Source organism: Haliotis cracherodii, unplaced genomic scaffold (assembly GCF_022045235.1).
Source record: "Haliotis cracherodii isolate W230 unplaced genomic scaffold, xgHalCrac1.p SCAF_1, whole genome shotgun sequence".
Taxonomy (NCBI): domain Eukaryota; kingdom Metazoa; phylum Mollusca; class Gastropoda; order Lepetellida; family Haliotidae; genus Haliotis; species Haliotis cracherodii.
In genome coordinates this window covers 9,838,291-9,982,469 of record NW_027266264.1, presented here as the reverse complement: position 1 = coordinate 9,982,469, position 144,179 = coordinate 9,838,291, and the positions used below count along the sequence as shown (strand labels likewise).

Below are 144,179 nucleotides of genomic sequence, written 5' to 3'. Positions count from 1 at the left end.
GAGGGACGATGGGGGCGGTCGCGTAGCCTAGTGGTTAAAGCGTTCGCTCGTCACGCCGAAGACCCGGGTTCGATTCCCGACATGGGTACAATATGTGAAGCCCATTTCTGGCGTTCCCCGCCGTGATATTGCGTAAACGGCCCAAAACCATACTCACTCAATCACTTCAAGCATCTGACCTTTCTACTTCATGCATTTATATCTACAATGACCCATGGAAAACTGAAGCGCTGTAGTAACTCTGAAATCAAATGATGGGTCTCATACACGGGTGGGGGTCTGAAGGGTTATTGTTCCAGAAAATACTGGAGAAAGATTAGTTAGCTACGTATGCCGGTGATTCAAGATCCCATGCTTATGATATAAATAGCAGGGAAAAGGAATGTATCTACCCATGTTTGATGGTGGCTAAAATTAAAAGAAACAATCAAGAAATGGCTCTTCACTAGCGATGTATTTGGTACGGTATCATAATTGTGTTTTGGACACTGAGTTTACAGAATTTAGTAACGTTTTGATAATGTTTGTATTTTTTTGTCAAATCCGATTTACAAGTGTATACTTTATTTTGCCCGGTAGTTTTGTCGGAATGTACTTTGCTTTGAGCAGTTGCCCGGTAGTTTTGTCGGAATGTACTTTGCTTTGAGCAGATATGTCTTACGCATCAGTGACAAATGTGTTGCGATCCTCTATCATGACTTGTACAGTGACCATCGGTGGGCCAGGATATGACCAACCTTTCGCGAACACCTGGTATCATCACTATTTGATAGTGATTCATAAGTCATGCTGATGATATTATCGGAATCGTAAAACGGTCTCTGATTTTAGCAGAGATTTCTCATGCTTATGGCAAATTATTAGTCACGTTTATTCAATGAACGTATGAAACAATAAGGCTGTTACTAAAAAGGGGATGCGTCCAGAACATTTAAATGTCTGTAACTAAACAGAAAACTGGGAAGATACGGAAACATTCAAACATCATGAAAATGGAATTAAAGACATGTCGAGTCATAAACAACTTTTAAACTTATGAAACTCTCCCTTGGAGGTACGCCAGACAACTTGCAGTAAGGGTTGTGCAAACTCTATTCTCTAACTGCATCTCAGTAATTAAGTACCACTGCCTCCGAGACAATGACTCCGGGAATCCCGCTATGTACGGCTACGTCTGAGCAGGTGTATATTTGGAGTATGTTTTGACCATGTTTATTGAGGCCAACAACGGTGCTGACCATGACGCATTAGAACCTCGCACGTCATCATCGACATGGATCATCCGGACATATGCGGACATGTTTGGAACTTTGAGGTGTCGCTTGGTCGCTTTCAAAAAAATTTATTTTTCTCGCCTTTCTCAACTTACTCGATTTTTTATATAATACAGGATTATTTAGATTTAATTATCTTGGTTTTTTTTAATGCTATTATGCAATGATTGCATGTTAACTTTATAAAAACTGCAACTTCGTTATAGAACGACCATCTGAAAATGGAACCGAAGACGAACTGATCTTCGTGTGGTGGCACGTGGTCCTGTGCACAGCGTATAGATCACAAATCAGGTGAAGTAAAGCAAAGCAACGTCCGTCTCGGAGAGTAGTTGGATGGATGACCACGTTAAGCAGCTTGACTCCTGAGAGTTTCTAGGGCTTCGGTCCTGCCCCACACTGAAGCACATGTACCACACGTGGTGTCTCCTTAGGCAAGTGACTTTGACAGTAGTTTCACAGATGTTTATCGCAAAGTCACACTGTTTAAAGTACATGTAACATTGTTTAATAAGGATAAGGTGTATTTTAGAACGCGACTTCTGCATGTGGATTCGGTTCTCTGAAAAATGTTTTGATCTGAAGCATCTCTATGAAAGAAAATTTCAATAAATCCTTTCAGATAAACGTTTGGGTTACGTTTGCGATAGTAAAAGCTGTACGCGTTTGAATCAATCCACACACAAAAAAACATCTCAACATTTGATTCTAAATTTTAAATTTGTATGCGCGCTATTTCAAATGTACTAACAGTAAACCTGTTGTTCCCTTATTTCCATCAGTAAATAGACATAATAATGTACATATTAGCGATCAGTATAATTTTGGACGGTACACTGGGAGCCATACTTAGCTATGATTTCGCAGCTATCGAGTGACACCCAGAGCTACACATTTGACCTCACACTATGTACAAGTTCCATTGTGAAGGAGCTGCGACAGGCATGTGGTGCTGGGTACCTATTCAATCTCATTAAAATCAGATCTTAGTTCTCGCTACCGCTAAACAAAGATCTGAGGACATCCCATTACGGGTCACGTCAGACCGACCTTGCGCGAACTTTGACCGACCAATGGAATGACCAATCAGAAGGCAGCTTTCTCGTGCTTTACGGCACAAATTTCAAATTGGCGACTACGCTTCGAAACATATTTTGACAAATTCTCGATTTCAAATTTGAAACCTGAACAAAAGAACATTCTGGAATGGCTAATAGATGATCTACATTTATGGATTCAGTTGTTAAACCCGTAAGTATCGTTCGGAATACCCCGTGTTATGCATTTCGAGGTAGAAATCACATTCCGACCGTCACTTTCATAATCTGGTAAGCGAGGCTCTGATTAGTCGGATGAAAGGTCATTCTGACGCGACCCCTTATGGGATGTCTTTAGATCTTTGTTCAGCGGTAGCGAGAATTAAGGTCTGATTTTAATGAGACTGGGTACCTATTCTCCCCGGAAACCCAAAGGATGAAGACATTATTAGAGGGCTTTGCCACTAGTCCTAAAGTGTTTGATTCGTCAGTGACTGAAAATCATCTAGCCTCCATGGCCTTTGTAGTGATCTCCAAGTGGAATTGACTCTCGAGCAGACAATTTGATGGTTATGTGAACGAGTCAATTTGTTGGGGTGCGATGACACACTAAGACATTTTGCATGTGTATTTGTTTGCATACAGATTGAAAATTAAGCCTCTCATATGAGGTTTCTCTACACACTCAGACCCAATTAATAATTAAAAATTAATAACCCATAAAGGCAATTGAATTGTAAAATACATAAAGTAAATATAAAACGTCAACGCCAGAGAATAATCAGTTTCGATTTTCAACAGATTCCATTGGGCCAAAAAGGAAAAATAGCAGTGAAAATCATATGAATGGATCACTGAAACCATGAAATCGTAAGCCTGCTCTGCCCTACCAGTAGCATCAGCCACTTGTGTCTGCTTTACAGATACGGTTGTCGTACAAATAACTAAAACACATCTTGCTAAAGTTTGTTTTGACGCCTCAAGAACATTTACTTGGCTGAACTGGGCATCGTCCTTCAGTGAGTAAGTGAGTGAGTATGATTTTACGCCGCGTTTAGCAATATTCCAGCAATATCACGGCTTCACTCATTGTACCCATGTCGGGAATCGAACCCGGGTCTTCGGCGTGACGAGCGAACGTTTTAACCACTAGGCTACCCGACCGCCCCCATCGTCCCTCTGACGATGTCCATACATGATACATGATTGGCTTATCTGGTCATGGATTCTTGATATATGTCTTAACTGCCAAATGTCTTGTCGGTTTAACTCGCCATGGGCCCTTCAAGTGACGTCTTGGCCTCCAAATGATGTTATTGGCTCAACTTGTCATGACCACTTCAATGCTAAACCGAACACCCAGTCTTTAATCAGTCTTGTTATATTTCAAATGGCCCTGTTCGCTTCCAGGAATTATCCCCAGTTATCCCTAAATGATCTCGTCGCCTTTCAAAAGGTTCTATTACTATGCAGTGCTGCTGCATTCTCCAAATAGACTTGCTATAATTCCTATCTTTCCATCACTCAGCCACGTGATAATTTGTTTAACGGCAGGTACTCGGATAGAAAATGTCCAAGAGAGTTATCCCCATAAGGCCTCGCCGCATACATATCGTTGTGAAAGTCGGAACTTAAAAAAACATGAACGTACATATGTGCATACAAAACAACTACAAAGAACAAAAACATCCAGAACATCAATCAAATGGACAACGTGCAAATGTGGCACGAGCTCGTTGTTTGCAAATCTCCAACGACAAACACTCCCAAAGGAGTACTTCGTTGCAAATAAATGGATACTTTACAGTCGGCTCGTCTTGTGTATGTATTACCTTTAATAGAATAGTACTAATTATCCGGGCGTCGGGTTAACCCACTGGGAATAGTGTTGAGGAAAATAGAATTGTTTCTCCAGATCCTATTTACGTAGGAATTCATTTCCAGGGTAGGGGGTAGTAAAGTTCAGTTACAGAAAATGAGGAAGAGGATTTAGGTGATCTCCGGCTGATTTAATACCGGCTTTGTTTCTTTGCTTGTAGGAAGTCAGACGAACGTCTCCAAGAACGTTGAAAACAAACAATTTAAAAAGCAAACTCTCTCGTGATTTTTATAAAACAACAACTTTACGTCACGAGTAAGACTAAATTTGTTGATTTGTGTACCATTGAAGTCAACGATCACGCTGTGGACACATTGTGCTACAAACTGATTAAAAATGGATTTCGCTCAATCATTTTTGACCACATGCTCAAGGCTGCGATGTTTGTTATCTCCCGAATATACAATGAAAAATGAAAGTGATGATCGGATTCGTGATCAACGTCATGAATTACTATTAGTACCATGCTCGCATCCCAAATATACGGAACGTCGTATTTATTTCAGATTCTCTGATTTCATGGACGTATCTAACATCAAAACAACAGTTACCCCGGTTTCATGGACGTATCTAACATCAAAACAACAGTTACCCCGGTTTCATGGACGTATCTAACATCAAAACAACAGTTACCCCGGTTTCATGGACGTATCTAGCACCAAAACAACTGTAACCCCGGTTTCATGGACGTATCTAACATCAAAACAACAGTTACATCGGTTTCATGGGCGTATCTAACATCAAAACAACAGTTACCCCGGTTTCATGGACGTATCTAACATCAAAACAACAGTTACATCGATTTCATGGACGTATCTAGCACCAAAACAACTGTAACCCCGGTTTCATGGACATATCTAATATAAAAAAAACTGTAACCCCGGCATCGTGAACGTATCTAACAACAAACATCAGTTACCCCGGTTTCATTGACGTATCTAGCACCAAAACAACTGTTGCCCCGGTTTCATGGACGTATCTAATATCAAAACAACTGTTGCCCCGGTTTCATGGACATATCTAATATAAAAAAAACTGTAACCCCGGCATCGTGAACGTATCTAACATCCAAACAACAGTTACCCCGGTTTCATGGACGTATCGTACATCCAAACAACAGTTTCCCTGGTTTCATGGACGCATCTAACATCCAAACAACAGTTACTCCGGTTTCATTGACGTATCTAACATCCAAACAACAGTTACCCCGGTTTCATGGACGTATCGTACATCCAAACAACAGTTACCCCGGTTTCATAGACGCATCTAACATCCAAACAACAGTTACCCAGGTTTCATGGACGTATCGTACATCCAAACAACAGTTACCCAAGTTTCATGGACGTATCGTACATCCAAACAACAGTTACCCTGGTTTCATGGACGCATCTAACATCCAAACAACAGTTACCCCGGTTTCATGGACGCATCTAACATCCAAACAACAGTTACCAAGGTTTCATGGACGTATCGTACATCCAAACAACAGTTTCCCTGGTTTCATGGACGCATCTAACATCCAAACAACAGTTACCCCGGTTTCATGGACGCATCTAACATCCAAACAACAGTTACCCCGGTTTCATGGACGTATCGTACATCCAAACAACAGTTTCCCTGGTTTCATGGACGCATCTAACATCCAAACAACAGTTAGTCCGGTTTCATGGACGTATCGTACATCCAAACAACAGTTACCCCGGTTTCATGGACGTATCAAGCATCCAAACAACAGTTACCCTGGTTTCATGGACGTATCAAGCATCCAAACAACAGTTACCCTGGTTTCATGGACGTATCAAGCATCCAAACAACAGTTACCCTGGTTTCATGGACGTATCAAGCATCCAAACAACAGTTACCCTGGTTTCATGGACGTATCAAGCATCCAAACAACAGTTACCCCGGTTTCATGGTCGTATCTAGCATCAAAACAACAGTTACCCCGATTTCATTGACGTATCTAGCATCAAAACAACAGTTGCCCCGTTTTCAAGGACGTATCTAATATCAAAACAACATCCAAGTCTACCCTCTTATTTTTTATGTATTGTAACTGAAATAAAAACAATATTTAACTCCCTTCTCGTTCACTCCTCCACTCACTTGGTAGCTCACTCACTCACTCACATCCCCTAATGGTGGTATCAAGACAGGCTTCTCTACATGCAACACAGTAATGTTACCTCTGTCTGAGGTGTTGAAAAGTATATCATCTGCTAATCCTTCTGAAGGATTTGGTCGACTTTTCAGCGTAAGATCATTTATTCGACTTCTAAAATGAGAACTCCTCGCATCGTTATTTCTTTTTAAAGTTGTGTTTTTGTAATTTCTCGCTGGTCACACGTGTCTATCACAGCAGGTCGGTTCGACGTTAACTGTGCGACCTATAGTCGTCGGCTATGTTGAAGCGACAGTATTAGATGTCTATTAAAGGAGCGATCGTCACGATAACTGCTGGTCCAGTATGAACATAGACGGCCGCAGTTCCTCTTGTGGTCGCATCTTTTCACAATAATCAGCCTGACAATCTGGGTCGGGTCAGTACAACAATGAGACACAGCATGAAAGACTGGTTTCCATTTTGATAAAAACCTTCCACTTCCTCCAAGAATCCTTCCTGACATCTGACATATAGGCACCTCGCAGACACAAACCGCCTGGTTATGAATTATTTAGAAAGGTAAAATATGAGAGCACGGCATCAGGCAGTGTTCAGAAGACCCGCCAATGTGACAGTTAGGCATTCCATAAACATGACTGCAGGTTATCCGGGTGAGTTTCGAGAGCCAGTATATTATGATTGTAATGTACTGCTCGTAAATAAGACGACCAATTGCAATCTCTGTACTTCAGGTAGTATTAAGAAACGCTGTAAGTAGGACTGTAAAGCATACGGAAATATTTAGAAACTCTGTAAGTAGGATTGTAAGGCAGCCGTTAGTATTCAGAAACTCTGTAAGTAGGATTGTAAGGCAGTCGGTAGTATTCAGAAACTCTGTAAGTAGGATTGTAAGGCAGCCGGTAGTATTTAGAAACTCCGTAAGAAGGATTGTAAGGCAGCCGGTAGTATTTAGAAACTCTGTAAGTAGGATTGTAAGGCAGCCGGTAGTATTCAGAAACTCTGTAAGTAGGATTGTAAGGCAGTCGGTAGTAATTAGAAACTCTGTAAGTAGGATTGTAAGGCAGTCGGTAGTATTCAGAAACTCTGTAAGAAGGATTGTAAGGCAGCCGGTAGTATTTAGAAACTCTGTAAGTAGGATTGTAAGGCAGTCGGTAGTATTTAGAAACTCCGTAAGTGTCAATTGTAAGGCATCCGGTAGTATTTAGAAACTCTGTAAGTAGGATTGTAAGGCATCCGGTGGTATTTAGAAACTCCGTAAGTGTCAATTGTAAGGCAGCCGGTAGTATTTAGAAACTCTGTAAGTAGGATTGTAAGGCAGCCGGTAGTATTTAAAAACTCTGTAAGTAGGATTGTAAGACATCCGGTAGTATTTAGAAACTCTGTAAGTAGGATTGTAAGGCAGCCGGTAGTATTTAGAAACTCTGTTAGTAGGATTGTAAGGCAGCCGGTAGTATTTAAAAACTCTGTAAGTAGGATTGTAAGACATCCGGTAGTATTTAGAAACTCTGTAAGAAGGATTGTAAGGCATCCGGTGGTATTTAGAAACTCTGTAAGTGTCTATTGTAAGGCATCCGGTAGTATTTAGAAACTCTGTAGGTAGGATTGTAAGGCAGCCGGTAGTATTTAGAAACTCTGTAAGTGTCAATTGTAAGGCAGCCGGTAGTATTTAGAAACTATGTAAGTAGGATTGTAAGGCAGTCGGTAGTATTTAGAAACTCTGTAAGAAGGATTGTAAGGCAGCCGATAGTATTTAGAAACTCTGTAAGTAGGATTGTAAGGCAGCCGGTAGTATTTAGAAACTCTGTAAGTAGGATTGTAAGGCAGCCGGTAGTATTTAGAAACTCTGTAAGAAGGATTGTAAGGCAGCCGATAGTATTTAGAATCTCTGTAAGTAGGATTGTAAGGCAACCGGTAGTATTTAGAAACTCTGTAAGTGTCAATTGTAAGGCAGCCGGTAGTATTTAGAAACTCTGTAAGTAGGATTGTAAGGCAGCCGGTAGTATTTAGAAACTCTGTAAGAAGGATTGTAAGGCAGCCGGTAGTATTTAGAAACTCTGTAAGTGTCAATTGTAAGGCAGCCGGTGGTATTTAGAAACTCTGTTAGTAGGATTGTAAGGCAGCCGGTAGTATTTAGAAACTATGTAAGTAGGATTGTAAGGCAGTCGGTAGAATTTAGAAACTCTGTAAGAAGGATTGTAAGGCAGCCGATAGTATTAAGAAACTCTGTAAGAAGGATTGTAAGGCAGCCGGTAGTATTCAGAAACTCTGTAAGTAGGATTGTAAGGCATCCGGTAGTATTTAGAAACTCTGTAAGTAGGATTGTAAGGCAGCCGGTAGTATTTAGAAACTCTGTAAGAAGGATTGTAAGGCAGCTGGTAGTATTTAGAAACTCTGTAAGTGTCAATTGTAAGGCAGCCGGTGGTATTTAGAAACTCTGTTAGTAGGATTGTAAGGCATCCGGTAGTATTTAGAAACTCTGTAAGAAGGATTGTAAGGCAGCCGATAGTATTTAGAAACTCTGTAAGTAGGATTGTAAGGCAGCCGGTAGTATTTAGAAACTCTGTAAGTAGGATTGTAAGGCAGCCGGTAGTATTCAGAAACTATGTAAGTAGGATTGTAAAGCATCCGGTAGTATTCAGAAACTCTGTAAGTAGGATTGTAAGGCAGCCGGTAGTATTTAGAAACTCTGTAAGTAGGATTGTAAGGCAGCCGGTAGTATTCAGAAACTCTGTAAGTAGGATTGTAAAGCATCCGGTAGTATTTAGAAACTCTGTAAGTAGGATTGTAAGGCAGCCGGTAGTATTTAGAAACTCTGTAAGTGTCAATTGTAACGCATCCGGTGGTATTTAGAAACTCCGTAAGTAGGATTGTAAGACATCCAGTAGTATTTAGAAACTCTGTAAGTGCCAATTGTAAGGCAGCCGGTAGTATTTAGAAACTCTGTAAGTAGGATTGTAAGGCACCCGGCAGTATTTAGAAACTCTGTAAGTAGGATTGTAAGGCACCCGGCAGTATTTGGAAACTCTGTAAAAGAAACAAAATGAAAAAGAAACAAGATGATGAAGCATTTGATCGGGTAACATAGTCGATATTACATACATCACATCAGTGAGTATCTCACAACAGGACACGAGCAGATGACGTCTCAAGGAACATGGTTGTCGCAATGTCACAGAACACAGTTATGAGTAGAGAGAAGCCGGTATTGCCATGATCAGTTGGAGTTGGTTCACAGATATCCGACAAACAACTCAATAGCGAATATGACGTAACGGATGATGGCCAAGCGATCGCTAACTTAGAATGACCAGCTTGTTTGTTTGTCATATTAGGTGACAGTAACTAATATTTCAGTCAGAAAGAACAGGCAAACCAGTGGTCGAAATTATGAGCAACGCCTCGCGCAGTCGGGATACGATGACTCACAATCATCTAATTCATGGAGCCTGACCTAACGATTCTCATTGAAGTCGGCGTATATGACAAGCTTGAATAACGTGGGACATAGTCTGACCAGGAATCCCTACAGGGTTCGAACTGTTACAATCTGCCAGTTTGTAATCTTCTCGCCGAAATATCAGTTTTAGAACAGGGACACGCTACATACGTATACACATAGACTAATCAATTTGAAAAAATAACCATAGATGTTTACTTAAAGGTTTCTAACAATGAAACCAAGACGGGGCATCCATTGTTCCCTGCCCGAAAGGAATTAAGGATAGGAATTTTGGCCAGGAAGAAAATCATTTTCAATATGCATGGTTCTTTTGAAGTTTTGATTTCCAGCTGCGTTGATAGCGGAGTCTAGGCTCTTTTTCAAAATATATCTAAATAAAAGCGACAAAAAAACAACAACATTTCCACAATCATAAGAAATCTCTGCTGTGTTTATGAATCAGTATCAAACAGTGATGACACCAGGCGTTCGTGAAAAGGTGGGTGATCCTGTCACACAGGTGGCAACCGTCATAAAACACTTGAAAAGGCATGTCAATTGTTCACTTGAAAATAAATGGCAAAAATAATTATGGTACAAGTCAAAATAGGGAATTGCGTCGAAAATAATTTTGGCCTGTGACTTTTACGAAAGACTCGTACGTACGTATGCACAATTGTACCTCAAAAGTTGAGTATCGGAAAGTTGAATTCATCCTTCTTGTCATGCAGTCTTGTGGTGAGTTGTTTTTGTCACAATTAATCTTAATGCAAAGAACTTAAAAACGACGAGGCGGCCACACTGGTCGCCTCTATTTCCAGTTGACCGCCTCCGTGGTCTAGTGGTAGAGCGTCCGCCCGGAGAGCGGAAGGTCCGGGGTTCGATCCCCGGCCGCGTCATACCAAAAGACGTTAAAAGATGGTACTTGTTGTTACCCTGTCTGGCGCTCGGCATTAAGGGGCTAAAACAAGGACTGGTCGGCTCGGAGTCAGTATACTGTGTCTGAGTGGGATATTCATGTTAAAAACTACGGCATGGTATCTCAGTGAGCTAGCACTATAAATCGGCATTAGTCCGGACTAGTACAAGCAGCCACACAAACACACACACGTACATGCACGTCGCTATATAAGTGCAATAATCTTGGACGCGACGTTAAACCCCATTTCACCTCACCTCACCTATTTCCAGTTTCTGTGAGTAAATCAGTGGAAGGGAAGTGGCTGTCTGATGGTTCATACATAATCATCTACATACCTGATCCGAGCCAATACCAATCCGAGCAGAAACTCCGATCTATATACATAAAGAACAGATCAGCAAAAAAAGGATCACTATTGTTCCCATGGGAATAATAACTTCTTGCCTACATGTCTTATCTAGAAGGATTACGTTGGGATTACTGTTCTGACAGAGCGGGGGTGTCCTTTAAGACAGTGGAGATTTGTGATCGTGTGTATCGATTCGGCACTAACTGTATTGATATTTCTAGGTGATGGTTACTTTTGGTGTTAGTTCTGGGCGCGTCGCTAGCGTGTTACTGTTATTTATTGAGTCGGTCACCGTCACCACCTAACTGACGCTAGGGGATCGTTATACATAAGTGTTAAAGGGGCGCTGATCTAAAGCAATTCCCCTGGACTGGTTGTTGCCTTTGTTATTGTTTTTCCCCGGGATTACCCGGATGATATAGCAGAAACCTAGACTAGTTCGCGACCTGTGCTGCGCAATTCGTAAGCGCATTTGTCACTTTTATTGATAGTATAAGGGCGTATGGTCACATCTATCAACAAAATGAAATACAGTTTTGGAAATAATAAGGAAATATAGGTATCTTTGTGCGTAGCATCGGTAATGGTGACGAACTTTTGATAAATCACTTGCTTGGTAATTGTGCGATTTTCGTTTACACTATTTTGACTTGCAACATAAAGTAAATATTTCTCCTGAGCATTGCTTATTTTATCGTGTTTATATTTTTTACAGTCAAAATGTGCAAAATTTTCATTTAGGAAATTTATTAAAAGAATATTTAGTTATTTGACAAACTGACTGAAAAATATGTCCATCTGTATTATTATGATAAAGAATTCCTAACATTTTTATGTTTAATATCATCACCAAGAGACTTAAAATGTCACGATGAAAAGTTCATTTCTATATTGTTTGGCTTTCTAATCCTACATAATAATCTATTGTGAAGTTTATAGGCCCTTTTGATCGTCTTAATCAGTTTTAGTCAATCTGTTAAAGAAATGGACAGATTTTTCAGTCAAAATGACTGAAATATTTACACATTTTATAAATTGCTTGAGAGAATCACATATTACAAATTGGCTGTAATATATACACGCTTACAAAGGAAAAGACTTGTGACAACAAAGTCTATCGCGCATCGAGGAATTTCCCAACCAAGACGTAGAGGAACAGGAATGAATCTGTCCAATGCTACAGCAAATGAAGGAAAACAAAAATTAATGCAAATATCATAATTACAACCTACCAAATTCATGTGTATAATTTTAGGCAGCTTCCTTGTTCGAGGAGTGTATCCGTGAATATCCACACAAACGAACAATAGCCCACACATTTGCAGCTGTACAAAGAAACTTATTCGATGTCACGTGTCTCTGAAACAATCAAATATTTAATAAAATATATATCGTTTCGGGATATTATAACCTGTGTTCGTGGGTCCCACTATTTAACGACCGAGGACGCCTGGGAACGTCTGGGGGCCTCCGTCTCAGTTTAGTAAGATCGTGAGAATATCAACTGGCGTACGTGTTTGCCAAACTGAGAAAGACATGTTTTATTGACTGCACTGTATTTGTAAACTCCCAGATGTCTGATGAAACCTCCCGGACGCTCCCAGCAGATGCTCCCCGACGTTGCCAGGACATTTTACACTCATTGAACCATCTGGGGCCACGCATGAACTTTTGAAAGCGTCTGTGTTTCAGTATTAGTTATGGAATAGTATACAGAATGTGACACTATAAAAGAACATTATTTTTGTTCCATAAGCAAATTTACATTGTATCCTTCAAAGCCTACGTTACGAATATCTCGTCAGTTCGAATAAAATCAAATTGTATTTGCTTCGCAGATTCACCATTTAAAAAGAATAGGGGTGTATGTAATTTTTTCCAGCTATATGTTTTTTTGTATAATTAATACAAGAACACAATTATATAGAACACACTTTATTATTTAGTATCATTCTCCCGGACGCTCCCTGGCATTGCCCGGACGCTCCCGGACGTTTCCGGACGCCGCCCCCTGGCGTTATTTAGTAGGAAGGGGCGGTCGGGTAGCCTAGTGGTTAAAGCGTTCGCTCGTCACGCCGAAGACCCGGTTTCGATTCCCGACATGGGTACAATATGTGAAGCCCATTTCTGGTGTCCCCCGCCGTGATATTGATGGAATATTGCTAAAAGCGGCGTAAAACCATACTCACTCACTCACTATTTAGTAGGACCGGTGTTCGTTTCTCAACTGATCAGTTAGATTGTTTCAGGTGTTTCACATAGGTGTCATGTCTCAAAGGTCGGCTGAGAAAGCCCACGTGACAGACATTTTCATAACGTCCTCGGTTCCTAAAAAATCCATTGAGTTAGATAACAATGAGCAATCAATCAATATAATATATATTTTATTATCGGTTAACCCTTTGAATAAAGTATGTTGTTTTTACATCGGCACTTCACGCCATGATATATTCCCTTTGTTTCCGTAAACCTAGACTTGTAAACACTCACTTTTGACATATGCACTGTGCAAGATAACAGTGATTAATCAATCAATGTATTTTCTGTTAATCCTTTGATGACTAGGAACGATCCGTTGATTTACAAAAAAGTAAATCAACTGATCATTCATCTCTTGCTGGGCTGCCACGTGCATATTACATAACACACATTTCACCTCACTTCAAACCTGGATTTAGATTGAATAATTACCTCAGACACAATAAATGCCAAATGGGAACCTTTGTCAAAAAGGTATTCAGATGTGCTACCACTAATTATACCTGTAATAAATTCATTAACTGAGCATCAAGTGAATAACGACAAATACACACAAGTGTAGGGTTATACCAGAAAACATGGATGACAACAAGGGAGTAGTAATCGTATTATCGACGCAATCCGAAATCCGAAAATACTTTCACTGAATGGATACTCTTTTATTATTAAACTATAACAATCATATAACTATTTTCAAATGACGACATACGATGATCTTCTTTCTGTCTGTTTGTTTAGGCTGAAGAAATTAAATAACATGCGCCCTATGTCAAACCTTTATATATCACGGTTAACCAATCAGTATTCAAAAATGAGTAAATCAATTGTTGCCTCCAAGTTTATTCAGCTGTCCTTGCAGACGGTAGACCAGTCTTTTGTTACGCTCAGTTGCGTTGCGTATCATCCGGGTACTCACGGGGGAAAAACAATAACAAAGGCAACCACCAGTCCCGGGTAATTGCTTTAGATCAGTGCCCCTTTAAGTCACAGTTTAAGTCGTGTCTTTATTACACGGCGAATTTAGGCGTCGACCTAGGTGGTCCCTGAGTCCCATGAGTCAACTGCCACTCCGGCTGTGTGTCTTCTTTCATATAAGTGCAAGTATACAGTGTCATACATGATAGTAAAACATTTACAAAAGTGGATTGGACAATATATATATGCTATGAATATTATAATATTTCCCATAAATGGCGACTATGCTTGTCGTAAGAGGCGACCAACGGGATCGGGTGGTCAGACAAGCTGACTTGATTGATGCATGGCATCGTATCCCAATTGCGTGGAACGATGCTCACGGCGTCAATCACTGGATTGCCTGGTCCAGACTCGATTATTTACAGACCGCCGTCATATAGCTGGAATATCGCTGAGTGCGGCGTTAAACAACAAACCAACCAAACATCCAATCGTTATGCACATGAACGATAACACCCCCCCCCCCCCCCCCCCCCCCAAAATATGTTGTCTATGAAAAGATTCTTGCAATAATTAGTTATGCTTTAGACTGTTAAAAAAAGAAATCGGCTGCCACAAAAATTTAATTGTTGCAAGGTGTTTTTCTTTTTTCCTTTTTAATATATATATTTGATATTATTTTTGATAATATTCCTGTTTACAGTTTTATATAAAATAATATCTGGTTTTGTATCAGTAACAGAAGAAACAGAAGAAATCCCATGCACGATACACGTATATTTATGAAAGCGTTCAGTAGGACGCCGAGGTATTTGTGTTGACCTTGACACGTCGCAAACAACAACGACCACAACACTCATTAACTTAAAACAAACAATCAGCCTAAAAGAATCCATGGTTTCTGAAGCTGCTGTGTTTATTGAACTGACAAGTATTAGCAAATCCAAATAAATTCATTCTCTTCACAGGTGTCAAATAAGAGGCGTTAAGCAATATTCAGTCATTTTGAAAATTGAGCACTGACCAGTCAACAAACCCGCTTATGAACCACTAGTTTTCCACAATGAATAACTTTCCATTTATATTATATAAACTTGTCAATCATCTGTCATGGGTCAAGAAATATAACTTGTAAAATGTTAAAAAAAAGAGCACTAGGAACACCATCTGTATTCAACTACGGTTCCATTTTGCGATAGTTCCAGTTCCCAAGGCAAGGTTTAACACTAATTTATCAGTGTCATTCTGTTTAAGCTAACGTACAAAGGGGTTTCGAGAGTAAATTAGCTTGTCGCCCGCTGTAATTACCAAAGGTGCCTTCATAATCGCCGTACAACGTTAACGTCACAAAGTTCCTACCACCCGAAGGCTACCTAAAAATGGACAAAGCATAATCCTTTTAGGAAGCAATGGTGGCCAGAAAGCGAACTGGGGCTTCCAGCACCATGCAGCATATGTCAAGGCAGAGTTACCGAATTACCCTCAGAACCAATGAGAAATCGGTCCGTTTGTTTCATTTGTGCGTCCCGGGCAAGGAATTGTTTGTTTAGATAGGGACGGGAACGATGTCGTTCATATCTTAAATCATGTTACCGTCAAGGAACATATAGTTTTTTTTAAAGGAATCTTAATTTTATGTTAATTTTTTGTTTGAAATTATCATCTACAATGTGTTTTAAAATTCATGGTAATTAAATAACTTCGGTTATAGGAGAGGTTGCAAAAACAACTTCTGAAGCTCCAGTATTGGCTCTGTTGCAGTCTCAACTTCAGTTATAACCCTGTAATGTTTCTACTGCCTACTCCCATTGTAAACTTGACCAACTCTGCTATCAATATTTTCAAGCAAATTCCAAACAATTCAAAGTGCGAGACTGATTTATCTTTTTTTGCATTAAAGCGATTTATACTTTTTTCACATTTAAGGAGAGGTCTTTTTTCAAAATAAACACATAATGCCCCGTCACATATGACGTCACTGATGCAATGACAGGTGATTTCCAGGAAAGTACTAGAAATCTTCGAATATATGCCATCAATCTGTATTTCAAGTTAAACGGAGTGCCGAAAACGATTCTGTCGGTGACGTGTTAAAAGAGATATCGAGACAAAAAGTCATTTTGAAGAGAGTTTTACTTCCACTGGTACTCTAGGTGATATGTCATCAAGGGATGCTTCAGGTATGTCACTAACCGTAACGCAACACAAAACAGACAGACGTTCGTCTCGCATATTCGACTCCAGCATGTCATATTTCTCCTCCTAGAAATAATACAAAAAAGCGTTCCTTGAAATACTGCTTCGATTTTTTTGTGAAATTTTATTTTGCGGCTTCAAATGTCATTTTCACTGCCAGTGTAATTCAAACAGAACACGCTGGTTAGTCATTCTTCTTGTAGACGCAGACTGGTGGTGACCTCAGCCGGTTGCTGATGTACTTGAAAACAGAAACGCACAAACAACATCGATTTTCAAACTAATGGTTCTATTGACCATACTTATGGTGTCCTGTTTTTAGGAGACATGTCTAGGCGAAAACGTGGACAGTCGTCTTATATAATTATCTTATTTCGGAGCAAGTATTCATCATGTAAAAATGTACTTAATTTTCCATGCAAAACGCAGCCTCGCGCTCCTCAAGCACGAAATGTAAAATGTAGGTCATTGTGACATATATTGTTGATGACGGTATAACCCATGTGTGTCAAAGCACGTGACTATAGGAGATGGTAGCGTGGGATGTGAACTCTCTGAAATGTCTTTGACCAGAGGTGCATCATAACCTTATCAACGGTATTGCTCAAACATTCGCCTACGCCATGCCGACCCACAGACCCTAGCACAATATCTTCAAATTGATTGGAAGGACTAGGATAGGAAAGTGCATCTCTCCAACCCCCCCCCCCCCAAAAAAAAACAAACAAACAAACAAAAAACAAACAAACAAAAAAACCACACACACAAAAAAACCACAACAAAAAACAACAAACAACAAACAAAACGACATCAAACAAACAAAAGACCAAAAAACAACCAAAAAAACCTGAACACATGTCTGATTTATGCTTATTATCTAATTAACGGCAGGCTTGGCGTAGCCTATATTTAATTAAAGTGTTACTTGGATGACAATTGTGAAACAGAACTGACCATAGAGTTCTATTTCAGGCATTGTTTAATCAGGGTATCAGCAGGGATTCTTGGTTCGACTGTCAAATTCGCCCTAAATACGAGGGGCGTTCAATAAGTTTTGCAACTTGGGTTTTGTGTTTACACAAACAATGTCAACTTGTGGCAGGTGTGACACTAGTCATAACATCAGGTTGACACGTGTCATAACATTCCAAATATCAGTTGGAACTGTTGCAACCATTATTCAGGAGCATCTTGGTATGTCCAAGGTATCTGCAAGATGAGTACCTAGAAACCTCAGAGCTCAAGATCGCCAACAGAAAACTGAAAGATCTCCTGGATGTCTATACTGCTGATGAAGCTGGATCTCTGTCTCGTCTAGTGACAGGTGACGAAACATGGATCAACCACCGGGACGCAGAAACTCAATTGGAATCCATGCAATGGAAGCACCCCAATTCTCCGCCTCCGAGTTAGTTTCACACTCAACCATCGGCAGGCAAGGTAATGGCCACCATATTTTGGGATGCAAGAGGCATATTACTGATTGACTACATGCCACCAAAAACTAAACTAATGTCCAAAAGAAATGATACCACGTGTTTGAAAGGACATTACAAAAAAATAAACGATACAGACATTTCAAATTGGTATATGACTTGTGGGTAATGTTTTCACAGTATGTGTTCAAAAATTCATTGTAATCAATCCTTTACAATCATGCGGACAGACATGTAAAGACGCGGGGGGGTCCAAAATGAAAATTTCATTTGAACCCAGTTAATGAGTCAAGTGTGGAAAATGTCACAACACACGTCTCAAAGTCACGTTAGTACCGGGCATGTCCACCGTGGGTTGATGACATCAGACGTCTGATGGCGTGGGGCGCGGGGGGGGGGGGGGGGGGGGGGGGGGGGGGGAAGAGAGATGCGTTGCCATTCGTGGAGGAGGCATTGTTCCTGGAGGTTAATTGGAGGCACAGGGCGATTCCTGACTTTGCGGCCGAGAATGTCCCACATGTGTTCGATTGGGTTCATGTCCGGTGAAAATGCCGGCCATGGTAAAACGTGAATGTTGGCGTTTGCTAGGAAGTTCTGGGTCAGCCTTGCTGTGTGAGGCCTCGCATTATCGTGCTGGAAAATGATACCACTAGGCTGTTGTTGGATGAATGGCACCACAACTGGTTGTAAGATGCCATTATGATAACGCTGCGCATCCAGGTTTCCTCGAATAACGACGAGTCTCGTTTTGACGTCACCGCAGATTCCACCCCAAACCATTAAACCTCCGCCTCCATATGGCCTGACTTGATGGATGCAGTTCGGTGCCAAACGTTCACCTACTTTTCGGTACACACGCTGCCGGCCGTCGTTCCTGAAGATGCAAAATCTGCTTTCGTCAGAAAACATGACACGTGCCCAGTTCCACCGTTGCCACCGTCGAGGTGCCCGCAGACTCCTGTACACGGTTTGTCGACTTATCACGTGTCCCAATGCCGTCCGTGCCGTTAACGTCGCCGTTACGAAGCGGTTCCGAAGGTGAAGTACCCGGATGTGGCGGCCTTCAATGGGCGTGGTCACCCGTGGTCTCCCGGCTCTCGGCCTGTCTGCTGTCCGACCTGTTTGACGCAACCGCTGCAACCTGGTGACGGTTATGCGCGCGCATCCTAACCTTCTGGCGACGTCGCGGGGCGTAGCACCCTGTTGGAGCATTCATACGGCTCTCTCTCTCTCAATCGCTGACAAACGTGGCATTTCTTTTGTGTGCATTTTTGTTGCTGTGATCCCAACGTGTCGGGTCAGCAGTTTTATACAGAAGATTTGCACGTGCATTTCGTGTTACATTGATCAAATGTTCCCGGTTTTATCGACCGAATACGTTTGGTTTGGAACGTAGGATACGCAAAAGTACCTTTTCAGACGAAAATTAACTCTTCATAATAAAATATTTAGAAAAAAGTGTGGGATCGTTTCTTTTGGACATTAGTTTACAATCAATGGACAGTATTATGCTAATGTAATGAAAGAATTGCGAAAATCTATTCTAGCAATAGAACGGATACGCCACCATCGCAAGACCAAGTCCTTCACCCTGGATGCTATCACAAAACATCAAAACTACCTCCAATCAGTCCTTACAGACAAAACCTACACCACCCTCAGAAAGATCCAGACCACCAGCAACTGTAACCTGGACTCCACCATAAAAAAGACTCACACAACCAAGTTCAATAACCTCAAGAAAAAAACCTACAGCCATCAAGCCACCAGAACATCGGCCATTGATGACTACCACAGCAAGACTGTCATCAACTTGAGCAGCAAAAACCTCAACAAGCAACAGATCGCTGTCCTTTCCAAAGGCCTAAAATTCTCACCAACCAGCATCCGGACCAACAACGATGAATTCATAGCCAACATCGAGAAGGGACTACAACAACTGGCCCCGGGAGGTAATGTTGACTTCCTACGACACCAGATTGCTAACATACTAAACAAAGATCAGCCCCAGAAACCCAACCTTACTCTTTATGAAAGGAAAAGTCTCAACAACCTAAAATCTGACAACACCATCATCATCGCCCCAGCAGACAAAGGCAAGGCAACTGTCATCATGGACACTACCCACTTCAACACCTTAACCGACAACATCCTCATCGATCAATCAACCTACAAGCAGCTAAAGAAAGACCCCACCAACAGCCTACAGAAAGAGCATAAGACCTTACTCAACCAACTTCGGGACAGCCACACAACACCATCATCATCGCCCCAGCAGACAAAGGCAAGGCAACTGTCATCATGGACACTACCCACTTCAACACCTTAACCGACAACATCCTCAACGATCAATCAACCTACAAGCAGCTAAAGAAAGACCCCACCAACAGCCTACAGAAAGAGCATAAGACCTTACTCAACCAACTTCGGGATAGCAATGAAATCGGCCCCACCCTCCACAAAAAACTCATCACCAGTCACCCCAAGCCACCTTATGCCCGGGCAACCATTAAAATTCACAAAGACCCCGTCAAAGCCCGTCTCCTAGTCTGCTCCAGAGATACCGTCCACTACAATACAGCCCAGCACCTAGCCCGCCTCCTCGCACCTCTTGGCAAGACTGCCAAGTCCTTTGTGACAGATTCGTCTGAATTCTGTAAGAAGATCCTCGACATCCCCCAACCAGGAACCCTCATAAGCTACGACGTTGTCGACCTATTCACGAATGTGTACCCCGGGACGAGGCCATGGAAATCATCAGAACCCGCGTTGAGGAAATCCTCCCATCCCTAGACATCCGCTTAACAACTCACAGCATCATCCGCCTCATACACTCCTGTATCAGCTCTACATACTTTACCTGGAAAGACACATTCTATCAACAAACCCACGGCCTCCCAATGGGATCCCCACTATCACCCTTGATCACTGAGATATTTATGACCCACCTGGAAGAAAAAGCCCTGGAAACATCCCCAATAACTCCCCTCTGCTGGTTCCGCAAAGTTGATGATACCTTTGCCATCCTACATCCCAACAATGACCCCAGAACCCTATTGGACCACCTTAATTCCCAAAACCCACGTATGCAGTTCACCATGGAGGAAGAAACCAATCGACAGCTCCCTTTCCTTGATGTACTCGTACAGAAAGACAAAAACGACAAACTCCAGACCACTGTTTATAGGAAACCCACCCACACAGATCAATACTTACACTATGCATCCAACCATCCACCTCAAGTCAAGAAAGGAATTGTGTCAACCCTAGCAAGACGAGCCCACAGCATCTGTTCCACGAAGCAACACCTAACTACTGAACTTAGCCACCTCAAACAAGTATTTACACAGCATTATTATATTTACAACTGCTATCCTGAGCAACTAGTACAACAGACGATAAAGACCATCACCAAGAAATCCCAGAAATCCCCACGTCCACAGTCTGCACCCTTTGTGATCAGCCTCCCCTACTTTGGAACAGTTAGCCACAAAATCCAGAGACTCTTAAAGAAAACAGGCCAACATTGATGTAGTCTTCAAAAGAAATCAGACTATTCAGAACTCTATTAAAGCCACAGGGAAACCACCATCCAGCCACAAGCCAGAACCATCAGGAGCAGCGTACCACATTCCGTGCAATGTGGACAAGCTTACATAGGAGAAACATCTAGGCCCCTCAAAACCCGAATTAAAGAACATCAAAGATCAATCTCCAAAGATGACTCTAAATCAGCTCTATCAGACCACATCCGTGACAACCCAAGCCACAACATCCAGTGGGAGAGAGTCACAACCCTCACCACCAACCTCAAAGACTTCAAGATCAGGAAACTACAAGAAGCCATCAACATCAAAAGACTTCAGCCCTCAATCAACCATGACCAAGGCTATTACATACCCCTGGCGTACCATCAACTCATCAAAGACCCCAATCAGCCATAATCCCGTTGTTTACATTACTGGTTTCATCCTTTGATCATGGCACTGACTTCACACATGGTCATCTTCACTGCCCTTGTGTGTACACAGCAGGCTTCGCTACTCCAGTATACAATATCTACCCTACTGTATAAACATTGCCTCCTACGTGTATATATACTTGCTTACTGCACTCTGTAAATCACTTGCTTGATAACGGTGTTAGAACCTACACCGAAACGTCGCTCTTAATTGTAATAAAGAAGTTGTTCATCCATAAATTCTTATCCTTACTTAGTACTCCAACTTCTAAATGCCTATTAAAGAAGTTAAACGCTCCGGTTCACAAGTCGAGAATTGCTCAGGCCGCCATATGTGAATGTGGATTCGAACAGTTAAATCACCAACCCTACAGCCCAGATTTAGCCCCCAGTGACTATTTCCTGTTCCGGCAAATGAACTCTGCCCTACGTGGAAGACGCTTAAAGGATGACGAGGACATAAAGGCTGCCACAGAGGCGTTATTAGAGGGCCAATCTGCGGATTTCTGTAAAAGTGGTTTTAAAAACTTGAAGGACAAATGGAATAAGTGTTTTGGGGTGAATGGAGATTATATTGAAAAAAAAGTGCAAAAGATATTCTGCGACTTGGTCTTATATTGAAGTTTCAAAACGTATTGAACGCCCCTCGTGTGACCTCATCTTGTCAGCAATTACAAACGGCTTACGTGTCAGGTTCACCAAAATGATAAACGCTTAAGACCTTCATCAGTTTCATCTTTCTTCAACCCAACGTCATTCACTGATTGATCAATCGCATTAATATACCTTTTATCATGATGTTGAACCAAAGTACACTATATTTTCGAATTCAATTAAATTAACCCCATTGCATATACAGGTAGCTTGGCTCTATATTGAACACATAATTCTGTGTATCTCCTAATTACTATGCTATTGACTCCAATACATTGGAAAAGACAATCTGCGGAATGTCAAATCGTCTCCAAAAACATGTCCAAAACGCTGTTAAACCCAACCCTCTCACTCATTCATTAAACAAAAGTGTGAGTGTTGCATTGATGATGATTATGGAGGCCTTGGCATCATACAGTGTAAGGTGGAAACAATCCATCCCATCGACAGGAACATTAAGTCGAAGATAACATATTACACGTGGACAGACCGAGATGTAATTAAATCACCAGTCTTGAGTTTCTCAAACCAGGCATGTTATAGATTGGAGATATGAAAGTCACGTAACGGCTTCTTAAAAAATATCTACATACGGATTTCTAATATATAATTACCTTCGACGTCACCGTAACCTTGGTTACAGACTCGCAAATGCCAGTTTTGCATGCGAGATAGTTATTAGAAGCAATACGCGTAAAAAATATCATGAAAAATATAGTTTTGGTTGAGTCATAAATTCGATCTAATGGAAAAAAACAACCTTCATGTGGCAAACATATTGTAGACAGTCCTGGGGCACATGATGTTACGTTTAACGTCATCGTTTCCGCTCAGCTGAAATAAACACATGTGTGTGTAGATCTAGTTGTAGCACATGATAGAAAATAGTTCTCTTATGGTACCGTCGATTGTGGGTTCGAAGCACACATTCGCCCTTGGTACGTCTGCACTACGTGGCTCTCATACGCGGATCAAAAAGGGGGTGCGTGGGTCTTGGGTTTCACAAATTGATTGGAGTATGGAAACAAACAAACCCATGAAACTCAAGTCAATTATTCACTTGAAAAAAATCATAGGAACCTCTGGTACAAGTCAAAATAGGGAATTGCATGAGACATCACTTTATCCTGAGAAATATCCTGAGCACGTCTATCGTAAAACGTTTTGAAAGCTTTCCTTGGGCATTGAATGCTGTAACCCCGAACGACGTATGACGCAATTTTCGACTGTATCTCAAAAATTACAAATATAGACACCAAAGCCTTTGGGATGCTGGAATATTGCACGACATACAGGGAAAGTCGACTTATGGAACGTTGAAGTCGTCATCCATACAGATAGTGTTTTGTCTGACACATATCTAGATATGGAACAGTTGATGCGGTTTTCAGTGGTATCATTTGTTTCTCTCTCAGTAAGGTAAATCAGCAAATACGAATTGACTATTTGACCATTAAGTGAGTGAATATGGTTTTTTGTTGCTTTAAGAAATATTCCAGCAACATCACGGCGGAGGACACCCGAAATGGGCTTCGCACATTGTACCCATGCGATAATTCGAACCCGGGTCTTTGGTGTGGCAAGCGAACACTTTAACCACCAGGCTACCCCACCGCCCCTTGACCATTAAGAACGACATCAGATCATCGATATACCTGAAGGTTAAATTTACCTTCTTGGCCCAATCCCCTTGTTTTGCCATTTCGAACAGAAACTCTGTTCCGTATGCATAAAGAAATACAACAGCAAGGAGGGGAGCACAATTGGTGGCCATGGCGTTGCTTTCTTCTTGCCTAAATGTCCTATCCCCAAATTTCACATAAATGTTACCTTGTTTCTCAGTAAACTTCAGATGACATTCGCTTCCATTTATTTACAAATTGCCCTGAACCTATGACGATAGAGATGTAACTATATATATGGTCACTATTTTTAGTGACAAGCGCCCCATGGAGCAGGAATGACGTATTTCCTTGAATTTGTCGTGTGAGATGATGGTGTAAAAAGTTGGAAAATCAAGTGTTTTGACATGACTCAACATGGTGTTTTTTCAACGATTGCACAAATTCAAGCAAAACTATAGAAGTACAGAGGAGGTGAAATACGATTCACTTGTAACTGAAATACACGACACCATGTCACGACAGTACTGAAAAGGTCTTCAGCAACCCATTCTTGCTGTAAAAGGAGACTATGCTTGTCGTAGGCGACTAACGGGATCGGTGGTCGGGCTCGCTGACTTGGTTGATGCATGGCATCGTATCCCAATTGCGTGGATTGATGCTCATGATGTCAATCACTTGATTGTCTGGTCCAGATTCGATTATTTTCAGACCGCCGTCATATAGCTGTAATATTGCTGACTGTGGCGTTAAACAACAAATAAACAAAAAACTATCAGTATAGGTCTAGATGTTGTAATTAGTGACATACTTCATAATGTAACCATATATACAAGTAACTAGGCTAATCTCTGACTATGACAAGAAATAGCTTCTTTATTATACATACACAACGTTTCAGGGCTACTTCTTCCCCTTCATCACCTGATGAAAGGGACAAGCAGTAGCTCTGGAACCTGGTTTACTAAGGGTGGAAGAAAGGTTCTAATGGTTGCCAGGTAGTTATATCTCGAGTTTGGGAAGGTGTAGAAATCTGACGATGCCAAATCGGGCGAATACGAAGGATGGTCAATGAATTCAATGCCACAGTTATACATTGCATTCATGGCACAAAATACTTAAATTCTCAAGGGAGATGATGGCTCTGGAGTGTTTCTAGTCAGGACTCAGAAGCTTTGGAACCCAGCGTGATGAAACCTCTATCATGCACAGTTTATTCCTCGGAATGTTCTCAATATCCCATGAGTAATGCCTACTATATTGGCTATGTGATGTAGGGACAAGCAGTAGCTCTGGAACCTGGTTTACTAAGGGTGGAAGAAAGGTTCTAATGGTTGCCAGGTAGTTATATCTCGAGTTTGGGAAGGTGTAGAAATCTGACGATGCCAAATCGGGCGAATACGAAGGATGGTCAATGAATTCAATGCCACAGTTATACATTGCATTCATGGCACAAAATACTTAAATTCTCAAGGGAGATGATGGCTCTGGAGTGTTTCTAGTCAGGACTCAGAAGCTTTGGAACCCAGCGTGATGAAACTTCTATCATGCACAGTTCATTCCTCAGAATGTTCTCAATATCCCATGAGTAATGCCTACTATATTGGCTATGTGATGTAGGGACAAGCAGTAGCTCTGGAACCTGGTTTACTAAGGGTGGAAGAAAGGTTCTAATGGTTGCCAGGTAGTTATATCTCGAGTTTGGGAAGGTGTAGAAATCTGACGATGCCAAATCGGGCGAATACGAAGGATGGTCAATGAATTCAATGCCACAGTTATACATTGCATTCATGGCACAAAATACTTAAATTCTCAAGGGAGATGATGGCTCTGGAGTGTTTCTAGTCAGGACTCAGAAGCTTTGGAACCCAGCGTGATGAAACCTCTATCATGCACAGTTCATTCCTCAGAATGTTCTCAATATCCCATGAGTAATGCCTACTATATTGGCTATGTGATGTAGGGACAAGCAGTAGCTCTGGAACCTGGTTTACTAAGGGTGGAAGAAAGGTTCTAATGGTTGCCAGGTAGTTATATCTTCGAGTTTGGGAAGGTGTAGAAATCTGACGATGCCAAATCGGGCGAATACGAAGGATGGTCAATGAATTCAATGCCACAGTTATACATTGCATTCATGGCACAAAATACTTAAATTCTCAGGGGAGATGATGGCTCTGGAGTGTTTCTAGTCAGGACTCAGAAGCTTTGGAACCCAGCGTGATGAAACTTCTATCATGCACAGTTCATTCCTCAGAATGTTCTCAATATCCCATGAGTAATGCCTACTATATTGGCTATGTGATGTAGAGACAAGCAGTAGCTCTGGAACCTGGTTTACTAAGGGTGGAAGAAAGGTTCTAATGGTTGCCAGGTAGTTATATCTTCGAGTTTGGGAAGGTGTAGAAATCTGACGATGCCAAATCGGGCGAATACGAAGGATGGTCAATGAATTCAATGCCACAGTTATACATTGCATTCATGGCACAAAATACTTAAATTCTCAAGGGAGATGATGGCTCTGGAGTGTTTCTAGTCAGGACTCAGAAGCTTTGGAACCCAGCGTGATGAAACCTCTATCATGCACAGTTCATTCCTCGGAATGTTCTCAATATCCCATGAGTAATGCCTACTATATTGGCTATGTGATGTATTGTTATATGTCGGTGTATTTTATTGTTGAACAATGATTGTAACTGTGTTACATTGATTCTGTTGAAATTCGGTAGACGCTCATTGCATTGTGTTAGGACAGTGATCAGTCGTCAGGAAATGCTAGTGTGGTGTGTAAACTTCCGGTCCGGTTACCATGGACGGTGATAGAATGTTCTAGAAACTTCTGCAATGTTCTAGTGCCGCTAGACTGGTCAGGGCACTGTGTAGAACTTTCCAGTAGCTAGTTGGGCTGTATATAAGGGGACAATAGCGTGTTTGCGTATCTCTCATGCATTTTCATCACATCGAAACCAGCTTTCATGTGAGGATCAGTCATCAGCCCTGCAGCCCTGAGTCCCTTGCTAGCCCATCTCAGAAGCTTGACCACTGTTGCCGCTGGGTGACTATATATTATTATCACTCACTTTTTCTATCACCACTGTATTTTTGTTTTTGGTACTGACCACTGTCATCATAGTATATATTGCCATCGAATATTGTACTACCACTCTATTGTGTACTGCCATTGTAATTCCTGTGCAGTAATTGTTAATCGTATACCATTTGTTGGTTGTTTGTTGGTTTCACACTAGGTTCTTCTACGCACAGATTTCTGGGTTAACATATTGTTTCAATTTGGGAATAGAGATCATGTAACAGTATGTATAAAGATCATGTAATTTACCAACATTTACCTTCATGGTGCCAGTTGGAGGGTTTCCTGGTTTGGGTCATCTTCGAGGCTGTCTCTTCCCCTCTTGATTTCCTCTGCCCACCTCCGAACAGAGACAAAGGAAGGCGCATCATTCTCTAAAGTTGACATCATGTTCGCATGGATGGCTGTTGGAGATAGTCCTTTCAGTCGGAGATACTTGATGACAGTGTGGCAACCAATTTTGTCCTTTTTCATCAACATGATGAAACCTCTATCATCCCCAGTTAAATCCTCAGAATGTTCTCAACTCTCATCAGTAATGCCTATTTGATTATTGTATTTTCATCATCGGAGAATACCGTGTCACTTTGGATACCATCGCCACCTTGAATCTAAGTGTATGATCAAGAAGATTCACGAAGGAATCCACTGTTTATATTGCATGTACCTTTATTTTGTTCTATGCTGATGAGGCAGTGATAAATCCTTTTATTGCCCTTTTTGTTGTCACAGTTAAGGGTTGCCATAGAAACTTGACAGTGGAATGGCCTGATATAAAGACTTAACTTAAGCCTTGAAATGTTCAGATGAAACAGTAGTTTCTCTTTGATAAGTCTTTGTCATGGGGAGGTCAGCTTGACATTGGTCATCCTACATCATTTACATGATGACATAATTAATCTTGATTGATAAGGGATAATCAAGTAATTTGATGATAATATAATAACTATATGCCGTCTTATAAACGTTCTGGAATCTATAGATTTCGCGCAAGCCATTGAGCCTGCTTATATTATGTTTAATTTGGCACAGTGGCAACTCGCTACCTTACTGAATTCCTAATTCTACTGTCATACAAAGAGCAGGAGTACATTTGCAGGAAACGGTCAATATTAATTTTAAGAGCAGGAGTACATTTGCAGGAAACGGTCAATATTAATTATCAACATATCAGAGTATTAGAGAACGGACTTTATATTTTTTGGATAGAGCGTATGGCCCGGCGTCAATTAGAGGCCGGTGTGTATTGAAGAACAGGCGTCTAATAGAGGAAATCAGGTAGCTAGGCTTTTCAGACATGTATAATGTAGGTATGTATAATGAAAAAGGTTGTTATCCCTAATATTCCTTGTCATATGTATATACTTATAGATGCAGTTGCACCTTATTCATAATATAATTTAAGTTAACAGATAACAAAGTGCATGGTTTTTAAACGATTTGAATCAAATTTGATTGGAATGCTAACATGGTTGAACGCAGTCACCTTTAATGAGGTGAAAGTTACCACCGGAAGATTTAAAAGTAAGAAAGAATATGACACGGACACAAACGTGAAATATTTTTTTAACTTGCTAATCACTGAATTCATATTTCCTATTTTCCTGCAGTCGCTACTTGAGGCGATTCTTTCGTTTTTGTTTGAGGCGATCAACTTAAGGCTGTAAGTGTGAAAAAAATATAATTGGAATACAAAAGTGGGTGATATTCTAGCAATATTACGAATAAAAAGAACATGTGCACTGTTATGCCTTCGATACTCTTCTAAACAGCATTAAACTCACCTTACTCACTTCTTGTGCCTTCGACTGTCTACAACAATTATTAATTGGTGCTTACTACTTGTCCTCCAAGGAAGTATACGCTTTGACATAAGTCATATATCCTTGTTGAGTTATATTGAACAGCTGAGTTAATTTCCATAATAGAGTCTCTTAAACAAAACTAATGTCTGTCATTTCATACAGCTGACGTCAATAGTCAATAAATAAAAGCGACAAACTCATCTCCATACCAACAAAATATCTCGTTAAAGGAAGAGTAGAGTGTACGATACCGACTGTATCACTAGCATGTGCTACCACATATTAAGCACATCAAGTTATGAACATAGTGATCATATTGAGCATAGTAAGAGCATGTTGAGCATATCGAGTTATGGCTAGAGGTATACAAAGGAAGGATCGACATGGATTTCAACTTCTTCGTTTCTTTTCGGTACATGTAGAATAGGTCTTCCGCAAACCATTCTTGCGGTAAAAGGCGTCTATGCTTGTCGGATCGGGTGGTCAGCCTCGCTGACTTGGTTGATGAATGTCATCGTAATTCAATTGCGTGGATCGATGCTCATGATGTCAATCACTGAATTGTCTGGTCCAGACTCGATTATTTACAGACCACCGTCATATAGCTGGAATAAAGCTGAATGCGGCTTAAACATCAAAGAAACAAACAAACAAATACATGGTCCGTAGTTTACTGTTTACTGCCTGTATATATGCACCTTGTATGTACCCCGTGATACGCCTTAATAAACAACCCATTCGGAGTACCCCTGGTCTGTTGATGGTCGGATAGATTATCATTTAGTCCAAGAAATAAAGTTGTCTTATTTAAATATATATCAACATATATTCCATGTACCGCGCAATGAAACCCGTGAAGATTCCGGGGTAGAATAGGTCTTCAGCAACCCATGCTTGTCGTAAAAGGCGACTAACGGGATCGGGTGGTCAGGCTCGCTGACTTGGTTAATGCATGTCATCGATCCCAATTGCGTGGATGGATGTTCATGATATTAATCACTGGATTGTCTGGTCCAGACTCGATTATTTACAGACCGCCGTCATGTAGCTGGAATATTGCTGAGTGCGGCGTTAAACAACAAACCAACCAACCAACCAACCGTGCAATGTTGATCGACCTGGAGTTATTGGTGGGAGTTGTTTATGGACGCTTCACTGGCTTTCCAACAACGACACGCACTGGTCAAAGCGTGACGTCTTGCATGTCTTGTACAGTGTATCTGTAACAATATTGTGTGCAGCATAAGCATCGAAATATCCGTGTCTCATCGAATATATCCATTCATGCTCGTTACGTCATTATAATGAATCGTGTCATGTGAGCAGTCAGTGTAAGGCCACGAGGACACAGAACACTCTGGGACAATGGAGTATACCCAGATCGTCTAATTTCCTAAACCAATTAATACCCACATTGTCTAATTACATTAATTACATTGTCACATTGTCTGATCACTAATCCATGCGCTGTCCCGGAGTAGGCCGTGTTGAGCAACGGGGAATGACGGCCAGGCGTGAGGTTTTTAAGGGTGGTAAGTTGTAAAAACGTCAGAATTCTTTTCTAAAAATGTTCATCATACCTTGAATGAATAATTACGTAAATGTATCAGTTCCTAACATTTCCACGGGCTTGATTATAAATTGTATTACATTAATAATTAGTTGATGAAAATATTTATAATATAAAGCAGGTGTTACATTATTACCAATCTGCCTGTCACCCCTGTAATGACATCCCATCACAGCCTCACGCCTAGGTGAAGTTGCTGTTTTAAGAAATGGTTATTTGTTTGTTGTATAACGCAGCATTCAGCAATATTCCAACTATATGACGGCGGTCTGTAAATAATCAAGTCTGGACCAGACAACCCCGTGATTGACATCATGAGCATCGATTTTGGGATCGATGACATACAATCAACCAAGTCACCAAGCCTGTTTCTGTAGACCCCTCCTTATGCTGACAATCCACGTTAATTGATAAAAATACCTTCTGGGTGTTGACATACTGCTAATTAGTAAATAATTGTTTCTAAAGATGGGTATGACAGAAACCGCTGAAGCATGAATAATTGTTTATTATGTATTTTGTAATGAAATACTTTGTTTATCTGAAAAAAATCCCCATAAAAATAATACTTAACTGGAGTTAATACATAAGGTCATTAAGAAATTTAGAAAAATACATAATAAAAAGGGCATCTGGCTTTTCATGTCCAGTGCCATGTTTATCTCACCTCGCGGCCTGAAGCTGTTGGCATTTCTCTCGAGGCTGCGTCACTCATGACATTACAGATTTGACAGGTCAGTCGATGAGATAAACATGTCATGTGACAAGCCAAGTTAAACAACGCCTGTTTATTTAACGCTTGGCAGATAGTTTATAGTTTAGTAGACATCTATCAAACCAAACCCACCAGTAACTATTTCAATTTCCCTAAACAAAAAAAGTAAACACTTACTACTACCTACCTTATTTAATACCATACAAATTTCAAACTCGCACTAATTATACCTATAGGTTGAGTAGAGACATCGGCCGAAAACACAGAAACAAAGTTGAATTGAATTTATCTGTTTTTCAAATCGCCAGTGGCATTCATAAAATAATCTTTTTCGTTTCAATGTAAATTTTGTACTTTTCTACAATTATGGTTTATATTTATGTATAATTTATGATTAAATTAAATTTAACGAACTAACTATGAATAACCAAATTACGGGGAATGAATACACATAAGTATGATTTATTTGTTTGGATGTTTTGTAAAGTAGGTATGAACACTTTGCTATGACGTCAGTACCCCCTGTATGTGCAACAATGACGACTGAGTGTACAAGTTAGTATCTATGCACATTATTATTTGCATAATATCGCTCCGTATTTCTAACATTATAGTGTATGGTACCTGAAACACTTAAACCTGGTCGCTTACCGGTAAGGGTATCGGGTAAGAATATAGGTCCCAAGCAGCCTATAGAATATTGCTGAGTGCGGCGTAAAACAACAAACAAATAACCCACTTGGAGATAGGTCCAGAGAAGTCAACACTTGTCTATGATCGGGAACATGTAATATTAATAACATCTAGTCTTCCCATTTAAGAACAGACATTGTCCATGCTTTGTCGGATTTAGAAGACTACGGTGTGTTCTGAAAACCTGAAATGACTGTGGTCTAGGCATTCGCATTACGTCAAGAACAATTTATCACCCAACCGATTAATTTGCGGTCACAAACTGCACTCAGTCGAATCCCGCCTGCTATTCTGAAATATGCTATATACACATCGTAAACTCCGGTACCCGCTGTCCAATTGGAGAGCGATGTGATAAATATAACTGATCTCATTGGATAGTCAAGAAAGGCGAAAGGTCAAGGCTTGCTTCCGAGTTCACGAGTTTGAGTGAACAACATTGTCAATGTGGAGCTTTCAAAGTTAGTCGGAGTACTTTCACGGAATAACCATGTATAATGCCGCGTACTGTTCAGTTTTAGGATTACTCATGTTTGGACTCTCGCTGATGATTATGGGCGAGGATGTGAGCAAACCCAAGTCAAAGCGCTACAACGGTAAGTCGGTAGAATATTCGTGAATGGGTGAGACGAGGCATGCGATCTTTGTTATGGTGAGAGGTGTGCGCAGGCTGGGCTCGCTAGACGAGTAAACATATTTCTCGGAATTTAGGAATCGTCTGTACTGGTAACCGAGCAATGTGTTGGGTTTTTTAAAAACTTTTTATTCGGTGATTGCTTCTGTGGCCCGAGCAAATGACAATTAATGAATTGACTTACCGTAGATCTAGGTCCTTTTGGATTTTACAAGACAATATTTCTTGTGACATAAAACAGGCGATACATTTCGACTATTCATAAAACATATCTGACAGCACATAAATCCAAACTACTTACTACAGTTGTTAAAATGAGTACACACTAGATCTAGTATATTTTAGACGCGATCAAATCACGGCCGTCGTTGGTAGGGTTTGTTTACATCTCTACTGTCGCGTTTTTGTGAGGGAAGTATACTGCATTGCAGTACGTGTTGTCAGACATGATCGTGAATACGCTTGACAAATAATACGATCTGAAGATATCTTTTATGTTGTATACATTACTACGGGGCGTGTGTTTTGATTTCCTATATTGTGTGAGCAGAGAACGTCACACGCAAGTCGGCATAGATTGTACGAAGCGTGCAAGCACCCGAGAGCCAATATCTGTATAGTGCACGTGCAATATCACGCATACTTTCCACTTAGCAACTGCTGTGATCTTCAGCAAGAACAATGTCTATCGATTTTATAGAAATGTTATTGTTTTCATCCCTGGAACTAAGTGTGAACATTTACGTCCAGAGAATGATAGGCAGTAGAAATATGAAGGTCATAGTTTTAAACAGAAGATTCTGGGACCGCCACACATTTGAGATTATCTATGAGATCATAGGGGGACCACTGCATGAGGGCTATGCATAGATTGTGTTGACACAGATAACATCAGTTGGAGTCCTTCATAGACAGAATTAAACTGTGGTGAGATCTAGTAGTATATTAAAAAAACACCTTTGTTACATCTGTGATGTTCAAATGTAAATTATGATTTGAAACCTTTTTGAAAGTGTTTATTGTGCAAGATGGGAAATAATCTCATTATTTGAAATGCTGTGTATTGATTCAAACCTGAACAATTATTAAAAATATGAATTATTTTATCAATACCTGGACGTCATCCTTCAAATCATTATTGCTATGGATATGTATTTATAAACAAGTTCAACATGTTATTGGGAAGTATCATAAAGTACATCCATCTTATTAATCATCATCTATTGAGGACTGTTTTAATGATAGTGTCACATCAAGCAATGACTTAGGTACTCCGTAAGTAAGAGGCCAAAAGGATAGAAGTGTCAGAGAAAGACCAAGTTAACGTATACATTTTAACATCTTTATATTTTCAATGTGATGTATCCGTACAGACGGATGTACTGTTATCATGCAACTTCCTGTCTCCTGCGGTCAGAAGTACTGTCATTTGTTTGTGTGTTCCCTGAAGCGTGTAACACAATGGCCTCCCACTCAACTGTGTTGGGGAACACTCACTGAGGATACAGAAAACCTGAGAGTGTTGCATCTAGGCACAATTATATCGTGATCTTGTTATGTATTCAGGATTGATCAAGATATTCTCAGAGGCTAATAGGAATAAATCCTGGGAAAATTGGTAAACATTTCTAAATTGGAATTACAATTCCCAGTTCATATATTCATGTGATGGGTTTTGTGGAGGTGACTTGTAGAATTTCATTGTTAGCAGGACAGATAAAGAGGAAGAAGCTAAATGCTTAGCTTTTTAAGTTCCTTCACAGAATGGAATGTTTAAACTATTGCACAGAATGCAATCATTGTCAAATACAATGTTAAAATACCCTGAATTGGAAAATAGGAAAACAAATCACAATTTTGAAAAAAATAAATTAATTGTTCCCAATCTGCCTGCCAAAGCACTTGTTTGGAATCCAGGATAAATCCCTGGTATAGAGAGCCGTTAAACCTGAATAGATAAATCCCTGGTATAGAGAGCCGTTAAACCTGAATAGATAAATCCCTAGTACATAGTGCCGTTATACCTGAATAGATAAATCCCTGGTATATATGAATAGATAAATTCTCAAATATATCTCCCTTGTTCATTTTCATTTTGATAAAAATAATTAAGCATTTAATCTGATATGCCCCATTTTAGTTGCATTTGTTATTCCCATTTGTGGTCTTAATGGCTGATTCCATCTGATGAAGATTATGAGCTGAAGACTTTGGTGCCATTTATTAATACTGTCTTGATCGTTATGACAGTTAGAATATTATCATGATAATCAATCTTTTCTTCCTTTCTTGAACATTTCCTGGCATTTTATCGATACCCTGTTGTGAAAGAAAAATGTAGAAATGTTTCAGAACTTTGGTGCCACTCTTGATAATATGGGGTGTGTGGCAAGGAATAAAATACTTAATTTTTTCCCCAAATAAGATTAGACAGTCTCCAGGGCTTTGTCCTGCAATTTATGTGAGGTAAAACGTCATGTAAACTATAACTGCACAACAGTGTATGTAATTTGAAACATACGGCTAATACATGTGGCTAATATTTTGATGTGTAAAATGTAGTGTATATTATTCGTATTAAGGTTTAGTTGTTGACTCTGATTTAGTGTTTGGCATTTGAAGCCCTCTTGATCAAGTGACATCCTTCCTTAGATCCGCCAAATATGGAAGTTGCATGTGTAGATGATTCAGGCACGATGCAGAGTACACGCACGGCAGTTGTTTTTCTAAACACTATTTACTAGCTGTAACTTCACAATCATAGACAATAACAATAGCCCCCATGGGGATCCCGGGTTAGATAGGCTTGGTCCCCGGCAAACTGTGTTGTAGGAGACAACTTAATGGATCAGGTGGTCAGTCTAGGTGAGTTGGTTGATTGCTTGTTGTCAGGATCAGGTGGTCAGTCTAGGTGAGTTGGTTGACAATCTCATCAATATCTGCTCTTAGTTCTCGCTACCGCTTAAAGAAGATCTGAGGACATCCCAATAGGGGGCACGTCAGAACGACTTTTCATCCGACCAATCAGAGCGTCGCTTACCAGATCATGAAAGTGACACTCAGGATGTGATTTCTGATCATGCAACCTCGAAAACTTTAACATGGGGTATTCCGAACAATAGTTGCGGGATTAACGACTGAATCTATACAATCTAGACCATCTATTAGCCATTCCAGAATGTTCTTTTGTTCAGGTTTCAAATTTTTTTCAAAATATGTTTCGAAGCGGTCACCAATTTGAAATTAATGCCGTAAGGCACGAGAAAGCTGCCTTCTGATTGGCTAATGTCGACTTCTTGTCAGTCATTCAATTGGTCAGTCAAAGTTTGCGTAAGGTCGGTCCGTAATGGGATGTCCTCAGATCTTTGTTTAGCAGTAGCTGAACTATTATCTGATTTTAATGAGATTGGTTGGTTGATTGCTTGTTGTTGGGATCAGGTGGTCAGTCTAGGTGTGTTGGTTGATTGCTTGTTGTTGGGATCAGGTGGTCAGTCCAGGTGAGTTGGTTGATTGCTTGTTGTTGGGATCAGGTGGTCAGTCTAGGTGAGTTGGTTGATTGCTTGTTGTTGGGATCAGGTGGTCAGTCCAGGTGAGTTGGTTGACTGCTTGTTGTCAGGATCATGTGGTCACGGGATCAGGTGGTCAGTCCAGGTGAGTTGGTTGACTGCTTGTTGTCAGGATCAGGTGGTCACGGGATCAGGTGGTCAGTCCAGGTGAGTTGGTTGATTGCTTGTTGTCAGGATCATGTGGTCAAGGGATCAGGGGGTCAGTCCAGGTGAGTTGGTTGATTGCTTGTTGTCAGGATCATGTGGTCAGTCTAGGTGAGTTGGTTGATTGCTTGTTGTCAGGATCATGTGGTCACGGGATCAGGGGGTCAGTCCAGGTGAGTTGGATGATCACTTGTTGTCAGGATCAGGTGGTCACGGGATCAGGGGGTCAGTCTAGGTGAGTTGGTTGATTGCTTGTTGTCAGGATCAGGTGGTCACGGGATCAGGTGGTCAGTCCAGGTGAGTTGGTTGATTGCTTGTTGTCAGGATCATGTGGTCACGGGATCAGGTGGTCAGTCCAGGTGAGTTGGTTGATTGCTTGTTGTCAGGATCATGTGGTCAGTCTAGGTGAGTTGGTTGATTGCTTGTTGTCAGGATCATGTGGTCACGGGATCAGGTGGTCAGTCCAGGTGAGTTGGTTGACTGCTTGTTGTCAGGATCAGGTGGTCACGGGATCAGGGGGTCAGTCTAGGTGAGTTGGTTGATTGTGTGTCATTGTACCCCGACCGCATTGGATGTTGGTCATAATATCAATCACTTGTTTGTCTGGTCATGACTAATTATTTACATGCCATCATATAGCAGAAATATTCATAGATTCACTTCTCCGAGATGAGTAAAATTCTGGAAGGATTAGTGACATTTCCTTGTGGACTAACAGTTTTGTCATGAGGTAGGTGTAAACCACCCAAGCAGATACTTTTTGTGGACTTTTGTGAAAATATATTAAAAATAAATCCCTATCCATTTGGCTCGGAGTGCAGTGGAGACTGAAATGGAATTTACTGGAATTAGACTTGAAATTAGTGGCTTCAGAATGATACAGAACTCATTTAAGTAACCATGGCTACCATGGTTACCATGGTGACAACTTTGGAAATGTCATTGCATTCATTTACTCAGCTATTGATCAATACACAGGTTTTAATGGGTTTTTATTGTTTAGTATAAACGTCACCACAGGGATGGGAATTAACCGAAAACATCTACTAGCCCAAATAGTTACAACATACCCCAGAAAATGAGTGAAATTCTACTAGTCCTTGGTATACCTTTAACATTAACAAAACAGATCGGGGCTAGCAGGCTAGTGCTAATTTCCATCCCTGCACGCAGCTGCAGCAAAGCATCAATAATGCATATTTGATTTTTAACAATAAAATGGTCTTTCCTTGTCACTGAAGCACATCATCTTTTGAATAATTGACTGTATATAATGTTCATCTTATTAACATCTTTTGTCGAACTGAAGTGTGTGTGTGTTGGTTGGGTGATATCAGAGATCACGCATGTCAACTTTACAAAGGGTATTGTGGTCTAGATATCGCACAGCTGGAAACTCTTCAAATCAATACAGACACAAGCTGTGTTTTAGTGTGTAGTGAGTTAAAACAGGTTCAAATATTTCAAACTATTTTAAAATGTGACCAACTAAATCTGAGAATATATTACATGCTGTTAAGTATTATATTTACCGTATTCGACGTAATTAGCGCCCCGCTCTAATAAGCGCCCACAGCGATAATTGCTAATATATTTGCTATTGAACAATCCAGATTCCGATTTATCAATGTATACAAGACTTATTTATTCGCGTATAATACGTACTCGTGTGTTATATACACCCTTAATTATGGGCAATTAAATTCTGGAAAAATATAACATTTCAGGCTGTCAGCATAAACCACGAAATTTATCTTTCAACTCTGTTTTTTCCAGCAAAATAATATTCTAATAAGAGCCCCCTATTTCTAATTTTGAGAACACCCTGGGCGCTTATTACGTCATATACGGTATATATTGTAACTTGCCTAAGTATTGTAGACATGCCTAAGTATTGGGACTGGGACAAGTCCAATTTTACTACCCAGGTACCCGACCTCCTATTTCCTGACCCTTCCCAGGTATCTGCTGTGGGTCTAAAAAAATCTGTACAAAATGTCCAATTGGCAATAGTTTGACCGTAGCCCTTGACAGAATGTATTTAAATACACATCTAAAACGGTCTGGTCATGCATTTACTGAAGTTTTGTCATTAGTCAAACATATAAAAGTCAGAAGGAATGGGTGCATTGTCAAAAAGGAATGCGAACATTAGTGACTTGTAGTGTAACCATATAGTACTAGATCTTTTGTCATTGAACAATATATCACATGACTAACCACGAGTTCGGGTAGTCCTGTGGGTACCCGGGTCCTTCTCAGTACCCACCCAACCCGAGTACCCTATTTACCCGTCCCAGCCCTACCAAGTATTGTAGAGTTACCTAAGTATTGCAAACTTGCATGGGAGTTTTCAGATATTTTCTCTGTATAAGAGACTGGATCATATACAGGGTTAGAAACTAACAATTTTTGTCCACTTGTCCTTATAATGATAACATATGGCAAAACCCTTAAAAAGGGCACATTTCTACTAGTCCTTATGATACCTTTACCATTGGGCAGTTTGGCAAGGACTACAGGACTAGTGCCAATTTCTAACGCTGATATATACTTGATACATGCATATTAATAGGTAAATATACAAAAATACAAATTATTACAATAATACCTGTTAAAACAAGTTGATGCTGGGAAGTAAACGTCTACATTTCTAAAACAAGCAACTCATAACCCTGAAAGCCTAATTAACAGCGTTCTTTTCATTATGTCTATGAAATATGCAGATCTTGTCCCTTACTTAATTAGCCTTGTATTGATTGGTTGAAAGTGGCGAAGATTTATATGATTTGTCATGGTAATTTCTTCCTCCTGACAAGAGAACTCATCAAGAGATGTAATTTTACATCAAGGGATCTGTCACGGTTATGGGTAGAATATGAGAGTCCTCCTGGGCCTGCTAGAAGGATTATGGTACTAGCTTACTACTGGAAAATAGCTATTGATTAATTTTGTTCCCCAATAACATCCCAGGTATTTGTACAAGGCTATTAATAATATTGTAACAAGGGGAATTACTGCTATCTGAAAACATATTTTGGATGTATCAAGCATGTCAATTTTTTCTATGTATCATATATTCTCTAAAAGGATAGGTTTGGTTTGTAATTTTTAAAGACATAATCTTGGAATTTTAGGTTAAATTCTTGGCAGTGTTTTTTAAAATATATTTAGGCACAGTAAAATATGTCAAAAAAGGACACGCTTATAACCAACTGACGGATGTAACAAACTGTTATCTTGGTCCCAGCCATCTGCTGTAGATGTGCTGTATATATACATACCGGTATATAACGAAGCACGGTTTTGATGAACTAAAATTAGTGGACCCTTTGAGTTTGTTATAACTGTAGTGTACTGCTCTGTACTTTTAGAAAGAAATGTATTTAAAACATTCTGGATCATTGTTTGATAGATCTACAGTTATTAGAAATATGAAAGTGATTTCTAATTTTTTTGGGGGGCACGGGTGGCCGAGTCGTCTAATGCGCCGCAATTCGCTGTGCAGAATTGCATCCCTTGGGCACGCCAGAAACCTTAATTAATGTAATTCGCTTTCTTAGATATTTGCCCTGTATTGTTTGTCGTTTAATGTCACACTCAGCAGTATTCCAATATATGACCTTGACTTTCATGCTTAATTTTGACCCCTTTAACCCTAAATACCATTGTCTCTATAAAACTCATGGAATTTACCTCGATGATTAAGAAGTTCCAGAACAGCAATTAGTACTGGCTTAATTGCATTTAATGATTGCCTGGTGACTGTTTCACATGTGGAGTAGAGCAGACAACAGAGTTGAAAGATCGTAAATTTCGTGGTTTATGCTGACAGCCTGAAATGATACGAAAGAAAAGTATGTGTGTGTCATACACAGCAGATATATTTTCCAGAATTTAATTGTCCATAATTAAGGGTGCATACAACACATGAGTGCATATTATACACGAATAAACAAGTCTTGTGTACATTGATCAATCGGAATGGTGCCCTCCCATTAGTTAGACAGCCAGTTGTTAGAATGGGAATGGGTGCTAATTGGGATTGTTCACTGGCCAATATCTCAGCAAATATCGCTGTGGGTGCTTATTAGAGCGGGGTGCTTATTACCTTGAATACAGTAATTGTTTTTGTCAATTCTTCGGAATGGATTCAAAGTTGATGTTTCTTTACAACACTATTGACTTTCTTTAATACATGAGAAACATTTTGTACAATAACTGTATATGTTGTTAGATTGGAAAGATCATAAGAAATCTGTTTATGAGGTGTGACAAACCAATCCAATAAACTTGGTATCATACGATGATAAATATGCAAATGAGGTCGCTTAGCAGGAACTACTTTCAGTAAGCTCCATATTGCGGCTCCCTTGATGTGTGAGTGCATTTGTAAACAGACATGGACGCTAATCATTTGGCTCTATATCATAGAGGGGGCAGTTCACTCAGAGTTTCTATACATGTGTGGATTCTAAAGTATATATTTTGATTCAAGGCATCAATAGCGGCGATCGGACCGTGGTTGCTGTAAATAACCAGTGGTAACAGTGAAATGTGCAATCTACAGATCACTTCACACACGATTTCGTCGAAATGCATGTAAACAATATTAAATGAAATTTTGAATAAAATAGATTACAAACGTAAGTCCAGATATACAATGAACACTTTTATAACCAGACAGTGTAATTACATTATTAATTTGCATACTTCAGTACAGATTTGTTAAAATAGTATTTCCGGTGATACCTGCTCACGGTAATGTCTTTGTGTTGGGGAAAAAACATCAAAACCCTTCAACCCCCCTTGAAATTCCTAATCTCCTAATTCTACGTATGAAATTCTTGCCTTATACACACAGATATACAGTATAGAGAATAGCAATGTCTTTGTCTTCGATTATTTTAAGAATGACATTATATGATATAGAGATAATTATCCTTCTGTGTTTCTGTATCGAAACTATGATATATTATGAATGAAAAAATGTGTATTACGCTCATCAAAGACTGAGCGATGCATGACACAATTTATATTCCCAATGTATGATACATACAATACAGGTGATATATCATTACACTCCTACTATATGATATGCAAACACTTTTGGTTAATAATCTCTATTTATTTTAGTCAATGCAGGGTTATGTATCGTGATCCAACCTAATTCTAGTTATGGCCAAATATATTGAACTTGAGACATTGTAAAAAAGGTCGGAATATGACTATAAATAAATGAGTTTCATGTACCATGTGAATGATGTGGGCAACATGCTAGTGTTGTTTTTTGCCACCAGTAAGCATTATTTTTAAGTTCTGTCACATTCCTATTTTTCAGTAACTCTGGCTAACAAACACCATGCACATACTTAACCCAGCCATTTACTGTCACATGTGTCATTTAATTCGTCCGTGCTTCAGTCATCTACGACAGGATGTCCTCAAAATATTATTTCTAGTTTCCATTATACATTTTGAACTGACTTTAATGGTAGCATAAACCTTTTAAAACATTTTTTTGATTAAAACAAGCAGATTAAATGGCCATAAATCAGTCTCTACTCTCTGGATGGAAGATAGACCTTATATATGTCTTCCTAAATTACGGTTCATTTGTGTACTGTCGCATTCAGCATTATTCCAGCTATATGATGGTGGATACGAAAACGTGCGTCTACCACATGGCCTGACCACCCGATCTCGTTAGTGATCTCTTGCGACAAGCATGGGATGCCGAAGTTCAATTCTAACCCGAATCTTCACAGGGTAAATAATGGAAACGTTTCCTCACACCTCTTTTACCGGTGATAGCTCACCTTACAGTTTAGCCAGGCTGTTAGTTTCGGCCAGCCTCAGTGTTCGTGAAGGACAGGGTTCACGGTTGGTTGGAGCTGTAAGCATGTGTTAAGGCAGATTTGTTATTGTACAGTTATTTGGGTATGTTTCTTTCCCGAGATATAACACAAGTATGCCTGCATTATACATGTTCTGAAAGGGACGAACTATGGATTAGAAATAGAACAATATATATGCATAAATTTGGTATTGTCTATCTTTGATAGTTTTGATGAGGATTTGAGGAGTGTGTTTCCCCCAAATACATGTCTAAGTTCAAGGCCAAGGAAGACATCGCCCATCAGCTGTGATACTGAACACATTAAGACCAGTCGTAGAAGTAACCAAGAGCTGCCTACATGGTTACCGGTACTCAGGAGTACCATTAATGGCCGGGTGGCATCGGATGGTGTTCTTTACTACTCAGGATTATTGACATCAACCCACTTCAACACCCCTGTCTCTGCACTGTACTTCATCCTGAGGCAAAGATGTTAACTGACTGTAAAAGTCCAGTTTTGACCCTTGCCGACCTAGACTTGAATTTCCAGACTCGATCATAGCTCCACCAGTGGCTTGTATGCCCCTTCTATGTCCCTCCTATTGACCAATCAGATTCTCATATTTCATATCAAGTGCATTTCCTTCAAACAAGATGATGGCGCACAGTGAAGACGATCTGACTGATAATCAAGATCTATATTATAATAAAACGGGTCTTACCTTGGGAAGTGCATCAAATCACTAGAGCACCTCTGATTAAAAACATGGAAAGATTTGCAAATATCTGTTGAAGACCCGCTGTTGGTGCACATGCTTTGCAAATCGACCGACATCTGCATGTTGAAATCCATATTGTGGTCAAACCAGATGTCTATTTCACGATTTTCATTGGACTATGCATAGACTCGTTAGTCCAGTCAAAATGTAACTCCGGAATTCCAGCCTAGTTCTCTGAGGAACTGGACTTTTATAGTCGGTTAACTCCCTTGCCATGGGAAGATAACTTGGTGCAGTGTAAATTAGTGTAATGATATCACGATATTGATATTCTTACTTCATGTGTCATATAAACCGTAACTTGCCACACTATGAAATGTGATATCTGCCTTGTCAAATGCTCGTAGACTACATAACCCTTAACTTCTATTCAGCATTATTTTCAGTAGATTTAAGTATATGAACTTCCTATAAACTGATCTTACTATACCTGGGCCGACTTGCACGAAGCGATCTTAGAGCTAAGATGATCGTTTCTCCCATACTTTAGCATAGGCTTACAATAGTCTTAGCGCTAAGATCGCTTTGTGCAAGTGGGCCAAGGGGCCTTGCTTGACATGAGGATCTATACCGAAATGCCGCCTTTATAGTAAATAAAGAAGTTATCCATAAAATTGTAATGCCTATCAAACAATTGAACAAAGGGGTGCAACGATACGAATGGCCATGATACCATATATATCTCTCCTCTGGTTGTAATATACATATCTCGATACACTGGTCGCGATACGATAAGTATCTCAATAATCATTGTGTATTCAGATGAGTGGAAAATTGGCAAGAACACTTCTTCCCTGTTAGTGGTCAATCACACACAAAATTATCCATCATTATTGTCAGTTGTGTTCACCACTTTTGCTTTTTGCCTTTTGCTGAGACTTGGTTTGTTATTCTGGTTTGACTTTTAAATGTATGTGAGTATCAATGTAAAAAACACGTAACTGTGTTTTGCTGTAAATGTCTGAGTTGCCGGTTGTGAGTCATCATGCTGTTTGAATTTGTGAAATATAAGGTCAGTGTCTAATGTTGATGGCAAGAATAAATTAAAATATAAAGTTCTGTCGAGATGTTGCCATGGTGTCAAATTTTCTTCATGGCCAGATAAATGAAGGATACTGAATTCTGTATTTTATTCAGGCTTGTTTCAGTTTTTGCCAATTATTGCTTGGAAATTGCAGAAAAACTATGTGGTTACCACCTTTATACAAAAAGTCATCAGCACATCATTAGAGAAAGGTCATGCCAATGTATCATTTGGTATTTTATTCAAAGGTTCAAAGAAGTTTATTTTGTTTATAGGAAGCTTCATTTTAGAGAAATCAGGTTAAATATTCATTTGGATAAATTCCATAAAGGTGCAGTGTAGCCATAGGTGGTTACATGATCAAATTGCAGAGCAACTTAAATAGTGCAGGGAATTATTAATGTTTCAGGATGACAAAAAAATGGTGAAACTACTCCCATGATATAAGCCCAATTTGTTTCAGAATTGTCTGTGAACGCCTGATCTGGTACAGAATTGTCTGTGAAAGTTTGATTTGTTTCAGAATTGTCTGTGAAAGTTTGATTTGTTTCAGAATTGTCTGTGAAAGTCCCGAGTTGTTTAAGCCTGAGTTGTTTCAGAATTGTTTGTGAAAGCCCGAGTTGTTTCAGAATTGTATTCCAATATAAGGCTAATGTAGGATTTGTCGGGGATGTAAATAATTCCAGTGTCAATAAAAAGAATATTATGGAGATAAAGAGCCCATGGAAACATATAAATTCAGGATTTTGAAATTAAGGGGGTCACACATTCTATGCCCAAGTGATGCACATGACAGGCTGACATTTAATGTGTCTAAAATAAGTGAAGGCAGCCCTGCATCTCACTCAGGATCCACAAGTGCGATGTATATAGCATTGCACTCTCAGAATGACAAGTAGTTACTAGTTGTCCTGCCTACATTATCAGAGAATCTAGGTTATCTGTTAATCTAACTGTTTCTAACACTAACTGTATTGCTGTTGTGAACCTCATCATGAACTCGGCTCCATTGTAACAAATAAGTCCTGATCCCAGCTGGACCAGACATCATTAGCAGGCATGGACTGACAATTCCATCATAATCGCAACTCATATTTGTGTTGCATCAACTGGGACACTGTTATCTGACGTTGTTAATGCATCGATCAGTCAAAGTGAAAGCTGGTAGTTATTTGCAGTGGTTGTTTACACAGTAAATGGCTGGAGGATTGTAGAACAGCATGGCTTGTTTTGGTCATTCTCTTTTCTTAGCAGAATTCTTCTTTTAATATGAAATTTAGTGAGCTTGCCATATAATCAGACCTGGCAATCCCTCATCATGACAATGGGGGAGATTTAGCTTTGAAATGAGAGATTGGCCTCCAAAGAGGAAAAATTTTGAATTTTTATTTTTATTACCGGTAATTTTATAAATAAAACAAAATTTATAAACAATAAATACTATTTTATGTGCAAGCAGCCAGCTTAATTTCAGTTTGCCTTTTCCTTCTCCAGTAAATAAACCTAGCAAAGTCTACCCATTTCTTACACACCTGTGGGTGAGAAACCCATTTGAGATAACTGGTATCAAACATATGTGTGAGATCAAATTCCAGGCCTGTGATTGGCTACTCCATCGTGATGACCTGGGGTCAGATGATGACGGACTACTTTCCTGAGGGTAAGTCATTCATAAGATGCTCGTGCTTCAGTCGAATGTTCACCTACGTCTGTATTAAACAGCAAGACCGCCTGCGTAATTAATAATAAAAATAAACAAACTTGTCTTCGTCTGCGAGTTTGTTTGTTATTATCATCAGTTACATTATCTGTTGTTATGGCAACATTATCGTTTTTTCAGAGTGTAAACCCCCTGGATGCCACAGTGACACATATGTCCCTTCTCTTCAACCCTCACTTCGAAATCGAATAAAATTCAAAATACATCACGCAGAATCTTCACAGTTTTGAATTCCCCCTTCTGTTTATCATTTACTGTCATTTTAGGCAATTCAAAATTACTGAAAGTGACTGAAAGTTAGGTACATTGTAAATCTCGCCAAATCACAATTCACGGCGTTATATAGATATTTACTGTGTGTTTAGAAATCTAAATATCGGATATTTACTCGAATAATTAAGGTAGAAAAATAGCATATTAGTGATCAAGGGTATCACATCACTAATGATACTTCTGAAACGTCGCTGATAAGCCTAAAATCGTTTAGAATGTTTTGGAAAATACGCATACACGAACGCCGAAGTGTACGATCCGCCATATTGGATTGTGTTTACAAAATGCTGGTTATTAGACGCCTAATCGATCAGGTATATTTCAAACTCGGCTGCTATACAAGCATCCCCGAATTCATCATACATTTTCAAAACTATGGATAAATGGTCTTTGTCACCAATGCAAATTATCATGCGAAATAAGTTAGTTATGGAAACGAAAACTGTGCTCGGAAAACTGTACTTGCTGAAATGTAAACAAAGCAAAATTCAGATTTTACACTGTGTAGCATTTTTAGAGGTACTTTCGACTAATTGTTGCATACATTGGCTCCATCACGCGTTTGAGAATATTCATGGGAAGAGTATCGTTGCACTAATTATGGAATTACACATATATACATTACAATGATGTGGTAAATCCAACAGAAGCCGTAAAAGTTTCGGTCCTGTGTGACGCCATGACTGACGCTAAATCACGCACAACGATGACGGTAGATGTCTGCATTTCTGACTAATTTTCTTTGTTACATTGGAAAACATGGTAAACAAATAACAGTACGCAGATTGTCAGAATGTTTCTGATTACTTACGTGACACATTTATGTGTATACGATCCCTCAATCATTGTAAACCTCCTCTGGAAATCCCGCGTACTGTTGTCATTGAACACACCATTTTGTAAAAGTCGGTCACAGGTAGTGATGTCATATGGAAGTAAACATTGTTGTACATATTTGGTAATTTCTTTGAGGTGTAAACTTTCAACTTGGCACACAGTGTGTTCTTGGTTTTTGTCTAGTTTGCATTTTCATCATCGCCTTGATAATCCACAGATATGACGGAAACCTTTTTGTGTAGGGTCACATTATTTATGAGTAGTAAGCAGCACATAGGATGACGTCACTTATGACAGAGGTGTTATGTATTAATGCGCTACTGCAATCATGAGAATAGACAAAATTCATCGGTTTGATACTATAAAGGTGCGAGTTTAGGGTGTGTAAGAAACATTACTGTAATCGTGCCTGTCAGATACCATTGATCTTACAACTCGTTGTTACAAAGCGTATCTAACTCGCTTTCGCTCGTTAGATACGTTTTGAAACGACTCGTTGTAAGATCAATGGTATCTGATAGACACTCATGTAGTAATCTCTATATCAGTTTCGTTGAAAGATCATCTCAGATAAATGCAAACAGATATTGAAACTGAATGATCGGTAGCTTCACCAATGGATGACGTGCTCAACCCAACCAATTGTCAGGATTGCTCATGAAGCAGGTTTTCTGAGTATTTGGTGCGATTTTGGTAACAAAATACGCCAAAGAAATATCAAGTGCATTTATCCTGACGCAGCATGACAGCCTCTAATTTCATTACTGTATTGTTTTTTTTCTGTGTGTGGTAGTCTGTCATAAATTTCCTAGAAATATTCCTGTTATTCCTTTTTCAAGAAATGTATACTTTATTGAAAAAAATGGAAGTGCTATTACGTTTTACTACAATTTATGAATGAAATATGCCTCGTTGTTGTGTTGACCTTTCTGATCTCGAGGTGTTTCAAACATTGTTGACTAGTACTGATGTATGCAAATTAGATTGCCGATCTGGGATGCTAGTAAACTATTAACCTATAAATTTGTGTAAAATAATCACATGATGCATTCTCATGAAATTTGATACAGTTGACAGTGTTGATATTTCTGTGCAAACAAGTCATGATGTCAAAAGACAAATTAACATAAGTTTTACTTAAACTTTTACTTTGCTTTAAGTCATTGTTATTTCAACTACCAAATCAACCAATCACACATAGTGTTGTTTCTGGAAACGGTGCATGCTGGTCATATTTTGTTTTTACTTCCAGGAGTTTTAATGGTGTAACTTTGATGTATGTTGACCTTTCAACATAGTTTCTGACCAATCTGATAACCAATAACGTTTTGTATTACTGGGTTGGCCATATTTCTACATTATTAAATTAAGGAGGAATAAACACGCTAAGAACATGAAGAGAACACTTCATTTCAGGAAGTGATAAGTACTTGGCTAATTATATATTTCAAGTTAAACCCTTCATGCACCTGTTAGGACTCTCCAAGTTTTCTTTACAGCTTACATTGTTAAATGGTTCACCATATGGATAATCCTATTGATTTCTAGACAAAGCCTATCCGGATTAAACAGGGCGTTGGCAGGTGACTATGACAAGGGTCACTAATCCGGGAGGCACCCAGACAGATCAGGAGGTATATCATGCATGTATGCATACAGTTTTAATCGGAAAACTAACTTGTAGATTTCTGTGGTCGTAAACTTTCTGTTCTTTGTTTTTACTTACTTGACGTCAGAGGCAAATTTTATGTTAAAGAAAATTGCCATTTTGCAGGAGAAATAGTCTCTCATGCGGGAGACTGGGAGATTTCATCATTTGTGTGAGTCTCCCTCAAATGAAAGAGAGTGGACAGGTCTACATTTAATGTGAATATGAAAATGCACCAAACCCACATCCTAAGGCATGCTCAATGTGCAACATTATTATAGGTTATACCCCGGTCATTGGATCAGTGTGCACTTGATTTTCATTCTCAGCTCCCTGAGGAGTATTTAATCCAAGCTGCCTCTGAGGGGCCACTGTAAAGGTTAACAGTCACATTACTGTCACATAAGATATAAGATTTAGTATGCTGTTCATTTTTTTTCCAAGAAATATTTTTATTTTTATTATTGCTTCATGAAGAAATATCAGGGTTATTTTGAGCTGGAGGCTTATAGCAGGAATTATGGGGATAAGCTTAATGTTCTACCATGATGCATCCTCTTTTCTAGCCCAAAGGATACTTTATATTGAAAGGCTACCAGACTATATAGTTCTGTTTACACAGGATTAAGGTTCCCAGATCCTGTTTCGTGAAGAAATAATAGGGCTATAGGTGCTTGGAAGACGAATTTATGTGTTTGCTGATATGGTGCCCATTTTCAGGAAAGGTCTATTTGTTGACATTTGTGTGAAACTGTGACATTGTCTATGTGTAATAAGGGTAATAATTAACTAATTATGATCATCATAATGATGTGGTAGCAGCCTGTCTTTGAACTATTTCAATCAATCTTGTGATTTATCAATCTCATTAAAATCAGATCTTAGTTCTCGCTACCACTAAACAAAGATCTTAGGACATCCCATTACGGGTCACGTCAGACCGACCTTGCGAGAACTTTGACAGACCAATGGAATGACCAATCAGAAGGCAGCTTTCTCGTGCTTTACGGCACAAATTTTTAATTGGTGACTACGCTTCGAAACATATTTTAACAAATTCTCGATTACAAATTTGAAACCTGATTTAAAAAAATATTCTGGAATGGCTATTAGATGGTCTAGATTGTAAGGATTCAGTCGTTAAACCCGTAATTCTCATTCGGAATACCCCGTGTTAAAGTGTTCGAGATTGCATGATTAGAAATCACATTCCGACTCTCACTTTCATAATCTGGTAAGCGACGCACTGATTGGTCGGATGAAAGGTCGTTCTGACGTGACCCCTAATGGGATGTCTTCAGATCTTTGTTCAGTGGTAGCGAGAACTAAGGTCTGATTTTAATGAGATTGGTGATTTACCAGACTAGTTTAGTCCCCCTTTAACGTTTAACTCCCAGACTTCCTCATGGATGTAGAACTGTCAAACTCATGAAATCAGTTTGTGATTGGGACCTTATAACAGATCAAGTGTGGTATATAATCTGATAGTGTTTAAGTGTTAATCTTCTAAAGGGTGAGTTAGTGACTATCTATCATGTATTATAAAGCCTTTTATTACGCAAATGGTTAGAAATAACCAAGTTCATACAAATCAAATGTGCACTGGTGCAAATATCACTTCACGCTCACCTGTGTACTGTTTACGTCGGAATGATGTCACAAACATAAACGAGTCATAGCTGAAGATTGTTGATGTCTTTTGTGTGATGGCAATCATGATCCGTGCATTTTTCTAAAGGGGAGCTCAGTATGAAAGGCGTCCATTGTATTTAGTGCACAGTGGAAGCCATTATACTGAGCTCCAAATTGAGAATGAAAGTGAAACACTTGACATGACTTTAATGTCAGTGATTAAATATTTTAGCATGATTAGGGGTCCCTAGATTCAAATATTGTGATAGGAAAGACTTGAAGGGCTTCAGAACTTTTGTAACAATGTTTCCTTTGGATAGCACAACTATTCTGGGGATGTTTTGTAGCAGGAACCCTTCCAGATGGCAAAAATGATACTGTATTTATAAACATGGGCCTTCACATGTGTAAGATGTTGCCCAAATACTCTGCAGAATGTTGTAAATACTTGAGCAGGTTCAGCGTCACTATAGAGAATCTCACCCGAGTGTCTTTTGATGTCAAATATATCAACACGAGTTTATAAAAGTGGAAAAACTCTGAGGCTTGCAGAGGATTTTTTCCACTTTTATAAATGAGTGTTGATATTTTTTATATCAAAAGACATGAGGGTGAGATTATTTTTATCATCAGACATCATACTTCATTTTTTCAGTTTGTAGACAATAATAAGCAGTCTCTAAGTGTAAAAAGTAATACTAACAGCTTCAGGAGCGGAGTCATTAGAGATGTCATTTGATTGTGACGTCATGGTATAATTGACCAATGGCATCACAATGGTCTGCAAAGCATTGTGATGCAATTTCATTGCAGAAATATCTACAATGTAGATATCGCTTGATCTCACCCAAGGATATCTTCTGTGGGAGCCAGTTCTGGATGATGATTTACTGTCTGTGGATCCCAAAATTTCTTTGAATTTCATGCAAGTTCTCGCAAATTCGCAACTACAAAATTGTGAATCGCCAGCATCTCTAAGAGTGATTTGGTTGGGACTATGTTGTACTGGGACTATGAAGATGGAGCCAAAACGCATACATTAGGACTACATTATCCAGTGATTGTATCCTCATTGACTAGTAGCAATTGAGGGCAATAATTCTCGACCAGTTCTCAAAGCTTCAGCTATGCTACAAGATGGAGCTGAATAAAACTTGATGAAAAATGTAAACATAGTGAAAATGTTTGTCTTTTTCAAGAAGGATTAATTTACAACCCGAACCTTAATAAGCTCACTCTTACAAGCATGGCGACATACTTATTTTCAAGCCGGGAATCTGCGCTGGGTTACTATAATTGCGATGGTTATGTCTACATAAATGAACATCACCTGAATGGGGTACGGGCGACCTATTCTGCCTTAGAATCCACAGAATATTGTGATGGTAATGACAATATGAATGAAAAACATCCCCACACCTCCTCCCCTCCCTGACGCCACTTGAATGGACCATTGCACCACATGTTATGCCCTTATCTCACCCCAGGGCTGACAATGCTACACATCCACACGCACTAAAAGAGGCAGCCCAACCCATCATCTTCACCTGAAGGACAGGTAAACGCTATTCAAGCATGTCCTTTTGATGGAAATGATTTAGAATAACTGCCACACATGTTTGTACAAAATGTCTCCCTCCCTTTCATTTATATGAAGATAGTTTTATGGCCACCATATCATAAAAGCATTGAAAAGCCTACAGATCAATGAGCATTTGTTGCGCTCTAAGGCTATGTGTTCAGTTGACATTGATTGTGGCATAGTTAATAGAAACAGATAGATTGCAGTTTACTGGCCACGATGGTGTGTGACAACTTGTCAAGCTGTGTCTAGAATCAATCCAGACATATAAAGGGGTTCAATATGTTTGTGTGAAACAGGCACCATGTTGTGTGATTTACAATGACTCTTACAGTTGAACTTATTTAGTTGTTGCTCAGACTCTTATGTAATGTATTATCATCATGATCATCTGTCATGCAAGGTGCTTTGATGAGTGAATTACATTCAGTTTGTCATTTTTAGCTTTTTCTAAGATGCCAGTTGAGATTTGTAATGTAAAAGATTAGTGTCAAGGAATAAAGGCCTAAATAAATTTGTCTTTATGATCGTTTTATTTTCATAGTGACTCATGAGCGCGTGCTTATGATATGACCGGAATTGGACAGTGGACTTGCCCTTGCATGTGTTTGTGATGGGTGCCAAGGATGTGGCAGGATATGCTTTCTAAGTTCACCTGGTTATGTTTCTAGGTTTGTCAGCACCATACCTGTGCTGGATTTTACCAAAGTGGTAAATGTCTTAGACCTGCATCACTTCTGGTATCCTCCTCAATTAAGTGAGTGAGTGAGTTTTGGTTTTACGCTGCTTTTAGCAATATTCCAGCAATATCACGGCGGGGGACACCAGAAATGGGCTTCACACATTGTACCCATGTCGGGAATCAAACCCGGGTCTTCGGCATGACGAGCGAACGCTTTAACCACTAGGCTACCTGACCGCCCCTCCTCAATTAAGCTTACACACTGTAGTATATTGGAATTCTGTTCAAAGTGACATTAAACCCGACTGACTGACTCAAGACAATGACTGTAAGTGTAATTTATACCTTGGAGAAATGGGTTGCAAGGAGGTGTGTCCATTTAATGTGAAGAATGTCTTAGATATTGAAGAATTGTTTTAAGGTGCAGCTGTAGAATTGATTTGGCAGTCAGTGAAAACTTATCATTTCCATTAGCTTTGATCTGTTTCCTTATTGCTCAGCCATGGCTGGAAGAAGGTTAAGCGTCTTCTGTTGGTTGACCCTTCTTTTGGTGGATTAACCTTGGATTGTCAGATTATTGTCACAGACTTTTCTGATTTTGCCACTGATTTTGCCAGAGGTAAATGTCATTAGGATATTTCATGATTTTAGCAAATTTTTCAGGGCTTTCTCCACCATTACCATAATTGACAAATGCCTTTAGGACTTTTTAGATAGCAATCCATCAGCGTCCTGGAGAATGAACAAATCTGAAACCCAGAACAAGAATCACTAATTAGAACACCTAGGCCTTATTGGGTACCAAATCTCAGAGCATAGTCCTCCTATAATGACCACCTATAACATAGAGATATCACACCATCAAACACACTTGTAACAATGTCTGTTGACCTTGACCTTGACAGCAATCACCTGGGCAACAGATACAGTGATCGCTCGCTATTGCGCTCTTCGATAAAGCGCTACTTCGGTTACTACGCGCGGTAACGCATGGCTCCCAAAATTTATGTACACTTTTATTACTGATAGTTTTACACAGACATAATTGTATTGTTGTTCGTTGTTCATTTGCACATAACGCTTCTCATTGCATAATCAACCGTTTATCGCTGAATGGAGTTCTAATAATCTGTTTGAAAACATCCGTGGCAAGTCCCGGAAATACGATTGTTCAACTAGTTAACTTTTCACACTATCGACCTTTGATCTTAGAAGCGCATGCATGCAATAAAAGAGAACCACAAGCGAAGTTTATATTCTTAATTAGTGGGCAATCCAATTTGAGGCGACACTGTCACACACATGTAGTTGCTGTCACAACACGGCGGTCATTCATTTCGTAATCGCGCTTTCGTAACATCGCCTGTTTTTTTCCGTAGTTATAACAAGCGATTTCATTGGATTAAAATTTGTTTCTAATGACGCTTTCTTGCCGAAATCTACTACAAGTTTCGTGATTGGTCAATTTTGAGCACGTGACCTCAGGCAGCCAATCAAATTATAGCTGTGATACCAAGTTCGTATTTGATAAATTTCAGAAGTTGGCGAAAGATTTTTTGTTAAATCGTGTTAATCTGAACGTTTTAAGCAGGAAATCACGATATATATTAAAAATATGGAACTTCGCGAATGTATCGTGCTAGGTTACGAGCTGTGACAAAGATTTTTCATGCATATATTTTTGCATTAAACATTGTGTGCGAGCCGAGAATTCAAGGCGACGAAAGCCGAGATGTCATTTGACTTACATTACACGCGATCGCACGAAACGATGGAAATAATAACTTAGATGTAAGTTTGATTACTTTTAGATATATTTTTGTTGATTTTATTTATCACTTTGTATAATATATTTAAAGATTTGTTTAAAACGTCTTTATTTTGCTCTTTGATGTGGACCCGTTGTCGAAATGTGTGTCCAATACATCCCACAAAAGTCTATAAGTAAAAAGTCTGGCAAGTATAAGTTACAACAATTTCTGAAAATGAAGTATCTCAGGGCTACTAGTTAATATATTTTTTAAAGATAATATAACAACTGTTTTTCTTTAAAATATTTTCATTTCAAAGACAAGATGATAGTGTAACCATAGTGCAAGTAGTCCTTGAAATTCTCCATCAATGTTCCACGTCACTACTTCCTCTACTTCCTCACCCTCAAGCTGAAGGACACACCAACTGCCTCACTCATTCACTGACTCATGATAATGCCCATCTTCTCAAAGCAAGAGTGTCCTCAAGCCTTTTGATCAAAATCGTGTTTCCACCCTTGCCACATCAAGCCCACAAGCCCACCCATATAAATAGTCCAATCTGAGAACGTTTCACTAAATCAACATCAACTGGTACATGTATGAAAGTGATTTACCACTGCCTTATTACAGTCTTTATTGACGCAAATATATTTTTCATCTTTTAACGGCCCAAACGATCACCTATGTTTTTGTGTCAGTTACCATGATATAAAATTTATACTGAGTTTTCCTAAAATAATTAGATCCACATCAAGTGCTTTTATGAGTTATCATGGTGTAATATTTATACATCATTTCATGTAATTATAGTTTAGCAAGTAATACTTATCATCAGGTAAAATGCATACATAAAATATCAGTAGTTTCAGTTATAGCTTTTTAGATAGATGCTAGTCTAAGGTAACAAGAACACATCTCCTAGACATACTATTCAATAAGACAAAAGTTATGTCTATGTAGTTTAATAGATTTAAAGCTTTTAGATAAATACTAGCCTAAGGTAACAAGATCCCATCTCCAAGACATAATATCCAATAAGACAAAAGATATTTCTACATAGTCTTATAGATTGCCTTGAACTATTTTATTTAAGTAAATCTGTCATCACCTATATTAGAATAACATTCAGCAATTACTTCAATTTAGACTCATTAAGGATTAGCCCCCATACAAGCTCGTCTATAGTGAGCTCGTCTGTAGTGATACCATAATCTCTTTCCAAGCACCCAGTAAATATGTCAACAAGATTAGTGCCAGTCCAACAGGATTAACAGGATTAAGTATTCCGATCTGTCTGGTCATTCATTTACCATAAAGCACACCCTATCGTGTATCAACCAATCATATTCCTTTTTATTGTTCTAAGTTTTGTTAAATACATACAGAAGCAAAATTGACGTTCTTACCAAGCAGACCTCTCTCCCACAGCCCAGCGGGTTGTACCGACTTGCACCCTCAGCTATATTCTAAGATATTGTTAATTGTTCATTGTTAATTGTTCTTGTTAGTAAACTTGTGATTAGTCTCCTGTGACTCCGTCTCTTTGCTGACTAATTCCCCCAAGAAAACCAGCACGCAATTTGGAAGGTTTTGTTCATCCGAACAGAACCATAATACAGGTATGAAATCGCCAATATTTTCATTATTGAATCGACTAGGTCACCGCCTGTGGTAGTTGCCATCTTTGTGAAGCTATACGAGATAAGAACAGTGATTTGATTGGATATTGCGTTTTCATTACAAGCTACACAACCCGTGAACTTCACGAGGTGGCGCCAGGGTCAAGCCAAGAAAAGTGGCCTTGATGTGGCAAGGGTAGAAACTAGGCTTTGATATAGGCAAGTGAACATGCTTGCCCCGGGAAGATGAATATTGCCACACCCAAACAATGTTTGGTACTGGAACATAGAATGTCAGAATTGTGATGAAGCTCAGGAATACATAGCTTAACAAAAACAACATCCAAAATTGCCTTGTAGGACCCATGGGTCAATATTTATTGTTGTAAACATGGTAAAGCTATGTATTCCTTTGGAAGACGATATGTGATGAATTTGTTGTTTACCATGCTTATGCACTTCCTGTTGCGCCAATTCCTAAAATATACTGCACCCAGTGAATCCTGTATAGATCTGTCTGACAGATGTGTTGATCAACAGAAATACTGCATCTTACTATAGGTATGCCTGAGCAGGTTCCTGTGTATTTGTGCACGTCTACATGCTGCCGCACACACAAGTAGCTAATGTTTCATGACCCCTTCAATGTGTTCACCACACTTTGGTTGTTGCTGATATTGTATGCAATTAACATATGTTTGCTTGGCATGATGTGGAATGGCTGTGGTTGTTTGATGATGGGCTTCCTTGGTTAATCTGTTAATTGTAGTAATAAATGGCCTTCAGCGTCGTTATGACATCCTGGTCATAAGGCACTGATTAAACACATTATTATTACTGTCTTTTCGTATCTTGACACGAATCAACAAACATCATTCAGAATAATTTCTAATGCTTAACTGTGCAAACAAAAGATCAAGCTTATCAACATGCGAACAATAGATCAAACTTACAAACGTGCAAACAATAGATCAAACATATCAACATGTGCAAACAATAGATCAAACATATCAACATGTGCAAACAATAGATCAAACATATCAACATGTGCAAACAATAGATCAAACATATCAACATGTGCAAACAATAGATCAACCATATCAACATGTACAAACAATAGATCAAACATATCAACATGTACAAACAATAGATCAAACATATCAACATGTACAAACAATAGATCAAACATATCAACATGTACAAACAATAGATCAAACATATCAACATGTACAAACAATAGATCAAACATATCAACATGTGCAAACAATAGATCAAACATATCAACATGTACAAACAATAGATCAAACATATCAACATGTACAAACAATAGATCAAACATATCAACGTGCAAACAATAGATCAAACATATCAACATGTACAAACAATAGATCAAACATATCAACATGTGCAAACAATAGATCAAACATATGAACATGTACAAACAATAGATCAACCATATCAACATGTACAAACAATAGATCAAACATATCAACGTGCAAACAATAGATCAAACATATCAACATGTGCAAACAATAGATCAAACATATCAACATGTACAAACAATAGATCAAACATCAACATGCAAACAATAGATCAACCATATCAACATGTACAAACAATAGATCAAACATATCAACCTTTACAAACAATAGATCAAACATATCAACATGTGCAAACAATAGACCAAACATTTCAACGTTCAAACAAAAGGATCACATATTTCAACATGTGCAAACAATAGATCAAACATATCAACATGTACAAACAATAGATCAAACATATCAACATGTACAAACAATAGATCGAACATATCAACATGTGCAAACAATAGATCAAACATATCAACATGTGCAAACAATAGATCAAACATATCAACCTTTACAAACAATAGATCAAACATATCAACATGTGCAAACAATAGACCAAACATTTCAACGTTCAAACAAAAGGATCACATATTTCAACATGTGCAAACAATAGATCAAACATATCAACATGTACAAACAATAGATCAAACATCAACGTGCAAACAATAGATCAAACATATCAACATGTACAAACAATAGATCAAACATATCAACCTTTACAAACAATAGATCAAACATATCAACATGTGCAAACAATAGATCAAACATATCAACATGTACAAACAATAGATCAAACATATCAACCTTTACAAACAATAGATCAAACATATCAACATGTACAAACAATAGATCAAACATATCAACCTTTACAAACAATAGATCAAACATATCAACATGTACAAACAATAGATCAAACATATCAACATGTACAAACAATAGATCAACCATATCAACATGTGCAAACAAAAGATCAACCATATCAACGTGTACAAACAATAGATCAAACATATCAACATGTACAAACAATAGATCAAACATATCAACATGTGCAAACAATAGATCAAACATATCAATATGTACAAACAATAGATCAAACATATCAACATGTGCAAACAAAAGATCAAACATATCAACATGTACAAACAATAGATCAAACATATCAACATGTACAAACAATAGACCAAACATTTCAACTTTCAAACAAAAGGATCACATATTTCAACATGTACAAACAATAGATCAAACATATCAACGTGCAAACAATAGATCAAACATATCAACATGTACAAACAATAGATCAAACATATCAACATGTGCAAACAAAAGATCAAGCTTATGAACCTTTGCAAACAAAAGATCAAACTTATTAACACATTTCTTTGTCCAGACTGCTCTTTCAAGCAGGTATTTTAGTAAATATAAATTTTTCAGGATGAAATTCTCTTGTAAAAGACAGAAAAATCAAGTTTGAAGTGTTTGACAGTTCTCTCATTAATTAATAAACTGGGACACAAAGGGGTTATAAAATTAAACAATGAACAGGAAGGGAAATTGAACCCAGACCTGTGTCATGACTGATGGATGCTTTCACCACTACACCATGTACACTACCCCATTGCCTCCTTAAATCAAAGCTTATGATCAAGAAGATACATAAAGGGGTGAAATCTGATGTATATGTTGGATTGAGCTTATTCCCCGTCTGTATGTCTTGTTCCTTTATTTCATGTGTGATAAGTCCTTTTAGTGCCCTTATTATTGTCACAGTTAAGGGTTGCCATAGAAACGGTAAACTGCTAGACAGTGGAATGGCCTACTATGAGACACTTAACTTAAGACTTGAGATGTTCAGATGAAAGAGTACCCTCTCTCTGTCTAGTCTTTGTCATCAGGAGGTCAGCTTGACCTTGGTAATCCTGCATCAGTAGTCTGTCCATCTTCCCCAGGCAAGGGAATAGACTGAATAGACCCTTGCTGACCTAGGCTGGAATTATGGAGTTATTATTTGGCTGTACTAAAGAGTCTATGCATAGTACAATCAAAATCACGTAACGAAATCGACATCCGATTGCAGGATTTGCATATCATTTGTACCACCAACTCGGCGTCAACAGATATTTTCCAAAACATTTCATATTTTTAACGTGCTCACAGGGTTTGATGCACTTCGCAAAGTATATTATTTAGCAAGTCTAGCTTACTGCAGTATCAGGCTGAAAATGAAGAGAGTCTCTGTGCTCCTTTTTATTATATTTCATAACTTTAATTTAACAACTGTGTTTATGTTATGTGAAATATGTTCATTTCAGAGACTATATGTTTGTCTCTGCACATCATGTACAGAATGACATATATAATTTTGATTTATGGAGGATAATCAAGTGGCCTGAATAATATTTGTTTTTGTCATGCTGAAAGTGAAATCTCATATTCATATGGCACAACAGTTAGTGAGATTTTGAGGCCAAAGACAGGTCAGTGGAATCTGAACTGTCAATCACTGTATTTCCCCTGTAACATTTCATGAAGCCCCATTGGACAAATATTCCTGGAACCCTGGGGGATGGGATGGGGATGACACACTATTTATGCATGGACTTATGGTCATGAGGCATCATAGAGGCCATGTCTGACATACATAGACCTGGCTCTATGCATGATGATCCTCTTAGGAGATGAGGCTCAATGACATCACTGAGGCATGTCAACATCACTTAAAAGATCTCAAGTGCTTAACACAGCTATTCAAATGTAATATTGATGTGGGTGTGATCGCTAAATGCATATCTTTTGTCTCTTTGATCTTGTTTATCAGCAAATTAGAGTACACTTCACAGCTTTTCATTTATTAAGCTCGTGAGCATCGATTTGGGGAATTCATCAGATGATAGGTTTTCAGACATCATACGTTTTCAGACGGCCATGTTTATTGCAATTACTCGGGCTATATCAAGGTGTGTGGATGTTTCTTAAGCGTCTAAAAACCCATAACACAGTGATACTAGAACACAATGTAGTAATAATAGACAGTACCTTTTGGGAAGTGGTCAATCATTGTCATTTGTAACATGTTATAGTTGGGATTACGCTTTCTTAGTAAGGTACAAATTGTAGTACCTTTTTGGGTGTAATCCCATCCAGGATTCAAACCGAAACTCCCGGAGTGAGCACCTAATCGCAAGCACACAAAGTTTGCGGCCTAATCTACTCAGATGCCAATATGTCTTAAGCCTTGTAAGAGGTGTATTAGGTACCATGTTCCAGGTGTTGTATCATGTATCAGGTGTGATGATGATGATGATGATGATGATGATGATCCCTAAGATTTGGTTTGGTTTGGTTTGTTGTTTTACGCCGCACTCAGCAATATTTCAGCTATATGACGTCGGTCTGTAAATAATCCGAGTCTGGACCAGACAATCCAGTGATTGATATCATGAGCATCGATCCACGCACTTGGGATCGATGACATGCATCAACCAAGTCAGCGGGCCTGACCACCCGATCCCGTTATCTTCACGGGTCAGGATCCCTAAGACCACTTCCCTACTTAGCAGAGCCTCAACTCTCAAGCTAAGCCTTATCGATGAGATAATAGGAGCTGCCATCTTCCCAGGGGATTAGGGAGTAAATAACTGACTGTAAAGTCCAGTTTCACTCCTTGCCACCAGTGGCTATTACGAGTTATGTCCCTCCTATTGACCAATCCGATTTCACTTCTCATGTCACTTGCATTTGCTTCAAACAAAATGGCAGTGCCCAGTCAGGACGATCTGATCGACCATATAACACCATAATTCCAGCCTAGTTCAGCAAGGGTGGAACCTGGACTTTTATAGACAGTTAACTCCCTTGCCTGGGGAAGATGAGGAGCTATGTACTTGAAGTGTAATTATGGGCACATGATTACAATAATTGGATGTTTGTGATGATTTACCATCCACAGACAAAGTAAACCACTGTCCATCATCTTCGTCGATGTCTCCTTTCGTAACATAGACACATCATGTCTCCTCATGCTCCTGGTGTAACTAGCCAGTTCTTGGTTTGATGCATTGTGGGGTTGCTGGGGAATGGGAATGTAAATGGCAATGGGCTTGTGTCAGATTTTCCTGCTTTGTATACAAGAAGAAATTTTCCAGCCTTGATCGATGGTTCTTTCGCTTCAATAAACCATCGGAGCAGCAAACGCACAAGTGCCTATTACTGGTTCAGTTGCTGACGGAGTTCTATTTCCCTTGGTGCTAAATGGCTCTTACTTTAATGTTTTCAGAGGCCAATTGGGCCTGTTGTCCGGAAACGGTATATGACGTGTTTTGGAATATTTCCTGCACACAAAACCATATTTGGCTTATGACAAGGATCACATGTATGTTGTATTTCAAATCCACTGTAGGTGTAGACACCATTGGTCATATCCAACTGGTCTGCAGCTCATTTCGGACCAGTGTTTATGTAAAACAACCAATTGTTTGGAGAAAACAACTAGTCTTGGACGAACAGACCAGGAGGCCATGCCTATCCTATCACACTCATTGTTTCCCCAGGGCAGAGAAGAAGCTTTGATATTATTATTGCAGAGTTGTGTCCCTTGTGCATGCTGGAAACCTATGATGTTGGGTTCGAATCCTGATTTGCCATGATTATGTTTCTAGGCTCATCATTATAGGTGAGAATGCAGATAAAAAACATACACAACCAGATACACCTGGAGGCATTCTTCTCATCCAGTGCGATACCATCATAACACATGGTAGCATGGTGATACTATTTCATTAGACACCATGCTGGTGCAAGCATGGCACAGTGTCTAATGAAAGTTGGCAGGTCACACTGTGTCACAGCTTGTATTACTCATAGCAGTCAGGCTATCAGTGTTTAGGATAATGGTGATGCCAGCTGTTATACAAATAACCCTGATGTTATCGGCAATTTAAAATATTTAAAATACCAAACTAGACAGTCGGTTAGGTGACCCATAAATGTTGCCTTCTCATCTTCAAAGTTACTTGCCCGCATTCCGACATTATAAATATTGAAACATGGTGAAAAATAAGAGCTAAATCGCATCTTGATTCAGTTGAAATAATGCTACCAATTAATTGAGAACCAATGTGGAGTTATAATAAAACGTAATGCGTAAGTAGTCTTAAATCTGTCGGGCAGGTGGAGGAAAATTTCATGCAGCCCAACAGAAAAGTTACCAGCAAGGGACAGCAGTTAACGGGCATGCAGACAGGCTGTAAATTTTGGACAGTGGTTATCAGCCTGGCCAAGGCCTACACTGCCCTTCGACCAAACTGAAATTTGATTGTGTATGCCTGCGTTTGCAAAGCAGAACCATAATTACACTTGTGTTGGTCCATTTTTTCAAGGCTAGATTTCTACATGAACCCCATGTGGATACAGTTATATGTTGACCGTTATCTGCTTGCAGCAGGCTATCATTAGTCTCTTACACGGCAACTTGATATATGTGCAGCCCAATGCGGTCTGCACTAGCATGACATCCTTCTTGTATTTCCATTTTCCTGATAAACTACACAGTTTGTTACAGATATGTCCTAAAAAAACGTGGTAAAGTGCACTCGTCAGCGTGCAGATTTTAATACTAAATGGTGGTGGGAGTGTTGGCTCTTCCCTCCACAACTTCCACGGCACAACAAACACAACACTTTGTCGTGCTGGCAGGGTTGTGATGAGTACTTGAGTCCTCTAGCAGTGGCTGGAGCCGTAAAGAACTTGAGTACCCCCAGGGGAGATAACTCACATCTATAATTCAATAACTCTCATGAAGTAGACATCTCTGAGAAGCGTTCAGTGTCTCGATGCATTTTGACATGATGACAAAGGACAAAATGTTAATGTGTTGTATATCTAAATTGCTGGCACAAGTATACTCAGGTATTCAAATACATTTTGTTTTACCATCAGAGCCCTAAGTTGGCTTGAGTCAATGTCTCTGCTGTGTATGTAATAACATTCCATTCATGTGGGTAGCTGTATCTGACCCTTACACATGTTGAGTGGTACGACATGCAGAACTGTGGTTTGCCATTTTAACTAGCTTTGTTGCAGTGCTATTGTCTATTTTGCCGCAATTGCCTGTCACTGAAGAAATGAATCTGTAGATCATAGCTGATCTGGATCTCAGCTGGAGAGTATTTTTGGATCAACCTGCAGTTCGATTAAAGAAAGAGTGAGGGAGTGTTGATCATGTTGATAGCACATTGATGTGAACAGTATTTCAGTTCTGTCATGGCTTCTCAGCTTGATGGGAGAGGAAAGCTGGAGGAAAGGTTTTTGATGTTCACCACTTTGATGAAACCCATGAACATCATGTGCTGACAAACCTGAAAACGTTAAATAAGGTGAATTTGGGATTCGAACCTGTGGTCATCGTATTTCATTTTCTTGACTCTGCGCAGAGAATTGTGGTAGCCTTGGCCTCTCATTAACATGTTTAAAAAAACTGAATTGACTGAATTATTATTGCACTATGATGGTGGATGACAGTTTAATAACCTCACACCCATGTAGTCACCTCTAATGACAAGCAGAGGTTGCTGGGAGCCTGTTCTAACCTGGTGTCCTCACTAGGATATCTTCAGCCACTTCTGCTTGTTGTAAGTGGCGACTAACAGGCTCGCTGACTTGGTTGATGCAAGTCCGCGTATCCCAAATGCAAAGATTGATGCTCATGTCAGTCACTAGAGTGTCTGGTCTAGACTTGATAATTTACAGACCGTTGTCATAGAGGTGGAATATTGCTGAGTGCAGCGTTAAACAACAAACCAATGATCTTTTACTCAGTACATACACACTGGTAGTCTGACAGATGTCCATCCGTCTATTATATTGATAGCATTGTCTGAAACAATTGCACAGCTTTTTTACTGTCTACAAAGTTTCATGGTGGAAAATAGCTTACAATAATGGACCTGTACGTCTGTTGTTTGAAACTGGCTTGATCTTCTTAGATACAAGATCTGATTTTATTTAATGTCTGACGCAGATGTTTCAGTACTTAATGCTTCCTTGTATGGACTCCCGACATGGGTACAATGTGTGAAGCCCATTTTTGGTGTCCCCCGCCGTGATATTGCTGGAAGATTGCTAAAAGCGGCGTAAAACCTCACTCACTCACTCACTCACTCACTCACTCACTCACTCCTTGCATTATTGACAAATATGAATGATATATATACCATCATGTAGATTCAGTATCTTCTTGTATTAGAGATACCAGATGAGTTAAGAGTTTTATAAAATATGATTGTTTCATTTTATTTGGTGTTCCCTGTCGTGATACTGCAGAAGTATTAAGAGTGACATTAAACCTAACTCACTCACTCACTCACTCACTCACTCACAGGCTGCAACTCACTGTGAAGGTCAGAACACAACATTTTCAAGAGAATAATAAACCTCAAGAAGCGAAATGAACTCCGTAAATGACCCTCTGTCATTATTTTACCTTGCCCATGTGGAACTAACATAAACAGGAAGTCAACAGTCTGTGTACAGGCCAGACACTTACGGTAAGGGGAGACAATTTGCGGGCAGTAAACTCTTGTATGACAATAGTTCCGTCAAAGTTTTATGTTCAAAGCAGTGAAATATCAAGTGTTAGGTACACTGCAATGGAAATATTACTTTTCTCAACTTCAGAGAACTCTTTCACATTGAAGTATATATAATAAAACAGAATTACTGTTCAGTGTTTATTACTCATTTTTTCTGTGTCAACTTCTAACATCATGTGGTGTTTTGTTTCCACTGCAAATGTCTTCTTTTTACCAATGCACTGTATACAAATTGCCTTTTTTTACACATAACATATACTTATGAAATAGGGGGAATGTCTGTGTTAATTTGTTTTGTATGTTTTCAGCTAATTGTGTTGACTTTCACATATGTATTTTGTATTCACCATGTGTGAAGGCCAGTTAGAAACTGACTGACAACTTCAGACAAATATAATCCAAAATTCGATTATTGTTTTCTACCTATGTTGAACTTTGGTCAAGGTTAAACAGTAATAATTGCTACAGATCAATACAATTAATTATCCATATTGTCGTCGTTCCAATTTCTCCAACCAGCATGTTTCATACCATTGCTCCCACAGGGATAAACCTGTTACTCTTGATACCACATGGCACTGTGAGGGGGGATAAGCATTCAAATGTATCGGTATGTTGTTTTGGCAACACTAATTGGTGGGTGACCTTGGAAGGATTATATGTCCATGTGAGGCTGATCATAAACACAAAGCCACAGCCAAGGACTCCTCATCAACTCAGTCATGGAGAGAATCAGTGTTCGATAGAGCCTTCCATGCCTGCAACATGTGTGCATGACAAGATTCCAGATTCATGCTGGACCACGGTCAAAGTGCCGGAGAAATTGCCTTCAAGGATAGCTTTTGGTTGATAATTTAGATCACCTCCCTTTTTTAAAAATGTCTTCTACCATGTGTCTACACTAACATCTAGTTTCTGCAATGAAAATATTTTACAGAAAATTGCATTTGTTAAATATTTTAATTGAATATAATAAAAAAGCAACCCAGAAACTGCCATAATCTAGACTTTTCAACTATTATTATAGACTTGCATTGGCTGTGTTTCAGGGTCTGACTAAATCCATGGGAGCAGATATTAAAAAGTAGGTCATAGATCATTGGGACCTGGTCTGTCTGTTTTAACATCTGTTACTCTTTATACCTGTTTTAAGTCTGATCTACTAAGCTTTGTTAAAATAAATTTCTTGTACCTCATGATATGTCTGCCTGAAAAATGCCATGCCCATAATTGTTTTCTTCTTTGATCATCGTTAAAAAATTACTTTTTTGGCTCAAGTTTCACTTTGGCAACAGATTACGAAGTTGATAGTGTGTGAGATTTGCAGAAACCTACTTGTCACAGCATCTCATCGTGCATCGTAGTGATGTAATATATTAAAATTAGGTTATGTTTATCACTGTTTATGAAATAGAATAGTAACATAAAATTCTTAGTCAATGCCAACATGACCAAGTCAGTTTGGCAAAATGTCTTGAAATCGTTTTCATATTCGCTGCACTTCAGACAGTTTCTGTCATAATCGCTTGCTGCTTTATCATATTCCATCCTAGTGCTGTTCTGAGAAACCATCCCACTGGTGAAGCACAATATCACATCAGATGAGAGGGACAGGGAACGTCCTTGTTATTTTTTGTCTATAATTAACAGGTGTTTCAACACTGTTTCATCCCAAGCATAAACAGGTGCTTTGTCATGCCACCAAGGCATGGACCCTCCCTGACCTTTCCTGATGTTTACACTTCTTATTATATTTCCTATGACCTTGACCCTTGAGGTGTCAATAGCCGATGATTGCAATCAATGCCTATAGCAACTGGAACTAAAGCTCCTGCTTACAGTCTCAATATAAGCTTGTCCTCAATCCTGTCGAACATATGGGATGAGTGATGGTGAGTTTTGTCAATTCTCCAGAAGAGATGGATTGTAGAGCTAAAGTTCTGAGGGAGTTTTTTTTGTATGTGTGGCTAGTTAATAGAGGTGCAGGGGCGGTCGGGTAGCCTAGTGGTTAAAGCGTTCGCTCGTCACACCGAAGACCTGGGTTCGATTCCTGAAATGGGTACAATGTGTGAAGCCTGTATCTGGTGTCCCCCACTGTGATATTGCTGGAATATTGCTAAAGGCGGTGTAGTAAAATCAAACTCACTCACTCACTCACTCACTAAAAGAGGTATAACCGATATTACCGATATTCCCCGTATAGCATGATTTGAAATACTCATGAATAAATAGCACGATACATTTGGAAAATACCAGTATATTCCATTTTTCGAAATCATGCATACTTTCTGATGATTTTCATCTTGTTGTAACGTTTACATAAGGGCTAAGTCTCCCATCAGGGGGCAAATCTGAAATATATACAGGAATGAACATTTTTTTAATTTCTTGCATTATATTGTTAGCCTACTACTGGCTGTTGAAAGTGTTGGCTCTAGTGTTAAGTCTGTTGATTTTGTCAGGGAACTTACAGAATAAAGAAAAACTTCAAGTCATTTCAGGTAATTTTATTCAGGTTCATTATACTAATCAAATTACTGATGAAAAGACGCATGCAATATATCCAGGTACGTATCGCAATATTGCAATATTTAGCAGTATGTAAATCAAGCCGATACCGATCCTGACTAACTGCCATGTAGACTTACTGCGTTGTAGCTGCCATGATGACGCACACATGCACAATGTTTACACCATCATGTGTCAGGAGTACTCTTGTGCAGCATCATCCATCAATAAACGCTCTCTTTTAACGCATATTGTGTGAGTGGTGGGGGCAGGCCGTGCTTGCCCTTTTGGGGGTACCTGGTGTCATCACTGATTTAGGTGATCCATTCGAGGAGTTTTCATTGCTGTTTTACCTTTTGCACCAGGTGTTTCAGCATTATTTGACACTATATATCTACAAAAGCACAGGTGAATGGCAGAGATTTAATGGATGCAGTGTTTCTTTTAGACCCCATGTTCAATTGGACAATCCAAAATGATTGATGAGAGTCCCTTGGAGGAAAAGATAGATGAGTTTTTCACAGACATTTCTGTTATATCACAGCGTGTGAGTTTCATTTGGAAGGAAAGCCTGGATTGATGCAAGTCTCAGATGTTTACCACTTTGGTGAAACCCAAGAGCATGGGTATGGTGCTCGGACAAAGCTAGAAACTTAATCAGGGCGAAATTGGGATTCAAACCCGCAATCAGGTTTCTGTCATGTCCAAGGGACACAGATAGATAGATCCGGGTGATATGATGATGATGATGATGATGATGATGGTATTAGGATCCCTGAGACCACTTCCCTACTGAGCAGAGCCTCAACTCTCAGGCCAAGCCTTATCTATGAGATAAATAGGAGCTGCCATCTTCCCAGGGCATTAGGGAGTTAACTGACTGTAAAGTCCAGTTTCCATCCTTGCCGAACTTGGCTGGAATTTCTGGGCTAGATCGTAGCGCCTCCAGTGGCTATTACGAGTTATCTCCCTTCTATCTCCCTCCTACTGACCAATCTGATTTTGATTCTCATGTCACTTGCATTTGCTTCAAACAAAATGGCAGTGCCCAGTCAGGACGATCTGATTGATCATATAACACCATAATTCCAGCCTAGTTCAGCAAGGTTGGAAACTGGACTTTCATAGACAGTTAACTCCCTTGCCTTGGGAAGATGAAGAGCTATGTACTTGGTGTAATGTGTAATGTGTAATTATGGTGTAATGTGTAATGACTAGATTCACAACACACTATTATTGGTGATGATGATTATGATGATGATGATGAGCGATTTATATTTTTGAGATCGTACACAATCAGGGGTCCGGAAAATTTAAAATCCCAATCGGACATTTGCATTTAGGCCACGCCCCCTTCAAATAGCGTATTTTAGTACAACTTTTCACACACATTACAAGTTTGCGTATTCATAATATGATGAATTATGAATTGTTTCAATTTAAATTGTTTAATTCACCGGACAATTAATAACAAATAATATAATTTTAGATTTACATGGAAAACATACGTTTGTTTCTGTTATAATAACGAACTGTTTACGTAGTGAACGGTCTAATTAATATTCATGAGTTATATTCATGAGTCTGCTCAAGTGTACGCGTTGTAACATTTGGATCGAGACTATTATCCCATATTTGGTTATCACGTGACCTCACGGGAAAAGTTTTTTTTAAACTAAAGATTTTTTTAAAAACAAGACAGATAATTTAATCACAAATACTAAAATATCGTTGATAGCAATAGTTATTTGAATACTTTTTTCATCTGAACTTAATTATTGACCATAAAAAAATTGGATATCGATTGTCCGGGAAAGCAAAATGGCGGTCAATCAAGATTCAATATACGACTAGCTACTGAAAACAATAAAATCTGCAAATCCTCATTGTATGTCAACCAAGTGAAATGGGCACTGCCATTTTGTTTGAAGCAAATGCAAGTGACATGAGAATCAAAATCAGATTGGTCAGTAGGAGGGAGATAGAAGGGAGATAACTCGTAATAGCCACTGGAGGCGCTACGATCTAGCCCAGAAATTCCAGCCAAGTTCGGCAAGGATGGAAACTGGACTTTACAGTCAGTTAACTCCCTAATGCCCTGGGAAGATGGCAGCTCCTATTTATCTCATAGATAAGGCTTGGCCTGAGAGTTGAGGCTCTGCTCAGTAGGGAAGTGGTCTCAGGGATCCTAATACCATCATCATCATCATCATCATCATCATATCACCCGGATCTATCTATCTGTGTCCCTTGGACATGACAGAAACCTGATTGCGGGTTTGAATCCCAATTTCGCCCTGATTAAGTTTCTAGCTTTGTCCGAGCACCATACCCATGCTCTTGGGTTTCACCAAAGTGGTAAACATCTGAGACTTGCATCAATCCAGGCTTTCCTTCCAAATGAAACTCACACGCTGTGATATAACAGAAATGTCTGTGAAAAACCATGACTTACAAAATGATCGTCCAGACTTTGAGGGTTTGGCAGATCCGCTCGACTGATCTGCATCGGTCGACTGGCTGTCGTCACGCTTTCGCTTCTTGTCTGAGGTTTCATATCGTAGCATTGTGAGGATAAAGAGGTACATCGATGATGCAAGGTATTAATGTACAGTTGTAAACACCTTTCACTCAAATTAACAAGATGTTCTCAGTAATTAATCCTCGATTAATCAGTGTCAACTCAGTTTATTGCCTATTACAGTGATTGACCGATTTACAGCAATCAAAACAAACAAAGCTTGTCAGTGTAGTTAATCTTCATTGTGTTGCAACTGCAGACAGAAACTGCTCAGTCCTAACTGTTGATCATGTCCGGTCAAAATTTAAGAATGTCCGGACAATACTTTTTAAAATGTCCGGTAAGCAATATTTTAAAACGGACATTTGAGATTCCCAATCGGACATGTCCGGCGCATATGACGGTTTCCGGACCCCTGTACACAATGATAAATTGTTAACTCGTATATTAGTAACGGCCCCTCGTGCAACAAATGATAAAGACGTATTTTATTACCATGATTACAGCCTGCAGGGTAATCAAACCCTCCCTGAGTCATTAAGGCCATTTTGTGCAAAATATTGATTTCATTACATCATTTCTGCTTGAACATAACTCACAACCGGTATACATTGCCATCATGAATCATTTATTAATATCTGCAGTAATTCTACTTGTTCATATAGCCAGGGGCAACAGCTGTACATTTTTTAATAAAATTCAAATTAATGTTCGTGACTTTTGTTTACCTTCATTTGTAGATGACATATGAAATTGAATTCTATTTATATTTTGATAATGAAAAGTAAGGCACTGTGTCAAATGGCAGGCTTGGTATGTGAGGTTGTGTTGGTGGCAGGATTGGTATGTGAGGTTGTGTTGGTGGCAGGATTGGTATGTGAGGTTGTGTTGGTGGCAGGATTGGTGTGTGAGGTTGTGTTGGTGGCAGGATTGGTGTGTGAGGTTGTGTTGGTGGCAGGATTGGTATGTGAGGTTGTGTTGGTGGCAGGATTGGTATGTGAGGGTGTGTTGGTGGCAGGATTGGTATGTGAGGGTGTGTTGGTAACAGGATTGGTAGGACAATGGCACACAATCAGCCACATTCATTGAGTCTGACCACCAAATTCATAAACATATGCTCATGATATAGTCTGAATTGTACAATCAACTCTGCCTTATGCAGAGATTTCTATCAGATATTGAAAGGGTTTTGTCGCTTTATTGGTTAATGGTTATTTTTGGTAAGGAGTGTCATCATGACTTGTTTTAAGCCGGCGTTTACATCATATTAATTATCAGGTCTCTGTGATGTCAGCCTGTCTTTGTCAGAGTACTTACAGGCTCAATAACACATTAACAAGGTGCACATCTAGCTGGGGCTGTCTGTTTGATCTCCTGAAGACTGCCCACTACATCAATGACAGAGACACTTCCGTGTCTGGATGTCATCTCGTCTGTATATCATTTGCTATCAATATACTGCACATCAGTTACAAAGGAGAGAAGTGACTTACATTCCTTTCATGTTATTGCTTATTTCTATTCCACTTTGATCATAGCAATAACTGTCCTTGTGAAACACAGGTTTCATAAATTTGTTGATTTGCCTGAGCTCATCCTTGTTGTAAGCCATCTTTTTTCTCTTTCTGGAGCAGAACGCCAAAACTGTTAACCATTTCCGGATGAAACTTGCTATACAGATCAGTCTTGTGGTGAACTGGTGCCTTTTGATGATTTGGGATTGAACAGCATTGTTTTATTCTTCACTGAACTGAAGGTATCCAATGTCAGTGAAGCAGAAGTGGGGTATAAGTAGCCAAACTCTATTTCCGAATTGCACCAGACTAGGGGGATGTGTCATCTCCTGATGACTTTTTTTTAATGAAGGGCCTGCATGGTGTTATAGTCATGGCAGTGGTGAAAAGTCACATTTCTTCTGAATATGGAAAGGATTTTGTCCCTTTTATTATTTTGGATCAAAACCTTGCTTCAGTAATCATGGTCATGTGGTCATTGTTTATATACTCCCCGCTAAAAGAAACACAAGTACCATACATGTTGGTTAATATATATGAAGAATTACTCATATTCAAGATATATTAGACTGGTTAAATACATTAACAAACATACCGTCATGTTGCTTGAACCGACGCTCATGAACGCATTCACATGATCTATGACCCGAGATGCACCATTTGTCTCGTGCAGGATTTGCATGTAAAGTTTCGAAATCACATGTAGCATATCATGATAAAAATAAAAACACTTAACCGATTGTTAGTTTTTTCATTCAGCGGTACACATTTGACACATCACATCTTTTTTTAACGTACATACTTCTCTGTATGTTTCTATTGTTCGATATTTTGGCAATGCGTATATAAACAAGTTTGGACATTTGGTTTTAAGGTTTCCTTTACTGCCATAGGCCATAATCCTCTGATAAGTGTGAAATATTATTCTCCATGAACACTCAAAGTCCCTGGTCGATGGAATAAGTGATTGATTCTGTTCTACTGTCTGTGTGAAATGTAATAATACGTGCTTGGAATGTGTGTCAGACAGCTAAAAGTAAATCAAACCTGTCGCGGGTCCCATACCCAGTAATGAAATTAGAAATCTTTGACATCACATTGAGGACCCTCAAGTGAGGATTATGTCGTATCTGGACATGACTGTAAGGGCAAAAGAATACATGAACAGTATTTTGAAGGTAAACCCTCCATAACAGACAAATAAAAAGTTGAATTTAAGATCTGTAAAATGAAGTTTGAATGAGTATTATTAATTAATTGCATTTGAGAAAAACATACTGTTTTCAATATGGAGCTAGATCACCTGTTTATTTTACTGTATTAAATTGAAGTTTGAACCAAATTCAAACATTTTTAGGGCATTTTACTATACAGGTAACCTAGCTCTGCAGTGAAAACACAGTTTTCTTCTTTCTACCATGACAAAATTAAAATTTGAACTCTTTGGGGTTTTTGAAGGTATTAAGTCCAAGTGGTTGCACCCAAATGTTTTGATGTGTTTTTTCATCTAACCTAAGGGAACACTGATCATGAGGATAGTATCCAAAGTAGAACAGATCTTCAGCAACCCATACTTGCCATAAAAGTGACTACGCTTGTCGTAAGAGGCGACCAACAGGATCAGGTGGTCAGGCTCGCTGACTTGGTTGATGCATGTCATCGTATCACAAATGCGTGGATCAATGCTCATGATATCAATCACTGGATTTTCTGGTCCAGACTCGATTATTTACAGACGGACGTCATATAGCTTGAATATTGATGAGTGCGGCGTTAACCAACAACCAAACAAACAATCATGCTGTATATGCACAAACATTGTGACTCACATAAATTACAAGCATTGACATGTGTAGCATGGCAAATTTGTAAGCCAACATGGGATGTAAGGTATTAGGTCACAGTCAAATATACAAAAAAAGGTCAATTTGTAAGCTGTCTGTTGTCCCATAAACTTGAAGTACATTCTCTTGGTTGATTTCTATCATGTTTTCTGTCCAAAACATTTTGCAACCCATTGTTTGAATATTGTAGCAAATGCAGCAACTCTTCATTTCCTGATAATGCACATGATCCTATTAATGTAATAAACTTGAAGTGACATATTTATCAAATGTATTGTTTTTTATCCAGCCTAATGTAATGATTTCATGTTGTTGTTGTTGTTTAATATGACACCTTATTCTAGCGGTCATAATGACTGCAGCCTGTAAAGAAACAAGTCTGGACCAGACAATCCAGTGATCATTAATGTAAACATCCACGCTGTCAATGGACAGTGATACGCAATCAACAAAGTCACCCAATCAACATAAATTGCTGGGGACCTATTCTAATCGGAAATGTTTAGAGCCTCTGTTTGCAAGGAGCCTCTGCCTGTTTGTAACCCTCACACAAAACTCTCTCAGTCACCTGCAACAAGATCCCTGCCTTCGATTTCATTTCACCTGAGCTGCTGATCCACATTTGATGGAGCTGATTTAACCAAAATCACAAATTGGAGGAGTTTTGTGACGGCCCATGCAGAAGTCCTCAAGGGCTTTGATAAAGAAGCATAGAATGGATTCTTTAAAGCCGCGGTACAGTTATTACACGTCGCATGACAAGGTGGGTTTCCTGCTCTTTGTCAGAGAATTCATTGATTGTGTGTAATAGTTCCACTTCATTGGAGTCAGTTCTAATGTCCTGTAACTCAAGAGGCTTGGAGACCCGTGAAGATTCCAGGGTAGAATAGGTCTTCAGCAACCCATGCTTGTGACCTGTGAAGATCCGGAGTAGAATAGGTCTTCAGCAACCCATGCTTGTGACCTGTGAAGATCCGGAGTAGAATAGGTCTTCAGCAGCCCATGCTTGCCGGAAAAGGTGGTCAGGCTTGCTGACTTGGTTGATGCATGTCATCGATCCAATTGTGTGGATCGATGCTCATGATATCAATCACTGGATTTTCTGGTTCAGACTCGATTTTTTACAGACCACCGTCATATAGCTTGAATATTGCTGAGTGCGGCGTTAAACAACGAACAAACAAAAATCAAGAGGGTTGGAATAGTCCCTTCTTTAGGAGAAGTATCAACTTTGCTATAAAAAAACACTTGTAGATTTACTTTTGTAATCCATGCAAGCATTGCCCCTGGTGACGATCACAGTTTAATTTGCTTTTTCAATGTTGTCTACCATCCTCACTTCAGTTGTGAAAGGGGTACTAGGTTTGGGCCAGTAGGTAGCTGGATCATGATCGTGGAATATCTGCCTATAAATTTTCAAAAACACTCATCTACATTATAAAAATAATCTGCATATAATCTATCACGACTATTCTTGTCATAAGAGGTGACAAACAGGATCGGGTGGTCAGACTCACTGACTTGGTTGATGCATGTCATTGTTACGCATTTGCGTAGATTGATGCCGGTGAGTTCAATCACTGGATTGTCTGGTCCAGACTTGATTATTAACAGACATCTGTCATATAGCTGGAATATTGCAGCATTAAACAACAAACAAACAATCAAAAACAAATAATTGATCAAAAACAGTCATCAATGTTATAAAAATAATCTGCATATATTTAGCAAAAACAATCATCTACATTATGAAAATAGGCAAATATTCCACTTCCAAAAATAGCAACCAGTATCACACTCGATCATCTTGTTAAGGTGACACAGCTGCCAAGCACTGTCTGATTGCTCTCATCTAGTTTACTGTAACTTAATACTACTGCTGTGGAAATGAAATCATCATTAAAAATATATGTAAAAGAGAGAAACGTATTGTGTAATGTGCTGCCAAAATGAAATCACCATTAAAAAATATGTAAAAGAAAGAAACATTTTGTGTAGTGTGCCACGGAAACCAGCATTAAAAATAAATTTAGAAGAAAAACATAATTGTGTATATGAGACTTCATAGACTGTGTCATGTATATGTTAGTCTAGACAAAATGGGCTGTCCTAGCAAGCGTGATTCAAGACATTAAAACACCACTTTGTTTGCTCAAACCGATCCGATATGATATATCAGGCTAGCAGTTAATGATTACCCTGTTTATCAGCTGCTGCTGCTGCTGATATCGTGGTACATATCATTGGTATCAATGACGTTATTATCGAGGACAACAGTTGAAGTACTGAAAATGATAAGTATGAAAATGTCATAGCATGTTTCTAACAGCCAGAGACAACACACATATTGTTGCTGCCGTAGCCTGTCACTCCCTTAAATACAAGTCCTACCATTGAGGGATGAGGCAGGATGTTTTGAATGTAGGTGTTAATCCTTGCATGAGTAAGGTGGTAGCTTGAAGTCCAGTCAGATGGGACTGCTACAGATTGGTGGGAGAAGACTCTTTGTCTTGCAGACGTCTTTCGTGGAAGATGCCACTTCTAGAAAAATAAGTAGACTGTAGATCATTGGTGGGTAATCCCTCTACACTGCGATGTGTGTGTCTTCCTGCTGCAGTATCGGTATCGGTCGTGTGTAACTGTGTATGATGGAGTGGATACAGACAAGATACAACAAAGGAAAGGTTTGACCTCCTTCCAGGAGAGTGACACAGGAGCTGGAGCTGTATGGGCAGAGGATTCATCATGGTGTTAATCATGAATCTACAGCAGTCTAGAATTTCTAACACCCACCTTTATCTCTTTTTTCTTTTTCTTACCGTTAATTAAAGATGCTATCCTATAGATAGTTTTTAGATTGATGTGTTAGTCATGAAAAAATGAACAATTCTTTTTGTTCATTAAGATTTTTTTAAACCTGTGCATGATGCCCTAAGTGACATTGTGTCTTGACAGATTGCAGTTTACAAGGATTAAACTGAGAAAGTTAGTTACTTCATGTATTCCTTTTTCAAACATGTCTAGAGAGCAGATAGGATGGTGGCTTGATTCTGTCCGCGTCATACAAAAAGATTTAGAAGTTGATACTATTATGCTGCCTGGTGTTTTCCTTAAGGGAAAAAAAAAAGGAATGGACAACATGGAGTCAGTATACTGTGCCTTAGTGGGTTATCCATGTTAAACCTGCGGCATGGTATTTCAGTGGGCTAGCACTATAAAATGGGCTTTAGTCGGGACTAGTACATCAGCCACTCACATGTGCGTGCACATCGCTATACGAGTACAATAATCTTGGACATAACATTTAATAAGCCCCATTTCACCTCACCTGTATATCTATCGAAACCTGGCACCATGCCTCCATCTTTATTGTCCACTGACACCCAGGTCACAAGGACTGTCATGATTCATCAAAGGTCAAGGTAGGATAAGGGTCCTTATTGACCGACTGGCATTACGTAATGTTAAAGTTACAGAAATATTTGAAATATAGGCCTGAAAATTATCAGACATGTTCAAATTGCTGATAACTGGCCTTTTTGACCTTTCCTACAAGTGCATGTTTTGGACCTCTTGCATGATCAATTGCATAGTGGCTAAAATGAGAAAAAAGAGTCATATTTCCACTTCAAAAGGAAAACCATGATAGATCAATAATCAATTTATCGGTAGTTTGACTCTTGTTGCAAGATGACCAATCCTCAGCTCCCGTTCTACAAAGTGATATCAGTGCTATTTCTGTTGTCTGCAGTTGTCTGCATCATGAGTCAAACAGCCAAGGATTGACAAATGATCAGTCATAGTTTACAAGCTTCTTGATTGGCATAAACATTTGTATCCAACATGAAAGGAAATGATGATAATTTGAAATTTATCTTGTAACCATGGTAACTATGGTCAAAACAAGAGCAATCTAATCGACCTTGAAGTTGAATTCTCTGGACATGTCCTAATGAAATCAATAAATCATAACTAACATTGTCCTGAACACAAATGCTTAGTCCTGCACCGTGACTGTGGAATATATGTATTTTATGAAAAAAAACCACAATCTAGAAACCCATACAAAAGCAAGTCTAGCCAGCCCTACCTCGCTCTATTCCACTTATTTGTAGAGTCAAGAAGGATATTGTGTAATATAAGATTTCATAGACTAAATGTTAGTCTAACGAATGCTCATCTTTATGTGGGATGTTTATGGGGATGCCTGCTACTCGGGATGTGTTCAGAAAGGAAGGTGTCAGTGTTTTGTAAATGTATCCCTTCTGTGGGAACACTAAGTGGTTGTTACTTTGCCTCAGTGTGATAACATCACAAGCATTCTTGGCTTGCTGTGGTATAGTTTTCAGGTTATTGATTGTCAGCAGTATACCTGACATTGGTCAGTTATGGGGGACTTGTCCAGTACTGTGGTTCCTGTAAGTAGGGGTGTCCTTTGAAGCTGTTGATTAATCAGTAGTCGTTCGCGCACTACAAATAGTCTAATATTCAGACGCCATTGAAATGTTAGGCAAGGGACTGGTCTTTTTTTTGTGTGTGTGTGTGTGTGTGTGTGTGTGTGAGGAGATTTGGAGAGGGGTGATGGAAACATGGCACAGCGAAAGAATGCTTCCCCGCTATAGGGGAACAGGGGGCATGAATTATTGACAATTCCTCTTTTTGCAAATTTGAGTGAGTGAGTGAGTTTGGTTTAACGCCTCACTTTAACAGTATTCCAGTTATATCGCGGCATGTCAGCTTATTGTTGGATGAAAGCCCGAAGTGATGCAGGTCTCAGATGTTTAACACTTCGGTGAAACCCACGAGCACGGGTATGGTGTTGACAAACCTAGAAACATAATCAGGGCGACTGGGAATTGAAACCACAATCATATGTTTCTGGAGTGCCCAAGGGATGAACTCTGCACAGCGAATCGCAGCGCCTTAGACGACTGGGCCACCCGTGCCTCCTTTTCAAATTTGAACATTATTTAGGGATTGATAATTTATTAAAAAGTCAGGTTACATAAAATCAAGGGGTTGAAGTGTCAGTAAAATAAGATGCAGTTCTGAGCGCTATCTCTCAATCTTATCCAGGCTTGATTAGCCTCATTGAATCAGACAACTTTTCATCACTCACCTCACTCATTCAGTCACATGTTCTCGAGCTCCCTCTCACTCAACAACTCCCTCACTCCCCCTCTCATGATTCTGAGTTAGAATAGGTCTACAGCAGCCCATACTTGTCATAAAAGGCGGCTTAATAGATCAGGTGGTCAGACATAATGACTTGGTTGATTGCATGTCATTGATGATGTGTATTGTTGCTCATAACATCAGTCACTGGTTTGTCTGTCCAGACTCCATTATTTTCAGGTCATCATATAGCAATTTTACCAATTGTGGCGTAAAACAACAACCATGTACACACTTACCTCTTTAACTATAAACTATCTAACATGTCCAAACTCCATAGATTCAATGCCTACATGGTGGCAAGTATGTGAAGGGGACTGTCTGGCTGAAATGTGATAGATAATGCCTTGTCAATTACTGTTCACCCCCATCATTGTCTGTGCAATACTACACGGTAGTTACTCTTCCAGCTAATAGTCAATGGTGGCCGGTTCATCCACTAAATATAGGACCTGCACCCTAAGATCAGGGCAGGACCTGTGTAAATAATGCCAGGCGGAGGTGGAGAGGTGATGGATCTCTCCACCCTCACTTTCCACAGTGTATGACGTCAGCACCAATGATTTTTATTGCTTTTCTTATTGGTTTTATTGATGTGTGAACACATAGCTTACGCAAGGGGTATCATGTAAACAAATCAGCCTTCTTAGACATATTCAATGAGGGATATCCGATGGCCCACACTGCTATAGTCTGTTCTAGAGATGTGGGCCTTGTTTACTTACGTAGAGTACTCAGCCAGTTCACACATCGTGACCTTCAGCATATTCAGAAGATAATGGATGACATTAATATATTAAAAGTTAAAATGGTTGAATTATGTTTATTGACTGTCATTCATAAGTTATAGCTTTTTGTGGAACAAGTTACCGGACATATAATACCAAGGAGTTGGGGGACGGAATTCAGAGGTTTTAGACCTGTATTGAAAATAATTACCCTAATGCTTGTCATATTTTGGGATGATCCTCCCCAATTGTCTCTGGCTATAATGTAGCTGTTCATACTTTTCTTGGGGGCACGGGTGGCCCAGTCGTCTTCGCTGTGCAGAGTTGCGTCCCTTGGGCATGCTTGAAACCTATGATTGTGGGTTCGAATCCCGGTTTGGCCCCGATTATGTTTCTAGGTTTGTCAGCACCTGTGCCTGTAGGTTTCACCAAAGTGGTATACGTCTAAGTCCTGCTTCACTTCGGGCTTTCCTCCCACATTAAGCTGACACGCTGCGATATAACTGGAATACTGTTAAGCTGCGGTGTTAAACCCAACTCGCTTACTCACTCACTCATACTTTTCTTATAAACCTGTGTTGTCTGAAGTTGTTTCGAAGGAGATGATGTTTATTTCATACCTATTTCCATCACCAGCTGTGTAGACCCAGTTATTGTTCGGTGCAGATAGGTAGTTAGGATTGTGACTTCCGCCATCAGTGAAGGAACTATATGTTGTTGTGTGAGCCATAATCCCTTGGTAAGAGCAAGCACAACAGTGCACGACAATATGCGTGGTCAGCATATATACCGTGGAATACTGATATCTTGAACCCCGTTGTCATTTCAATTTGTCATCACGTACACATTTTGTTTTCTTAATTTTCAGTGCAGTCGTATTGCAACAAAACAAATTCTTAAAATATTTTTCATTTCAGATACTTTCATATTAGACTATAGTTGTCTGCGAGATCGAACTTGCAGGCACAGCTCAGTGAGACAGTCTCTGAACCATAGTATTTACCTGCCGCCCAGCCCTTGCTGTAATGCTATGGCCCTAAATGAAGCAAGTCTAGATTTTCCACCTTCACCTTTCGGCTCCTTTTCAATTTAAATATATTAATTGTTTGTTTCTGTCAGAATGATTTATTTTTACAGTGTTCCTGCTGGCTTTTGAAACTGCCTAATAAATTACCAGTCCCTCCCCTTCCCCCCCCCCCCCCCACCCACCCACACACACACACACACACACACACTCACTAATTTTTGCCAGTCCCATTAATTTCAACAAATAAAAAAATGTATGAAAATTACCTGGTTTTAATTCTTTCAACATCATGTTCAGTGCACAGATGTCATCTCTGTAGTAACTTAATTAGATCTATACACCATTCACACTTACCTCAGTCACAATTTACTCCTCTTAATATTTCAAGACAAAGTCACTACAAATGTATATTTAATCTTGAAGCAAAGCAAAATGTTTTTTCTTTGCAATAAAAATAGACAAGGGGAAACCCTGATGGTAACAGACAAGTTAATTTTGTTCGAAAAATGTACCTTTATGAATATCGTCAATGTTTTGTTCAACAACAAAAATTAATAAGGTACTTTATTTGCTGGTCCAGAGGGACTGGCAGTCACCTGAATTACCAGTCCATACCTAATTTTACCAGTAAAAAACTGGTAAATACCGGTAAACGGGAACACTGTTATAGTGTTATACTAAGTGCACCCGACATTGCCCTTTGAAAATTGGATTCAACAATGTCAGTTTTTTCCTAATTTTAGTGGCCGCCTCCGTGGTCTTGTGGTAGAGCATCCGCCCGGAGAGCGGAAGGTCCAGGGTTCGATCCCAGTCCGCATCATACCAAAAAGACGTTAAAAGATGGTACTTGTTACCCTGTCTGGCGCTCAGCATTAAGGGGCTAAAACAAGGATTGGTCGGCTCGGAGTCAGTATACTGTGTCTGAGTGGGGTATTCATGTTAAACTGCGGCATGGTATCTCAGTGGGCTAGCACTATAAATCAGCATCAGTCCGGACTAGTACAAGCAGCCACACACGCACACACACATGCATGCACGTTGCTATATAAGTGCAATAATCTTGGACATGACGTTAAATCCAATTTCACCTCACCTCACCTTGCCTAATTCTAGTTGTATATTGAAGATTCCTTTATTGACACAGCCGGGGGAATGTAGTATACTGCATGGTGTACATGTCAGATGTCAATCAAGCTGTGTGATTGACATAATGGGCTTCCAGTTAACAGCATCGACCATCATAGTGCTCTCTACAGAGCTGGCGGCGTTGTCAATGAGCTCTGTGTGTGTGCTGCTGGTATGTTGTGTTCAAGGATGTATACAGAATGCCAGGTGTAGATGTACATGTGTTGTATTGATTCACTCAGCCAGGCTTAATGGACACAAGAGTACGCATGAACATACAATGGAATCGTGATAAATCTTTTAGGTTAGAAATGGGGATGCATTATGAGGACAAAATAATATCCTTTTATCATGCTTGTAAATTTCAAATTGATATTTATGCACCATCATAATTCCTGAAATTAAATGTTTTGTTATTAATGTGTTTCTGGTATACTCATTATAAGTGAAATGAAAGTGTGAGTGAATATAAATGAATAATGTTTACATCTCGGTTAGCAAAACACTTACCTGTGATATTATTGATTTGTCATGAAGTGTACAGAATTTGTGAAAAACTTAATTACAAAACATTTTTTAAGTAGAACAGAACGCAACATAAACATAGCAGGTATAAATAATAAAAGTAATTCTTCTGTCATTGTAGGGGGAATATTGCGATATGATTCCAGAGTTTCCCCTGACGTAGAATTCTTGCGTATATGACTCTCAATTAAGGAAAAATATGTCCAGAAATAAATGACTGCGTCATGACTGACGCAATTTCAAAATATCTATGTTGTTTACCAGCTTTGGTATTAAAATATTACAATTACTCACCTGAACTTAATTTATAAACATTATCTGAAGACAATATATGCAAACATCTTAATATTTACATCTAGTTTTTCATTAATCATACAATAAAACATTTGACTCTCAAAAAATATTTTTGACTCCCAAAAATTCATAGGCTGAGTCAAGGTGACTCTCAGATGTTGGAGTCTAGGGGGAACCCTGTGATTCACCCAAGGTTCCTGACTCTTAGAAGATTCTTGTGTCATTAGTTAGGCCTACTTCACTGTTTTGAAAGGACAGGTTGAGACAGCAGGATAACAAAAGATTGCTACTTCTGACTTAACTGTTTTAGGAAAGAACAATGCTAGAGGTCAGAGCACATAGCAATAAGATCACAGAGTATAACCACCCTGTCTGTGTCAGTCACTGTAGGATAATGTTGACAAAGTGTCAAGCGAACGTGACAGATGGACAGTTTACATACTTTGTACTTGTAAGTTTCTGGATCTCACCAACTGCAAGCATGTGTCAATGGAGTTTGAGCTGGGAGTTAATTTGTTATTTATATGCTCTTGGTAAGATTTGAGGGATGGGAATTATTCATGTTTATGCAAGCAACCGTGTTTTATTAGAAGACTTTTAAGTTGTTTTGTTTGTTTGTATATTTGTTGTTAATGCCACACACAAATAATTCAGCTGTATAATGACTGTCTGTTCCAGACCCAATTATTTACAATCCAGTGATTGACATCATGAGCATCGATCTACACAATTAGGATACAATGACATGCAACAACCAAGTAACACCTGATCCAGTTAGTCGCCTCCTTCGACAAACTCTTATCCTCACCCTGAATCTGTAAGGTTTTGCCGCATAGTTTGTCAGCACGATAACATGTGCTGGTGGGATTCACTGAAGTGGTGATCGTCTAACACTTGCATCACTTTAAGCTTTCTTCACACATTATTATTAAGCTCACACACAGTGACCCCGTGGAGATTCTAGTTTAAAATATCTCCCCTACAATTTTTGCTGGTCGTTAAGAGGCAACACACACACACTGTGATATAATGGCGTTATAAAGATCATGTTGAAACAAAATCACTCACTACAGAAAAAGACCCCTGAAGATCTGGGTTAGAATAGGTCTATAATAAGCAAACATGAGTGAGCATGGTATTATGTTGTGTTGAACAGTCCCAGATTGGTGTTGGAGGAAAACCAGTACTAACACAGGTCTTAGAAATACACCAGTATGTTCTTGAACAGACAATGGTCAAAATTAGGTTGAATCTTGAATTTGAACCCATGATCAGCATATCCTTGTTCAACTAAGGGTAGTAACTCTGTACAGCAAATTGCAGTGCCATAGACTGAGCTATGTGGATTCATACATTTTGCACTTTGATTTTTGATTCATTATGTCTGTGATGAACTCCTTAAAATGACAGTCATTCCTCAAATGAAAATGGAATACATTTCTCCATTATAACTTACTCATCTTACATCATGTACACACCTGTGCCCACTTGCACTAAGCGATCTTAGCGCTAAGATAATCGTAACCCCCATGCTTTAACATAGGTTTACAATAGTTGTAGCGCTAAGATTGCTTTGTGCAAGTGGGTCCAGGACTAGTACATGCTCCTTCATCTGAAGTTGGCAAAATACTATATATTAGCATGATTAGTAGTCTGTGCCAAAGCATTTTGAGTTCATATCATCTTTTATTATACAATTTAGTGTAATCATTTTGATAATTGTTAAACTGAGCTAACTATACTGAACAGAATTTTACTTGGGCTTCTGACTTGTGGCTGAAGCTGCCGATTGTTAGTACCGGTATTCCTAAAGCATCTGAGGTCCAAGGAATCGTGGAAACGTTTCTTCTGTATGGAGGTCAAGATTGCTGGTGGATAATGAGAAATTAAAGAGCATACTGGTGTGATAGGTCAGTGGTCAGAGTTATAAGGTTATAAATCATATCTAATCTGTTGATAGATCGTGTTTCAGATGATTTCATGTGAATTTGTTAAATCAGTATCTTTATTGAGTTATTTCCCTTTAAAGCTAAAAATGATATTTTCCTTCTCGCTCACACAGCATTTAAAAACCTGTAATTGTAACAGGATCCATTCTCTGGTGTACTTATTGTGTATTCTTTCAGGAAATTGTAAAACATTATGTGTCATTAGTATTCTAGAATTTTTTATATACAGTAAGGCTTGAAAAGCTAATGTTCGATTGATTTTTGCATTGCATAATTCATTGTGTAAGGATTCAATCGTTAAAGTTCTTGCAGTGGTGGCTCAGTGCTTGTGTTATAGAGGAAATGTAATCTTTGTTGTCATGGAAACCAATATTTGCAGGGTTGATCGGTAATGTTAAGGAAATGAAATAGATTGGTGACTTTCAGTACCGAAGTGTTCTCAGTGCACAGACTCCTCAACAGTGCATGATCAGGTTAAAACTCCATGCACAGTTTGGCTTGACCAGCTTAGTCATTTCTTGTCAAGGGTTTGTATGTGTGTGTGTATGTTAGTGAAATGTTTATGTTGTGGGGCATTGTGAAATGATGCACATGGTCTTCACTAATTAAACAGCTTTGCACGAGTCTTAGAAATTCTTTTTAAAACGTCATCTTTATTTGTAGAATCACAAGTTAGATTTCTGCCCGATTCCATTCTGTGTATAATCACAGCCCTGCTTGTTTCTTCCTTAATTTGTCTGCAGGTTTCCAAGGCAGAATATTTCACAGTACCACATTGCTCTACGAACTGACAAATGAGTATCAGTCGGTTTGAACGGGTGACCTGGATAATGGTATTCATGTACAGCATTTGTACAGGACATAAATACAGGTCACTATTTCGACAGGTCCTAGCTCTGTCAAAGTTGGCATGACTGTGGGATAACGCTGGCTAAGCGTGAGTGAGTAAGTGAGTGAGTGAGTGAGTATGGTTTTACTCCGCTTTTAGCAATATTCCAGCAATATCACGGCGGGGGACACCAGAAAATAGGCTTCACACAATGTATCCATGTCGGGAATCGAACCCGGGTCTTCGGCGTGACGAGCGAACGCTTTAACCACTAGACCCCGCCCCGCTGACAATAAGCTGGCTAGAGCTGGCTAGACTTTCTTTTGTATTTATATATAGGTTAGGTTTTTTTTCATAAAATATATATATTCCACAGTCATGGTAATAATCCTAAGAAATCTCTGCTGAAAGCAGAGTTAATTGCGTGAGACTAACTATACCAGAAGCTGAAGCTGATATGATTGCTCATTTGTAAAGGAGCAAGATCTCTGAAAAGTATGCAGAAGGACAAATATTTTCCTGGTACTACATGGTAGACATAAATGATTTTGGCACAGACTGAGTATATATAACTCAAATATGTCAATAACCTATGTCTGGGATGTAGCGCAATTAGGGTTCAAAACCAGGTTTCAGACTTAATCTGAGAACTTGATATACACAGCTGGATGTCTCCCTAACAAGCGTCTGAGAATGTTGGTGCATGCTGAAAAAGACAGCTGATATTTTCTGTCAGGTTGACAGTGTAATAATGGGATGTTATTAATGCTACCCACTGTTTGGTACAGGTTGAGTAATTAGGTACATGTGTTGGAGTCTGGTGAGTAATTCAGACAGGACCTACTGTCATACTCTGCTACTACTAAGAGGTGTACCGACACTCATTGTTTATCACAAGGTGTATAATTCTTGTGAATCCTCTACCTCTATTACATCTTTGCCATAAATCCTGTATTTTGGCTTCAGTCAAACTCTTCACTGTCAACTACACACAATTACTGTAAACAGGGAATTTTTTGTGACCGTTTTATTATTGCGAGTTTTGCGAACGAGACTTATTCGCAAAAATTAAAAACGCAAAAATAAGTTTAAATAATACATACATACTTTATTCATTGCAACACGTCATCAAATGTTGAAATCATCAACCAGAACTACAAGTTACTCAATAACTTAAAAACACAAATGAATGCAGAATGGTCACACAATACATCACAAATGACAGTGTAAACAGACCAGTTAGTGTCACTGTTACCTCACAGTAATCCTGCCTTCTTCCAACCTCGCTTGATTGCGTCAGTGTCCTTTGCAATTTTGTCCACATATGACATGACACTGAGTTGAGTCAATTATCGTATTTGATAATTGGTCGCAATCTCTTCCGGTCAACTTTCCGGCCAACTCAGAAAAACTAGCTTCGGAGAGAAGCTGTCTATTGTTTGGTACGCGAGGGGTCATCTCAACACGGCAACTTGCAAAAATATCTCGTCGCAGTATTGTCTTTGGCGTGGTATTCGCAATATTTTAACGGCGCAGAAATAAAGCTGTTTACAGTAGTTGTTCCCCAAATAGCACTATTATAGCACACCAAGCTATGACGTGCATAATGGCGGGAAACCTCACTTCTTTATACCATCTAGATCGAAAGATCTTGATAGATGAATTGGGAAGGTGGATGGGAGTACACCTCAGATGTAATAGAGGTCACTAGTATTCTTAGAATTATTAACAATGATAACTATTGTTCATATATATCAAGCAGGATGGCTGCTGAGTTCACTATGCACTAGGAATAGTGTAAGCAATTGATTAAGCTTTCAAGATTCTAAATAATTTGTTTGAAAAATCATTTAATAATTAAATAATAATGAATGAGAATGCAATTTGTTTTATCATTTCTTTCTGAGTATCCTACAAGATACTTGAATTGGGTAACCAAACAGACATCAAATGTTATAATAAGAAAATCATCATATTCTTTAGCTTTAAGATTTTTTCAGAATCATCATGATCATGTGTCTCCTAATACAAAATTATATATATGAAGATATATGATCATATGTTTTATGTCCTGATCAGTGTGTTTGTAAATCTACATTTAATTTAGTAGTGTAGTATACACAAATTACTCCTATCTATAAGGTTCATGTTTTGTCATAAAAACTGTCCAGGCCTGTGACTTGCACAAAGCGATTTTAGCACTAAGAGTCGTCATGATCGTAACTCCCATACGTTAATATAAGCTTATGATAGTCTAAGATTTGCTTTGTGCAAGTGGGTCCAGGGTGCCGTTTTACAAAACAACTGTAGCACTACGACTGTCGTAAGTCTATATTAAGGTATCAGAGCTACGACCACCTTTGCGCTCACGTAACTGAAGATCCCTTGTACAACGGCGCCCTGGTCATTAACATTTAATTGGTCAGAAGACATTCAGAGTTCCTCACCCTTTGCCCAGCTTGAACCAAGGCAGTGACATATAGCCATAAACAAACAATTCAGATGCCGAGCCAGTATGCTAAGTTTGCATCACAAACATACTGTGTACCCTTGAACAATCTTCAATCTGGACTAAATTGACCTGCTGACTCATGGCCTTTGACTGGCAGTGGCTGCAAACAGGACATAACTGTATGGATGGCAGAGCTAAGGCATGAGTTACTTCCACTTACTACCAGTGGATGTGGCTCTGGTGTCTTAAGGTGGTGCTTTGCTGTACTATGTCCATTAACCTTGCCAGAATCCAGTGATCTCACAGATTCTCGCTGACTTCCATTCTGGGTTTGTCAGCACCATCCTTGTCCTCCTACATTATTATCAAGCTCACACACTGTGACCCTGTGGGGATTCCAAGTTAAAGTAGCTACTCAATCTCATTAAAATCAGATCTAAGTTCTCACTGCCGCTAAACAAAGATCTGAGGATATCCCATTACCGGTCATGTCATAACGACCTTTTGCGAGTTTTGACAGACCACTGAAGCGACTAACAAGAAGTCGACATCAGCCAGTTAGAAAGCAGCATTCTTGAGCTTTACGGCACTTGTTTCAACCTTGCGACTTCCATTTCAGACTACGCTTGAAAAATATGTTTACACAGTTCTCAATTTAAATTTTGAAAACTGAACAAAAGAACATTCTGGAATGTCTAATATATGGTTGCGATTGTATGGCAGTGCTTCCCACGTACTCCGTTCAAATGTTTATCCCACGGAAGCGAGAGAGAGACAATAATTTTGATGGAGTCAGTCATACGGGCCATAACTGTTGTTCGGAATACCCCGTGTTAACGTTTTTGAGGTTGCATGATTATAAAACACATTCAGACTGTCACTTTCATGATCTTGTAAGCGACGCTTTGATTGGTCGGATGAAAGGTCGTTCTGACGTGACCCGTAATGGGATGTCCTCAGATCTTTGTTTAGCGACAGTGAGAACCAAGATCTGATTTTAATGAGATTGAGTAGCTCCTCAGCAACTTATGCTGGTAGTTAGAGGTAACACACACACAGTGATAAATAGCATTAAAAGGAATGGTGTTAAACAGAAACCACTCACGAAAAAGACCTGTGAAGATCTGGGAAGAATAGGACTTCAGCAATCAGTGCTTGTTGTAAAAGGTGTCTATGCTTGGATGGGAAGACTCCCTGACTTGGTTAATGCATGTCATCATATCTGAATTGTGTGGATCGATGCTCATGATGTCAGTCACTGGTTTGTGTTGTCTAAGCTCCATTATTTTCATACTGCTGTAATATGGCAGGAATATTGCTAACTGCAGCATTAAACAAACAATAAACAAAACAACACCTGCGAAAAATGACAAATGTCACCCATTGCCAGTATAACCTTGATCCAACCCTGCGTGTTAACACATGTTTATGAAATTAATGACAATATCATCATGAACTTGCCTAATAAACCTCTTCTCATTGCAGACAAGTCCTTCCCCAAGCACAGCTTAGTTCTGGAACGCAATGTCACGTGTGAAGACATTCCTGATGAGAAAGTTGGCCGATTTATGTCCCACACATGGACGTGTCACAACATCAGGTCAGACATCTTAGTACACTTCCATGTTTGTTGCAAGGGTACTCCAAAGTGGGGATCTGTTGGTTGGTTGAGTGAGTAAGTGAGTGATTGAGTATGGGTTTACTCTGCTTTTAGTATTCCAGGATGTGAAATTGAACCAGGGCCTTCGGCATGACGAGCAAACGTTATGACCTCTAGGCTACCTACCTCACTGCCCCTTGTGGACAGAGCTTCAGATTGATTTGAATTACGTAAATCATGACATTCGTGTGAGCATGAAATTGATGTGAAGAATGAGACTGTCTCTTGCTCGCATTTGTTAAGTGACCCATTCTGTATTGTATCTCTTCGGATTTTCCTGCTTTTGATTTCATGTCAACCACTTAAAGTTGAATTTGTGAAATAGGTCGCAAATATAAGGCAATGGGACCCATATTCAGCGTTAGAAATTGGTACTTGTAATTTCCAAACTGCCTAATAGTTAAGGTATAATCAGGATGTAGAAATTTGCCATTATGAAGGTTTTGCTATATGTTTTGATTATTTGGACCAGTGGACAGGTCAGGGTCATTGTGTTATTCAGAGGTCATTGACTCAAACCTCTTCTGAATCATTGGCATGGAATAAGCTGCATCGTCCTCTCATTTTCTTTAACCATATTATCATGAAGACCATATTATCATGAAGACCATATTATCACGAAGACCATATTATCACGAAGACCATATTATCATGAAAACCATATTATCATGAAGACCATATTTGAACAGAGTGATGCAGTTAAAATAAATATTTATAATACCTTACATGAAAAATTGATCAATATACTTAAATTATAGATCCTGAAAATAAGACATCTACAAAATGTGTGATTTATTTAACCATGTTCTGATTCAGGAATAGGACGATTATTGTTCAAATTTGTCACAAGATAATTTGAAAAGGGATTGATGTATAAATCTATAATTCTGCCATGTGCCAGTTAGGGATACAGAAATAGCTGTCTAATAGGAACACAATTAGCAGCCATTGCCAGCAAACATCATGACCCACTGCTGAGCACGATGGCCACACACTTATTGCCCTCAAGAACGATGACATTGTCTCAAAACCACATCACCTTCAACACTTCTTTTTGCTGCTTGCTAAATAAATGGATCATTTGAATCCAACAGGATTTATTTGGATCAGATAGTATTGTGGGTTAAGATATTCCTGGAAATAAGGCTTGTCTACTTGTTCTACTGGATAGTTGATTGTCTTATCTTGTCTTGGGGATGTCCATTAATATTTCCTATTGGTAATGCTGACAAGATGTGTGTGAGTGATCAAAGGCTTGTTGTAATGGTCATGTCTATCACTAATGCCATGTGGCAGGTTCTAGATAGGCAAGATAGGATTGCAAACAAGGAGGGCTTAAAGTGTTTCATGGTGTTGTTATGGGATATTACCCAATCTTCAATTTAATATCAGCTTATGTCAAGGGGAATCAACAAAACTGAATAGTTTCAGTACCGTCTATAGTAATTTGGAAACCGTGTTTGATGGCCTAATTCCTCAAGTGATATCACTGATGCCACAGTGTTGTAGAAATACTCTGCTTTAGTTTCTCCACTAAGGATAACTCATCAAATCATATATCTTTGGAAAATATATGCATATGTATGTTTAAAGCCTAAATTTTAAACAAATATTTCCATGAAATGTGTCTAACCTATGATGCTTAAGTTTTTATCATCAAATGTTCTCTATACAGTTGTAAATACTTAAACTGTATAAATTGATGGTGAATTTAGCAATGAATGAAAGATGAAGTATGTGATGTAAAGTTGTTCAGAGGATGTCGATGAAATTGTTATCAATAGCAACAATTGGCCAGATGAGTATTTGGATCTTTCCCCTGAAGATTCCAGGTTAGAATTTGTCTTCGGCAACCCATGCTTGTTGTAAGAGGCGACTTAAAGGATTGGGTGATGAGGACTTACAGGACTTGGTTGATGCATGTCATCGTATCCCTGTTGTGTAGATTGATGCACATGATGTCAATCCCTTGATTGTCTGGTCCAGAATCAATTATTTTCAGACTGTCATCATGTAGCTGGAATATTGCTGAGTGTGGCGTTAAACAACAAACAAATAAACAAACAAACATTGGATCCATGTCACAGGTTTGTATAAATAATGCAGGTCCCAGACCCACGAGCACAGGTATGGTGCTGACAAACCTAGAAACATTATAGGGCAAACCGGGATTCGAACCCATTGTCATGGGTTTCTGGTGTGCCCATTGTCACGCAACTTTGAGCAGTGAGCTGTGCTGCCTCAGATGACTAAATGGCCACCTGTGCCCCTTTTACTAACAAATCGAGACACAACTTGTTTTAAGCGAAAGGAAAAGAGCAAGTGCTCAAACCAATCAGATTACATCACACAAACCACCCGTGAAGATCCGGGGTAGAATAGGTCTTCAGCAACCCATGCTTGCCGTAAGAGGCGACTAAAGGGATCAGGTGGTCAGGCTCGTTGACTTTGTTGATGCATGTCATCGATCCCAAATGCGTGAATCGATGCTCATGTTGTCAATCACTGGATTGTCTGGTCCAGACTTGATTATTTACAGACCCCTGTCAAATAGCTGGAATATTGCTGAGTGCGGCGTTAAACAATAAACAAACAAACAAACATCACACAAACAGCAAGATGTCTGGTGAAGCCTGTGTCGTCGCCATACACCCAGCTGCTCTACACATAGCTTTAGGTTCTGGCAGTGAAGGGGTTCATGTGATTTGTGTGAGTTATTGGGGGCACGGGTGCCGCGATTTACTGTGCAGAGTTGCATCCCTTGGGCATGCCAGAAACCTATGATTGTGGGTTTGAATCCCGGTTTGCCCCGATTATGTTTCTAGGTTTGTCAGCACCATACCCGTGCTCGAGGGTTTCACCGAAGTGGTTAATGTCTGAGACCTGCATCACCTCCTCCCACATTAAGCTGACACGCCGTGATATAACTGGAATAATGTTAAAAGCGGCGTTAAACCCAACTCACTCACTCTGTGAGTTATTAATGGTCTCATTTCAATGGATGTCTGAAACTAGACTGTTAGACACACATCACTACCACACTTCAAAACATTTATGTATTCGCAGGTGGTGGAGGAACGCAGCGTATTCCAATCCTCGAAATTATACTGATGATACATCATAAACCTGTCAAAATTGTTTTGTCAATATTTGTTGGAGCATCTAGTATCATGATATTTGAACATAAAAACAATAAACGTATTGTAGCCACTTGAAAACAATATGTTTGTTATTATTTTGAGGTACAAACAAGTATGTGAATAAGATTCATTTGACAGGTTACATTCAGATGCTAGTCCAGTCTTGGATGATATTCAGACAGTTTGTCTCCTGGCAGCAGACATTTTGTATGATCAATGTTGCTGTCAATGAGCTGGAGGGTCAGTTTGATATAGTTTCTCATATTTGGTAAATTTCTTTGATATGAGATTTCTGACAGATGCTATTAATCAACCAGTTCATATTATGGATCGCTTTCATCTGATAAACTTATAATCTGGGTCATGTACGTAGGATTGAGTAATGTTGTGGGGTTTTGACAAAGTCATTACCACATTTGACGTAATATTATAGCACCCACGGTGACATTTGCTGATATACTGGCTGGTGAACAATCCCAATTAGCACCCCTTCTGATTGATCAATGTACACAAGACTAATTTATTTGCGTAAAATACACACTCATGTGTTATATGCACCCTTAATTATGGGCAATTAAATTCTGGAAAAATATATCTGTCGTACATAAACATTTCAGGCTGTCAGCATAACCATGAAATTTAACTTTCACCAAAATAATAATTTGGGATGAATCACACTTCTAAGGCACCCTAATGAATCTCATAATATGTAGTTAACAGATACTATGTCAAATTTATTTTTTGTAAATATTAAACTTACCAAGGTTTAATCTCAAAAGTTGTTCAAACCAGCAAGTATCTCCCGAATTTTTGTTATTTTTATGAGAAGAATATATGGGGAGAAGTGTAGGAATGTTTAATTAATTGAGTTTGGCCTTGAGAGGTTTTGGTAGTACATAGCATCTGTATGTTGTAAATGTGGCAGTGTTAATGGATAGCTTGGGTATATTTGAATAATGAAAAGAAAACTGATCCATCATTGGAAAAAAATGTTACATCATTCTGCCGTTTCAGCATCAATATTGCATATATTTCTAATCTGTCTGAAAATGGAATGTCAGTTCATGCAACAATGTGTTGATTATGCTTTCACTAGAGGAGATGTGGAATATATACGGATGCTGCCAAATGGAAATCCTAGGAATTATTCTTCCCATTTAGTATCAGATTGGTAGGTTGGTTTATCCAGTGTCATGTATTTAGAATCCATATGGCGGGTGATTTGGGTCCAGGGTCTGAAAGGTGGGCAAGCATCTTGTGACACACAGTCAGAACGCTGGTAGATAATGAGTTGAAACTTTATTATAGTACTTTGGTTTGGAACAATTTTATTTTTGGGGGAAACAATGCTATTTTGGGTTGGAGAAAGATGAGTATCTGGATTTGGAGTACAGTGGTTTGTGGATCACGTGATCTGGCATTGTCAGTACTTCATAACTTATCTCATGAAGTTAAAACTGACCCAGACCACTTTTTAAGTAATGTACTCCTACTCTCTAGTCGACAATACCTTTTGACACGTTTCTTATCAAATATAGATCCTACAACTTTTCCCAACTAACATTCGACTTTTAAATGATTGTTAAAACCAGTAGTTCTTTTTAACCTTTATGACTTATTGAAATTCCCTCTTTTGACTTGTACCATACGTTCCCGTGTTTTTTCAGGTGTTCAATTGACTTGCCTTTGCATGTGTTTGTGACGGGTGCCACCAGTTGGGCAGGATACACTGACCTTTTTTTGAACACCTGGATAGTGATATTTAATAGTGATTCATAAACACATGCTCATGATACAGTCAGAATCATACAATCAACTTTGCTTTTAGCGGAAATTTCCTGTGGCTTTGGAAAGGGTTTTTCTGCTTTCATATATGATGTGATTTGGAAATCACTATTGCAATAACTATTGATATTGCAAGCAACTATTGCCATAAATATCGATAGTTTTCAGTGTATAATTTTAGATGGATTTTAGAGTTGAATTAAATCTTAGAACTGAAGTGATAACCATAACAACAACAAAAAAGGAAAGTTTGAGATTTGTCTGATTTGTTTTTTCTTTACCCTAATAATGTAAGAAAAAGAAACTTCCACATTACCATGTGTCAATTACTACCACTCTTGATCAAAAGAAAAACAGATTGAACAGCATTGCATGTATTTTATTGATATGGTAAATACAATCGAAACTATCAATATTCCTAACTGAAATCGATACTATTGATGGGAAACTGATTTAACAATCTATTTATTGACTTTTAAGTGCTTACCAATAGCAATATATCGATATTTCGATTTATCATGACCCCCCTACACACTATTAACGATGAAGGAAGGTGGTGGATGGACAGGGCCACGAAGCATTGACAATAAATGATTTGGAAACTAGGCCTGGGACAGGTTGCTCTGGTCGGGTGGGTTGAGTAGGACCCAGGAACCCACAGGACTACCCGGACCCGTAGTTTAGTCATGTGATGTTTTGTTGAATGACCAAAATTATCTAAAGCTCTATGGTTACACTACAATTATTAACGTTCACCTATTTTCTGTCTATGCATTCATTCCTTCTGACTTTGAATAAAGATAAAACTTTAGTCAACTTCAGTGTTTGCATGACCCGACTATTTTATATGTGTATCTAAATACATTTTGACAGGGCTATGGTCAAACTATTCCAATCAGACATTTTGTACCTATCTCTTGAGATCTACAGCGGATACCTGGGTAGGGTCGGGTAATAGGGGGGTAGGTACCCGACTACCCGGAGAGTAAATTTAGATTCATCCCAGCCCTACTGGAAACACTGGAATTTCTGGCGCTTTGTGGACTGTTTGAAGAAAGATTCTGACAGTTAATGGACTGAATGTAGTTCTTTTCAAACCTTGGCATTTCTAGCAGTTCAGAAATGCCTCAAAGGCAACATTTGGAATCCTCGATCAGCTCTGCAGACCAATTTGTAACCAGCGCCATTATATCTAAATTTGGACATTTTGTGTGGATGTGTGTGTTAGCAGTGGGACAAAAGTCTGCGGCTTATGCATCTTTGTCAAGAGTGTAGGATTTGGAGCGTTGTTGGACCCTCTTGTGGCTCCTTTTTGGTAGCAGATATGAGAATGTGAATACCCCTTAGGTATTTGGTTTTTATATGTTTTTCTTTGTCAATGATGCGATTATGACTGTCATTGATAGAAGATAAGTTTTTATCCTTTTGGATAATCAGTCTTCTACTTTCATTCTGACGGATTCATTTTGCCGTTCACGATCATGTTTGATAATGAAAGTAAGAAAGACTTTGGAAAGTCCTCATACTTTATCTGACCATCTGGCCTTGGTCGGTCTGACGTGACCCCTAATGGGATGTCCTGAGATCTTTGTTTAGCGGTAGCGAGAACTAAAATCTGATTTTAATGAGATTTTACTAAAGCGTTACACTTCCCTTAACCATACATAATAGTCCGTCAAGCTTCTGTGGTGTCCAGGTTTGTAGGTCTCCGTGACCACAAATACACTGTAATCATTGCCAACACAGACAGTCACACTACATCTAATGCCTAGGGTGGAACATTGTCTATCATTAGTTTGTTAACCCTGCAAATTCTATCTCTGCTTTTTTTGCAGTTGTATATAGACCACAGAATAAACTGGTTTCTACGGTGACGAGAAATGCTTTTCCATCGTCAGATTTTCTGGGGTAAAGATACAACTTTAGTAGTCTACTTTGATTCAGTTTGTAAGGGACTGACTGGTTTTGGCTCAGCACCATCCCAGTTACATCTCAGCATGTCAGCTTCATGTTAGGAGGGGATGCAGGTCGTGTTTACCACTTTGGTGAAACTCCTGATGCGGTGGTGCTGACGTTAAAGTTTTTGTTTGTTGTTTTTATTGCTTAACAGCTACATGATGGCGGTCTGTAGATAACATGTAAAGATCTATGCAATTAGGGTACGAGGGCTGATCAAAAGGTTCTAAGCTTAACAAACAAAACCAACAATTGTGAAAGTGTTTTCAATTTTATTTTTCAACATATTCTCCCTGCTTTTCAATACACTTCTCATATTGATAGTGTCTTAGCTTTTCAATTTTCTAAAGCCACCCTGAAAAACCCATTCACAGCTTTGAGGTAATCGTTGTCATCTTAGCCCTTTCCATGAAGGTTTTCTTTCAGTTTAGGAAAGAGGTGGAAATCACTTGGTGCCAGGTCTGGCAAATATGGATGGCGAGGAAGCTCTTTGAAACCCACATTGTCCCACATCAGCCTTTGCAAGTCGAGAGGAGTGAGAGAAGTCATTTGTCATGAAGGAATACCTCCAACAGTCAGCATTCCCTGACGCTTTTCTTTGATAGAATCTCGCAGGCGTCTTTGGGCTTTCTCAGTAATCAGCAAGGATCAGACCCTTTGCATCCCAGAATATAGTGACCATAACTTTCTTCACTGATCTTGAATACTTGAATTTATTGTGTGCCAGAGAAGTAGAATGGTGCCATTCCATGGATGACGTTTTGACCCTGGGATCATAGTAGCAGACCCATGTTTCATCACCTGTTACGAATCTCTTTTTGTATTTTTAACAAATCCTCCTCAAATGGGTCTTAATTTTTCAGGCAATGTCAGTTCTTTTTTCGTTAACATCAGAATTTAGAAACTTTGGCACCCAACGAGCAGATATCTTATCCATCTGCAAATGTTCATGAATAATGATGGATCCATGGCTTAGACCTGTGTCTTCCTCAAGTTCAGCAATGGTAATGTGCGTCTTTCTGACGACATAACCTTTTCTTTCTCCTTGATTGAATCTTCATTGATGGAAATTGAGGGACCTCCAGACCTAGGGTCATCATCAAGGCTTATTCTCCCAGCCTTAAACATAGTTGCCCAATGTTTAACAGTGGAATAGCTAGGGCACTTATCCCCATGCACTTTTGACATGCGGTAATAAATTTCTTGAGAAGTACTTTTCTCTAAAGTAAAAAACTTGATGACTGCTCGGTACTCATTCTTTTCCATTTCTGTGTCCATTTGGACCCCTATCACATTCAACTGGCTGTCACTACACAAACAATGTACTACATTGACTTATAAGTTCACTTTGTTAAGTCCCATAGTTGAAAGTTAGTCAGGCTAAAACTTTTGACAGCATCAACCAAGTCACCAAGTCTGACCACCCAATACTGTTAATTGCCTCTTAAGAGAAGCATAGTTTGCTGAAGACCAGTTCTAACCCGATCTTTAGGTGATGCGACTCGTGAACATCAGGGTCTTCAGCAACCCATGCTTGCTGTAAAAGGCTCTAATGAGATTGGGTGGTCAGGCTCGTTGACTTGATTGATACATGTCATCGTATCCCAAATGTGTGGATCAATGCTCATGATGTCAATCGCTGGATTGTCAAGTCCAGACTTGATAATTTACAGACCGCTGTCATATAGCTAGAGTATTGCAGAGCGTGGCGTTAATCAACAAACAAACAAACAAACTTTAGGTGATGCAGATCAAGCATGCCTCTTTGGTGAAAACCACGGTGTGGTGGTGCTGACAAACCTTGAAACATAACCATGGTAAATCTGGGATTTGTACCCACATTCATACACTTCAGGCATGCCTAAGGAACGCAACTCCGCACCGAGATTCGTAGTGCCTACATGACTGGACAACCTGGGTTATAAATGAAAGTGACATCACTGTGTTTCTAGTAAATTGACAAAACCATTTCCATATTCATAAGAAATTTCTGCTAAAAGCACAGTCGATTGTACAGTTGTGACTATAAGAGAAAGTATTTATGAATCACTATCAAATAGTGATAAAACCGGATGTTCAAACCGGATGTATAGAATATTCTTTCATCTGGTGTTTTATCCCTCAATTGTTCATCCATTTTACCTTTCAATGAGACCTTTTTTTACAGTAATTACTGCGGTAATTGGAAAAAGGGAAAAAATGCCTGCATGTGTTTACATAATGGCTTAAGAGGGAAGCAGTTTTGAGGTTGTCTTCATCATTGTTCATTGTTGTTGTGAACTTGTACTAAATTGTCTGTCAATCAGCATCGCTTCAGCAGTTTGATAGGGGCTACAGATTTGGATCAGTCTTAGAGCCAGGAACAGACTGACTGTTTATAATCAATAGTAAGCCTTACAATTGCAGCTCAGCCATGTTTGCTTTCCTTCAGCTGTAAATTACCCAGTTATTAACCCTTCTTCTTCCATTAAGCCATCACAATTTCTTATGTTGTGTCCTTTAGGTGTGGAGAAACTTGTTGGTTTGAACCCCAGATTTTCTCTAAATATTATTCTTGAGTTTTTCCTTGCTCTACCCATGCTGATTGATTGGAGTGGTATACATCGTAATGCCTGCATCACTTTATGTATGATAAACCACCATATAGTTAGTAGATAAACTAGACTTAACATACCCTTTTAAGCATGATGACCTCATGGGGATATTCTTGTGACCGCCATGTCCTTGATCCAGGACAACCTCGTGGGGATATTCTTGTGACCGCCATGTCCTTGATCCAGGACTACCTCGTGGGGATATTCTTGTGACCGCCATGTCCTTGATCCAGGACAACCTCGTGGGGATATTCTTGTGACCGCCATGTCCTTGATTCAGGACTACCTCGTGGGGATATTCTTGTGACCGCCATGTCCTTGATCCAGGACTACCTCGTGGGGATATTCTTGTGACCGCCATGTCCTTGATCCAGGACAACCTCGTGGGGATATTCTTGTGACCGCCATGTCCTTGATTCAGGACTACCTCGTGGGGATATTCTTGTGACCCCCATGTCCTTGATCCAGGACAATCTTGTGGGGATATTCTTGTGACCACCATGTCCTTGATCCAGGACTACCTCGTGGGGATATTCTTGTGACCCCCATGTCCTTGATCCAGGACAATCGTGTGGGGATATTCTTGTGACCGCCATGTCCTTGATCCAGGACAACCTCGTGGGGATATTCTTGTGACCGCCATGTCCTTGATATGTCCTTGATCCAGGACAATCTTGTGGGGATATTTTTGTGACCGCCATGTCCTTGATCCAGGACAACCTTGTGGAGATATACTACCGCCATGTCCTTGATCCAGGACTACCTCGTGGGGATATTCTTGTGACTGCCATGTCCTTGATCCAGGACAATCTTGTGGGGATATTCTTGTGACCGCCATGTCCTTGATCCAGGACAACCTTGTGGGGATATTCTTGTGACCGCCATGTCCTTGATCCAGGACAACCTCATGGGGATATTCTTGTGACCGCCATGTCCTTGATCCAGGACTACCTCGTGGGGATATTCTTGTGACCGCCATGTCCTTGATCCAGGACTACCTTGTAGGGATATTCTTGTGACCGCCATGTCCTTGATCCAGGACTACCTCGTGGGGATATTCTTGTGACCGCCATGTCCTTGATCCAGGACAATCTTGTGGGGATATTCTTGTCACCGCCATGTCTTTGATCCAGGACAACCTCGTGGGGATATTCTGTTGCCACCAATATTGCCAATACCATTTATGTTGCACCATATTTCAACAAAGTGCAAACAAGTTCAGTGCTCATCAAACAGAACTGCAGAGTAGAAGGAACAGCCGCTGGAAGAGATGAGTTTTAAATCCCAGACAGGAAGAATCGAAGTGTTGGCACTGATTTCACCTTGATTTTGGAACCTGCAGCAGGAATTGCCGATTTCTGGGAAATTACTGCCATGTGAGAACTTGAGATATGAGGGATTAGTTCCATGCAGTGCTCAATACACAAATGAAAAAAGTTATTAATTAATTCTCTCTCGCACTTCTTACCAGTGCACTGACTGGTTTCATATGTGATAATTTAGTCCGAGTGTAACATTTGCCAGTGTATTAGGTAGGGAGCAGCCTGTTAGATTGTCATCAGGTAAATTTAACAGAAATCTTCGTTTATAATGTTATACTGATAAGTTCCATTTAAGAGGTTGTCAGTTAATGGGTTAACCAATCATTGCAAGAGGATAGGGAATAAAGTCAGTGAACATTGTAAGTGCATTGCGCAGTACATGCAAACAGGAAGTGTGATCAAAAGATAACATAGCTGTTTTTTATATACTTCAGTGGGAAAAACCTCTTTGATAGGCATTTAAAAGTTGGAGTACTAAGTAAGGATGGGATTTATGGATGAACAACTTCTTTATTACAGTTAAGAGCAAGGTTTCGGTGGAGGTTTTAACACCGTTATCAAACAAGTGATGACTTTAATTTTCCGGTAGACAGCTACACAAAAACGATTTACCACCCCCCACCTGTAACCACCACCACCCCATCACTTGATGAGAGAAGCATGGTATTTCACTTGATACATGGAATATCCTCTATTTATGATCAAAATTCAGAATAACCGGGTATGTGTTAAATGATCTGGAAATATGATATTCTCTCAACGCTGAAAAGTCAAATTTTGAAAAAACAGGTGTTTTGACAAATGGTATATTCTTGGGTATGTATTAATTTAAGCTTCTAGTTCTTTTGAGAAATATATGTAAGTAGCATATATTCAGAACAATGAGGGGCGGTCGGGTAGCCTTGTGGTTAGAGCGTTTGCTCATCATGCCAAAAATCTGATGTGGGTACATTGTGTGAAGCCCATTTCTGGTGTCCCCAACCGTGATATTGCTGGAATATTGCTAAAAGTGGCATAAAACCATACTCACTCACCCAGGACAATGAATTAAATGCATGTAAATATATGCCAAAAATGTACGTAAGAGAATGGCTTTAGCACCAGTTGTGTGCAGACAATGTATCTCTGTCAAGAGATCTTATTCAGGTTGTTTCCCAGTGGCTTCCCTGGCAGACATGATCTAGCACTGCCTGTTAAACTGCCACCGGATCAGGGAGAAAAATGGATGCATTAGGGTTTAAAGAAAACCAAAGAAATAAGCTGTTTCATGTAGAGAATAGAAAGGGACGTTTTTATCCAAGCACACCATTAGATGGACAGAAAGCTGAAATTCTAAAGCAAAATGAGAGACCACATTCGTCAAGGGACACAGTCATGTTAAACTCAAATCTTATTACATCAATTTTGACTGCGTTTTATTCTCAGAATTCCAGATAATTATCAGATTCTAGAGTGCAAGGAATAAAGCTCAATGATTATGGAACCCAGGACAAAAATAATCTATTCTCTTTCCTTTATCCCAGCAGCGCCCGAATAGGCTGGGAGCAATTACGTGATGCTGTTATGGTTTCCACTGGGGTCAGTGTGGAAAGAGTCTGATGGGACTGGCTTGAATATGAATGACATGTGGGATTAGATTCATTGTGTCATAAAACATTTGCATGGAGATTGAATAAGGGTATTGTCAGTATTTTTTTTGATCTCAGACAAATACTCAGGAAGATGCCTAAAGGCACTTGTTTAAGGGAATTCCATTTGATCATGTGATGTCCATTAATATCTGCTTGTAGTGCAGACAGTGCATTGTATAAGCACTGTGACGCTTATGCATCTTATACAAAATGCAACTATTGGCTGCTTCGCCTTTTGCAAACTGGACTGCCTCCGTGGTCAAGTGGTAGGGGATCCATCCGGAGAGCGGAGGTCCGGGTTTCAATACCCCGCTGTGTCATACCAAAAGACAATTAAAGATGGTACTTGTTGTTACCCTGCATGGCGCTCGGCATTACAGGGCTAAAACAAGGACTGGTCGGCTCGGAGTCAGTACCCTGTGTCTGAGTGGGTGTTCATGTTACAGTACAGAAGGTATCTTAGTGGGCTAGCACTATAAATCAGCATCAGTCTGGACTTGTAGAAGCAGCCACACAAACACACACACACGTGCATGCATGTTGCTATAAAAGTGCAATAATCTTGGACGCGACGTTAAACCCCATTTCACCTCACCTTGTGGAAACACGTGGTATCATCCCTATTTAATGGTGATTCATGGACACATGTTCATGATATGGTCGAAATCATACAATCGACTTCTCTTTGAATATGGAAAGGGTTTTGTTGCTTTTATTCCAGTACATTGATCTGCTTACAATTCATTGTGATCCATCCACTATAGCATGGAACTACTGGGTTAACTATATTACTTCTGCACTTTGAGGAAAAATCAGCTGATGACAGAAAATTATCTTATGTCATGTTTGATATACTTTTTTTTGTTGAAACAGATGTAGGACAGATGTTGAGACAGAGGCAAGTTATTGATTAGAACAGACATTAATGTGCAGTTTTGCCATCTGAGGTTACATCATGGCAACAAGGCAACTTTCCAACAACTCGCAACAGTAGCAACACTCTAAAAGGGTTACCATGGTTACCTTAATGATTTGAGTGCATGCCCATGTATGTGCTCAGAGTATCAAAGGGGGGGCACCAGTGGTCCAATCTGAGGTGCCAAAATCCACTTTGCAGAGTTGCATCCCTTGTCCATTCCAGGATCTGCTGGTCATGGGTTTCAGCAATATATTAAAGATTTACCATGGTTATTTTCATTTATTTGTCAGCTCCATACTGTTATTCATGGGTTTCCTCTTAAATGCCTATGACCTGCATCAGTTTTGCATCATTCCTTCCCAAAATAAGCTGACATTGTCATATAGCACTCACTAAGAGTATCAAACAGACGGGGATTTCTTGGTAGTGTAGTGGGTGAGTGAGTTTGATTTAATGCCACTTTAAACATTAAATCAGTCATATCACAGCATGTGAGATTGATTAAGATGTAGGAGGAAAGCCCAAAGTGATGCACATCTAAGACGTTTACCGCTTTGGTGAAACCCAGGAGCACGGGTCACATAATGGTGCTGACAACCTAGATATAAAATCAGGTTGAATCTGGGACACAAACTCAGGATCATTGGCTTCTGCCTTAGGACAACACTCTGCACATGGAACTGCAAAGCCTCAGGACAACACTCCGCACATGGAACTGCAGGGCCTCAGGACAACACTCTGCACATGGAACTGCAGGGCCTCAGGACAAAACTCTGCACATGGAACTGCAGTGCCTCAGGACAAAACTCTGCACATGGAACTGCAGTGCCTCAGGACGAAACTCTGCACATGGAACTGCATTGCCTCAGGACAACACTCTGCACATGGAACTGCAGTGCCTCAGGACGAAACTCTACACATGGAACTGCAGTGCCTCAGGACAACACTCTGCACATGGAACTGCAGTGCCTCAGGACAAAACTCTGCACATGGAACTGCAGGGCCTCAGGACAACACTCTGCACATGGAACTGCAGTGCCTCAGGACAAAACTCTGCACATGGAACTGCAGTGCCTCAGGACAACACTCTGCACATGGAACTGCAGTGCCTCAGGACAAAACTCTGCACATGGAACTGCAGTGCCTAAGGACGAAACTCTGCACATGGAACTGCAGTGCCTCAGGACAACACTCTGCACATGGAACTGCAGTGCCTCAGGACGAAACTCTGCACATGGAACTGCAGTGCCTCAGACGACTGGGGACTGGCTGCCCCCTGGTGCTTAAAGCATTCACTCATCACGATTAGAATCTGGCTTCCATTAATTTGCGGGTACAGCTTCCTAGAGTTCATTTTGTGTCCTTGGTGCTTCAACTACAATAGTCCTGAAAGAGAAATAAAACCCCACTCCATTCAAGCACAACCTAAGTGATATATGTCATCTGAATTAAACCATGCGAGCCGTACTGCTGGTCTGAATAGAGCTTGCACAATATGATTAAGTGGAGTTTGGTAAAGAGAAAATCACTGAATGTCTGTGAGCAGACTTTATTGATTTTGTCGGTAGAATGGAGATAAGATTATGATTGTCGAGCTGATGTGAGATCTATTGCCTCTCGGAAGGTTTATAATGACACACTGTCACATGAATGTACTTGTGAATTTCAATCCTTCCTACATATTTGTTCAAAAAAAGTATTTGTTTTTAAGTGAAATATCAAAAAAAATATTTTGTGGTTTTTAACAAAAACATTTCTTTTATATTTTTTTATATATTTTTTTAAAATGTAATTTTCTTGCTTTCATTATGTCTGGCAACGTGGAACTTGATCCAAACTGGATTGTAGTGGGTTGGTTTGTTGTTTAACGCCACACTCAGCAATATTCGAGCTATATGACGTCTGTCTGTAAATAACCGAGTCTGGACCAGACAGTCCAGTGATTAATATCATGAGCATCGATCCACACAATTGGGATCGATGACATGCGTCAACCTAGTCAGCGAGCCTGACCACCTGATCCTGTTAGTCGCCTCTTACGACAAACATAGTCGCGTTTTACAGCAAGCATGGGTTGCTGAAGACCTCTTCAACCCTGGATCCTCACGAGTTGGATTGTAAGTGGATCATACCTGGATCCTTGTAAATGTGAGAAAACATTCATTAATCCTCCCAGTAGGGTTGCAATCAAATTTTATTTAACAAGTTTAAAAACAACTACAGCTGAGATATTAGATTTTCTTTGATGTCAGGAACAGCCAAAACAAAATGGAGGACAAAATTTAGGAAATAGTATTTCAAGTTATCTGATACTTTCGTTTCTGAAAAAGGGGTGAATGCCTCTCCTTGATCAATAGTGTTTCCAGTTGGACCATGATCCAGCTGAACTTGAATTCATCGATCAGGACCTGGGAGTGGGTCCGAAAGACCTTTGCATGGTCAGTGGGTTCATTTCCTAGAGAAGCATCAAGGAAGTGCATCATTGAATGAACTACTGTGTAAACAACTTGGGCAGGCCATGGACTTCATTCTACTGGACTATTTATGAGGAGACCGAGACCCATGGTCTGGTGCTCATTTACAGTGTATGTCTAGATACAGCCTTTGAAATTCAAGCTAGTCTGCTAGCCTGTGACTACTTAATTATGCTGAGGACAAATAAACATCCAGTGACTGGGTATTCCTCATTGACTTAAGGAGCAATTGAAGGCTATAATTCTCAACCAGTTCTCAATGCACCAATTTTGCTATAAAATTGACACTGAATAAAACTTGATGGAAAATGTAAACAGTTTTTTTTTTGTTTTAGCAGGACTGCATGGCTACAAACTCAGAGGACGGGTGCAAAAAGATAAACACTATTCTAAACGAAAACAAAATTTCTAAGGCTGTTGATAAAGTAATAAGTGCCCTGTGTGAAAGTATCATGATTCCTATGGTGTTATTCAGGAATTATATATTGCTGGTTAGATCTAGAAACTATGGCCTGAGATAGCAGACAAGTAAGACAGTTTTCTTGAATGACCTGATTTAAACAAGCCACAACTGAGCCTTGTCCCTCTTTAAACTAACCGACTATTGCATTCTGGGAATGGCAGGGTTGAAAATGATTCAATTCAGAAAACTTTTTAATAGGTAAAGTGAGGATAAGTTGATTTGCGAAGTCATAGCATGATACTGTTAAACAATAATGGGCGTTACTTAATAGATCCAAAGTTGGATTGAATTCAGTCTTATGAACGAAACTGATAGCACTTACGACTTCATATAAAACGTCACCGCTAAAGAATAACCAGTCTCATTTGTCTGCCAAAACAGATTCCTTAGGGCAAAAAGTGGTGAAAATAATTGTATGAATTGGATCGCTGATGATGCTGGTTTCAGCAACCTCCACTTGCACAATTTACACAAAGAAGTGAAAGTTTGTTCCCTGATGCAGCACAGCATTCTTCTGACATACGATGGTGGTCCGGGGAAAACTCGAGTCTTGACCCGACATTCCTGTGTTACTCAAACCCTATCTTATGTTGGAGACGAAGAAAATTGTACGTTTGACATTTTTATGGAAACTTGCTTATTGATTACACAAAATGTATAAATTGTTGAAGCTTAAAGGTTTCCATCATTTATGAAATAGGGTCAAATGGACATCTCAGGACTATGTCAATAGGATATAGCTCCTTGACGGATGCATCAATAATCCGCAATAGACCTTTAAACCTCGTCCCCTGGCCAGGAACTTAACTTTGTTTACTTTGGCCAAGAGCAACATGCTGTACAATGTGTTTGTCTGATTATTTATCCAGATAAAGTTATGTTGAATTTCTTTATAAGTGTAAGAATGTATTGTGGGGGAAGTTATACATTGTAGATCAACACTTTCTGTGACACACATTCATTGTAACTATTCATGATGTTGGCAGGATGGTCGGGTAGCCTAGTGGTTAAAGTGTTTGCTCGTCACACCCAAGACCCGGGTTCGATTCCCGACATGGGTACAATGTGTGAAGCCCATCTCTGGTGTCCCCCGCCGTGACATTGCTGGAATATTGCTAAAAGCGGCGTAAAACCATACTCACTCACACTCACTCATGATATAGGCATACCAACCTAATTTTTTGTTCAAAAGGACAGCATGGTTGTGTTGTGGTCAGTTCGTTCACTCTGCCAACTCTGAAGCTGTCAGTCCAGCAGAAAGTGTTTGTGACCCTAATGACAAAGTGTCACAGAATCGGAAATGGATCATAAATGGTGTCTCAGAACACAAGTTGAAAGAACAAAATAAATTGATTTTCATGTGATTTGGAATGTGATGTTTTGTCGTTTCCCAAAGGAGATATTAAATCAGACCTTACATTTACAATAATTTTGTCACTTCTTAAAGGCCATTTTTTTAAGTCAGTTCATTTTGATTTATCAATCCAACTGGGATGGCTAACTTCCAAGGTTGTCAAATGCAGGTTATATATAGGGCTCAATCTCTAAGGCAGTGTGTAGTGGTACACTGCCAGATTTATGTGGCCATCTTGCCCCAGTATCTAAAAAAACCATCTGCTCCTCATCCCAGTATCAGCAACCATAGTGCCTGCAGCATTACATGTGCATGTGATACCATTAGGACATGCTGACTATGAACACCAAACTTGTGATACTTGATGTCAATGATTAGCTTCTGTCTCCTAGCCTAACTTCCTGTTTTCATTACAAGACTGTACTCAAGAAAGGTTACTCTCTGGATCAGCTGAAAATCAATATTGGAGATTGTGGAGGTGATTGGATTTAAATACTCTTTGTCTGGGAACTTTGGTTAGTTGTGAGATTGACTGTTGATAATGCAGCCATTTCCAGACCAGACAGAAACGTTAGGATGTCTGTGCCATTAGTAGACAATACATCTTCGGATGAACAGGCTTAAAGTTCAAAGTGTCTCTCTTGGAAACACATGTGCTGTTTTTCATGAGTTATGTTATTTTTGTTTTATTTTTTACCTTTAAGTTTGGATCATGCTTTTAAATGTTCCAAAGCATTTTTGGCTCTGTACCGGTAAATGTCTCTGAAATTGTCAGTTTGTCAGCACCATACCCGTGCTCGTTGGTTTCACCGATGTGGTAAACGTCTGAGACCTGCATCACTTCGGGCTCTCCTCCCACATTAAGCTGACACGCCGTGATATAACTGTAATACTGTTAAAAGCGGCGTTAAACCCAACTCACCCACTCACTCACTCACTCTGAAATTGTCAGACTGAGTAAGCTGTACGTTGGCATGGATGATTCTTGTTATGATGAGATCATATTTTGTTCATTTGGATGTTAGTGTTAGTTTCTGGTCCTCAGTATTTATACCCAAAATATTTGAATATCAGTGCTGACAGCAACTCTAGTAAAGTTTGTGTCTTTGCTGTCATTTTGATCAATGAAGATCTGGGTTAGAATAGGTCTTGCTTGTCCTAAGAGGCGTCTGCTTGTTGTAAGAGGCAACTAACGGGATTGGGTGGTCAGGCTCGCTTGGTTGATGCATGTCATTGTATCCCAATTGCTTAGATCAATGCTCATGATATCAATCACTAGATTGTCTGGTGCTGACTCGATTATTTACAGACCGCTGTCATGTAGCTGGAATATTGCTGAGTGCTGCGTTAAACATCAAACAAACAAACAAAGAAACAAACACACTCTCAGGCATGCATCCAGGTGAGCTACAGTGATGTAGCACCATTCAGTATATCTTTTTGTAATTTTGTCTTTAGTGATTAATATAGCCCCAAATCACGAAACTTCCTCTTGACTACTTATCTGCCTTGACAACCAAGATGAGAGCCCTCAGTGTGTTGTTTCATGTGACTGCATCAACTCTGCATGAACAAACTTCTTAACTCTCATAAATATACATCGCCATGACTGGTGTCATAGAGAAGCCGCCCCCAGCTGCACGAGCATGTAAGACAGTTTCAAGGGCTTTATTGATTACAAAGGATTGAGAAAGAAGAGTCATGACAAAACATGAGTTTGTTGTAATGGCTGCAGAGCAGATTGATTTGTGATACAATATTCAATTAATTAGTCTACAAGAGGACTCCTTATTGGTCAACAGCCTAGTGAGGAGTGAATGAATTTATTTTTTTTTCAGTGTTAATTTTCTGAATATTTAGGACATCTTGGACTGGTCAACTGCAGTATTTGGGTCCCCACTTCGGGTGTTTCCTTAAGGAAACCGCTTCCGAATATAAAAGCGTGCAGGCGCTAGCGTGCCAAAATCGATTAGGAGGCATTTTTAAGCAAAAAGGACTCAAAAAATGATCAGTACGTGAAAGGAATGGTAAAAAAAAAAATGCCCTTAAGGGGGCCAAGAGTTTTACAATAGACAGTAAAGCCTTATTCTCGTGGTGTTGACTTCGTGTTGTTTGGGGGTGGGACATAAATGACGTAAGACGTCACGTGTCTGATCATGTGACATTCCTTTTATGGACTCGTCACTACAAATACCACTACGCTCATAGTACTTTGCATGGCTTGTAAGTCTTCTTCTTTTTTGTCACTTTGCTCAATTACTTTTCAAGAATGTCTGACAGCTGGATTGTGTATGATAATTTGTATGAATTGTGCAGGGGTAAGGGGAGACTTTTGGACTGGTTAGAGGATGTAGGCGAGATAGGACAGTTTGGAGGGCCTTGCTGTGGGTGTGAGAATGGTGTGATTAGCAGGAGGAGGTACAGCAGTAGGAGTGAGGGGCATGTGTGGAGGTGTAGTAACAAGAGGTGTCATCACATGATTTCTGTGAAGCGTTCTTCCTGGTTTTATAAGTCTAATTTGTCCATTCCTGACATTTTGAAAATTACTTTTTATTGGGTTAACAGGTCTAGAAAAGATTTTGTTGAAACTTGGTTCTGATCACACTTTGGTTGATTGATACAATGTTTGCAGGGGGGTTTGTTTGGAAATTTTTAAAGGAGAGAATGAGTCTATTGGGGGGCCTGGGGTAGAAGTAGAAATTGATGAATCAAAATTTGGTAAGAGTAAGTTTCACAGAGGGAGGAGAGTGGATGGTGTTTGGATGTTTGGTGGGATTGAAAAATATTCTAGCAAGATGGTCATTACTGCTGTTGAGAAACGAAATTGCGAGACATTGATTCCAATTATTAAAAGCTGGATTCAGCCGGGATCAATCATTCATTTGGACGGTTGAAAGGCTTATGACTGTTTAGAATCTTTTGAGGGGATGGAGTACATACAGTTAACCACAGTGTAAAATTTATAAATTCAGAAATGGGCATGTACAAATAAATTAGAATCAACTTGGGGAGCGGTGAAGGCATCTTTGCCTAGGTATGGCAGGAATAAAGGAATGTATGATAGTTGTTTTGTTGAGTACATTATCAGAAAAAAAAATATTTGAGTTGTTTAGTTGATCCTTTTGTTCAGTTTCTTAAGTTTGTCAGCTGTGTGTACTCTCCAGTTCGTGCACCTGATTCAGATAAAGAAAATGAAATAGATGGATTGGCAGATCTTTTCGATCAATCCGGTGAATTCAACGCCTCAGCGGATCTCTTTGATTAAGTGACTAAGGAAACATTCTATGAATATTCATGAAGGAATGAACTTAACGTAGTGCGATATATTTGAGCAAATCCAACCCCCTTTGCCTTAAACATTCAACAGCGTTTGGTAGGGTAGAAAAAATGGCGGCCTACATTTCCTCTCACTTCCGTAAAAATGTAAAAACATTCGTTCTGGTTTGGTGACCCTAATACTGCATCTACCCATCTTCTTCTATAATTCAAAGACCAAATGTCGGTTTGAATCCTGGTTCACTCCAATTATGTTTTGAGGTTTGTCAGAACCATACATGTGATTTCCTCCCACAAAAAATCTTGGCCATGCTGTCATACAATCGAAATACTGTTCAGAGTAGCATTAAACCCAACTCACTCACTCAAAGACAGAATGTACATTTTTGTTACATCTCTAGATTTGTGGTAAATGTAATGTCAAAGCCAAAGAATAGCCAATCTAAAATGAACATTTGAATCTTATTATATTAATAGAAACACTGACTTTTACACAAAGAGTATTTGCTAACATAGATATGAATGGAAGGCTGTTTGGTGAATTGGATCCTGAAAAAGCCCAAGACTACCACCATCGGGCAGTCATTATCCACACTAATTCAGGGTCTCTGGCGCAGCAAGGAAATGATTTTATTAAAAATAATAATATCCAGTGATAGGAAAAAAGGCAACTCAGAATAATGTATTGCTGAATCTATGCCAGGGCTTTCGTCTCCTGCGACTGAAGCAATTGAAGTAATCTCAAGACATGGGAAGGATCCTTACTTTTCTTTATGAACCCTTTGACCAAAGAAGTTAACAAGATGCTGGGGCTCATGGCAGAGTCACAGCGTGGCAATGACTTTTGTGTACCAACAATTTCTTGTGGGGAATAAGGGGTAACTTTAGAGCACAACCATCTATTGTTGTGTTTAATGTGCACCCCATTATTGAGAGCATGCTTTGAGAAAAAGGACTATTGTGTATATTTGCTGGCAAAAATCACTTTGTATTGCTTCAGGTGAATAAACTTTGTGAATGTACATTTTACAATAAAAATGAAATAAATTAATAATGTAAAACCAGAAGTACACTGAACACTTTTTGTAACCAGACAGCGTACAATTGTGTAATGCTAAACAAACATATACTATTCAAAAGAAGTTAAGGACCACCTGATTCCGTCAAAATACTATAATTAATCTATCATGGGTAAAGTGCTGAAAAAAACTAACACAATCAGGGCGAAATGGGATTTGAACCCACGATCTTAGGTTTCTGGTCCAAGGGATGCAGCTCTGCACAGCGATTTGCGGCGCCTTAGACGACTGGCCCACTCATGCCCCTGTGAACATATGAATGGAGTTATGTTATATAGATCGAGATACCAAACTCAACCATCAGTTGTTCACCAGCCACATCATAACAAAAGACGTGAAAAGATGGTACTTGTAACCCTGCCTGACACTCTGCATTAATGTTATAAAACAAGGACTGGTCAGCTCAGAGTCTATACACTGTGTCTGAGTAGGGTATTCACATTAAACTGTGGCTTGGTATCTCAGTAGGCTGGCACCATGAAACACACAAACACACATTGCTATATAAGTGCAATAATCCTCAATACAATGTTAAACCCGTTTGACCTCACTTCACAAAACCTGATCAGATTGTACTAGTACAACATTAATTATTATGATATTCAATCACAGCTGCTTGTTGAACTTGAAACCAGGAATGGTAATAAAAGCGAGAAAACCCTTTCCATATTTGATAGAAATCTCTGCTAAAAGCAGGGCCGATTGCACGATTCTAACTATATCATGCTCTTTCATGTGTTTATAAGTAAAGTTTCGTTGTGTTCATTGTTATTCCTGCATTCTGATTAGCTGAATTAGTCATGTGTTGCATTTATTTCGCTATGAATGTAAAAAATACAGCCACGGCTACCGAGGTGTACTGCTTTTATTACTATGGAATGTCGGGCAATCCCAATAATACAGTTGAGGGAATTCCCTTTCTGCTCACGTGTATCGTTATGGACAGAACATTTAGCCAAATTCATGCATATACATTGTCCAAACTACTCTTTGAAACCGAGAGATAAGAAGGAATAAAGAGCAAACGTGCAGGCTCGCTCGATTCTTTCTTTCCCACTCGCCTTGGTTCCGCAACTTTCCTGCCTTCGGGTTTCATTATTAGCCTTCCTTTTTCAACTATAGTCTGGAAGGTAATTTAAGGTACCGGCGTTTACTACAATATCTGAAAAACTATCGGACCTACTCCAGTCAAAGTTGGTATGAGATTATTAAACAGTCATACATAACTGGATATTACATTTAAAGACAATCGGTGCATGAATAAAAAATCTGTCCATTTAGCTATCACTATATTTCATCAACAACCAGACCTGTTCGTCACGGGTGGAACGAGCATTCATTGAAACAGCCATCTGCATAATGCTGCCCCTGCGTCACAGGGCCATATGACACAGGATGCATGGGAATCACGCACGTTGAGACACCCAACGCTAACACCGTATTCGTGCGTGCGTGATTACCATGCACCCTTTCCAGTTGAGTTGATTGGTTCAACAGTTTTTGGTTAAACTATTGTTATAGTTAAAACATTTTTTCATTGTCGAATTTAATTATAAGCATTGACTGAATTTTTTTCGGTTCATTGAGGTATGAATTAAAAAAACTTATGTGCAAACTTTTGCAAGAATCCACTACAGAAGATGAGAAGTCAGGGGCAAAATATATTTGATATTTAAAACGAAAAGACTTCATTCAGAAAAACAACATATTTGTTGAAGCTCACAGCCGAATAGATGGAGAGTTGAAGTATGGTGTTTGAAAAGGTTGTAATGCCGTGAAGTTATGAACCATGAAATTATGAAACATAATGAAGGCCTTAGGGGTATTAGGGGTATTTACTGTAATATCTCTGTTACCTAAAAAAGAAACCAAATGTTCTACGTGTTCTATCGATCAGTTTTACATGACATTAATTGGACACAATGAGTACGATAATACCAAAATATCATCCTTTGTTAAAGGTCACAAGATCTTGTTCTTGAAACAATATTCTTTTGAGATTTAGATAATGATTCGAGAAATTATTATATCCCAAAGAGCAGAGTTTTTTTATTTGACAATTATGACATTCCTGGATTAAACATTTGCTGAGAAAAGGTCAGATGATCAGTATTTAAATGCAGCAGAAGCAATGGCACTGTTGACAACGGAGGACGGACAATAGGTTACCCTTGCTTGTTATCATTTGCTGAGTCTATAGAATCAACGGGGCTCTAGAGACAGGACAGTTTGTAGTCTGCCAATGTCATTCACTTCCCAGTGGTTCATCATGTCCGTGTAGGTTTATCATGATGGATGGTTGGTATCATGATTCCACAATTCTGGCTTCCCAATATTGCTCTGAAAACAGCCATGGTATGAACTGTCACTTTTTTATCATGACTTCATTTCAGGGTTTATATTAGCCGGGAAAATAGTCCCTATGAAAAAGAATATAGAATGAAAACCTTTGTGCTGGCCTCAATGTGATCAGGGAAATGCAATTTTCAATATTAATACTTTTTTTTCTACCAGTTTGTGAAATGAAATTTTGAAAAACAACCTTTGTCTCATTAATATTTTGACAATGCGAGATCTGAGCGTGTGAGGATCTGGGTTAGAATGATTGTGTGTGAGGTCTTCAGCAACCATTGCTTGCTGTAAAAGACAACTAAGCTTGTTGTAAGAGGCTACTAATGGGATCGGGTGGTCACTGCAGTTTAACAGGTAATCAGACGGGAAGACCAATTTCTTGAATTTGAAGCAGTTCCTGATTATTATTTAGTTCAAACAGGACTCTGAGGTTTTAGTTGAAAATATGAAACCCCGAACGAGGGAAAAGCCTCAGGTCTTATGTATTCAACCCAGTGTGTTTTAACTAACAACTGACCAAATCCAAGAAATACCAGAAAGAATACGAAAACATCGAGATACCTTATTGTGAAACAATACTTTGTTCATCGCAAAATGATTGTGAAAGGATTTCTTTTCTCTGCAAACATGGAAATATTCATCTAACTTTGTGAAGAACTAAAGATGATAATATGAAATTTCTTTTTGTATTTTTTCCCCTTTACCAACCACCACTGAAGACCATGACATAATTAAATCTGGTTTTATCTCTGAAAATTCTCCTGAGTTATTTTGATGAACAGTGTGCACAAAGAGAATTTAATCCAATCATGAGTCTCATTCTCTTGTCATCTGGGGCGGTCTGGTAGCATAGTGGTTAAAGTGTTCGCTCATCATGCCGAAGACCTGGGTTCGATTCCTGACATGGGTACAATGTGTGAAGACCATTTCTGGTGTCCCCCGCCGTGATATTGCTGGAATATTGCTAAAAGCGGCGTAAAACCATACTCACTCACTCACTCACTCACTCATTCTCTCATCTAAAATTGAATGACAGAAGTCTGCTAGATTCAGTTCCCAAGCCGGGTTACAATGAGGGGAGACAAACGCTGAGTAGGGAAGATGGAGGCATATAGTGATAAATGAACCTGTTGTTATTCAGCTGACATTGTGTCAGTTTATTCAATCGGGGAACTCTGACGTATGTCAGCATTTTCCAAACGAAGTTACAATTGGCTGACCTTTTATGTTTACTCAGAGCAATTGACAAGAAATGTTGCAATTCCTGGAGATTGTGACAGCTGTCGGGGGTAATCAAGTTATCTCGTATTATTCCCTGTGATCTTGTGAGCATTGCACCATCATTGAAATTAATGTTGATAATAAAATATACTGACTTGTGAGTACTTTCGTTGTTTGTGTCTGATAACCTTGTTATTTGCGATGGCATGGTAAAACTGAGTTGCCAGCATGAAACTGCTCCATTTAAATAAACATTGGACATATGCCAAAGCGCTTAGTCTTAAGGAAGAATCAGGATGCTAAAGAACCGTTGGAATTATCAGTGTTTTAAGTTACACCTGGTCAAAAAAGGTGTCATCGCTTCTTCATTTTCATATATCCTGAACTTCCAGTGAATATGTTTTGAAAGATTCACTCATGACATTGGTCTTTTTTTTATAAATATTTAAGATACCAATTATGGAGGACATTTACCAGTTTGATGCATCAGTACCGGTATACAGAATGATATCTGACCCAATCCCCTATTTTGATTTGTACCATGTACTCCTGTGTTTGTTCAGGTGAACATTTGAATTGCCTTTGCATGTATTTGCAACATGCCGCTTGTATGACCACAAAGTGTTGATAGTGTTTCATTAACAAAAGGTAAAGATATGGTTGGAATAATACAATGGACTCGTAAGCAGAGATTTCCTATGATTTTGGAAATTTTTTTTGTCACTTGTATGTAAAAGAATTTCCACACAAGCCTTGATAAACCTCATAATTTTTTCATTTCAATTAATATTTTATGAAAAATATACATGTCAGTTTTAACATGAAAATAACAGTAAATTGGGATTAGGCAGCATTAATTACATGATAAATTCGTCCATTGTCACACAAATCCCATCCAAAGTCTGGAATGAAAGAAATCTGATGACTTTTTTCATGATGTTGTATTTGCAGGATCATAAACATACTCCAGTTCTGACAGATCTGCATTCTGGTTTGATCAACCCAGTAAACAATTTTATTTCAGAAAATATGGAAATTTGTCAAAACGATATTTTTCACAAGACGAACAAATATTTTTCTGCACGTTATACTGCTCAGCCCTGATGCAGCTCAGTCAAGATCTTATCCCACAGAGACAGTTGTAATTGGTTCAGGAACTTGGTTGTTTTGAGGTTTTCCCTGAAGACACTGTGGACAAGCTGTAATTATATCAGAGGACACAGTATTGTATGCAACTGCCAGGTCAAATCCTTCCCTGATTTCTTTAGGGAAAACTTGTCTGGTGTAGTATTTTGGCAACCTCTATGTTCATGTTCAATTTGAGTCAGAGGATGTCGGAAAGCATATTATTGAGCAAGACTGATAATTTTACTGGTGGTTGTGAGATAGCTGTTAATGTACTTTGCAAGCAGGTTGTACTGTAAGAATCCTGAAAGAAAGGTGGCATCAGGGATTCTCTTCTTTTCAAAGAGATCAAACAAGTTGTATTCTGTGTTGCAAGGAACACTTTCTTTCCAATCACATAGCCACGTTTCATCTTGACCTAAACTTCTTTGTGTTGTCTTTTGAGAGAACTACAAGATTGATTCAAGCTTACAACAAAATATTTGTCTTTGCAGCTAAAACAGCAATCCAATTTCAGTAGCTGGTTATATCATCATAGACATTTTTTCAGTGTTCAGTATAGCCATATAATTTGTTCATATAATTGTATTGACTGAAATTATTACTTGTTTTTAACTTTACAGACTGAGAACACAACCAAGCACCAAGTCTTTTCTTTGTAATTCAAACTGCTGTACAGCTCTAAAAGGGAATGAAAATAGATTGTTATTCTTTTAGCAGTGAATGGGTACCGGGAAGGATGAGATGGTTATGTGACTGGTAACCTTCAAGCACCTCATGGGCAGTGTTGGTTGCAGCCTCCCCAGGGAGCTTAGAAAGAAAATCATGTGCACACTGATCCAATGACCTGGGTATTAATGGTGTTGGCACATTGAGCATGCTTTTTGGATGGACAATACAAATTACAAATATCCATTTATTATTATGATGATTTTTCTGATCTGTAAAATTTTAAATTGCTTGAATTTGCTTGGATTCAAATTCAAAAGAATGGAATCGATTAAGGCTTATACCTTCAAAGACAAAGGTAGCAATTTTAAGAACACAATATTATAAATGCAATCTCATTTAAATCAGATCTTAGTTCTTGCTAACCGCTAAATAAAGATCTGAGGACATCCCATTATGGGTCACGTCAGAGCAACCTTTCGCGAACTTTGACCTACCAATGGAATGACTGACAAGAAGTCGACATTAACCAATTAGAAGGCAGCTTTCTCATGCTTTACGGTACTCATTTCAAATTGGTGGCTATGCTTTGAAACATATTTTGACAAATTCTCGATGAAAAATTTTGAAACCTGAACAAAAGAACATTCTGGAATGGCTAATAGATGGTCAAGATTGTATGGATTCAGTCTTTAAGCCCGCAACTATCGTTCAGAATACCCTGTGTTAAAGTTTACGAGGATGCATGATTAGAAATCACATTCCGACTGTCACTTTCATGATCTGGTAAGCGACGCTCTGATTCGTCGGATGAAAGGTCGTTCTGACGTGACCCTTAATGGGATATCCTCAGATCTTTATTTAGCAGTAGCGAGAACTCAGATCTGATTTTAATTAGATTGTTATAAATGTAAGTTCTATGATGATAGTACTTCAGTTTTTGAGTATTGGTCTTGTGTGAGTGAGGAGTTATCCCCCTTGACCACACAAGGCATGAGTGGGTATTTTTTGTTAATCAGCAATAGCCTTCAGGTAACCTGCATTTATTTGCATTATGTCTTTAGTCTTTGGGCAAACCTCCCTGTGCCTTAATGCTCCTTTGTCAGAACTGCTTGCAAATTAGCATTAGTAAAGATCAATGGAGCATTGTGATCATAATCCCAGATAATATCTCTCAGCTCCTCTGGCCTGCTTTAGCTTCAAACACGACACTTTATTTGTAGAAAATTTTAAAAGATGTGACAAAAATATGGAACATGATTTTGTTTTGCTTAGACTAGTCTCCACATCAGAAGACCAACTTCAAGTTGTGTCGATTCAGGAGCTGAAGGACCACTATGGCTGGAGGGGGGTAATTCATCCGATGGTAGTGAGCATATGTATGAAACATTGATTAACTCAGGTATTCAGAGTGAGTGCACATTTGGATTTCTCAGCCTCTAAGCTAGGGTTTGTTGCTGTCTACTGAAGCTGATTTAATTCATTGGATCTTCACAGAAATCAATTGCACCATTAGAATACCACTCTGAGTCCATGTCAGATATAGTGGCTATCTACATCAGCTAAGATTGATCTTCATCGACTAAGGTTTAGTCAAGTAATGTAGGGGGCATGGGTGGCCCAGTCATCTAAGGCGCCGCGATTCGCTGTACAGAGTTGCGTCCCTTGGGCACACCAGAAACCTATGATTGTGGGTTCGAATCCCGGTTCGCCCCAATTATGTTTCTAGGTTTGTCAGCACCATACCCATGCTCGTGGGTTTCACCGAAGTGATAAACATCTAAGACCAGCATCACTTTGGGCTTTCCTCCCACATTAAGCTGACACGCCGCAATATAACTGGAATACTGTTAAAAGCGGCGTTAAACCCAACTCACTCACTCACTCAAGTAATCTAGTACTTTGTGGAAATTTGGGGGCAGATAGGTTGTTAGTTCCCGTTTATGTTCTTGAGTGGATACAATGTGTGGCTGACCTGGCTGATCCACTCAGGTGCCTGGCCAACGTTCAGTTATGTCTAATCTATCATTATATTGGCAACAACAGTCAGTGTAAAACAATGATGCTCGCTCCTGCACTTACCACAAAATGGCCAAACAGATAAATGGATGGAGCAACGTGAAGACCGAACAACCAATGTATAGTATGTCAGTGCTCACAACAACATGTCAGTGACACATGATGATATAAGACTAACGCAGATCTAACCTCCAGCACTGACAAGTAGAATCCAATCTTTGGTACTTTGGTAGTGCAGCCAATTAGATGTGATACTTACATGTCCTTGCCTGTCTAAGTCATATATACAAATATTGCCCACAGAAAGTATCCAATCATTGCCCACAGAAAATTTCCATTCATTGAAGGTTGCAAATTCATTTACCATCTGCCGTGTATTGTAGATGTTTCTGTATCCTTGTGGTCTTCAAAGGTGATCTTGTGTGAATTATAAACAAAGGCTTATGGTTATTCCTTCTGTCGGTGTATTATGATCCATCAATAGCTTGAAGGACTCAATACATCTTAGAAGTATTGTAGGAGGTTCTATTTCAAGGTTATTCCCTCTGAGGGAAGAAAAGGATTGTTTGTTCATTCAGGAATTGTTTCCCTGGTAACCAGATTGTGGATCTATCTTCAGAGTGCTATTTTGAGTAAACTGGTCTTCTGTGTTGGTCATTAGATGCTTAAAACAAACCACAACATCTATCTTTATACTATGGTCAGAGTTGAATGACTTCATCTTGTTTAGAATGATGGAAATACTTTGACTGTGGGCTAAATATGTATGAATGGAACAAAAAAGGAATCAAGAAGGCTTTTCTGAGAAGTAAGGATATTTGTAGTTTAATGGAGGTTGTTGTTTTATTTTAATAAGTACGATTGTCTTCATGACCAAAAATTTGGCTTTGGTTTTGTCCTGATGGTATATTTGATACATGACATTTGCATCCTAAATAAATACACTTCCTATTAAATATGTAATGAAAATTCATTTACATCTACAGTGTGACTTTAAAATGTAAAGAGAATTCTTCAATAATGAAATCAGTTTAGTCCTGAATAGAAATTACCAACAGGAGCCGTAGGTATGGTTGATGTTGGAGACAAGACGATCTAATCTGATTGACCTTATTTCCCTACTTACGTCTTTGTCAATTGAATTGTAGCCAGTGTCTGACAGTCCAGCCAAGTGGCTCTGGGCAAGTGACTGAGATCTATAGGATGAGCTAGTAGAGCTCTAGACCAGACACTGAGCAGAGATTCTCCTTCGCAGTTTGATCTGACACTTCATTAATGCCATGAGGACTTGATTTGGTTGTGACACTTTTCATATCCAAATAATTATAAATATGGAGGCCTTTTGAATATTGTTCACAATGCAGACTTGAAATTTGATATTTTGAAATTGTTTGAAATATTAATTAAAGAAATAGAATCTATTAAGGATTTCATGTTCAAATAATACCATATAGCAATTTCTAGTTTGATTTGGAGACAGGAATTTTTTAAGTGTCAATCAAGCCCTGACCATGATGACCAGTAGATTGATATTAAAAAACATACACATACCCATTGCAGTACTAACTGGTCCAAAGAAGACTTGTATCTCTTTCACAATCAGAGAATATAAATAACTCAGTTAAGAATGATTGAGAGAAATAAGCGACCAAATGTTCCGAAAATGTTTTCCCGGTATTGAGGAAAGGTAGAGCCATTTTCCTTTCAAGTCTTTGGCACAGGAATTTACTGTGCAGAGTTGTGTCCCTTAGTAGTGGCTGCCCCTGCTGATCATTGGTTCTGTCCCAGATTTGACATGATTATGAACCTTGGTTTGTCAGGTCCATCTATGTGGGTTTGAACCCCAATTTGTCCTTGTATTATGTCTTGGTGTGTCAACACCATACCCATGCTCATCGATTTCACCAAAGTGATAAATATCTAAGACTTGCTACACGTTGGACTTTCCTCGTAATATCAGAGAAACCTTAACTCCCCAAAGTCTACTGAACCTGAGAGCTGAATGGTCCATTGCCAGCAGGGATCATATTATCATCACAGTGTCAGATGTTAGTTGTTGTTCTGTTGACTTCTTTCTCAACTATATCACATTTCACTCTATCCTTCCCATAACAGCTATCACCAGGGTATAACACAAAATATTGAGCCCCTTATGCATCACCGTTGAGAATTGATACCAACATTTTCACTGCACATAATACCCACAATTTACAGAAAAGTATGGCTGTTTGATTCATTAAAACCTATTCAGTTCTAGATACCAGGTCACTCAGCATGCACACAAGATGATTGTCCATGTTATATTTTCTTCACTAATTTTGTTTCAAACAAAAAAATCCCATCCATACTTACCCATGTCTTTACAGAAACTGTTTTTGTAATTTGTTCAGCGGTGTCCCTTGGACCCCTACTGTCAAGTGCCACTGTGGGTTCCCCTAAATGACTTAAGAGCTTCCGGAGCTCAAGTTCCACGAAGAGATCTTAGTCCTTGGTTGTCATTAAGCTATGTCAAGTATATGAGTGATGATCATCTTTGCGCTAAGATTGCTTTGTGGAACCTGACCCTGGATTAACAAATGGAAAGTCACATTTAAATCTCTTTGTAACATGTCTGATACTAATTCTTCATTGTGTGAAGTGCTACACTTGTGTATCTCATGTACCTGTGTTACCAATATATGTCTACTGAGTTAAAATAAAAAATATTTAAGAAGAATTTTTTAAAAATATATATATATAAAATATAAAAATATAAATTGTGTGAAGGTGAAGATATTCACCATACTGTCGCAATACCAGTGCTGTAGCCTTGATGGAAGTACAGCAAAAGTTGAAATGAACCCACAGTCATTCCACAATTACCCTAATGGTGCAGACTGATGAATAGGTGTCTAGAAAGTAGTGTCTTCTACCAACAGCGCCCTGACAGGCAGCTGATGTACTTAATGCAGGGATCAATCAGCTGCTAAGTAATTCGTATTGGTTAGGAGTTAGAATTTGGTTTGTATTGATTTTCTGTATCAACTAGTGTGAGTGGGAAAGTGAGATCGATTTATCACTGCTTTAGATATTAAGCTTTTAAATCACAACATGCAAGTCTACCTTTGGAGGACAGCAGAGAAGGTTGTTTATCACGTTTGTGGAACCCGTGACCAGGGACGTGCATGGTACGGACTGACCAGCATCACTGTCAGGGCAGATCTTGGAGTCAAACTCATGGCCGCTGAAGCCAGCTTAGTGATACTGCAGAGCAAATTCTGCTGCCTGGACTGCATTTTTAAGTGTTACGGTAATCTGCAATGCGTAAATTGTAATGACTCCAGAAATATTTTTTCCATCCATCACTGGGAAACTTTAAAGTACTCATTTTTTCGAAATTTAGCTGCCTTAGTTTACCATGCATTAAACACGGGGAAACTTACAGTATTATGATGTGCAAGCTGGACACAGTGTTATAATGTAGAACTGGACTGAGCTTTAGTCTGTCTTAGATAATGTACCATGGGACGATGGCCTACATCTGTACCAAATAAAGAATTGAGATAATCCTTGTATGACCTCCTTGCTCCACGGACAGACCCAGAACATTCAGCTGGCGTGATTGATCTTCTTAACACCTCCAGCATCTCTTGCGTGTTTCGATAGACTATATTATTGTTACTTAACTCCACATATGGAGTTACGTTTGGGTCAAGATTATTCTGAGCCTAAGGATTCAGATGAAGATTATCTTGCATTTTAGAAATGGTAAATAACTTGCGTGAAAAATGTGGGGCTTTTTCACTGGAAAACTAACAGCATGTCAGCAGTGTCTTAAACTCATGAAAAACACCATGAGGTTTCTGGGTTTGAATTAAATGGATGGACTTGGTTGACTTAGTGTCATGATGGCCTGGCAGTATGATGTTGCTCATGTTTGTTTGTTTGTTTGTTTGTTTGTTTGTTTGTTTGTTTGTTTGTTTTTAACGCTGCACCCAGCAATATTCCAGCTTTATGACAGCAGTCTGTACATAATCGAGTATGGTCCAGACAGTTCAGGGGTTGACATCATGAGCATCGAGCTAAATGTTAGTTATAGTAAGGTATGCTATACAGTACATGACAAATATGATCAAACTTGCACCATGGATCAATGGCATAATTCAGAACTTGCATCTGCCATCAGATATGGTACAGTTAATTTTTATTCCTCATGTTCTTCTATATATTTACTTATATTTATACACAGAAACTTTTGTGGACATTTGAGATATAACGGAAACAGTTGCTTTCTGTCTTCGACAGTTGACATTAATGACAGTAACAAGTCTGTTTCAGTCAATGTAAACTTTATTTCATCACAATACAGTAGTTAATGTTAAGTTATTATCAATGACAACAATTTCATATCAATAATCTTTAATAGTACTTCCCATCAACGATAATTCCGAATATTGATCTTTTTAGCCAGCCCTACTTGACAATTGTTACATTAGTAAGCTGCCTTGTACAACAAGCAATAGATGTGATAGAGATCTGGGAACTTACTCCATGATGGGTCCCCAGGGACTATGGCTTTCCATGATTTAGTTGTGCTGTTGACTGTGTACAAAGCCATGCACTTGCTGTGGTTAATCAAATGAGGCCACCCGTGAAGATCCGGGGTAGAAAAGGTCTTCAGCAAACCATGCTTGCCGTAAAAGGCGACTATGCTTGCCGTAAAAGGCGACTACCGGTATGCTTGTCATAAGCGGCGACTAATGAGATTGGATGGTGAGGCTCTCTGACTTGGTTGATGCATGTCATCGTATCCAAATTGCGTGGATCGATGTTCATGGTGTCAATCACTGGATTGTCTGGTCCAGACTCGAGTATTTACAGACCGCCGTCATATAGCTGGAATATTGCTGAGTGTGGCGTTAAACAACAAACAACAAACAAATCAAATAAGGCCACATTGAACAGAACCAATCCAATCAGACATTCTAGTTTATACATCATCTTCAAGTAGTCTTCATCATCATCATCATCATCATCATCTTTGATACTTGTGTTTGTTTTTTATTTGATTAGTTTTAAGGCATCAATTAAATTTGATATTTAACAAAGTATATGTCAATCCTTTGTGATTCAGTTCGTATGTTCTCTGAACATCATGCCAAGAAATAATAATGAGAACATAATAATGTAGAAGACATTCCTTTAGTGTCCTCCAGTCATAGTGAACACGAAACTGTTATGATAAATATCTTTTCTAGACTTTCTTGTATACTGACAAAGAAAGATCTTTAATATCAGTGAGAAGTAGCATTCTTGACTCCCTCCCACTCGGATACCCCAGAGCATATATTCAATAACACTTTCATGCCCATTCCAATCTCATCCCTTTTCAGCTCTGGCAGTCTCATGATAGTCATCCCATTTTCAGCTCTAGGCCGCAATTACGAGACTTGAGAATGATCAACTTTATCATGTTTAGTGCAGGGGCTATATGTTAGTCTAGTAGAATTCTAACATCTTCCATTGGCAGATCCAGAAGGGGGTGCCCTGGGCCCATTTTTAAAAAAAACAAATGTAGTATGTTGTAGGCAGTGAAATTGACTGGGAAAGGTTTTTGTTATTTTGGACCCCTCCCTTTTAAAATGCTGGATCCGCCCTTGCAACAGTCTTCCTTTTATAATATACACAATAGTTTTATCACCTGTGTTGGTAGTACACGATCAGTTGGTCAGGAAAAGATTGAAGTACACAATATGTCTGACATGTCAACAACACAATGATCTGAGACACTGACATTCTAGTCATGACATCCGTGTCATTCTGACATAGTACAGACATCTCTATCTATTTACCAGAGTGGATATGTGATGGAATCACAGTTGGTCATTGTGATCCATGCATCACGTGGGTCTCAACATCGCAGGAACCACACATGGCATTTCTGTTGACAGGGGTCAAATGATGGACACATATCTTAGCCCATGTAAAGATGAATTATAGAAAATGAAATTTGACCATTTTAAGAAATCAAATCAATGGGCCAATAATCCAATAAAACAACAATTCAATGTGAGTCAAATTATGTAAATATACACACAGTCAAGCTTTTGGTCTCTTAGCCTTCATCAGGAACACTGTTGGTTTCAAACTACATGTTTCGAAAGCTTTTTTTTCATAATCAAATAGTTTTATTTTATAGGAGTGAATGAGTGAGTGAGTGAGTATGGTTTTACGCCGCTTTTAGCAATATTTCAGCAATATCACGGCGGGGGACACCAGAAATGGGCTTCACACATTGTACCCATGTCGGGAATCGAACCCGGGTCTTCGGTGTGACGAGCCAACGCTTTAACCACTAGGCTACCCGATGGCCCCTATTTCATAGGAACAAGAACATAGTTCTAAGGAGGTACATCTTCTTTATTATAATCATCGACCAAAAAAACATGAATACCATACATGTTGGTTAATATATGATGAATTACTCATATTCAAGAGACATTAGATGCACTTTTATTTTATCATTTTATGCACAAATGAACATACCAGTGTGTTATGTGAACCGACGCTCATAAACGCATCACATGTGACATCATAGATCCATGACTCTTGATGCACTATTCGTCTCATGCAGGATTAGCGTGCAATGTTTGGAAATCATGTGTGAAATCGTGATAAGAATAATGACACTGTGGTCACACTTGACTGATTGTTGGTTTTGTCATGAAGTAGTACACATCAGAATCTCTTCTTAATGTACATACTTTTCTGTATGTTTCTATTGTTCACGTTTGTTAGGCAGTGAGTATATAAAGACTGCGACGTTTCGGTGAAGATACTAACACTGTTATCAAGCAAGTTGAATATTTGCAGTATTTCTGTTTTCCGTTATAGTTATTAACCAGTATCAAAGACGAATAACACATTGTAAGATTATATGGTCTGTATAATATTTTAACCATGCTAAATGGACGTGATATTAGATATACCACCCTATACCCAGCATCCTCTTTACAGGAAGTCTCATCAAACATGGATCTTCCACATCATCATAATTGTTGTGGACCAGACAGTTATATTGAGTCTGTACAGCCATACATGCATCACGACTAAGAATGGTTCAGGTTGCTGACACTGCTACAATTGCAATCTCATTTGGTCTCATCAACAGTCGTAATATTGGCCCATGGTCAAGCAATATGAGGGCATCATCAAGTCACAGTAGCCTGCTCATTTCTGATAACATGCGGGCGGTTTAATAATTCTATCTATTTTAGCTATACTATCTTGCATCATTTTGATAATATGTGGAAGGAAACTTGCAGTGTACTATTGGTAATGAGAATTGGAATTGTATTTAATAAAAATTAATGTTCATGTTGTAAGGTATGATTATAGAAAGATTGTCTTCCTTGTATTTGGGCCTTGAGAAGAAAGTAAAAACTAAAACCCAAAGATACCAAGGATGAATGATACCGAAGATGGCAAGACATTCACTTCTTCACTACTTGCGAGGCTGCTGCAACATGGTGTTTTCAGCTCCATCCGTAGTCTACATTATGTCATAAAATGTTTTACGTCCATAATATCTGCCGTCTGACTGGAATAATATTGCAATGACACATGTCATCAATCATATTAAGAATGTCTAGAACAGGATATCAGGTGAAATGAAGTTCCCTGAGGGACTCAGAATCAATCCATAATAGTCTTCAGTGATAGAAATACTCCATCAGTTTGACAGCAGGTGCTTGTCACAATAGATTGGGACAGATCAAACTTTAATTCCCAACTAGGTCAGGGTAGATCTGTAGACTTGAATTTTCTCTGAAAATCATGACATGATAATTTTAATGTAAATATATGTCGCAGGTCCAAAGACGGTGATAATGTGAACTCTATTTGTACGAACTGTTCATCCGGAGAAGTAGAGGATGAATACCATGTCTGACTTATATGTGAAACGTATTCCAATTGAAGGTATAAATTTCTCCCCATGTTGCAAGGTATTTTTAAAGACCGTCAGTTAATGATAAATCTGCTAAACTCTGAAAATCCTGATATGATCCATGCTGTTTTTGTATTCTTAAAACATGTCTTTAAAATGAGGAATGTGTAACTTGACTTAAAATCTGATCATGTACATCACGTGACAAATGTTAATATTCAATCTGCATTGTACTATGGGCCTTGATGCCTAAAATACTGAATAAACTGTCTGTCTGTCCGTCTGTATTTTAGTGCTCCTACAAATTTGCTTCTATAGATGAAAAAGGGTATTGTCAATCTCACTATCAATGAATGGGTCAAACTTTCAAAATTACGTCTAGTTACATCTACTGGTTTTGATGTTTACTGAAAATCCTTGTACTGTTTGGGACAAGTTAATTCCATGACAAACTTAAACATCTCTATGTGTTCCCCATGGCACACATGAAAACAAACATATGCGTTTCTCATAATCCCTGACTTATATGTTGTATATAACATAGATATATCTGAATTTATTATTTTCTCTAATCATAATGAGAAAGAGTTTCCAGTCATTATGTGACATCAGCGATAGAAACTAACAGTTTTAGTCCACTAGTCCTTACAATGATAACATATAGCAAGACCCTTAAAAATGGCAAATTCTTAACTATTGGGCAGTTTGGCAAGGACTACAGGACTCAGCGCCAATTTCTAAAGCTGGATGTTATAATATCTTGGAAAAAATTAATAGCATTTTATTTTTAGTATTTAGAATTTAGTGTTGATAAATATGGGTGGCCATGCCTCTGCTTATGCTAAAATATTCTGACCATGAGAATTGGATTCACGCAGTCATTTAAGCTTTATTCTGTTTCTGTTTTGGCAAGAGATGATATAATTCTGGACCCTTATTTATAATTTTCGTCAGTGAAAACAAAAGAATGGAAGATGATACCTGATTCCAAGATGGTCTGCATAAAGGCTATATAAGGTTTAGTATCAAACATCAAGTTCTTGAGAAGGTTGTTTAACATTAGAATACTGTAACTGAGCTATAAAGGCAGATGTTCCGACTGGTGATGGAGGCTTTGCAAGTTCTAAAAGTATAAGTGCTTGATAACACACAACAATATGGTGGTGGTGGTGGTGGTGCTGCTGCTGCTGATGATGATGAATGGGTAATTTAGCTTTATCTTGTTTCAGTAAGTGGCCGACTAATGCTTTGTTAGCAATTTGTGAAAGGTCATCTGTCTTGCAGGCTTCGGCTGTATCGAAAGTAGGTCAAGAAATATTAGTCTTCAGAATAAATGGCAATCCACAGACATTATTGGATTTCGGATTCAGTTTATCTAATGTTTTGTAGTTATACCATCATAATCATGGTTTGTTCTCCCTGTTCAAAAGATTTCATGATTACCAGCAGCAGAAGACACACTGAAAGATTAGAGGAAGTTCATACAGCCTAACATGGTCTCGTCAGTAGTGGTGCTATGTTGTATCACGGATCCACAGAGTGGGTTTGGGCCAGTAGTCCTGTAAACCGGTAGTCCATACAAACACTTTGCTCCTGCCATCAGGTTATACACTCACTGTAAATGGATAACTTTGTAGACTGAGTGAACTGAATTAAATTGAATTCTGTTCTTGTTAGGATGAAAGAGGTTTTGCTTACCTAGTGGTTACAACATTCAACATTCAACATTCAACATTCAAGGCCTCAGTAAAGCTTTACAAACATTTCATGGTGGACATGTGGAGGACATTTCCAAATTTGACTCATCAGTGACAAAAATGATGTCCGATGCTATTCCCTATTTGATTTGCATCATATGCTCAGTTTACTCAGATGAACAATTGATTTCAGTTGAATATGGAAAGGGTTATGTCGCTTATAATTAAGGTGTTTGCTCGTCGTGCTGAACAAAAGCCGAAGGTCTTCGTTTGATTTCCCACATGGGAACAGCGTGCAGCCATTTCTGATGTCCCCCACCCCAACTTGATGCTGCAGTCCTGCTTAAAGCAGCATTAAACAATTCATTCACTTACTGTCATTTAATTATATGTAACTTGTGTGATTGAGTACTGTTGAACTTTCTCTTGATCAGTAAATATATATGGAAGTGTAGTCTTGCTCAAGTCTGTACTGAAAGAAAAGTCCATGGATGTGTAGTAATTCTATCCTCTCAATAGGCAAGTCTAGATATGCGGACAGTAACTCCAGTGTCTTATTGGGACAACTTGTTCTTATTGTTTACATAATCTAGAAATCATCATTTGAACTTATTTTTGCCTTAGAGACTTGTGCAAGTCTAATGGTAGTGTTTTAGACCTATAAGACCTACCCATTGAGAGACGAAACGACCGAGGAAAACATGTCCCATTTGGTGGCTGTCTCGTTACTGTTCAGTTAAAATGTATATTGTGGCAGATGTGATCAGTCAACTTGATGGCTGCTTCATTGTATCTGACCTGTGGAGATTCCAGGTTAGAATTAAACACTAGGAAACTATGCTTGTTATACGAGGCGACTTAATGTACCGAGCGGCCAGACTTGATGACTTGGTTGATTGCATGTCAACAGCATGGACCGTTTCCATTATATCAGTTACTGGTTTGACTGATGTATTCCCGGGGCCTCGGTCCTTTAGCGGGAATATTACAGCATTATACTCTGCAGGAGTAAACACCAAACAGTCAACAGTATTGTAAGAGAACTCACTTGCTATAACGAAGATGTTCATATCTTTATTTCCACTTGGCCTGTGTTGGTGGATTGATTTATAGCTTAGCCAGCACAGTCTTTCTTGTGGCATTAATTTCTTTGACCAAAGACATCTTCACCCAGCACCACACGACATCTTCACCCAGCACCACACGACATCTTCACCCAGCACCACACGACATCTTCACCCAGCACCACACGACATCTTCACCCAGCACCACACGACATCCTCACCCAGCACCACATGACATCTTCAGCCAGCACCACACGACAGCTTTTCATTCAGCTCCACACAACATCTTCACCCAGCACCACACGACATCTTCACCCAGCACCACACGACATCCTCACCCAGCACCACATGACATCTTCAGCCAGCACCACACGACAGCTTTTCATTCAGCTCCACATGACATCTTCACCCAGCACCAGACGACATCTTCACCCAGCACCACACAACATCTTCACCCAGCACAACACGACTTCTTCACCCAGCTCCACACAACATCTTCACCCAGTACCACATGACATCTTCACCCAGCACCACACGACATCCTCACCCAGCACCAGATGACATCTTCACCTAGCACCACATGACATCTTCACCTAGCACCACATGACATCTTCACCCAGCACCAGATAACATCTTCACCCAGCACCACATGACATCTTCACCCAGCACCACATGACATCTTCACCCAGCACCACACGACATCCTCACCCAGCACCACATGACATCTTCATCTTGTTCATCCCAGCCGTTTTTAAACATTTATTTCTATGTTTTGTTCTCATGTGAAGTTTGGGTTTCAGAGTCGACGGATACCGGCTCGCCTACGGCTACTATCCGGGCATCGGTATTGACATCAAGTGTAACGATACAGGGGGAAAACATGAGTTTGCACAACTTTGCCGAGAGCTGCTGAGAAAGGTTGCCACTGATAGACCCCTTCATGCGTTATATGTAAGTATATCTTCCTTATCACTTTGTGTATGATAAATTACCGTATTCAACGTAATAAGCACCCCGCTCTAATAAGCGCCCACGGCGATATTTGCTAATATATTGACTAGTGAACAATGCCAATTAGCACCCCTTCCGATTGATCAATATGTATTTTATATGCATTCTTAATTATGAGAAATTAAATTCTGGAAAAAATATATCTGTTGTATATAAACATTTCCGGCTGTCAGCATAAACCACGAAATTTACGATCTTTCAATTCTGTTGTTTTTCACCAAAATAATATTCTAATAAGAGCCCCCTATTTCTAACTTTGAGAGCGCCCTGGGTGCTTATTATGTTGAATACAGTATTATTATTATATAATAATACATTCATATACCTCAGGTATCGGGGTACTAGTATCTGCTCATATGTGGTTTTATTTGTTTCCCAGTCAGTGGATTCATTTGCATTCCAGTTATCATTCTCAACTCCCTGGGGAATATATAACAAAAGCTGCCTAGGGGCACTATAAGGTTTTTACATCCGCCTCACATATCGGGTACCCATTCCCTGCTGGGTGAGGCTGAGGCACATTTGAACGAAGTCACTTGCCCAGGGTGACACCACACGCTCTGACACTTGTGTTTCAGGTGTATGTACGTATTCGTGTTTCCATCATCTGGACATCTACCATCAGATGAGTGGGTTCTTTTGGGTGCACAGGGTGTATGTACTGTACAAATATTCATTTGCTTTTTACCTAACCTTGACAGATCATCAAATATAAAGAATATGCCAATTTGCCAAATGTATGCGGTTCACCTATCATTAGCTTTTGTTTGCACTTTACTTGAGTTAACATATTGGGCTGCCTTAAGGTCTTGATTGAAGCCAGTGCTCACAGTTTCCCTTGGCTACATTGCTCTGTTATTGACATGGGCTTTCCTATGATGAAGTTCACCAACATAGCCCCAGGGAACTGGTTTGACATGTGTCCTGATCAAGTCAAAAGTCAAGGTCATATCGTACAAATTGTCCCTAAAAATATGTGGTTACACATTCTTACAAGGTATCGATGTTACTCTCACCAAACTACATTTTCTTTAGGATAAGTCCCTGCTTCATGTTTTGGTAAAAAAACCATGTTATGTCCTGATCATGTCAGTTTTGACAGGTCTGAATGTGTGCCTGTAGCATTCCGCCACAACAAGTGTCAGTTTCATGTCTGTATAGTTAACTTGCTAAAATATATTTCTTGTTAGAAATTGATCCTACTCCAAAATTATTTCTTTTTGAAAACTCTGTTAGCAATGTTTTCTGACTTTTTGAAGATTTGCCATTTATGTCACCTTGGCAAGGAAACCTAGCAATGATCACCAAGCCCTCAAGCTGGTGTTTCAATTCTTTGGAGAGTGGCCAAAAGTGGCACATGGTAGATTGTAAATATCAAGTTGACTTTTAGGGATTTGTGACCTAAAAACAAAATTAAGTAACAAACAAATTCTCCTCCTTAACCGTCAGCTTTGACAGTCATAAGTACCGGGTGTATAGTTTAACTGACCTCATTGGAAAAAGTGGTTGCATCATTCATTACCAGTTCCTGTTTGTTTGTTTGTTTGTTTGTTTGTTTGTTTGTTTGTTTGTTGTTCATCGCCACACTCAGCAATAGTTCAGCTATATAACGGCAGTCTGTAAATAATCAAATCTGTACCAGACATTCCAGTGATTGATATCATGAGCATCGATTCAAGCAATTGGAAAACGATGACATGCATAAACCAAGTCAGCGAGCCTGACCACCCGATTCCATTAGTTGCCTCTTACGACAATCATGGTCACCTCTTATGGCAAGCATGGTTTGCCGAAGACCTATCCTACCCCGGATATTCTCGGGTAGTTTGCATTTGTATTGTACTGTCAAATGACTTGGTTGTTGCTGCATCTGAGTAAGGACCAATTGGTCATACACTGTATTGTCATTTGATCGCATACAACTGATATGTAAAACAGGAAGTACAACAAAGTGTCGAGGTCGTTCAGTGAAGAAGTATTGCTGAATGTTTGAGAACTTATGAAACAATTTCAGTGCCAGTTCATTTTGTCCAAGACTAGACAGCATGGTTTCACACAAAACAACCAGTTTGACAATTCATCTCTACTCAAATTTTATATCATAAAGTGAGCTTCAGTACCAGTGAGTACAGTTATTTACAAAATAATTCAAGAAGAAAACAATAATAATAATATATTTCAAATGAACAAACTCAAACATCTTGGTTATGTTTTCCCGATAGCAGGTTTCATGTAGTACTAATAATGAAAAGGAAAATAGTTCTTGTGAAAAGTTTGTACATTGCTTTGGGGATTTCTATTTACCAATTATCAAACTTTACAGTATGTTATCCAAAATAATGATAAAATAGTAGGTAAAGTATCTTAAAACATAAATATGTTAAAAAATCTCTTTTGATTATTAGATAGTGTCAGACTTGAGCATGTTGATCTCAGTGTATTGTTCTTGAACAGAACCATTACATTTATTGACCTTGGATGTTGATCAATTAGAAACAGAACTCAACATGAAAACCTGGCAGCCTTTGATCATGATGTGGTGCCTGAAACAGATTTGGAAGCATCTCTTAAAGGATACTGTACATTGTCATCATGACCAGAGACAAATTGGCCTGGGCAAGCTGTTATATATTAGATATCAAACAGTCAAATGATTGAAAGCTAAACTTTGTTTTGAACATATATATTTCAAAAGCACTTTTGGATACCTTGTGTCAAAACCTGTTATTTGTTCTGAACAAAAACACTTCTCAAATAGAAAATAAATATCCACCAAGTAAATTTGGAAAATTTGTGAAAACAAGATTGAAAGTAACCATAGCAACTGAATAAAATGTCTTGTTTCAATTTGTAACATAATTACATATATGGGAGATTTTATGGAATTGTATTCCTGCAGATAGTGTTTCAGACAGTTTGTCAAAACAACTAGGAGCTATATATGTCAGAATTGTGTTCTCTACTCAATTAGCTTGCGTTTGGCAGACTGTAAAACAATGCAATTGAACTGAATAATGGATTTATACATAATTAGAGATTGTGATCAGCTAGCATTACATTTCTGTTTACATAAAATTCAATGAATATCAAGTGGATGTAACAGGTTGCACGTCACTCTTTTGCAACATTTCAGATGACCTACAGTGTCAAGGTCACCTCCTTGTCAAGGTTCATCGTCTATCTGTCATTTTGTTCTGTCTTTTTGGTGGCTCAGTGGTACAATTTAGTGCGCTATTCAATGTGCAACATGTTTATCTTGTAGACACACAATCTGCTGGTCAGTGTTGTCATCACAGATACACAACAGTTACGACACCTCGCTCCCTGGCAGCCAAGTGGGGATGAGGAGTTCCCTCAACTTCTGAGATTTGCAGGCAGGAGGAACTGAAATAATGTTGAAAGTGGGATGAACTCAAGTCGCTTACACTTCCATCCTCTGATTAAACTGCGTCTACAATGTCGCAGAACATTTGTCAGATTGGAAGCGTTTGTCAGAGTAGCAAACTCCTGGGGGCAGCAGGGTAGTCGAGTGGTTGAAGTGTTTGCTTGTAATGCTGAAGACTTGGGTTTCATCCCTAAGTACATGGGTACAATGAGTGAAGCCCATCAATGTTGAAAAAAGTGAAGGTCATTGCCATGTTAACCACAGTAAACATGTCACAGGATGTTTTTATGTTTATCACTTTCTAGTATCTGGCCCTTAACTACTGGTAATACAATAGCGCCATATGGTGTTATTCAGAACGTAGTAGCACTGTTGCATATAACAACAAATGTGTAATTTGATCAACCTAATCAACTTCCTGACGGATTTGCACATCAATATTTATGAATAACAATGAACACAAGGGTGATGGAGGCAGTGGTATCAGGTGTGTGTGGTGGGGGCAGGGGTGTAAGATGTGTGTGGTGGCGGCAGGGGTATCAGGTGTGTGTGGTGGGGGCAGGGGTGTTTGGTGGGTGTTGTGAGGGGCTGGAATGGGTGGGTGTGGCAGGGTAAGGGGTGTAAGATGTGTGTGGTGGCGGCAGGGGTATCAGGTGTGTGTGGTGGGGGCAGGGGTGTTGTGAGGGGCAGGAATGGGTGGGTGTGGCAGGGTCAGGGGTGTAAGATGTGTGTGGTGGGGGCAGGGATGTTGGGTCGGTGATGTGAGGGGCAGGAATGGGTGGGTGTGGCAGGGTCAGGGGTGTAAGATGTGTGTGGTGGGTGCAGGGGTATCAGGTGTGTGTGGTGGGGGCAGGGGTGTTGGGTGGGTGTGGCAGGGTCAGGGGTGTTGGATGTGTGTGGCAGGGTCCGGGGTTGTTGGATGGGTGTGGCAGGGTCAGGGGTGTTGGGTGGGTGTGGCAGGGTCAGGGGTGTTGGATGTGTGTGGCAAGGTCCAGGGTTGTTGGGTGGGTGTGGCAGGGTCAGGGGTGCTGGATGGGTGTGGTGGGGGCAGGAATGGGTGGGTGTGGCAGGGTCAGGGGTGTAATGTGGGTGTGGCAGGGTCAGGGGTGTTGGGTGGGTGTGGCAGGGTCAAGGGTGCTGGGTGGGTGTGGTGGGGGCAGGAATGGGTGGGTGTGGCAGGGTCAGGGGTGTTGGGTGGGTGTGTGTGATGGAGGAAGAAGTGTTGGGTGGGTGTACAGGGATGTACAGGGATGTTCATTATAGGTATAGCCATCATTTCAGGCATGTTTTATTGCTTTTTATGGAAGATCATCTACAGAATGCAAGCTGATCAGTTGTCTGGTGCATATGTTTGTAGCGTTGACATTCCCACAGAATAACACAGGTTCAGATTGTACATTAACTTGGTTTGACTGCTTGTGCATTTCTTCTTCTGTCGTTGATCTGAAATAACCAACGGCTGACCTTCTGGATTTTTCAATTTCAGAAAACAATCTGTGAGGCGTAAATACCAATCAAGCTGGAATAGGTTCTGATTTGTACGAATTATTCTGGTATTAGGAAGAAAACGATGATTGTATTGATTTAGTGAAGGTAAAGTGGGAAGTTGTCATCCTTCTTAGTAACAGTCAGGGTCTTTGTGTGAGAAAGTTCTGCCAATTTGAACAAATCAATATCCAATCTGTTCAGTCAGAAATCAGTCCAATCAGTTGTTGATTTGACTGTCCAGATGTTAGTATGGCAAAGCGTGGGAACTATGGGCTGAACATATTGTATGGTCAAGCTCAGAGCTACTGTTAACCAATGAGGATTCAATGATTCAGTTTACGCTTGGAATAAGTAAAGACTAACGTAAGCGGTGGTTGAAAAGGCTGAAGAGGATGTAGAGTACTTGGATAGTTGATAGTTAATTCAATGCAGCCTTGTCTATCTTGGACCATTGTTTATGCAGCCACCTGGGCCCACTTGCACAAAGCGATCTTACTGCTAAGATGATCAAAACTCCCATACTTTAACATAGCTTGCAATAGTCTTAGAGCTGAGACCGCTTTGTGCAAGCGGGGGCAGTACTGTCTTGTTCACATTCAATCATTTAGTTTGCCGTGAAATAGTTAGGATATTGCAACTGATGTACACTGTCTGATCCTCTGAAGAGTCTTGCGGTATAAGCATCTATAAAAAAACATCACTAAAATAGTATTTTAACGAAGTTATCCGTAAGTTGTGTCATAGTCACTTTGTCTTTACATCTATGTGTGGTATCATGTAGAATGGTCTGACATGCACGTTTGGGGGCATTTGTGGCGCAGATGCCTCAATCTACAGTGTAGGCGTGCCAGAATCCTATAAATCCCAGGGTTGATGTGAGAGATTTCTCTGACTTTAACCACGTTATTGTTTTCCAAGGGACCATTAGTGGTGTCAGTTCTTATTGTTTACGTGAACATTCAGAAAGGCAAGTAATTCCTAGGCCATAATCAATTGCAACAACTATGTGACTTCACCATAAGTTTGACCGTGAATATGTTTCACGGTCTGTAGACACCACACCCATGAGTTTCACCATGAAGACTTGCATCACTTTCCTCTCGGCTGACGGATGTGATGAAAAACTATTCAAGGTGGCGAGAAACCAAAGTTACTCACATGTGCCTATTGTTTCTGCTTCAGATCACGGAAGTATCCTGTGACTACAACAGTGACATGCGTGTGTTGTTGAATCGGACGTCGGAGGAGGAGTATACTTGGGAGGAGCTGCAACCAGGCAATGGCTGGGTGGGCACGATACAATGCATGGTCGTACTTCCAGGGAAGTCATGAACGCACCCCGTACTTCCGAGATATGCAAATCCAACCTGTGCCTAAAGAATGTGTGATTATCCTGAACACAGGCGATGTATGTCTGTGTCAGCTGCCGGAACTGGCTTGGATCACATGTGATCCAGCTAAGTCGTATGTAATCTAATTGAGTCATATGTGATCTAATTGAGTCGTACATGATCTAATTGAGTCATATATGATCTAATTGAGTCATATGTGATCTAATTAAGTCGTATATGATCTAATTAAGTTGTATATGATCTAATTAAGTCATTTATGATCTAATTAAGTCATATATGATCTAATTGAGCCATATGTGATATAATATTTATCATATGATCCAGGTGGTGCATATGTAATCTAACTGGGTCATAAATGATCTAATTGGGTCGTATATGATCTAATTGTATCATATGTGATGTTATTCATTCATATGTGATCTAAGTGATGCATATGCAAGCCAACTTGGTCATACATAATCAAATTGCATCACATATGATTGAACTGTCGTACATGATCCAGCAAAGTCATACATGATCCAACTAAGTCATTCATGATCCAAGTCATACATGATGTAATTGGGTCATGTGTGATCCAACTGTCATACATGATCCAGCTAAGTCATACCGGATGTAATTGGGTCATGTGATTTACTGGAGCCATGATCATATGTGGCTCATGTATGTTCCCACTGAATCCTTTATGAATGAAATGTGTGAATCAGGTGTGTGGTGGAAATTAATAATGTTATAATGTATCAATCAAACAAGTCATGCATCACCAAGGGTATAACTTTTGATGAGTCACGTATTACAAGGAAAACTGTAAATGTTTGTTTATTGCCTGACACTGCACAGCAGTAGTCCTACAATACAACAGCGACCCATACCCAATCAAGACTTGACCAGACAATCCAGTGACACAATAGCTCATTTACTGATTTACTGTTTTTGGTTTAAGCACTGCTCGATGGCAACCTTTATGACAGAGATGTTAAACTGTGGCATGGTCTTTTCAATCATAATTAACTATGTACATCATTGTAAATAGACTAAAATATTTCCATTTTGTATGTATGTACATATTAGATTTGGTTGCAAATGCAACTAAGATACCAAGTGTTGACTACCGTATTCACTGTATTGAGCACCCTGCTCCAATAAGCATCCCTGACCAACTTCTAGTCCAATCTGTATGTAATCCTCAGAAGTGCCCCTACTAAAACCAAACATTTACATTAAAGTCGATATGATCTTGTGTATAAAAAACACTTTTTAAAGAAACCAGCAGCATGGAGGGGTATAAAATTGCCAAGTAACTATTATTAATGTTTATGATTTCAATGACGGTTGAAGTTGGTTCTCTACCACTTGATCTCTGAAGACAAATTGAACTTGTGTGGTTTAAATAAGTGCCCCTTTGTCAATTTTCTGCTTATTACAGTGAATACGTGAGGTGTGGTAACTTATTAAGTTGGTTGTTGTATAGATGCAGGCATTAGAACATGAGCTTTAATGTTGGCAGCACTGTTTAGGGACTAATGACAGCAACAGCTTCTTTGTAACACTTAGGACAACATGTTTAGGTAGATTGTAACAGTGCTGGTAATAATTGGGATATCAAGCAAATGCGAGCAGAGTTATTATCTTCATCAACATGTGTTATAATTGTAACAAGGAAGTTGATCATTCATACTTTATTGTCATGAACAATAGCATATCCAACTTGTCTCTGAAAGGTTTTGTTTGAATTTGTTTATGTTTTAAGGAATTTCAAGACATCAGTCAGATGTTTTTCTTTCTACCTTTCTAGTGGTGACGTGGGTGGCTCAGTTTAAGGCGTCACAACGTGCTGTGCACAGTTGCGTCCCTTGGACATGCCAGAAACCTATGATCGTGGGTTCGAATCCAGGTTCACCCCGATAATGTTTCTAGGTTGGTCAGCACCGTACCCGTGCTCGTGGGTTTCACCAAAGTGGTAAACGTCTGAGACCTGCATCACTTCAAGCCTTCCACCCTAATGAAGCTGACCCGCTGAGATATAAATGGAATACTGTTCAAAGCAGCATTAAACCCAACTCACTCACTCACCCAACCACTTCTTCCACCTTTGTTAAATATATATGTTAAAAAGCATTCTTTAAATTATTATTGTTTTTGTTATGGTTCCTATCCCTCCCCCCCAAGGAAATTATATTTCAGATTGCATTTTTTAAGCAACTGAAAACAAACAAATTGAAGGCAGTTTTTGTTCATTTCTAAATGTCGTATTATATCTGTTTTGATTTAAACCATTAAAATTTCAAGATATGTCTGAATACATACCTGCTACATTCAGTAACATGTCAAGCATGTTAATCTGTTATGTTCAACTAAACTTAAGCTATCCTACATAAACAGTTGTTTTGGAATATGCTTCTTTAATGTGGTAGAAAACAGCAAAATGTCTGCTCTCTGTGGTGTCTCAGCAATAAGCCACCAAGAGTAGCCTCCCTTCAATTTGACTTCTTCCCAGTACACAATGTGTTGCCAGGATGGCAAAATGACAAACAAGAAATATGTGACAATCATCATGGGATCAAACTAATACATTAGTCTGACGGGACATCAGAAATGTGTTCCATACTTGGCACCCACGTCAGGGATCGAACCAGGTTAGTCAGTGTGAGCACATTAGCAAGTTGGCTAATCCGCCGCTTCCTAGAACACTGGAGGTTATGTTGTCAGAAATTTTCATATTCAGTATCACTGTACATCCGACATATTCCATGGATGTTTGAATACATCAGTCTTTAGAAATTGTCATGCAATTCCATTTTTAGATGATCATCATGTTAGAAGAAAATACGAACATTTGAATGAGGTATCATTGACACAGTTATGTTTTGTAATAAAAGCTCCCCCTTGATGCAAAATGTCAATGTATGTATATTAATGATAGAAATAAATTGTGTGGATCTTTTGCATGAACGTTGCATGAATATAATTTAGGGAGCATCTATTGTATTTCTGTTGGGTCGTGATATGTGAAGATTTTTTAAATAAATATTTTGTTCAGAAACATGCCCAAAATATATTGTTTGTTGGCAGTGGTGGAAAAAAAAGAATAGTTTGGTTTGTGGGAAAATGCCAAAACATCATTTTTTCTGTGTTAATAGTGAAAAATGAATAGATTGTTTGATGGTGCTCAGTAAATAAAAAAAATAATGGATACAGCTGGTAAAGTAATAGATTGTTTAACCACCACTCCTCTGTAGGTATGGATGGATGGATGGATGGATAGAAAGATGGATGGATGGATGCATGTAGGTATGGATGGATGATAGAAGGATGGATGGATGCATGTAGGTATGGATGGATGGATGCATGTAGGTATGGTAGGATGGATAGAAGGATGGATGGATGCATGTAGGTATGGATGGATGGATAGAAGGATGGATGGATGCATGTAGGTATGGATGGATGGATAGAAGGATGGATGGATGCATGTAGGTATGGATGGATGGATGGATGGATGGATGCATGTTCTAGATAGCTACTGTCTCAATGTTAATGACATATGACAATTTAGTTATGCCATAATTCCTTGTACCAGCACCTGCTGTTGACTACACAGGTCAATAAATACCAGGTCAATTTTCTTGGCACAAGGCACAAAGATTGAAACAAAATTGAAAAAGCACCTCCTGAAAATACTCTTGAATTGCCTGAAATAAATGCCATGACTAAGGACATTCAGAAATAAATAAACACCAGGAATTTATTCAAGGATTTGAACAACTTTTGTCATAATTATTCTCAACAAAAATAGTTTTTTCAGGAATTGTTTGCAGTTTTAGAACATTAATGATATGTCATGTTGGTTGAGGACCAATGTAAGCATACACTCAGAGGCCATTGTAAGTGGATGTATATTTCATATCGTTTTGCCTATAATCAGTAAGTTCTTCATGCTAAATCAAAACAATATTGGAGAAATGTTGAACTGATGATCGAGAATGACGATGATATTAGATGTAACAGATCTTCCCTTTGTTTGTACCACAGGCAGCTGAAAATCCCCAGATGGAGAATACACAAAACTTTAGTTTTAAACTGATTTGGTAATGTGGCACTTTATCAGATGAAAGTGTGTTATTTATCAGCTTATTTTCAGCATCTGTACCATAGTGGTGTGTTGTATATAGACTACAATGTTTATGAAACATGAAATGCACTGTAAATATAATCAAAATAAATTGTACATACATTTAATATCAAACAGGAATTCTGTTTTTGCTTTGTTGTCAGTATTGTATACTGAACAAAATATGTTAAGGATCATGAATGTTTGGGGGAATATTTTATGAAATGATGTGATTTGTTTTCACTAGAAGAAGATATCCTCAAAGATATTCATGAGCCCTTACAGCAGGGTATGAAACTCCCAAAAATTTCAGCCAGACCACGGGACTGGCTAGCTGAAATACTTGCCAGCCCTGACCAAAACCTGCCTGCCCACTATAATCATATGTTTCTCAGGATAATTTAATTAAAAATATGAAAATTGATTGCTTGTAGCATAAGCGCATCGCTAAATGTTAGGTTGTCTATAAGCTAACGGGGTTTCTTTTTGGTTACATTTTATCATTCATCTTTACATGTGAATTTATGCTTATTATCAGGAAATATCTAGAATATGTTCACATATGAAATATAACCTGACCGTCGGGCAGGGGGATTTGAAAATCTGGCAGCCCGAGTTGAAATCAACCCGTCTCGGACGGTCGGGCAGGCAGGTATTTCGAACGCTGCTTACAGTCTTGTTTAGTATATATTACAACATTCATTGTATATTTTGTGTGAAGGAGATGAAGATTGGTGAATGCATGGCAAGCTTGTCTCCTGATTCCCACTCTTATACATGTGATAAATAGGTCTCTCACGGCCAGGGACCTCATTTGAAATGGTGGGTAGTATGTGAAGCCCATATCTGGTGTCCCCACCGTGATATTGCTGGAATATTCCTGAAAGCGGCATAAAGCCATACTCACTCATTCACTAACTCATTCACTCACTCATTCACTCACTCACTCACTCACTCTCTGAAATGGACCTCCATTCACCTGGCAACAGTCGGATGAGATAGTTATCTTAATGCCAACATTATAGTGCCCAAAAGGCACCTTGGGCTGTATGGTCCCCAGGGAGTTGAGAATGTAATTGAGTGCACACTGACCCATTGACCAAGACAGTATACAGTATTGTGTAGCACCATGAGTATACTGTACATATTGATATTGTGTAATATAAATATGCAGTAATATTAATGTGGGAGAAAAACCCTCAGGTTCCATATGTAGATGCATGTTTATTACTTTGTAGACTACCTCTGTGGTCTAGTGGTAGAGCATCCGCCCTTGATCAGAGTCTTGGGTTCAATCCCCGGCTGCGTCATACCAAAAGACGTTAAAAGATGGTACTCGTTGTTCCCTGTCTGGTGCTCGGCATTAAGGGACTAAAACAAGGACTGGTCGGCTGGGAGTCTGTATACTCTTCATGTTAAAATGTCACATGGTATCTCAGTGGGATAGCACTAAAAATTGGCATTAGTCCAGACTTGTACAAGCAGCCAAACACACATGTGCATGCATGTCTATATAATGGCAATAATCTTGGATGCGTTAAACCCGATTTCACCTTATCACTTTGTAAAACTTACCAAGATGGGTATGATGCTGACAAACCTTGGAGCAGAATCAGGCTTTATTTTAATTCAAACCTCATGACCTGCAGGTCCTGCCACACCCAAGGGATGCAACTCTGCACAGCAATGAGATGCTTTCCCAAGGTGCATCATATCGTCATATTTATTAAATATATTTAACTAAGTATGTCACATATGACAAACAGACATCATACACCAAAACTAGTGTATGTGTCTTATACTGCTGAGAGCAATATTCCAGCAGTGTCACAGGATAAGACACGAGAAATATGCCTGAGGCATTGTACCCACCATCTTGCATCTTGGTGACGGTCCAACTTCAGTATAGAATGGATGTACTGTGAGCCTTTCATGGAATACTTTAGTTCACCTGCCTAAACTCTTAAGCTGTTCTGTTCCTCACCTGTATGGGTAATCCATGAGACCAGAGAATCAGAAACGTGAAATGGACTCCATTAAAATGATCATTGAAACACCACTGACGTGCTGCTTCGTGAAGTCCCAGGCTGTTATTCCGTTACAAAAAGGCAAAGGAAGCATGGTTCATGATGGAAGTGTCATCTGTCCTTTAAGGACATCAAAAGGACCTTTCCTATTTGTGATAAGACATAATGATGTAATTTCACATTGTGTACAAGTGAGAGGGTAACTGTTTCATTCAGCAATATTCCATTAGGGGAATAAGGATTGCTTGTTTGGATTGTGGTGATATATACTAGTGGACAAAGGTAACTGTGCATCAATCATGTGAAATAATTGGGCACGCCAGGAACCTATGATTGTGGGTTCGATTCCCGGCGCTGGTTGTGTTTCTAGGCTTGTCAGCACTGTACCTGAGCTCACGTACACGTGTTTTACCAAAGTTGTACACGTCTCAGGCTTGTATCACTTCAGACTTTCTTCCCACATGAACTGAAATTCTATTGAAAGGTGTTAAACTATCCTGTCTCCCAGGCCCCAGAGAATATATTCAAAAAGGAGACAACTCAAATTCTAATTTGTTTGTTTGCTTGTTTCTGGGCTCCATTGGATTTAATTTTTTATTTGTAGATATATAGTTTTAAATAAGATAACGTTATTTCTGTGACTAAATGTCGTTCTGACGTTATACCAAAGCGGCCTGCAATGTGAGCCCAACCAGATATTTGTCATTGATCAAGGCGGTGTGACCATCCCTATAATTTGTAAAAAATATAATTTACGTAACGAACACAGAAGGCGTGTATTTTATGAAAGCTTGCAATATAAAAGGCAAACTTGTCTCAAAAACCACAACAAAGGGAATCGGTCGAAGTATGTACTGCCATGGTTGGAATTAAATCACAGGACAGAACAATGTCTGAACAGTCCTTATGAAGAGCCTCCTGTGATGACCCACGAGGGGTTCAGAGGCAAGTGCACTGTCCGTAGCGAGTATGTCCACCTTGTTTATTGACGCAGTCCTGACATCTACCCCTCATTGTGGTCACTAAACGTTGCCAAAAGGTCTGGGGAGTGGCCAATCTCATTAAAATCAGACCTTAGTTCTCGCTACCGCTAAACAAAGATCTGTGGACATCCCATTACGGGTTATGTACACGTCAGACCGTCCTTGCGCGAACTTTGACCGACCAATGGATTGGCCAATCAGAAGGGAGCTTTCTTTACGCCACCAATTTCAAATTGGCGACTACGCTTCGAAACATATTTTGACAAATTTTCGATTACAAATTTGAAACCCGAACAAAAGAACATTCTGGAATGGTTAATAGATGATATAGATTGTATGGATTCAGTTGTTAAACCCTTAAGTATCGTTCGGAATACCCCGTGTTTTGTATTTCGAGATAGAACTCACATTTCGACCGTCACTTTCATTATCTGGTAAGCGAGGCTCTGATTAGTCGGATGAAAGGTCATTCTGACGTGACCCCTTATGGGATGTCTTCAGATCGTTGTTCAGCGGTAGCGAGAATTAAGGTCTGATTTTAATTAGATTGGTGATTTACCAGACTAGTTTAGTCCCCCTTTAACGTTTAACTCCCAGAGGAGGATACGCCGGAGTACCTGCAACATTGTTGGGGTAGGTGGAAGACGCCAAAAGCAATGAACACATGAACGACAAGAACATACGGCGTGACGTAACGCACTCAGCAATATTCCAACTATATGACGTCTATCTGTAAATAATCGAGTCTGGACCAGACACTGACATCATGAGCATCGATCTACGCAATTGTGACACGATGACATGCGTCAACAAAGTCAGCGAGCCTGACCACCTGATCCCGTTAGTCGCCTCTTCACCTTTCAACTAACCTCACAAGCACGGGTTGCTGAAGACCGATTCTAAACCAATCTCATTAAAATCAGATCTTAGTTCTTGCTACCCCTAAACAAAGATCTGAGGACATCCCATTAGGGGTCACGTC

General features: G+C 39.2%; 2 protein-coding genes across 2 annotated transcripts; both read left to right on the top strand.

Moving 5' to 3' along the window:
- Nucleotides 1-20,734: 20,734 nt before the first annotated feature.
- On the top strand, nt 20,735-21,364 carry LOC139454121 (uncharacterized). Its single transcript, XM_071235644.1, has one exon. The coding sequence runs from the start codon at nt 20,735-20,737 to the stop codon at nt 21,362-21,364; it is 630 nt and encodes a 209-aa protein (XP_071091745.1).
- A 10,978-nt stretch (nt 21,365-32,342) lies between these two features.
- Nucleotides 32,343-137,801, top strand: LOC139472307 (uncharacterized). Its single transcript, XM_071254756.1, has 4 exons — nt 32,343-32,538; nt 88,605-88,719; nt 129,647-129,797; nt 135,913-137,801. The coding sequence occupies exons 1-4, from the start codon at nt 32,433-32,435 to the stop codon at nt 136,060-136,062; spliced, it is 522 nt and encodes a 173-aa protein (XP_071110857.1). The 5' UTR covers nt 32,343-32,432; the 3' UTR covers nt 136,063-137,801.
- Nucleotides 137,802-144,179: the final 6,378 nt, after the last annotated feature.

What these genes read in the sequence shown, in the direction of transcription:
- LOC139454121 (XM_071235644.1), top strand. Translation starts at nt 20,735, where the DNA reads ATGGGATCCCCACTATCACCCTTGATCACTGAGATATTTATGACCCAC.
- LOC139472307 (XM_071254756.1), top strand. Translation starts at nt 32,433, where the DNA reads ATGTATAATGCCGCGTACTGTTCAGTTTTAGGATTACTCATGTTTGGA. An exon ending in CAAGTCAAAGCGCTACAACG is followed by an intron (nt 32,539 to 88,604) that starts GTAAGTCGGTAG and finishes TTCTCATTGCAG; the next exon opens with ACAAGTCCTTCCCCAAGCAC. An exon ending in GACCCCTTCATGCGTTATAT is followed by an intron (nt 129,798 to 135,912) that starts GTAAGTATATCT and finishes TTTCTGCTTCAG; the next exon opens with ATCACGGAAGTATCCTGTGA.